Raw genomic sequence first — 116,163 nt, forward strand, 5'->3', positions numbered from 1 at the left:
TCCTGGACCCTGGTCCTGGTCCCTGGTCCTGGACCCTGGTCCTGGTCCCTGGTCCTGGACCCTGGTCCTGGTCCCTGGTCCTGGACCCTGGCCGTGATTTCTGTCGCTGTGTGACCGGGATCGAGCTCATGTGGAACCGCGCAGCAGCTCTCGGTCCTCCCTCCCTCCCTCCTCCTCCTCTACCCCGCCCCCCCCACTCTACCCTCACCGGGAAACACTGTGGGCAGGACTGATCCGAGAGAGAGAGAGAGAGAGAGAGAGAGAGAGACGCTCCACCGGTGCACCACGGGGTGCACATTCAAACTGACCAGCGCGTCTCAGCAGCTCAGACACCTTCCTCCGTCACATCGCCACCGAGCAGCCTCCCCGCAGCAGCCGACCACCGGAGCCGGTAGGTTGTCTCCTCTCTCTCCATCTTACCGGAGCATTTGTGCATTTGTGTTTAGAAACGCGCAGGACCGGAGCAGAGGTGTGCGCTGCAGCCGCACGGCGCGGCATGTTCTCGGTGCAGCTGGTCTCTGAAGCCTCCTTTGAACGCGTTTCCTCTCACATGTTGTGAAGCGGGTTCTGCGGCCGCCTGAGCTGCCTGGGTATTTAAAATGGGACGCATTTATATCCACAGACATAACGCTCAAAGGGCAATGTCTCCGAGTGCAGAGCAGGCTGCGGAGGCTGCTGCAGCCTGTGGGTCCAAAAGGCTGAAAAGTTTGAATGTAGTTCAGTTCGGTCGGAGCGCAGACTGCAGCACCAGAGCAGAGTGGAGGGAAACGTCTCCTAAATGTGCATGAAGCTGATAATTCACGTTAGCACTTTGATAATTCAGCTGAAGGAAATTGATGTCTGATTTAATGAAAGTCTGTAGGAGCTGCCTGCCAGCCAGCACTTCACTTAAACACACTGGGAGAGAACTTTCAGATTTGAAAGTGTAGTTAGTCTGAAAGTAAATGCAACACAGAGGAGATGTTCATATGTTCTGAATATTCTTCATTTGTTTTTTCCTGTAATCACCATTTTTCACGGAGCCGCTCTGCAGACTCCTCACATCTCCAGGCTGCACAGAAAACAGATATAAATTCAGCTCCACACTCAGATGCACTTTAATCTTCTTTGTCTGTATGTGGAAGAAAACGAGTGACTGAGCAGAGGAGGCTGAGCAGTCTCACCAACAGGACTCTGCTGCATCTCTGTTCTGGTCTGTGCTGCTGCTGCTGCTGCCACCACCGCTTTGTTCCTCTGCTCCTCTCCTGAAAGGCTGGGGGCCCTGTGGATTCAGGGGCCCCTGAGTTGGATGTCAGTGTCAGGGTGGTTGCAGAGAGTTTCCTTGGAGTCACTGATAGACATTGGAATCAGTCCGTGTTCACGTTCATGTGTGGGTCAAGTGTTGAATCATGTGTTAAACAAGTGTTAAACATGTCAGATAATCTTTCTCCTCCATGAGTCTGAAAAGAGACCAAAAAAATCCTGACAGAAAAAGAAGTACTCAGATTTTGCTCCCTGTCTTTGATCTGATTTATTGGTGAGTTTTCTCCTAAACAGATAAAAACCTTTTTTACCATAGTTTTTTATAGAATGATAAATTAGATCTATTTAATGTCAGAGTCAGGAGACGTCCGGGTGATGTTCTGTGTTCAGTTGAAATCTTGATCTGAATCTTGAAAACTCTGCGGACGGAGCCTGACGGATGTATTTCCTCTGACCACCCATCTTGTAAAGGGATATTTATTTTAAACACCAAGTATCCTTTTGAGAGGAGAAGCTTGTGCAGACTCTTTAACACATGTTGAGGGTCATTGTAATTCTGAGATTTAAATACAGAATCACAATCTTTCACAGAAGGTAAAATTAACATCAGTGTAATAAATTTTATGTGGAATCAAAGTGTAAATTCACTGTATGATTCATATGAACCTGGTGGTGTGGTCAGGGCCAGGGTCTGGGTCAGGGTCGGGGTCAAGGTCAGGGTCAGGGTCTAGGTCCCACAGGCTGCGTTCAGGAACCAGAATATCCAGTGTTGTATGTGTGTCGTCAGGTCAGTTGTGGTTTGATGTATTTTGACCGTTCCCTGTTGTTCCGTGATAAACTGTGGTGAACTGGGTCACTCTTCCTCCTCTGAACAGACTGAACTCTTTCCCCTCTTCTTGCTTCTCTTTCCTCTTCTCCCTCTCTCTCCTCCATCCTGTCCAGTCTTTCATAATAAATAGTTCACATTTTTTATATTTTATTGTCAGCCATATAATCTCTTCCTCACCTTCCTCACAGAAAATAAAGAAAGGTCATTTTCTCTGTCTATAGTTTGTGAAACAAGTTACAGCGTCTGCCACATCACACCTGCTGAACAAACCGCATGTTAAATATGTTTAGATCAGAGTGTACACCTGTGAATCAGACACTTGTCACCTGGTAGCATGACTCCTGTAACCCCCCCCCCCCCCGCAGCCCTGAGTCTGACCCTGGGTTTCCTCCTGGCTTTTCTCTAAAAGTGGTTGGTAGAAGAAGAGGAGTCACATGACGCTCTCGCGCTCTGCTGTCCGTCTGTCTCTGTTTTAATGGACAGTTAGACAGGGACATTCCTGAGAACAGCAGGCAGGGACAAGCCACCACAAACGGGGACGTCAGGTCACCCAGTGTTCAGACGCAGTATTTAGTGTAGGTCAGCAGCAGCAGTATACAACCACCAGCAGTACATGTACTGTACTCAGTACTGTGAGTACTGTAGTCTTTAGTATTCAGTGGCTCAGCAGGTGGTGCAGGTCGTCCACTCACGGGATGGTAATGGGTGAGTGTGTGCGTGCGTGCGTGCGTGCGTGCGTGCGTGCAGACAACAGCTGTATGAATGTGTGTGAATGTGGCCTCCATTGTAAAGGCTTTGAGGTCAATAAGTCCTTGTATATTTTCTGTTTGTGCCACTTGTCACTTGTACATCTGAATATTGTTCCTCTAACTGAGGCACGTTTACCTGAAGCTTAAGTCAAACACACTGTTACAGACTGATGCACACAGGATCTGATTCTGTAGGCGAAGTTACAAAATATAAAGATTCAGTAAATTATAAAGCTGTGTGTTTTGACAAACCTTTAAATCCATGGACCTGTTCAGTCCTGGACTCTCTGGAGTGTATTTCACGCTTCACTGACACCTGCAGTAAAACAGCCTCTTGTTTTAACTCAGGATACATTTATTTTGTCTTGTTTTTTCAAGCTTAATTTTCTGGCATTTCAGATTTATTTTTTATATTGACAGTTCTACCTGGTGAGCTACCAGGACGCAGCTCAGGACTGATATCAGTGTGAATTGTTGCTAACTACTGTGACTGTGTATGTGGCTCCTGAACACACAGCTGATGGAGAATTACAGCTGCTCTGCCTCCGTTACACAATCAGAGACGACAACAACGTGTCAACAATTCTCCATATTTTGTTCAATGAAAAAAATTTTCGAAAATCAAAATCAAAAGTATCATTCTGGTGTCTGCCCCAAAAGTCAAGCCCTGAGGCTCCGCCCACACTGACACTGACAACTCATCTCTTCTTCTGCGTTTTAATTTAAACTCATCTCTTCTTCTATGTTTTAGTTTTAAACTCGTCTCTTCTTCTACATTTATTTTAAACTCATCTCTTCTTCTCTGTTTCCTGCTCCGTCCACTCTCCTCCAGAGTTTTCAGGCCCTAAAACAGAGACTTTCAGAAACGCTGCTGGAAGTGTTTTAGTCTAAAACTCCAGGGTTGTGTTGTCGTCTGGACAGACAGAAACAGAGACCTTTGGAAACGATGACGTAGATGCTCACAGAGGCTCCTGATTGGCTCTCATCAGCCTGGACTACCAGTGGTGAAACAACATGGGTAATGAATGAAAGTGCTACTGACCTTGTCGTCTTTGCAGCAGCTGTTGTTCAGTTCAGGTCTGGATTTGAACTACAACTGTCTTTGCTGTTCTTCCTTCAGAGGATTTACTGGAACCAACCAACTGAGAGGAGACAATCTACTTCCTGTTTACACCGGCTCGCACATGCTCAGTGTAATGAATTGTTATGTGATGTGTTTTCAGGTGTGTTCGTACGAACAGAGATCGTTTCTGATACGGAGCTAAATCACTAGTCTGGATGGAGATGGTTTTCATTGTGTGGACACATCCTCAGCTTCACAGATTGTCTCAGAGATTTGCAACATGTGAGTCCAGATCTCAGGGTCAGGCTCAGATCGCAGGTTCTGTTCAGGATCTGGTCCCAAATAGCTGGACTTGCTGATCTCTGAGGCCAATGATTTTTTTTAATCAGAAATTTTATCTCTCCTAACCTATTTTTTTTAATTAACCATGGGGGAAACATTCACAGGCTTCTAATTCATTATTATTTCCACAGAATTAAATGACAGTTGTTGCTTTTGGCAGATTTTTATCAGTTATGTCAGAAAAACAACAGAATGTACAGATTTCAGATTTCAGAACATCATTTTATCTGACAAACACTGAATCTGAATGGATCTGATGGGAATTTGAAAAGATTCAGATTTAATAAAATGTGATTAAAACACAGCTGATTTCCTATTTGAATTATCTGACAGACAAAGACTGTAGTTACAGTCAGAGTGATTTCACTGCAGCTGCTGTTAAAGTTTGTTAACTAAAGATCCCGTTGTCCTGTGTAGCCTACGTGATCTAGAAACCTGCAGCTGAGCCCGGTGTGTTCTCCTCTCAGGATTTGCTAATGCCTCTCTCCGTCTCTCACGGGCAGTGTGAGAGGCTGTCACTGTCACAGCAGACACAATTTTAAATATGCATGCACAGGCCAGCACACACATCAGCGTGTGCACACAGAACACACACCTTATTGTATGCGTCCTGAAACACATCCACCGAGCATGCTGTGATTTGCCCGTGACAAGCAGCCGTGGTGTGAAGTGTGTATCTGTCACGGCGGTGTGCTGTCAGCATGTGAGGCTGCAGTGAATGAGGAATCGAGATGGCGCGCTGACATCACACGGAGGTCCAGGCAGACTTTGCCAAAGCTGCCGGTCCCCAAATTATCACCTCCCTCTCCCAGCATCCCCCTCGTCTCGGCACCTCTCAGAGGGTTTGCTCCGTCTCATCAGAGCCGCCGAAATGAGCTGCAGAGCTGAATCTGATGTAAACGGGCGACATGCACACATGAAGGCCTCACACAGCAGGGACGGGCACTGAAAAGATTTTTATCAAGTTAGTTAGTTAGAAAAGAACAGACAGTACACAACAACATGTACAGGAAACAAGACATATTTAAAAGAGCATAAATTAAAGATTTGGGAACATAAATGATTGGAGCTCTGCAGCTACAGTTTGCAGCCTGACACTGAGCTTTACACCTGGATTTCATTCAGGTGTCTGTTGAAGGTGAAAATGATGTGTACAGTCTCCTGTGTGGCTCTGTGAGGTTTAATCATCACAGTTCCCCTGAACCAACAGATGTACTGCATGAGGATGCAGCACTCACCTGTAACACTGTGCTTTAACGACAGACATCGCTGACGAAGCAGATGTGTGGCTGGCACGTCCGTCTACGGTCGGGCTCTTTGAATGTCTCTGCCCAGTTTCTTATGAATTTACTTTGAGGTTAGCAACCAAACTTTCCAATCTTTTTATTATATCACCTCTTCATTTTAATGTTGATTCATTCTCTTGTTATTGCACTTAAGGCCTTTATATCATTTACATATGTAGGATTCGTCTTTTTGATAACTGTGATTTTTGACTATTGTTATTTTTAGGGATTATTAGGTTCCTTTAATTGTTTTCTCATTCTAGTTCTAATTCTTGTGACATTTTATTCAGAATGATTTCATAAGCAGTCCTGGTGCACCACCTTCTATTAAAGGAAACATAATTTTAATCAGTGATTACGATCAGTCTAATATTATAATATTTCTGATTGATTTGATCTCTAGTCTCTACTTCAAAGGGATACCGAGGTAACAACTGGGTTCAAATAAAAGAAGGTTATTTGATTAATTATTATCTCTAACACGGGATAAATATAATAATTGATAATCAAGTACTGGTGCACAGTGAAGCAAACAATGTTCTCAAGGTTGATGGACATAAACAGCTGTGATGTAATCATACAGTAACCAAGTGTTGGCCCACCGTGACGTCACCCACTGGTTTGTGAGCTGATGTTTTGAAGCCTCCAGTTTGTAATTTGTCTGTCACCATCTTGTTTTTTTGAAACCAGAAGAACCATATTTGGAGGAGAGGGTGGAGCTGAGGAGCAGTGAGCGGTGGATCTGACCTGCTCTGTACCCTGATTGTCAGGCAGGTCGCGGTGTGTGTGGTACAGTCTGTCAATCACACAGTAGCCCCGCCCTAATGCATCCCCTGTTTTATGGTCCATTTCCCTCTAAATGGATCATAATTTAAAAAATGAACATCATGTTGTATTGAAGAAGACTTGAAACTAGAGACTGAGACCATAAACTAATTAGGAAAATGTTTACTGAGATAATAAATCAAGTGAGAAGTAGAGACATTTTCACATAGACTTCAATACAATCAGACTTTTTTTTACAACCAGTGGAGTCGGCCCCTGATGCTCATTAGATAGAATGCAGCTTTAAGACTGTTTTTTTCACTCACCTCCACACCCAGTCAGTCAGCTATTGAAATGTCCTTGTTTTTCCAGCTCTCAGTAGTCCACCCTGTGACAGTCCTTTCATATTCTGATGTAAAATCAGTATGGCATCTGAAGTTCATCCTCCATCCTCTGCCAACCTCTGGCATGTTGTGCTGGACAAAGTCTGCGTTTGTCCCTGGAGTGTGTGTTGGATACCAGGATCCAACTTTTAAAAAGATATTAAAGAAGAAGAGGTCCGACGTTGGTGGATTAAACACTCGCCTCAGTAACTGTGAGTCGGTGGAAGCCACTGGCTGATTGTTTTTCCTTATTTTTTTTACTGTGACTTTCGGGGTTTGTGGATTTTGTTTTGAGAGTGAACTAAATTGACTGAACTTTGCTGCTTGGATTTTGTTTATGACTGAAGAAGAGGATTTTTTTGCTTACTAGATTGAACTGAACTGATAACTGGGAAAACCCGAGGTGGATATTTGTTGTTATTTGAATTGAGCTGGATATTTGGAACTGGATTGACAGAGAAGGAACTTTGGGATTTCCTCCTGTACTCACTGTTTTTTTTAAATATAATCTTTGACAATTTAAAAATATGCTGAGTGGTTGAGTTAATTTAAGCGAGGTGTAAAAGTAAAATTAACCAGGGGTCATGTGACTGCAAACACAAAAACTTTGTAGGGTTTAACTAGACTTAATCAAAACTGGTCTAAACCGCTTACAGGCTACATGACTAACTGACATTAAGAGGTCATGAAAGGAGAGGAAGGATTTGCTCACTAAATGGTCTGGAGAGTTTCAGGCAGAAAACCAAAGCCGTTGGTTTTGCTGTCGGTAACCTTTACAGTGGATCCTCTCTGTGGCATTGTGGGTATCTAGGCGACAGGATCTTCCATATTATCCACTGTATCAGTGGTTTGAACTCTGCCAGGAGAATTTGTTCCTTGGCACCGTTGATTTCTTAGTTAGGGTGGAAGTGTTGTTTGCTGGGAATAAAGCAACAATTCTAATGACTGTACTTAATTTTCATTAGATATCTGTAGAAGGGATTCACATAACAAGGAGGATGCCGGGTGCATTGTGGGTTTCGTAACAGTTGTTCATAAATTGGACTCATGTCTCTTTGTTTCAGCTGGAGAAAGACATATTTCTACATTCTTTCAAATTCCAACTGCCACAACACAATAAAACATTAGCAAAATGATTTATGAACTAACTGCATTATTGGTCAATCACATCAGTGCAACATTAGTAGTTAACTGACCAAACAAGAGAATCAACTTAGATGGCCGAGGATGGCTGTGTTTGTGTGAGTCCAGTGGGTCTATAGAGTGAAAAAGGGGTTCACACCTTAGCAATAGTTACTTCCCACAAGCAAGTAACATGAAAGGACAGTAATAGTCAAATAGTGAGATGAGTCCTGTTGTGGTAGTATGAACACGGCTTCGCTCAATGGAGTGTTTGCTTGTTTAATGCCATTTGCCTTGTATCCTTTTTTGCGCTTCACACCTGTGAATGAGACTTTACGGTGTGTTACAACTTTGTTGAAGTCTTTGGAGTGAACATTGATGATATTGTCTAATCATCAGTTAATATGTTGTGTGGGACTGCACAAGGTGCTATCCCTGGTTCCATCTTGTTTAGCTTGTATATTCTTCTGCTTGGTCATATTCACCAGTTCAAGATTATTGTCTGCCTCTGTTATGACACCAAGCTTTATGTATTGTTTAAATCTGATGATCTTAAACATCTAGACACTCTAGATTGTTGCCATTCTGCTATCAAAGATGGGATGTCACTAAAGTCCTACAACTTACCCTGCTGCTTGCCACGTCCACCTCTGTCCACGAAGAGGATCCTTGGCAGATTGACTGCAACGTGGATTCACAGCATAAGCAGTCTGAAGCAGAGGAAGTCATGCCAGAGTGCCAGAGCTCTCATCTGGCAAGTAAAAATCACTCCCAGCATCAGTGAATGGACAGGGCCCATGCTCCTGGAGGGTTTGTTCCAAAAAAATATTATGGCTCCAGTTGGAGCTTCTCATGAGGAGCTTTTTGCACTGTTCATGGGTATCGGATCTCCACCTGCAGATCTCCTTAACTCCTTTGCTCCCAGGAAAGCGGCCGAGAAAAGAAGACACTACGCTCTGGCCACTGCTTCTCCGTCCAAAAGAGCATGTGTCTCAGCCCCAGAAGCCAGTCCGTGGACCAGGAGGATAACCCCATCTTGTCACCCTTGTTCAGCATCCAGTCATCGCTTCATGAGCTCCAGAATCCAAGCCTTGGAGTCTGGTTCTGGCAACACTGGCACCATCTTCCTCCTCTTCAGCCTCAAGGTGTGCGTCACCAATCAATGATGTCATTGCAATGAGTTTTGATGGTATTGCTGTCCCATGGAGAATGCTAGAAAGTGCAGTTCCTGTCTCTACCGGGGTTTCATTCTTTTCCTCCTGTGGCTACAATGCCTCCCAATCTAAGAAGCCAAATCCTAGCAAGTTAGTCTAGTTAAAGTCTTGGTGAGCGCAGAGCTTAGTGACAGACATATTCTGGATTGTGGAGATGTGCCAGTGATGCCAAAGTGTTGCGACCTACAACTTTCTAGAACTCTAACCCTGTCATCATTTCTGATCTGGTATGACCTAAGGAGGGACACCAATGTACGTATGCCACATGTCATTCTCTGCAATGCTTGTCTAGAAGTTCAATGAGAAACTGGACTGCTCAGTAGACCACCTGGCTCCCATAAGAAGGGATTTCACAGGGTGTCAACTCTCTCCTGCTCAATCTGTAACTTCTTCTCTCATTCAGGCACAGTGTGCCCCAAATCTGTGGCTCTTGGCCAACCATCTAAGCCTATTCCAAGCCCCTAACCTGAAGAGACTCGGCTACTGTGGAGACGGGCATCCAAGATCTGTGTTCTGGAGATGAACCCCTCTTTGTAAGAAAGGAAAAGAACAAATAAAGCCATCAACCCCCTTCTATATCCCTGAGCTGGGCCAGGCTCTGAAAAAAAAAAACATCCTAACTGCTGTCTGGTCAATTATTTGACCACAGGACTGGTTCAAGGGTTGGTTTGACTTAGTTGCCAAAAGTATAATTTGTTTGCAATAATTTACAATCTGCTTTGAAGGGTGCCAAGATATTTTATTGCCTTAATGGAAAAAGAGGTTAGGAAAGGATTCATAATTCGCCAATTTAATAAATCGCCCTTTCTATAGGTCTAGCTACATATTCTGTGTATTATTTATTTATCTGCTCCTCATAATGGATAACTGGGTATTCCTCTATCTGAAGAAAAAACATCAGGCCTGCTTCAGGCTATAGAATTTTTTTTTTAGACATCACCTCAGACAGCTGTTTAATACTGTTTTATATCCGGATTTCTCAACCTTTCCAAATCCGAAGAGAATCTCCATGGCATGGTGTAGGCTATCTGGAAACAGGCTGCAGAGCTGAGCTCTGGTTCTGGTCTCTTCTGAGTGACAAATGAAATGGCATCTTATTCTTTTAGAATGACAACCAAGAATCTTCCTTTGCTATTAAGTTAGATACAGACACGGCTCTTTTCCTTTGTTCTCTTTACTGTGTGGCCAAAAAAAGGAACTTTCCCTGCTCTAATGGAAATATACCTAATTTTTATTGCTTGTCTTTTATGGAGTAAAAAAAAAAAACGAGTAAGAAAACAAATTCTGTTTCTGTTTTTGTGACAATGAAGCAACTTTCAATATCTTTAACAAAGCGACTCTTCAGTTCCTCTTATTGTTTGTGAGGTGCCTTGCGTGACATATGGCTCCCTTTCACAAAAATGATCATATATGTAAAGGATGGTGCTTTATTCACAGCCTTTTATGGGTTCTTCTGGGGTGGCAAGTTCACTACAAACACAGAATCTTTCACTCACTATATCCAACGTAACAATTAACAAAAACTACTTCACTGTATTCTTCAAACACTCAAAGGCTGATAGGGATAGGAAAGGAGCATCAGTTTGAATTGCTGAAGCTAGTTTTGCTTTCGGTCCACTGTCTTCCTTTAAACCCTCTCTAAAAAGCCAACCTCCAGCCAGCCCACATGAACCTCTCTTTGCCACAGAGGAGGAGAAAGCCATGGTCAAAGTTTGGTTTGCCTGTCCTCCTCTGCCAATCCTGTGGGCTCTTTCCTGCTGCTCTCCCTTGCCTTAGTCTTTCCATGTACAGGACTGTCTCAGAAAATTAGAATATTGTGATAAAGTTCTTTATTTTCTGTAATGCAATTAAAAAAACAAAAATGTCATACATTCTGGATTCATTACAAATCAACTGAAATATTGCAAGCCTTTTATTATTTTAATATTGCTGATTATGGCATACAGCTTAAGAAAACTCAAATATCCTATCTCAAAATATTAGAATATCATGAAAAAGTATACTAGTAGGGTATTCAACTAATCACTTGAATCGTCTAATTAACTCGGAACACCTGCAAGGGTTTCCTGAGCCTTGAAAAACACTCAGCTTGGTTCAGTAAACTAAATCACAAGTATGGGGAAGACTGCTGATCTGACTGCTGTCCAGAGGACCATCATTGACACCCTCCATCAGGAGGGTAAGACACAAAAAGAAATTTCTCAAAGAGCAAGCTGTTCACAGAGTGCAGTTTCAAAGCACATCCACAAAAAGTCTGTTGGAAGGGGGAAATGTGGCAGGAAACGCTGCACAACCAAGAGAGATGACCGCAGCCTTAACAGCATTGTGAAGAAGAGTCGCTTCCAGAATTTGGGGGAGCTTCAAAGACAGTGGACTGAAGCTGGAGTCCAGGTATCAAAAGCCACTGTTCACAGACGTGTCCGGGAAATGGGCTACAATAGCCGTATTCCCATGGTCAAGCCACTTCTGAACTCAAGACAACGGAAGAAGCGTCTGACTTGGGCTATGGAAAAGAAGCACTGGACAGTTGCAGAGTGGTCCAAAGTCCTCTTTTCAGACGAAAGCAAGTTTTGTATGTCATTTGGAAGTCAAGGCGCTAGAGTCTGGAGAAAGGCTGGAGAGGAGCAAAATCCAAGTTGCTTGAAATCCAGTGTGAAGTTCCCACAGTCAGCGATGGTTTGGGGAGCCATGTCAGCTGCTGGTGTTGGTCCACTGTGTTTCATCAAGTCCAGAGTAAATGCAGCTGTGTACCAAGAGATTTTAGAGCACTACATGCTTCCGTCTGCTGAAAAGCTCTATGGAGATGATGATTTCATTTTCCAGCATGATCTGGCACCTGCCCACAGTGCCAAAACCACCAGTAGATGGTGTACTGACCATGGCATTACTGTCCTCGATTGGCCTGCCAATTCCCCTGACCTGAACCCCATAGAGAATTTGTGGGGTATTGTGAAGAAGGAGCAGAAAGACACCAGACCCAACAATGCAAATGAGCTAAAGGCCGCTATTGAAGCATCCTGGGCATCCCTAACACCTCAGCAATGCCACAGGCTGATTGCCTCCATGCCACGCCGCATTGATGCAGTAATCCGTGCAAAAGGATTCCCAACCAAGTACTGAGTGCATTAATGGACATTTTCAAATGTTTGATTTTGTTTTGCTGTTATAAATCTTTTTTTTTTTACTTGGTCTGAGGAAATATTCTAATTTTTTGAGATAGGATATTTGAGTTTTCTTAAGCTGTATGCCATAATCAGCAATATTAAAATAATAAAAGGCTTGCAATATTTCAGTTGATTTGTAATGAATCCAGAATGTATGACATTTTTGTTTTTTTAATTGCATTACAGAAAATAAAGAACTTTATCACAATATTCTAATTTTCTGAGACAGTCCTGTATGTGCAGAAAGGTTAGCAAGGTGTTCTCTCTCTACCTTAGGCTTAGGTTAGGTTTTCCTTTCCTTGTCTTCTTCTTCTGGCTCTCAACGAAGGCGGACGCATCTTCCCCCTCTCTCCTCTCCCTTTTTTTTTCCCTGCTTTGCATCTCGCGTCTCGTCCTGTCTTGTCTAAACCTTGGAAGCCTCTCTCCGCACTGCTCTCTAAATCTAAAATCATGGAATTGGTCAACTGGTCTCTCAACTCAATTGACAGGATCTTCTCAACGAGAAGCCCGGGTTCGGGGGAACCTGTCTGCCCTGGCGGAACGTACGCCGCTGGATACACAAGGGACTCCTGGGAGCAGTGGAGGGTCGTGGGCCTGGTGAGTCTTTCCGTTGAGGACATCGAAGATCTTTATATATTCGGAATTGTGATATCAGGCTTTCTGCTGATTGGATTAGGCATTGCCCTGGTGTATAGGAAAATTCGGAAGACGGTGACAGCAGTCCAAATCCCCACGCTGCCCGACATAATTGATGGAGTGAGTAAAGCTGTAAGCACTCAGACTGTGATTGTGAACCGCAACTTGGGAAACACCTTGGAAGGAGCTGTTAATGCTCAGACTGTGGTCATAAATTGCAACATGGGTCACATCTTGGAGAAGCTTTTCAGCTTTGGAAAGGAGAAAGGATGAAGATGACCAGAATGGACAAACAGAGTAAGCCGTGTCTATTGAAATACGACTGCTCGCCCTAACCCAAACAATCATAATCTAATCTGCGTTCCGGCCCCCGCAGCACCAACCTTGGCCAAGGCCGGTGCTGGAACAACTCCCCCATGAGATCGCTGCAGTGAGACGCTTCTACTCCTACCCCCCCTCCTCCACGGACACCTGTTGATTGTTGACTCCGTCCGGGACCCGATCAAGGATGTCTCCATGGCAACTTCCTGTGCTATCACGATGACACCCTGCGAACTGAGGCACTGATTGTGAACTAGACGAAGCGACTCTCCAGGCCTTTGCACACACACACATTCACGGACACCTCTTACATGTACATATGCAACTCACCCCAACCCCCAACCCCATCCCACGCCTTCGCCGCTTCCTCCCATCCAGTGTGGCGGGCGGGGTCCGATGGCGGCGCCTTAATGGCAGCGTCTGCGGCTGGCTGCCTGTCTGCACTGGAACCACCTCCTCCCCCCTTTCCCCCCTCCCCTGGAGCAAATTGTCTTGAGTCATTGTGTTGTAAGATGTGTTTATATATGCTTATGTATACCCCCCCCAGGAGTATAGTTTGGGTTCTGTTATTTTTTTCTCCTCTCCTCTCCACTTGTTCCCCCCCCCCCCCCCCCCCCCCCCCCCCCCCCTCCTTTTGCAGCGCAGTCATTCTCTTATGTCTGTCTTACTATATGTTGTATGCCCTATGTGTAGACGGGGTGATTGTTGTAATTTCGCTGTAATTGTACTTGTACTGTTACAGTGACAATAAAGCTCATCATCATCATCATCATCATCATCATCATCATCATCATCATCATGTGGATGGGCAGGAGGGTCCCAGAAGCCTTACTGCCAAATATGACTTTTTGCAATTTTGAAGTTATTGGGAATAAATTCTTTTGAGAGAAGAGGTGATCCTAACTGAAGTGCAGTTATTATCTTTAACTAAGTTGATAGAGATATAGAAAAGGTGGAAGGGTGTATTTTTAGTTACTATGTTGCAGGTTTAGGGGAAAGACTGGGGATTGAGAGCACTTGTGTAAATGAGTAGTAGTGAGAGGAGGAAGGTTTTATTGATTTAGAAACAAAGATTTCTTCACTGAGTTGGAGCATTTTTGTTCTTACCTCCTCTGCTGTAGAGCAGAAACTCCCATCCGGATAAGTTCAGGGCAGACTTTCTTTCACGGTCCAACCATGTGCTGTTCCCCAATCAGGACACATCAGGGACGTGATGATATGCAACAAAACTAAGGGTTGAATGCTAATTTAACATACCAAAATAAAATCCCCCTCTCAGTTCCATGGATAGCGCCACTCACAATAGCACAACGTACTGTAAAAGTCCATTTCTGATTTTATTGCTGTTTGCACTATAATCTCTTCCATAGTTGGACGGGCCATTAGGAGCACTGAGAGAAATCCCAGTGGGCTGCCACATCAGTGGGCTGGTCAAAGAATCAGCCACTCAGACTGGACCTGGACCTCTTCAATTTTAATTGAATGCCCCAGTGCAAGAGGAGTTTTTTGTAATGGTTCCAGGAAGTGTTGCGTTTGTAATAATCAGTTATGCAATAACTTTAACAGGGCAAATGGGAGTAGATCAAAATGATACATCATACTCAAATCCTGGTATGACCAATTATTATACAGATGGAATTAGAAATAGTTCTGCCTCTAATACAAGCCTGCCTCAAATTATTGCTGTTACCTTCTGCAGTTGAGGTAAATAAAGGCCCCGGTCACTATCTGAGTAAATACAGCAGCTGAGAACTGTTGTGGATCCACTTAAATGGTGTCTGATGACTTGATTGAAACTGTTGTGGTCAATAAGAACAGTCCAACACTTAGCCAACCAATGGTGTAACTTCATCACCCACTCAACAATTCACTTACTCACTCACAGGGCTCTGACCGTTGAACTCTTGTACCTTGAACCTCATCTCTGCTGTATACTACAGGCTCCCGGATAAATTAGCTGTGGTTAATAAGCTTAACAGACCTGAATCTCTGACTGGACTGTCAGATACTGAATTACATTGTAGGTAATGCAGGTGCCAGTTTTTGACAAGGTGTGAGTGCATGGAATTAAAAAGGTAACATTTCTGGTTCTGCTGCATTGATTTTGATCCTCATTTATAAACTGTCCATTGAGAGTCCAATAATGTTTTAGCATTGGTGGAGTATTCTTTTAATTAATTAGATAGTTGTTTATCCTATAAAATGCCAGAAATGCCCATCACAACTTGAAATATCTCACTTTGCCTGAGCAGTAGTCAAAACTGGAAAATCTCCCATTTATAGTCATATCATTCAGTGAATAACCAGCAAAGGCTCACATTTAAGAATTTAACTTAAATATTTATTTAAGTTAAATTTCTGTTCATCTTTTAAAATGACGGATTCATTGATAAATTATTTGTGTATCATTCTGAATGTATTCTGTAATGTTTGCTGTGTTCTGTGTCTCAGGTGCAGAGGAGCTGTGAAGAAGAAGAAGAGGAAGGAGGAGGTGATGTTCTCACCTCAGCTCACTGTGACTATGAGCTCTGTGAGGGTTTGAGCCTGTCAGCAGCCCGTCCTCAGGCCGTTACGATCCACCTCTGTCCTAAAGAGAAATCCAACGTCAGCTGAACCTCCCAACTCAACACCTCGCTCTCCCCCAACTGCTCTGCTCCGGTCCCAGTGCCATGGCCTTCACCCTGTCGGAGATTATGGCAGCGAGGCGGCAGCAGTCGCAGGCTCATTCACACGCCCAGCGGGGCAGCAGGACGACGGTGGAAGTGGACGAGTACAGCACCAACCCCACTCAGGCCTTCACCTTCTACAACATCAACCAGGGACGCTTCCAGCCGCCACACGTCCACATGTGAGTAGACATACAGGCAGCAGGGAAGCTAATTAAAGGAGCACACTGTCATTTTACTTTACATTTCCTTTGATCACTTTCCTTTACTTCCTGTGCTTTTACATTTACCTTTATTTCATTTTGCATTGTCACTGAGAATCAAACCAGAGGTGATTAGTATCCTTTTAAAGGAGCAACCACTGAACTGTCCGCAGCAATAATTTTGGTCAAACCGTTAATTTTCCTGTCATGCACACAAAGTGCCAAACCTTCAGGGTTTATAAGACACTGAAAGTATAGTTGACCAACAGGATATTTGACAGCTCCATCTTAAACAAAATATTCTGCCTTCTCTCCCAAGCTTGGCAAATAAGTTAAATGTCATTTTAGTGATACTCTTCCAATGTTGCTAACAGGATTGGCTTTGCCTAACATGAGAAAATTTAATGATTTGAGACAGAAATCCTGTTCTCAATTATTCAATCTCAATTAATCAGTTCAGTTCCAATGTTCAGTGATGACTTAACATTAGGCCCAGATACTCAGTGTTATGACCCAGTCTCATATCTTTGTATGGGTCCTGAAATTACTGTCCTTTGGTATCTGTTGCTGTTGTACTTTGCGCCCCAGTGTGTTTCCCACCTCTGTGATTACCTGCTCTGCCCTTATGTGTTGCACCTGCATCTCATTACGTCCTCCGTTTGTTTGTATTTAGTCTCTGTGTTTCCCTCACTCTTTGTCAGTTCTTCAGTTCAGTTGTCCCTTATTTCCTCCTGTTTCGAGCTCCTGTTACTCTTTGACTTGCTGCTTGTCTGCTGCCCCAGACTGGACTTGTTGGCCTTTCTTGCACTGCCTTATTTTGGAGCTCCAGTTTTGAGCCTTGTTAGCTTCACCATCGAGCAGGCTTCTTGTGTTTCCTTTGTTGAATAAATCTTCAAACTGCATCTGTTGGTTTTGGTGACTGCATATGGGACAGTATGAATTGACCAAAAACATGGACTCAGCAGGCCTTATGTTTTCTGTGAAGTTTAATTAGGTGATCATCGCATTCAGTATCTGTAAGTGTACTGCCAAAACTCCCGCTTAGAGCAGACAGATGCAACCATATCACTGGTAATTCACTAGATCACTCAAAACCCTGGATGAGGAAGGTTCCTGTTTTAGCAGATCTTGTGGCTTCCACTACTGCAGTACGCACTTCATCCCTTTCCTGCACCCTGTCTTCTAGCTGGCTATCCCTGGACCTGCTGGTCACCAGTCTGTTTCATAGCAGGCTAGTGTTAAGCCTGCTTGTCTGTATCCAAGTCAGCTAGCCTAAGGCCAGCTAGCCTGTAGCCATCACTCCAGTCACTTAGCTTTCAGCATGCTAACCATCAGCTTGTACCTCACCCTACTCGCCAGCCAGTTCGGCTTGGGTTCAGGAGTTTGCAGCTTTCTCTTCCTGAGCTGCATAGTCCACTGTCAACTCAAGTTTTCAAACCAACCAGCTTCCTGTCTGATATTGAATAGTCACCTTATGAGGGAACTCGCCTGTCCATTTTCCTGGAGGTGGAGGCCACCAAAGAAGTCATGGCCTGTGAGGCTATTGGAAGGCTCAACTGCTCAGCTCTGTAGAGCCTCAGCTGCCCAGTGCCCAACACCACGATCAGTGCCCAGTCAATCAGCAACAGGAAGTCAGTAATTTTGACTTGACAGTGCAGTTTTGGTGTAGCTTTTGTCATTCACAAGTTTTGTACATGGACAAACATCTTCTAGAGAATGAATCAGATCAGCATCATATGTGGTAAGTCAAATCTAAACACAATCCTGATGCTAAATTGCGAATCTGTTTTCTTTGAATGGCATGGCCATGACAGCATGGCAATTTTCGATGTTTTGTCATGAAAGAGTAAATTGTTCTAACTTAAATGAACATTGTCTAATCTGCCCCTTCACATGTTTGATAAGAATCAGTACATCTCAGGACATCTCTAGTTGGTGTTAGGTTGTAGTCATAGTGCCACCTATTGGCACCAGGAAGTGACATGTTATAGACATTGATGTACTCCTCCTAGTGGGTTGACCACATCCACCTCAAACATGGTCTTAAGAGCCTTAAGCTTAGCCTTGATGATGCTTTATTGAAAGTTGTGAGTTGGCATTGCCATTTTTATTTTACTTTGCTAAAATGTGAAATTTTCGAGTTTACTATGAAAGGCATGGACATGGTGACATGGCAAATATTTATGTTTTGCATTGAAGATGTTGAAACTCAAATATATATATATATATATATATAGTCCAATCTGCCTCAAACTTCTTAACATCTGAGAAGAGTCCTGGCCCAAAGACATCTACATCGATGTACTTCTGTGGATTGACCACCCTCCTCACACCCAAATGGTCAGAAAGCTTTAAGATCTTGTTAATGCTTTATTGTGAACATTTTGTGGTTTCATCAAACGATGTTGCCCTGGCAGCATGGCAAATTTCTATGTTTCACCATGGAACAGCGAGTTGTTGTAACTCAAGCACACATTGTCCAATCTGCCCCAAACTTCACATGTTTGATGTCTGATAAGAGCCCCAGTCTGAAGACATCTACATGCCGGCATTCAGTCATAGTCATTGCGCCACCTATTGGCAACAAGAGGTAAGCTTTTTGGAACATTTGGTTTACATTAAACTCTCATGGTCTTTGCTGCTTGCAGCTTTAATTAGGGCAGGAGGACCCTATTGAAACTGCTCTGTTTATTATTATGAATATTATTTTCATCCACAAAAAGGAGTTACATTTTTAGGGGCTAAAGGTGATCAAACCTCGCCAAGCTTTGCGTGTGTCAGGCGTGGTGAAAAATTACATGTTTAATGGTTCTTGCGCATGGATGTGGCAAAATTATTTGATTGGTCAGTACAATTTAAAGACCTTCACAATGGTAAAGTGTGAAGCTTTCCAGTTTTCGTTGAACGGTATCTATGTGGTGCCATGATGAATTTCAGTGTTATGCCATGAAGGTGAAAGTTGTTGTAATTCTAAAACTTCACCAAACTTCATGTTTGATAAGAGTCCTGGCCTGAAGACATCTTTGCGTCAGTGTGAGGGTGTGCCTGTGGCTCGTAGTGTCACCTACTGGCCACAGGGAAGTGACATGTTTTATACTTTGATGTGCTGCTCCTAGTATTAGAGACTAGAGACACAAAGCTGGTGTTAGAGAGTTGATGTTCACTTTTATGGCCTCACATGGTTCAATCCTTCCAGTGACCCTTTGAGCCATTAAAAGGCTTTTAATTTGAAAGAGTTGGTTTCACTTCAGTGACTGAGTAACTAAAAATGATTGGGATTAATTTAAAGTAGTGAGTTGTATTTCTGTTGATAGAGAAACAGAGCAGTAGACATGACTGATGTACTGATGTGGATACATTCTACGGATTCTACCATGTAAACCATTATCTCACTATGCTCCTCCTGGGCTTTGGTAGTAACCACCTTTATTTGTTTGTCAGGATATTACTTGACACTCAGCCAGTTTTATATTTTGGTTTTTAATGAAGAATCTTTGACTGACGCTCCTCGACTTCTCTGTAAATTTAGCTTTAACTTTATTCTTTTAAAAACAGTTATATTGATGTTCAGACAGAGTTTCTCCATAAAGCATCGCTTTACATTCCCTCACATCCTGCAGATAACATCTTTCATGAACGCTCTTATTTGATTACTTTTGTGACTCACTCTTTTTGCTGACTGTCCTACATGCATGTCTGTCTGCTTTCCCACTTCCCCTCATCTCTTTCTCTCTTGTGGTGTGGTGTGGAGGAGGAAGAGGAGGAGGAGGCGGCAGGGCTGGGTTTTATCGTACCTGGAGGAGAGCTCGCTAAAGTGGGCCACGGTTATTCACCAGCTCCTCTCCTCCCCCTGGAGACCCTGTGGATCTCCACACTTGCTGGAAATCCCACAGGACTCTGCTCTTTTTCTATATCTGCACTTTATTCTTTTTCTATCTCTGCACATTTCTCTCTCTGTCTCTTTCAGCGCTGTGCTTTTATTGTGGCTTCTCACTCTCACTTCTCTCTCTGTCTCTTGTTTCCTCCTCTGTCTCGGTCTGTGGGGATGATTTTTTTTTTTTGCTGGATACTAATTCAAACTTTTTTCATTGTCAGCCTCCTACCACAGAGACTTTGCATGCAGCACATTGTGTCTTTTCTCCAGTTTTGTTTAAGTGCACCAAGAGCTGCAGTGACCCCCTTTCCTTTCTCTGTCCCTCAACTTTCCTTCTCTTTCTTCTATTACTCTTTCAGGGTGGACCCGATGCCCCACGACACGCCCAAACCGCCAGGCTACACCCGTTTTGTATGCATCTCAGACACCCACTCCCGCACAGACGCCATCCAGATGCCGTATGGGGATGTGTTCATCCACGCCGGAGACTTCACCGAGCTGGGACTGCCCTCCGAGGTCAAGAAGTTTAACGACTGGCTAGGTCAGCATCTCTGAAGTTGTGGCTCTGGATCCAGAGCAGGTCAGGAATCTGGTCTGTGTAACTGGGTCCCCTGTGATGATCTATGAATACAGCTGGGGTCAGTGCCAGGCTAAATTTATTTACTCTGGGTGAAAAGGATTGTTTGAAGTTTTCGGGGCCACAGTAAGCTCAAATTCTGCTGTGAAGGACCAGACCATAAAAATCTATGTCACTGTACTGCTGACCGCTTCACAAAGCACGCCATCTATTTTTAAACTGATTTCCTCCTTTCCTGCATAGATTTGGTTCTTTGTTCCTTTGTGGTGAGTTCAAGAATGCTCCAAGAGCGTCTGAAATTTGAGTTGACTTCTGAACAGCAGATTTTTAAATGCATAAAGAGACAAGATATTCTGTGATGTTCCACTTCATATCTGTGTGTGTTAAACACTTACAGCAGCAGAGGGTCTCTCCCTCTGTGTGGACACGGGAGGAAAGTTCATCCTTTGATTTTCAGAATCGATCAAGTAGATGATCCTCACCCACTGATGTTAATGTGACCAAATCCCTTTTTTTATAACTGTGTTCCTTAGGTGACAGAAAAGAGATGACAGGAAATGATTGTAGAGAAATGTGGAACCACATGCACCGAGATAGTTGTCTTAACCTCTAGCCCAGAGGTTGCTAACAGACAGGCCAAAGTCTGAAATTCCTTCTCTGCTGCTTCTCTGATAACGACATAAACAGGGGACGCTGGTGTCTCACTCTCATCCCCGCAGGACTGCACGTGAATGCCTTTTAGCCCTTAGCTGACCTGCTAATGTTGACATGAAGCCTGATAACTGAAGCGCGTCAACGTTGCGTCATATGTGCGCCAGCTGTCACCGTTGCCACGGTTACATCTTAATCTCGGGCCGGAGTCGCCGTAAAAATCAAAAATATGTTATATTTTACAAAACAAACAAATTTATTGATGAAATGATAAAACATTTTTTGAAATGTAGTAAACATACACTTCATTGTATCGTACCAATGCATACCTAATACAACCTATGAGCTGGGTCCGGATTGACTTGCCGTTCGGTCCGGATCGTAGTCCGGACTTTGAGAATAGCTGACCTATAAATTACTGAGGTATTCATTTTTGTTGGAGAGTTTTTATTTCATATGGTGCAGCTTTTCTAGCGTTTACACTGGTCACATGACTGGTACTCAGCCAATCACTGTGACTCAAGTCAGTTTGTGAGATACACACAGGAGAGAGATGACTACAGAGAAAGTAAGGGAAGAAGGATGGAAGAGGAGCTGTTCAGCTGTTACGATGTGTTGAGACAGTTTCTTATAAAACTGTTTCAGACCGATGGACTGAAACATGAAGAAGGAAAAAGGAACACACAACTAACTAACCAGTAGTTAGTTAGTTTTTTTACTAGCAGAGTCGACCATTGCTGCATATTGTATATTCACAGAAAAAGGATTCACAGGAAAAGATTGTATGCCTGGACTGGATGTGAAAACTGGAGCTGGTGTGTGGAGTGGTGAACCCAGAGTCACTGTCATGTGACCATGAGTCCGAACATTTCATCTTCTTCAGTTTCCTGAGGAGGTGAATCCTCTGGGTCTGTGCCTCGTCTGGCTGTAAACAGATATGAGCTGCTCTTCTCCTGTTCTGACACAGCGGACACTCACTGTCACCTGCTGATACATCTGTGTGCTATTTCAAGTTAATACCAGTGCTGCAGGACGTAAGGGTGATGAGTCTTTCACATCACACAATAATTCGATCCATTGTTCATATTTAATATTGATTAGAGCAGTTTGTGTAGTTGTTTTGTCTTTATTAGGAACCACACTGAGTAGGCAATGGTTCCACCAGATGTTAAACTTCTGCTCGGAGACTCTGCTCCATGTTGACATGACTGTGTCACATTCATGCTGCAGATCTCCTGTTCTACCACATCCCAAAGGAGGTCTGCTGGATCCAGGTCTGGAGACTGAACTGGACTCACTGAAACCAGTTTGAGAGATGTTCGATGTGAGCAGGAACTGAAGCTGCGGACCTGGATCTACAGGATTTTATTTTCTGATCGTCTCGAGGCTCTTTACAGAGTAAGGTCAGACTCTCAGTGTTACAGAGAGACCTGTGACAGCCAGGTCACTTTAGACGCAGACACAGGACTTAGGTAAAGTGTTGGTGAGGGATTTACTGAGAGACGTTGTAGAAGGGGTTGGAGGGTTGAAGATACGGGCTGTTCAGGGAGGAGGTGAGGTCTCAGTGTTGAGTCTGGCAGGTGAGAGGGTGGAGGCAGGGGGAGCAGCAGTGCTGGTCTGGTCAGGTTTGTACCAGTGAAGGCCGAGGATGGAGGCTGAGCTGACGCTGTCTCTGTGACGTCACCACAGGTTTCTGAAGCTCAGAGTGAGTGAGTCTCCCCTGTCAGGTTTAGAGGAGAGAAGTTGGGGCCATCAGCCATGTTACCTTGTGTCAAAAAAAAGTGTAGAAGCTGCTGTTTCTCCAGCAGCCTCCATCTTTGTCACAGTGAGGAGCAGGTGTAGGTCTTATCGTCGCTGCTGGTATCTGCAGAAACTGGAAGAAGGAAGTGACCTCGCAGTGAATCTACAACAGTTTGCGCGGCTCTGTTATCATCGCCATTATCATGGCTGTCGCCGCCGTCATCATCAGCACCAGCACAAACCTCCCCGGGAACGGCAGACGCCTGTTAGCGGGTGAACAGGCCTTTGTGTGTTCATCTCTTTCTCTGAGGGAGGGGAGGGGGGAGCAGGAGATAAGGGGAGAACTTGTTGTCCTTTCCCTTCTCTCTCTCTCTCTCACACACACACACACACGCACACGTGAGCTGCAGGGAGCGCAGGCTGGAAATCCGCTAGGCTGCACTCCAGCGGCGAGAGAGGAGAAGGAGAAGATAAACCGAGCGTCTGAAGTCAGTCTCTCCTCCTGCAGCTCTGCATCTCCTCCTCCTCTCCTCTGCTCCTATAAATATTTATAATCTGGCTATTCCTATTCTTTCTCTCTTTCATTCCCTCCTGCTCACTGTCTCCACACACACACACACACACACACACACACACACACACACACACACACACACAATCACACAGATGAATGTAACTCAGCTGTTTGTGTGCAGAGTAAATTTACACAGATCAGGTGTAGTCGTCATGTAAAACCTTCTGCTCCACACTCTCTCCACTTTATCGTTCTTCTCTCTCTCTTTCCTTACATTCCTCTTTTATTCTTATTTTCTTTATCTTGTTTGGTTTGTTTCTCTTTTCATCCCTTTTCTCTCCCTCTGTCATTCTTCCTTCCACTCCTCGCTGTCGTCCATCCTCTCTCTTTCTCTCTTTCACTTCAGATTTTTCTCTTCTTCCACTTTCTCTCTCGTTTTTCTGTCCTCTCTCTCTCTCTTGCTTGGTGGCAGCTCTGTGCGATTCTCCTCTCAGCTCTTATTTTTAGCAGGAAGTCAGTCAGCTCTCGGGGGCCGCTGGCTGCCGCTCAAGGCTTTGTCAGGGATGGTGAGCGCTGCAGGAGAGGGGGAGAGAGGAGGCAGCAGATGAAATTCACACAGAGAGAGGAGCTGGGGAAGAAGGAGGTGACAGAGAGGGAAGAGGTGGAGGGTCCAGAGGAGAGCTGCCTTACCTGGGTAAACTGACTAACTTCTGCCCACTGTTGTCATGGTGATCGCTACAGGTCCAACTGTCAGTCACACTGTATTAGGTGTGTGTGTGTGTGTGTGTGTGTGTGTGTGTGTGTGTGTGTGTGTGTGTGTGTGTGTGTGTGTGTGTGTGTGTGTGTGTGTGAAGTTGTTATTTTTGGCAGACTTTGGTTCCTCCACACGTCTTGAACTTAAGTTAGGAGTTTTCCTTCCAGTATTGTTGACGCAGTTCGGGAAATCAAGCAATCAATCAATAGAAGATCAATGTAGTGGCTCAGGTTTCAGGAATATTCTTGCTTGGGCTACTGGTCGGGATAAACAGGCAGGTAGAGTCACTGTGGACAGAAAGTTTCAGCTTCATGATGTGATGTTCAGGTGCAACAGGTGTGAGTGAGAACAAGACTCACTCTTCATACAGCAGAAAAATACAGGACGGTAAATAAGGTGGGAATTTAACTTCTACAGTCCTGTTCACACCTGTTCACACCTTCATATGCAAATAAACAGGTATGTGATGCGTTTTTAGTCAGAGAGAGAGCGAGACTGAGAGAGCGAGAGCTCTACATTGAAATAAAGTTTTATTTTCAGAGGACATCAATAGAGGAGGCGGTCCTTCAGAGGATGTCAGTAAAGGGGGCGGTCCTAAAAGAATGTGGTCCAAGTCACCTCTGAATGTGGTCTGAATGATCAGACCTCAGATGTGTCCTTTATGCGTTCACACCTGAACTTAGGCGGGGAGCACACTGTGTCACATCTTAGTTTTCATTTTGGCACCAATGTTAACAGGTTAGAGCAGACACACTACCTGTGTGACACACATGTCTCACACCTCGCAGCTGCGTCATGTGACCTAGAGGTTCGGCGTCTCGCCTGTTTTTCATGTGACCTGGCTCCAGCAGAAACAGAGGGAGGCTCATCTGAAGACAGACTGTCACAGCAGAGAGACCAGACTGTCCCCTTTCAGAAGCTCCTTCAGGTGTGTCCTTCTTTTCCTGGATATCAAAGGGCCCAAAAAGTGGATCCTTCATGGTCCAACATATCCCAAAATCCATTGCATCGGTAATGAAAATAATTTGTCAGCAAACAGGCCTCAGAATCTATGACAGCCACAAACAGTTCTATGTGATGTTGCTGGGATGATGTCATAGTGACATCATCCCAGCAACATCACATAGAACTGACACCTTCCACTATAGTCTCTATGTCTAGGTTAAATCAGTATGACACAGAATATAACAGAAAAAGATGAATATATTTTCAACCATGTCAGTAGCTGCATGTGGAGACAGTGGAGTTTTGAGACATTTCCTGTCAAAAATAAATCAGAACTTATTTCATAATGAAAAGAAATCAAACATTTGAGTAACCTGTAAACTCTATGAAGAGAGAGATGCAGCTGATAGCGGCAGCGATGGAGGCAAAAATGTAAAGTCAGTTGTAGTTAAAGAAATAAAGCTTGAAAACTCACCTTTAAGTAAAATAAATCATAAATTAAGTTGTTTTAAAAGTATATTTCTTTTGGCTGTGTTACGCACCATGATCTTTGATACTACAAATACTAAATACTAGGAGTTTTATTATTTACTGCTGTGAGTTCCTGTTTGTCTGAGGCTCTGAAGGACGACTGCAGGAGCTGCACAGCTCTGGATTGTTGGGGAAGGAGGTTAATTGTGAGGGACAGGTGTGTGTGTGTGTGTGTGTGTGTGTGTGTGTGTGTGTGTGTGTGTGTGTGTGTGTGGGGTTAGTGAGGGCTAGTCAGGGTAAGAGCCAGACCTGGAGCTCTCAAGCACCAGCACTTCAGTCCAATTGTCTCCAATAATGGCCTCTTTGATCAGGCCTTCAGCGCGTGCACACACACACGCCTGCCAGCGCACACACACAACAAGCATCCACATGGATTTTATAAGGCAAAGCTTTCCCCGGTGTTTGTGTGTTTGTTTGTGTGCGCTGCCCTCGCTGTTGACTTGAATGGCGTCTTTATTCATGTGGTGTGATAGCGTGAGCTGGCGGAGCAGAGCGCGAACACACTGCAGTGAGTGTGTTTAAATATGGATCTCATTGAGCTGCAGATCTGACACGGGTCAGGAGAGGAGCACTTTTAATTCTTAAAGCCTTTGTTCTCTTTTCCTTCTGTCTGACTCGGTGAGAACTCCACTGTCATCACACACACACACACACACACACACACACACACACACACACACACACACACACGCCCCATAGGTTCACTATAGAAAAATACAGATCAACCAACTACCATCTGGCCACAATAAGTGTTTTTCTGTTTTTCCCTTAATTTGAGAGTTTCCTCCACAGAATGTGTGAAACCTTAAAGGAATGTTAAAGAAATATTTTGGAAATATTTTCTCTCCTCTACTGAAAACATGTAATCCCTAAATATTTTCCCACAGAAGAAGAGAGGCTCTGATCCTCTCCTCTGATTGGCTGACTGTTTTCTGAGTGATCGAATAAAAATATAGCAGATTTGAGGTAAACAGTCAGAGAAACCAAATCCTGCAAGGTTGGATGGTGGGACCAGGTGGGTGGGGTTTGGGGCGTGGCTGAGGGCGGTGACTGCTTTGTTGTGACATCACAAAGTTCCAGAAGTCCTGACGGCTGGTTTTAAGGCTCAGTTTCTGAATACAGGCTGTGTGCATTTCTCTGTGGACTGAGGCTTTGATACTTTCACAGTATTAATATAGAACCCAGACCTGCTTTATAATCACAAACACATGGACATCTACCTTGGACTGGATGGAGCTTTAAAACCTTTAGACTGTGTGGACCTTTAAATGAATACACCACCTATGGGCTTTAATGTTATTGGCTTTCATCAGTGCCTCTGACTCCCTCTGATAAAACACAACCACAGGCCTCTCTCTCTCTGACTCTGGGATCTGCAGCCTTTAGCATCTCTGCTCCCTCTCTTTATTTAGTGCCTGCTCCGCTCGGTTCCTCTTTACTGCTGAATAATAGATAAGTGACGACCATGATGCGATTGCCGTGTAGGCACTTTAAATGCAAGTGTGTGTTTTTTCTTGGCTCAGGGGAGAGAGAGTGTGTCTAACTCTCCTCCTTCCTCTGCATCTGTGTGTGTGTGTGTGTGTGTGTGTGTGTGTGTGTTTGGGGTTGGGGTGATTTCTGCCCCTCCATCCTCTCTCAGGTGTTGTACCCCCCCTCTGGACGTCCTCTTCCCCTCCTCAGCCCGCCTTCCTCTCCTCTCAGCTCGCTCCCTTTAACGCGGTAACTGTGAGGACATTAAACTTTCATGACTGCTGTCTTTTTCTTCTCAGCTCCTCTTCTGTCCTCCTTCGTTCCCTTTCTCCTTTCCTTCCTTCCCTATTGCCTCATCCCTGTTCTTGCCACCTTCCTCCCTCTCTCTTCTTCTCTCGTATGTCCTTCCTCATTTTACCTCATTTTGTCTTCGCTCTCCCTCTTTTATCCCCCTCCTGTTTACCCAGCAGTGACTGTTGCTGGAGGAGAGCATAATGAGGAGGTTTGACTCTCCTTTATGGTTTTTAACATTGGGAAACTCCACAGAATTTCAAGTGACTAGAAATTTAAACAAACCGTTTCCCATCTGTCCCTCACTGCTTTTGTGTCTTCTATTTGCATACTTGAAAGACTGTGTGTGTGTGTGTGTGTGTGTGTGTGTGTGTGGGGGGGGGGGGGGGGGGGGGGAGATGTAACAGGATGTGTGAATTGTGTTAGAAACGTCCTCTTTTTTAAAGAAGCACTTCACGTTCAGGAGACATTTGGATGGAAGTGAAGCCTCGGTGGATGTGGCTCGTGAAATGATGGAAATGTTTTACCTCTGTCTGTTTGTCTCAGATTCGTTTTCTGGGTCAGTATCAGTGTAGATGATAACTGTATGCAAACTGTTGCTGAATCTGTACCAACCCTCTGACAAGCAGGAACAGAGAGCAAACAAACAAGAGGCCAAATTGTTAAAGACTTAAAGGAGGTATGTGTAAGTTTAGCTACTGCTACATAGCTAACGTTAGCATTAGCAGCTGTTTATTCACCAGTATCAAAGAAACATAGTTCAGCATCAAACTTCATCCTTCACTCACCAACATCTGTCTCCAGAGGTGGAGACAAACACCAACGTTAAATGTTGTCTCTGTCACGTCTTTTCCACTACTGAAGTTAGCATGCTAACCAGCTTGCCCCGGCTCAGTCAGCTTTCTGATACAGAGTCACTGCAGCATCTGTATTATAATCTCTTGTATTGTAAACGCAGCAATGGCTGAATGTCAAACCTGGTGAGTAAACAGTTGCTAATGCTAACAAGAGATCTTCCTCTTTTCTTCTTTTTCTTTTCTTTTTCTTCTTTTCTTTTTCTTTTTTCTTCTTCTCTCTTCCTCTTCTTTTCTTCTTCTTTTCTTCTTCTTGCTGTCATCATGTTTTTTGCTGCATTTTCTGTGTGAAACGTGCGCACACAAACACACACATCCCCAAATGATGTGTGTCTGTGTCCGCAGTCCACCATCTGTGTCCACATCCATCCGAGAGCGAGTGAAAACCATTAATTGACTGTAGGGGTACACTGAAATTAAATATTGCCCCTTAAAGAGATGATTCAGGCAGCAAAACATCCAGGCCTGGCTTCTCGGCTCGAATCTAACCCATGTACTTCCACATCTGGGCAGATTCCAGCTGTTATCCTCCAGAAGGTTTTCTGTGTTTGCCAGAATTGGTCCAGATGTGGAAATAGCATCTGACGATAATGCTGTATATGGGCCAGTATTGGGCTCTGGAACCGGGCATTTATTGGGCCAGAAAACAACAAGAAAGTGGCCCAAGTGTGGGTCGGATTTATTTTCCTATCAGCAATTTAATATGTCATATCCATGAAGTTAAGACTTGCAAGTGACAGAGAGAAAAAAAAAGAATAATGAAATGTAGAGCAGCAGAGGCAAAGAAACAGACTTTAGAGCCAAAGTCAGGCTCCATTTCCCATAATGAAACCAACAGCCCCTCCCTACCTGGTTAATGACCATGTCTGTTCAACCCCTCACTTCCACAGGCTGAATGTGAAGTCTGCAAACCCAATCTAAAATAACCCCTTCATTGTGATGACAGAGTTCATTTCCCAGCTTTACAAAACTCATCCAAAAACACAGAAGACACGGCACAACTGTTTTCACAGGCGGAGACTTTAGCATTTAGCTCAAAGCTCTTAGACCCTTAGTCCTATTTCGTAAAGTGATAGTTGTGGTCATGTGAGGTGGGGTTGTGTGAGGTGATCATGTACAGTCAGTGTGTTACCTGCAGTAGGTTCAGATCAGTTCGGAGAGGCAGCAGGAACAGACACACTAACAGAGAGATGAGCTGCTGTGTTCAGGGTCAGCAGGAAAAACGTGTTTTAGACACTTTTAAAAGAATCAGTCCAACATCTGATTAAATGTTCACTTAATTTAGATCATTTTCAGAACTTCCGTCAAAACAAAGTGGAGTTTAGCTCTTTCTTATTCACTCAGCTGACCTGCAGCTGTGGCATAATACAGTGATGCACTGTAGGTGCACTCAGGAACACAATAGTTCAGCAGTTGAGAGAAACGTAGAACCAAAGGAAAGAAAAAGAAAATATAAAAACACCTAAATCTTGGATTTTACAGAATTCGTCAAGTTGGAGCTGGTCTCAGACCTGTGCCTGCCTGCAGATGCCTCACCATGTGATGATAAAGTGGCTCTGACAGGAACATGAAGGTAATGCAGTGCACAAGGGTTGTAGTTTAGCACTGGGTAAATGTGGCACTGGGAGGAATCCATTTTTAAAAACAGACATGGGACAGATGGCGGGTGGCCAGTCCTTTAATTCATCAGCATTCGTCAGGAGCCCACGTCACTGCTTCTGAAAGTTGCAGCTTAATCTTCAGCCACATTATCCTGGAGGCGACGTCGTCACACTGAATGTGGAAGTGGAGCAGACAGGATGAAAGAGACAGAGATGGAGTGTAGGAGAGAGACAGAGAGGAGAGAGACCACCTACGACGCTGCTTGATGATGCGCTGATCTGTCTTTGTCAGTGTGTCTGTGTGTGTGTGTGTCTGTGCCTGTGTGTGTAATGCATTATGCTCAGAGCGGACATTGTGGAGTGTGAGGCGGTGCTGCTGTACACAGATAACATGTGTGTTTTGGATGCGTGGCTCAGTAGGTGGTGTTTGTGTATGCTGCCTCATAATTGCTGCTTGTCTTTGTTTTGTGTCTGCTTGTGTGATTGTGTGTGTGCGTTTGTGCGTTTGTGATGAGAAGCAGCAGTGTGTGGGTGGGGAGTTAAATGAAATGAGTGAGTATTAAGTTTAAGCCGAGGTGGGAAGGCAGAAGTCTTCCTCCATCATCCCTTACTCACCTCTCTCTCCTTCATGTGACATATTACTTCTCTCACATCAAGTCTTCCCTCTTTGTCTCGTGCGCACACACACACACACACATGCACGCTGTAAAGGAATTAGGACTGATCCGAGCTGAGTCTTTAGCTTGTCTGTCTTTGAACATCAGTGCCGTTGCTTTTGAAGCTTCCCTTTGAATTACTGCATTTCTGTTTATGCGCAGGCAGATAAAGGCTGTCTGAAGCTGCACTGTGTTCTAAAGACATAAGCTGTGGGCTGTATACACACAAACATCCACCGGCACATGTGCTTACACACACCGAGCTCAGTATAAGAATGTTTTGGGTGTTTCTTGTAGTTTTGACCATCCCAACTCTCAGTTGTGATTGGACATTGTACTCGGTGGAGTGGCTGCTGAGACCTGGGTGGTGGTAGAATGTAGTTGTGTTGAAGCAGACGATCAGTTTATCTGGATGATGGAAAACACTTTATTTGGAGTGAGTGTGTCTGTGATGTTGGTTATATCCTTCATTCTACAGGAGACACAGCAGCTTGAAACTGAACCAGGATGTTGGTATGTTAACTGTGATCAGTGTGGTAATGATTTGATCACTCTCTTCAGTCTCTCCTCCAAACCTGAGGCTTGGGGACTGATCTCAACCAGTCATGTGATGAGTATAGTCTTATCATAAAAAACACTGACGCAGCCCACGTAGCTACAGCTTTGTGTGACGTATGATGTTAGCTAAGCCTGCAGAGACACACGTGGTCCAGTGTACACTACATCAGGTGTCACAGGTGAGTCCTCACAGACTTGGGCAAATAACAAAACGTTGGTCACACAGACATGAGATGACCTCTAAGTCTGCTAAGCTAGTGTGTATGTTCTGGTCAAAAAGGAAAAATGAAAGGATAAACATTTTTGGTAAATAGGCTCATTAGATTTACTGCCAAGAGTTAGATTAAAGGTCCATCCAGTCTAAAGGTAGATGTCCATGTGTTTGTGATTATAAAGCAGGTCTAGGTTCTATATTAATACTGTGAAAGTATCAAAGCCTCAGTCCACAGAGAAATGCACACAGCCTGTATTCAGAAACTGAGCCTTAAAACAAGCCGTCAGGACTTCTGGAACTTTGTGATGTCACAACGAAGCAGTCACCACCCTCAGCCATGCCCCAAACCCCGCCCACCTGGACCCACCATCCAACCTTGCGGGATTTGGTTTCTCTGATTATTTACCTGAAATCTGCTATATTTTTATTGGATTGCTCAGATAACAGTCAGCCAATCAGAATCACTCTTTCAAGTGAAGACAGTGAGTGCACGTATAGGAAAAGCTGAAGATGATATCCCTGTGTAATAGTTCTGGCTTTGAGCCCTCAGGAAGGTCTAGAGTGATTTTTTTGGTCCCACCCACTGTAAATCAAAATGTGATTGGTTAATTCACCTGCCACTGTCTAAACAAACTTCAGGTCTTCTGTCCTAACCAATGAGTGAGCCAGCTGACCTTTGTTCTGCTTAGAGACAACACAAAAAGAAGAATCTGATTGGATAACTCTGTTATCGTTGTTTTAGGACAGTAAGGATCAGAAATTCTCATACATTTAAAAATAAATGCGACCTCATGTTGTGTCATCTTTACACACTTTAAAACTTTTGTTCATCATTTAAGTTTTCAGAACAGGTTCATCAAGTGCTCACATTTCTGATACAGATCTGATCACCTATGAAACGTGGATCACAGATCTTGTTTTGAATATGTGGTTCCAGTTTTGTTAGTAGGGAATCAAACTGTACCACTGAGCCTCTGACGTCCACGATTTGGATCATTCCTCAGGTCCTGACTCAGCAGGTGAAATTCTCCTGATGGGCCAGTATTTTCTCTCTTTGGTGAGACGACCACAAAATCATCTTCAGTGCTTGACAGCTCTATTTTGACTGTTTGCTCATTTTTTTCAATTATAAAATTATAAACACACTGGCCTCAGTGTTTGAGGTTTCTGTGTGTGGCGGTTTTTATTGGCTGATGGATTTAAAAAAAAATACAGATTTAGACTTGGTGTAAAAACCGGAACCCTTTGATTTCTGGTGGAAAATGAGGCTACAATTAGAATTAGAAGAGAATAATAATGGAATGAAAGATATTAGAGAAGACATTTAAAATGCTGATATGTTTGTCCCTGATGGTTCTCCACTGTGTGACACGGAGGTAGCATCAATCAGGAGGACCAGGAGAGGATAAGCATAGTTAGCATAAAGACTTGAATCAGGAGGAAGGAGTTGGTTTAGTTTGTACCCAGGATGTGTTAATCAGTGAGTTTAAAGGGTGACGGTCGTTGTGTTTTAATGTTAGAGCCAGGCGAGCTGTGTCCCCTGCTCCTTATGCTAAGCTAATCACCTCCCAGCTCCAGGACAGACATGAGGGCAGCACAGGTGACCGTACACACGGCTGTGTGGTCTGATACTGTTGTGTAACTTCTCACACATTTAAAGCTCAGATGCAACAGAAACATTTGACCTGAGATGTAACAGACTTTTTATTTTATTGTATGTTCATAGAAAGTTCTGGCTGCTGCTGCCTGCACACATGCATTCACTCACACTGACACACACTGGTATTCATTTAATCATTTTGAGTTGGCAGGGAATATTTGGCCCCTACTTTCCACAAGTACACACACACACACACACACACACACACACACACACACACACACACACACACACACACACTCACTCACTCTTTGGTATTAAGTTATTTGGCAGGACATTTTGGCCACTAGTTTTTGGTATCTATGCACACACACTTAGGAATTAACTTTGTCTTGGCAGGCAGGAAATTTATGGCTTTTTTTTTTTTTTTTTGTTTCTGCATGCACACAGACACACACATATAAGAACACACACACACGCAGACACAATGGGCAGTAATCCCCCTGTACATGCCAGAGCTGTGGACAGAGCAGGGATTTTCCTCTTCAAAGAGCAGACCACCCATCACCGGAACAATGGTGGCCCAACTCTGGGAGATTTCCTGTGGCGGTGGTGGGAATACACACACACACACACACACACACACACACACACACACAGACAGACACACATGGCTGTATTATGTGTAGGCATACACACAATCATATGCATACATACATAAACATTACACTTATGCATAGACTCCCAGGAACATGTATGTACCTGTGTGCTGTATGTGGCATTTATACAGACACACACACACGCACACACACACACACACACAGAGAGCTCATGGAGGGTGGAGGTTTTTGTGGTGACAGACAGACAGACGGATATCTTGGGGGGGGGGGGCAGGTGCCTGACAAAAGAGCAAAGATACTGAGTGAGAGGAGGCTGGAGAACCAGAGAGAGATGAAGGGATGAAGAAGGGATGAGGAGATGAGGACAGACGGACATACGGAGGTCCAGCTGTTTCCACTCCTGGAAACAGCCTCACTTTCAGCCAGCACTGTCCCGTGTTTTCCTCGAGTCCCCCCCCCCCCCTCGCTCGCCCGCTAACTTATTGTTTTCCCTCTCTTGTTATTTCGCGCTGTGGCTGATTCACTCACAGACGATTTCAAAGTATTTGTTGCTTTAAAGCAGCCTTTTGAATTCAAAGACAAAAGATGGCGGCTGACAAAGAGCACCCCATGTGTTGTGGGGGAATATCGCTCCAAATGTTTAGATGCCCCCCCCCCCCATGCACACACACACACACACACACACACACACACACACACACACACACACACACACACACACACACACACACACACACACACACTTCCACCCACATCCTCTTCTTTTTTTCTTCTTTTGTCACAAACCAACAAAGCCATCTGATGGAGAAATTGTCTTTTTGTGATTGATTTGTTCTTTGTGCAAAGGCACAATAACACATTCATTTTTAAATTGTTATTATTTCTATATTGACAGACAGCAGTTGGCTGGGACAGGGAATTACAATAAACAGGTGCACACACACACACACACACACACACACACTGCTGTTAGTCAGATACGTGATGTTCAGCTCGTTGGTATTCACACCTTGTCATTTTGCAGCTTTTTTTTTTCTGGGGGAAACTTTCAGAAAATTCATCCATGAAATTGAAATTTAATTCTGCTAAGTAAGAGTGTGTGTGTGTGTGTGTGTGTGTGTGTGTGTGTGTGTGTGTGTGTGTGTCCATCCAGCTGGTGGAGTTTTATATTCCTCCCTGTGATTTATTTTTCGCAGTTTACAGTTGGCCATCAAACTTCATGGGTGAAAAACTGCTCACGTTGCAGAATTTCCCTGCAGAAACAGATAGTGTTTATTTGTTGGAGAATATATGAGCGCTTTATTCCCTCGCTGTCTTCTTCAGGCTCACACACACACCCACTGACACAGCTTTCCCTGCTGTTTGCTTCCATTTCCTTGTCTCTCCTCTGACAATTGGAATTACCACATTTCTTGATGTATATTTGCAGATATGAGTGGACAGCCTTGTTTGATATAAAGTGTCCCACCGTCTTGGCATATTACTACGTTTCAGCTCATAGACTAAACTTGATATTTTCTTCCTGACCTTACTTCATTCATTTTTCATTTAGGCTGTACATGCAGGCTCAGGTCAGTCCAGGTTTCATCTATCACTTCACACCCAGGCAGCTCCAGTCTTCACAGTCTGACACAACAAGCTAAACAAGTCTCCAGGTAGATGCTGAGCTCCCATGCAGCTCCTGGCTCCTCTCCTGGTGAGCTTCTCTCCCACAAACTGTCACAGCCGTCGTTAAGGCTGCAGAGAAAAGTTGTTTTGTACACACTGTCGGTGAAACTACAGACTGAGTTGTCTGTGTGATGAATCTAAATTACACACATTCTTCTTCACACACAACACATTCTTAAACTGCACAGTTAATATTCTCATGTTATGAATGGATCAGATGACTAAGTGTAATTTTAATTAATTTCATTGTGAGAAAATTACAGGGAATTATCACCCAACCCTGCAGGTCCCTTCTGTTTGATAAAGCCTTTTAGCCTCTTTTAACTTGTTTTGGCTCTCAGTAATCTCATCAGTGTTGTTTCCAGCAGAAGCAGGCAGGTGCATCAGAAACCAAACATCACTTAGCTTTAACTTTAATAAATGGCCCATAATAAGAATATGTGACATCCTGTATGAATTTATATTCTGTTATATCTGTGTTAGTCTCAGTGCTAATTTGCTACTGAATTGAAGCTCATGTAAATTTATATTTGTGCATTTTTAATCAGTTGAAAACAAATTTTCAAAATTGTACACACACATTTGAAGAATAACATTTTTCAAATATGGTATATTAAAAACAACATATTGATAATGTATGAAAATAACAATTTTCAAATATAATATATGGAAAATAACATACAATATAATAATATGTACATAACATTCAGATAATACATGAAAAATAATATTTGGGTAATATATAAAAAATAATATATTAATCATATATAAAAAATATTTATAGTAACAGTATAGTAACATTTTTCAAATGTTTCATCTCAAATCATCAGATATTGTGTATTATGATTACCTTATGGGACAGGACTGTTGAACTAGTGTCAGGTCCATTGTGTAAAGACATCCATAAAAGCTGAGCACTGGTTAAAAAAATTCACGCAGGGTAAAGTTCTGCAGCCAAATAAAAAAAGTATAGTAAGTCCAAAAGTGTAATGTTTGCCTGATTATTTCTGTATTTCCTCACTAAAAATGTGTCAGTATTTGGGGAAAAAATACCTGGAGCAGAGAGGTCGATACTGGACAGAGCTGTCTGTGGGATGTGAAACACATTGATTTCTGCTCTGTTAGTCATCCACATAATGTGCGGGGATTTGATGCAGTTTTCTCGTTACCGTCAGTGCTTTGTGTGGGGTAGAAACAAACTCACTGAGCGCTCAGCTGTCCCGCGAGCTTCAATAGAGATTCAGTTGAAGATAATGATGGAATTCTTATTTTGCAGTGAAATCTTCCTTCAACCTCGGTTTATCCAGGGACGACTGAACAAACACTTCAGATGCCAAAGTCTGATGAGAGGAATCGAAAACATCTTTTGATTGTGCGGTGGCGTGTGGGTCCATGTGCCTTTATGGAGGTGCAGCCCCACATTTACGAGGCTTTTTGGTGTCGGCTTGACAACTAAACACAAGCCCTTCTGCCAAACAAATGGGAACTGTGCTGGGGAGAGGAGGCGGCCCGGGCCCAAACTGCAGAGATGGGCACTCTGTGACAGCTGCTTTCATCTCGTTATTATTCCTCCTTCACACTCAAGGATTTTTGGGCTTCCTAAAGTATTTCTGTCGCTCTCTCCCTCCTTCTAACCCCCACTCTTTCTCCCTTTCTGTCAGCAGGCTGTGATTGGCTGTTATGACAGAGCCATCGCCAGGCTGTCAGCCACTTATAAAGCTCAGTTTAATTACTCCTTTTCACTCACATGACACATTCATGCACAGATGCATACAAACTCGCGCACACACACACAGGAAAGTCGCTCACAAACACACCCTGCTGACACACAAATCAGTGTGTTCAGCTGTGGACCACGTCGTCCTGGCAGTAAAAAAAACGCTGTGGTGACCGAACCCTCCGTCACCTGCTCCACCTGACACAGCAGCCCCCAGATGTTAGTGTTGTCTCTGTTTCCTCGGCAGACATTTGAAAACGTAACATAGAATTGTGACGGTCTGGTCACTGCTGGGTTGATGGGCATCGGTTGCTCACGGCCCATGCTGCACCAGCCACTGAACAGCCAATTAAAGCCAGGGGGAGCGAGGAGAGGATTGGGGGATGATGTGACGGACTGAGAGGTTGATTAGAGCAGGATGATGAAAGAGAGAGGAGAAGAGAGGCAGCAGCAGTTGCCATAGTTGGTAAATGTTTAATATTCTGTGAGGTAAACTTCACAGTGATCACTCTGTCTGCCTTCCCTCCTCATTGCTCCTCCAGATAAAGATTCCCTGGCGGACGCGTTCCGCCATGCTTCCGTAAACAGAAGACGGCAGTGCAGTGGGTTGCAACCCTGACTGATGGAGGGAAGCTAAGACAGATGTACAGATTTGCTGGAAATGAAGGGGGACAATGAGAGAACCTTGTCGCATGTGAATGCCAAGCCATCTGGGATGGGTTTCATGCCGTCCTCAATTTTCCTTCTCCTCCTTGTCTCTCCCCATGCCGCCTGTCACCCTCCTCTTCTTCATTTCCTTCCCTCACACCCTCCCCGACATCTCATGTCTCTGTCTCCCCGTCCATGTCCTGATGTCTCTTTCCATTTTCTATTTCCTCCTCTCACTGCTGCTCCGCTCCTTTTTACTTTTACACCTCTCCTTTATTTCCCTCTTATCGTTTCTTCCCCCTCTCTGTTGCCAAATTTTGCCTCCTCACTGCATTCCTCCTCCCTGATCACTCCCCTCTTCTTTTTCTCTTATTTTCCTGCCTTACCTCTTTGTCCTCTTCCTTTCCTTTCCCTCCCCTTCTTTACTATCACCCCCTGCCTCCTCTGTTAGGTACCCTGCCCTACGACATCAAAATAGTAATTGCCGGAAACCATGAGCTGACCTTTGACCAGGAGTTTATGGCCGACCTGATCAAGCAGGACTTCTACTACTTCCCCTCAGCGTCCAAGCTGAAGCCGGAGAATTACGAGAACGTCCAGTCTCTGCTCACCAACTGCATCTACCTGCAGGACTCTGAGGTCACCGTGCGGGGCTTCAGGATCTACGGCTCCCCCTGGTGAGTAACTGCTACCACTGCACTGGACACAAACCAAGCACCTTGCACTGCAGGTGCTGAAGAAAGCACCTGGTTGGTTCACTTTGATAATATTTATTGTCAGATTCTGTAGGAGTGACACAGTCATGTGATCAGTTGTACACGACAATGTGCATTTGGCCTCATATTTCACTGTGGTCTCCAAAGTCATGGCAGTAGTCTGATATAAGTACAGGAGCCTCAGAGGTCCATTTCTCTGTGGTAGAGTTTTGTATGGGAGTGGTTAGTGAAACCTCATTGGTCACAGTTCCAGCTGTTATCGGTGAGTCCAGGTTTCTAAGTTTGGGTTCTTCTCACTGCTGCTCAGGAGGAAGTGACGCTGCCTTCAGGTTTTTATTCTGCTGTGTCTGCAGAGAACATTTCCCTCAGATGGCCACCACCAGGTCCTGAAAGATCAAACTATACACTGAATCATGTGACATGCTTTGTTTGCTGCCCACATAGCAGAAACTTGACACGTCACACAGACAGATGCATCCTGGGAAAAGAGACAAAGTGCATCACCTCCTACATAAATACACGAGCCCTCAGTCATTTGGTTTTACTCCACCAGTGTGTGTTTTTTCCTTCGAGGTTAGTTGGTGATACTGTTCAATAGGTGATTTATAGATTATGGATTATATATAGGTAACTAATCTATAATCTATATAGATTATAGATTAGTTACCAGATCTAGTTTAGTGTGTATACATTTAAACAGTCCTACACCCAGAACAACCAGTCCTCCACCCAGAACAACCAGAACCTGAAATACCAGTCCTCCAACCAGATCAACCATTCCTCCACCCAGAACAACCAGTCCTCCAACTAGATCAACCAGTCCTCCACCCTGAACAACCAGAACCTGAACAACCAGTCCTCCACCCAGATCAACCATTCCTCCACCCAGATCAACCATTCCTCCACCCAGAACAACCAGTCCCACAACCAGAACAACATCAACCCTCTGATACGACCCATAGCTGTGTCTGCTGAAATAGCACCCCTACAGCAGCAGGTGTACCGGGCCTTGGTTGTCATGGTTACAATAACAAACACCTGGACTGGACTGAAAACAGTGGTCCTGTGTTCGTCACCATGGTTACTATAATAACGGTTGTGGCTTGGTTAGATTTAGGAAAATATGGTGATTTGGGTTAAAATAAGTACTTCCTTAACATTAAACGATCTTTCTTGTCATGGTTACAATAATAACAATTAACAGTCATGGATAATAGAAACTCTCTATAAAGTACGTCACCACACTGAAGTCACACTGACCAAAGCCTGGTTGAAGACAACAGACAAACTGCACTTGTTGCACACTGAGGGGGAGGAGAGGGTCAATAAGGCCCCAGCAGCTCATTCTTGCCCTGTTGCAGATTAATCCAACAGTTGTTTGGTGTGAAGTTCAAATGTTGGTATCATGTGACTCTGTTGTTTCTAACATCATCTGCTCATTTTGATCATTTTAATCATTCATTTGATTTTTTTACTCAGCTTTGACTCATGCAGTTTAATTTTTTTTTGTAACTGAATTCATTGTGGACCAGGATGCTTCCTCTCCTGTGTGTGTGTGTGTGTGTGTATGTGTGCGTGCGTGCGTGCGTGCGTGCGTGCGTGCGTGCGTGCTGCGCTGTGCGTGTGCGTGCACTCCCTCAGTGCTATGTAATTGGTTGGCTGTGATAGCACTGTTCCCAGAGTTCATTGCTCAGGTCCTGCAGAGAGCTGCCTGAGGTCCAAGAGGAAGATGGAGATGGAAAAAAAGGAGGAAAAGAAGAAGAGAGGGAGGAGAGAAGTGAGAGAACTCATGGAGGAGGAGGAGGGGGAGGGGGAAGAGGAGGAGACAAAGGAGAGATGTAGGAGTGAGGTAGGGGGGAACTGGAGGAGCCACAGAGACAGAGAGGGAGTGGGTGGAGGGATGGAGGTGGTTTTATTCAGATTCACTGGCGTGTGTGTGTGTGTGTGTGTGTGTGTGTGTATGTGTGTGTTTCTGACTTAGTTTACTTTAGGGGACCTGTTAATTTGGGACACAACTCGTCCAATTGGGGACAAAAGCCATGTCCCCAATTGTGTGTCATCTGAGTGTGTGTGTGTGTGTGTGTGTGTGTGTGTGTGTGTGTGTGTGCGTGAGCCTCAGGGTGTGTTCCTGCAGCACAGAGGAGCTCCAGCTGGAAGCTCCATGTGTTTCCCCCTCTACACTGTCTGCTCCCATCTTCCGTCCTTAATTCCTTACCTCCTCCGTCTCTCCTTCTTTGTCTCCTTCCATTCTTCCCTCTTACCTTACCCTTCCACTCCATCCTTCTCTCTTTGCCACCTTCAGTTATTCCCTCTCTCTTATCTCTTCCCACACACATCCACCTGCTCCTGTCTCTCTTTTTCTCTCCATCAGTCCCCCACCCCCCACCCACCCACACCAGCCACCTCTCCACATGCTCCATCTCCGGCAGCAGTAGTGGGACAGTGCCTGTTCCGGTCCCTCTGTCGCCATGGCGATGCCTGGCTAGCTCTGCCTTATAGCCTGTGGATTACCCCCCTCCCTCCGTACCACCACCACCACCTCCGCCCCAAGGTGCTGCCTGACTGTTTGACCTCCTGATTATCTGAGTGTTTATCAGTCGTCTGTGACAGGAAATTTTGCCAATACACATCCCATAATACTCCACAAAGATAACTACTGACCCCAGTAAACACATGAAAACATACAGAGACAGGAGCTGTCATTTTACATTTAGTGATGAAAACACAATTTAATATCAGGAAAATACATGTAGTAATGAACTGAGTGTAAAGTTTCACCTTTAATTCAAAATGTTCACTTCACTGAGGGCGGAGCTTCAGTGGCACTTTGTCAAATCCACATTCAGTATCAGATCTGTTAAATGATGTCCAATCATAAGAATACAGAAAAGTGCAAATAATGTTTCGAAGCAATCTTCTAATAACAAAAAATGAAATGGTTGTAGAGGGAAATAAATTCTCAAAATCAATTAGGTTAAAGAGAAAAATAATCTGTAATTAAAACAGAAAATTCAAATGAGAAACAAATAGTTTAAAATCAGCTCAGAGTGAGCTGCTCCAGCGTTGCCATCTTTGCAGTGCCTGTCTCCGCCCCTAACTCCCAGCTAATCTAAATACGGTCACAGAGGTGGGGTGTGTGTAGAGCCCACCTGTTACTCAAAGAGGCCACGCCCTCAATTCTCCATAACTTTAGTCCTTAATAAAATGTAGGTGAGTTACATAAACTTCAGCCCGTACAGTCCGTACAGTTGTCATGAAGGAGGAAATTAGCTCTAGAGACCAGAACAGTTTCTGTACCAGGCTGTTTGTTTCTGCTGTAAAGTTGGACATTTGAACATGGGAGTCTATGGGGACTGACTCACTGCTGGAGCCAGACTCTAGTGGTCATTAGAGGAACTGCAGCTTTCAGCTCTTCACTGCTGAAGCTTCATGTTTCACACCTGGAGGTCGATGGTGTGGGGGGGCTCTGCTCCCTCCTCCTGATGACCTGATGACCAGGTTGTTTGTGTCGCTCAGCCACGCTGAGGACACGCGCACATTTCAGTCTGTGTGCATGTTCCAAAGTGAAGGAAAACAGTGGGGTTACAGGATGTATGAGAATTCACCTCGGTTGTCTGCCACACACACACACACACACACTCAGTGCAGAGAGGACCTAAATGAAAACAGATGGTTTAATGTGTGTGGCTGCAAACAGAGAAAATGTGACCCGGCTGTTTGACTTTTGAGTCATCCTCTACATCTGATGATGAAGAGCATCCAGCCTGCCTGCTCTTCTTCCTCACTCACTTACCAGGCGGCTCATCATTTCACTGTGTGAGAAGTCTATTTTACAGACTGAAGCTGGAGCGAGGTGATAACTGGGTCCTGCTGCACAGGTTTATATTCCAGATGTGGATTTTTCCCTTCAGCCCTGAAGCTGCAGTGAATTGAGCTTCAGGGCCACCGTACATTTAGCTTTTTTATGAATCCCTCTGATGTTGCTGAGAGCAGGTAGTTTAACGTCTTTTTCGACCTGTAACTGTAGCTAGCTTACTGTGTAGGAACCGTATTTTACAAAGCTCTGATTGGTCAACACCACACCTGACATGACCTGGCATGACTACTGATGCAACTCAAGCTATGAAATGTACCTTATATTGAATTTATCACAGCCACTAAGTGATTTCACATTTACTCAGAATTGTATGTTTTCACATACAAGGAATTTTTTCTGGAGATTGGTGCAATTGAGGATCAGGGGGATCAGCAACAGTGGGGCTCTCTAGCCTTGTTGATAAGGCTAATAGCAGATGGGAAGAAGCTATTTTTGTGGCGAGAGGTTTTGGTCCTGAAGGACTGCAGCCTCCTGCCAGAGGGGAGTGTCACAAAAAGTTTGTGTCCAGGGTGGGAGGAGTCAGCTACAATCTTCCCTGCACGCCTCAGAGTCCTTGAGGCGTACAGGTCCTGGAGGGACGGAAGATTGCAGCCAATCACCTTCTCAGCAGAGTGGATGATACGCTGCAGTCTGTTATTGTCCCTCTCCGTGGCAGCAGCGTACCAGATGGTGATGGAGGAGGTGAGGATGGACTCAATGATGGAGGTGTAGAAGTTCACCATCATAGTCCTTGGCAGGTTGAACTTCTTCAACTGCCTCAGGAAATACGTCCTCTGCTGAGCTTTTTTGATGAGGGAGCTGATGTTTAGCTCCCATTTGAGATCCTCTGTGATGGTGGTACCCAAGAAGCGAAAATGCTCCACGGTAGCCACGGGGGAGTTGCACAGGGTGATGGGGGTGGGTGGGGCTGGGCTCTTCCTGAAGTCCACTATCATTTCCACTGTCTTCAGAGCGTTTAGCTCTAGGTTGTTCTGCCTGCACCAGGTCACCAGACGGTGACTTGGTGCAGGCAGAACATTGATATGCAGGTCGGCTCATTGCGCCGACCTGCATATCCATGACTTCAACAGTCAACAGGAGGGTTTAGATCATGTGACGCAGTTGTGTTAGTGTTTGTTGCAGAAGGTATGTACAACTTGTACTTGGTATTTGTTGAGATGAATCACTGTTAAAAGCTTCTCTACTCTTATCTCTACTGTCTACTACACCTAATACAGAAATAAAGATTATTAATGAAGTGTATGCAGAGGAGATGTGGCAAAGTTTTGATTAATTTGTTAAAAAGAGTCCAGAAAGTCAGAATCTTCTCCAGAAATAACAAGACCTAAACGATGCATGGAAAATGTTCTGCACCTATATTTAGGGTCCCATTTTTATGGGACATCAACTTCCTCCAGTTGTCTCATATTGTCTCTGCACCTGTCCAGTGTTTCCCACTGTATCGCTGACTGTTCCTGTCATTTTTGAGTAAAACAAATCATCTCCCTGCAGAATTGTTCACTTTTTACACTAATGAACTCAAACAGGGACGACTGTAAATAAAAGTTCTCTAGGAGATTTTTGCACAAATATAAAATCTACTAGATGAGACAGTTTCCACATTTATGAATCATTATACAAACATGGAATTACAAGGAATTGTCTGTCATTCATTTATTCATTAAAGCTCCATCCAGTCTAAAGGCAGATGTCCATGTGTTTGTGATTATAAAGCAGGTCTAGGTTCTATATTAATACTGTGAAAGTATCAAAGCCTCAGTCCACAGAGAAATGCACACAGCCTGTATTCAGAAACTGAGCCTTAAAACCAGCCGTCAGGACTTCTGGAATTTTGTGATGTCACTGCTCTGAGCCACGCCCAAACCCCGCCCACCCCAACCCATCATTCAGCCTTGCAGGATTTGGTTTCTCTGAGTGTTTACCTGAAATCTGCCATATTTCAGTAGAGAGGCCCGGATCCTCTCTTCTGATTGGCTGACTGACCTGTTGTTACTAGAGCTGCAGAGAGAAGCCTGAGAGAGGAGATGTAAAACTGCACTGAGATGGTTTTTGGTTCTTAAAACCAAAAATATGTGTTCTGATGGATACCAACACTTCAAATTAAACACAGGAGAAGTTACACTATGGACCTTTAACTTTAACATCTTTCTCTTACTGGGCTGAACGCTGCTTTAAAAATCCACTGTTGAACTGAAACATTTGCACAGAAAGAGACAGAATAGTTTCAGTGTCACAGATCTCAGATGCTCAGTATCTCTGAACTACTCTCTACTCATAATTTAGCGACTGAGATTCTCAGCAGCAGAAACCAATCTGGCAACCTCGGGAGATGACATCTGAGTCATTATTAATAATGAGCTGCATGGCCGGGACACGCAGCTCTGCACATTCATGGATCTGCACAAACACAGCCGTGAGTATGCTCTTCTCACTCTGTGCTCATTTTTTCATCAGTAGCCAATTAAGAAGCTCATGTCTGATAGAAAAGAGGAGGGAAAACATCTTCTTCAAAAGCCTTAATCACAAGGACTTGGCCTTCTTCTTCCTCTCTTGTTGTGCATTTACTAAACAAGGTCCCGTCTTGCTGAGCAGAAAATCTTCACTCATGATAATGTCTCATCTTTAAGACGCTCAGACACACAACATTCACAACCAGATAAAACACAACAGGGGTAAGATGTGTTGTCATGCCCCTGGTGACCCCCACCATCATTATTCCCCTGGACACACATGAACCAATCAGCAGTCTGAAATGATTAGTTAGTTAATCTGTTTGATCACTTTGATATATTGAGAATTCATTCAAGTCATTTAAGTCAGACGTTAAAGCAGAACTGCAGGCCAGCTCCTCAAATGTACAGAGTCATGGTTTCATCTTTTCTCTGATGGTGAAGTTCATGACGTCCTGGGGTCATTTCTAGGCTTTCAAGATGGCCACTATTCTGTATTTTTGTATTTTCAACAAACCCCTTGACAAACCAAAACCAACAGTGTCAGCTCCAACCTCAACACCTCATCCATTTACATTACAAATGTATGTTCATTTTTTCTGAGCTCAGTGTAACTTAACTTTTAACATTTAGCAAAAACAAAATAAGGCAAAAAATACACATATCATTTATTATTTTGCTCACTGTAGTTTTTCACAAACAGGAGGAAATAGAGCATTTATGGAGGACTATTTTCAGCGGTGGATTAATCCATATTTGGTGCTTTATTGCAGAGGTTCTCAAACTTAATCTAGGACCAAGATTAGACCACAGACCCCCATGTAATCAGGTTTTAGATTTTAGATGTGTATTACAGATAGAGTTAAACCAGTGACCAAAACATCCCCTCATTGTGTGACTGAAGGTGGGGACCACCATGTACCCCCTCAAGACCCCTGGAGGTCCCCAGACCCCACTTTGAGAGCCACTGCTCTAGTGAGTGTTTGGCAGCAGGTCAGTGTGTAGGACTGAGTCAGACTGAACAGTGTGTGTGTTGATTGTAGTTTTAGTTTTTGAAACAGTGGAATCAGATTCAGGAGGCATTCAGGGTCGCTCTCATCAGAGTAAAATAGAGCATCACCACATTTATCTATTCAACATTTAGCCTATTTTCCAGGCGACAGCAGATATGGTGTAAAACTGTGACATGAGACTGTTTGGCTGGAGGGTCTCTGACAGATGCTTCCAATAATTGAATTTTAGGGGGCAGTCCTAATAACTTTGAAACTAATGGGGTTAGAGACTTGATTTGTTTTCCTCAGGGGTGTTTTTGTGGGGGTCAAGATTTGAGTCTGATTAAGGGAGGACTCTTCAGGAGCAGGGCAGATGAGGAGAGAGCAGTGCACTGGTGCTAATGGGTTAAACTTCTTTAAATGTTCATAATGATGGTCTCTGGGGGGGAGGGGGGGGGGCAGCAGACGCACAAACAGACAGAGAGACAAAGTGGTGTGCTTGTTGACGGGGGATTTGAGCAGAGCAGTGGGAGAGAGAGAGAGAGAGACCCTTTTTTCTTCTTTAAATGAAAACGGCAGAAATGTATCGCTCCCCACTGCTCCGCGCGGAATAATTAAGGACGGAGATGCAAAAGACTCCTTAATTAGATTTTTTAATTATTGAGGATTCACTTCTCCTTCTATAGTGGCCCAATTAAGAAAGCTCATCAAAAACTAAAGAGATGAAGAGAAGCCGTTTTCTTCTTCCTCCTCCCTGCCCCCCCACCTCCCCCCTGTCTCATCTTCCTCCCCCCTCCCTCTCTCCCTCCATCTCCTCTTCCTCGGCTCTCATTTGACAGAAGTGGACTACCTGCGCTCTGTTTGATGGCTTGTCATCGCTGATGAGCGGGAAATGGAAGCGACTCTCTCCGACTTTAATTAACTTACTTGTTTTCACGGCCTCAGTGAAAGTAGAGGAGTAGGGAGGAGGGGGCTGGAGGAGAGGATGGGGCTGGAGGAGAGGAGGTAAAACATGGTGGTGGCGTGTGAAGCTTTTCCTTTAATGATGATGAGTCTAATGATGGTGGAGATGGCTGAAGGTAATTTGACCTTCTCTCTCGTGTTCTCCCTCTGATGAGTGAGTGATGGAGAGAACAGGACCAGCTTCTCTCAGGCCTCTGCTGCTGCTGCTGCTACACGTTTTAGTCCATTAACTACAAACTGTTCAGTCTACATCAGGTTGACTCTGGTTTCCTTCCTTCCAGGCAGACATTGGTTTCACTTCAGGATGCTATAAAGTTTATGTAGATAACTTATCCATCAGAGGGAACATTTGGTGTGTCATGCTGTTGTTCTGCAGTAACGTGGCTGCAAACAAAGAGAACATTCAAGGACAATGTGAGAAACGGCTGCTAACAAGAAATGAAATGAAACCAGCAATTGTTTCAGCCACGTCTCTCACTGACGGACCAGATGTGCTTTACATTAAAATCCAGCTGTTTTCTTCTGCTTCGTCCTCGTAGCTTCAGTGACTGTGTGCAGGTCTGTGGAGCTGCTACTGCCCTGTGTCAGACACATAGGGAGGACTTTACTGCTGAGCTGAACGTACGACTGACCTGAAGTCAGTCAGAGGCCTTCATGTCACATTGGTATCAACTGATCCAAACCAAACAAATTGCTGAATGATGAAGTGGTTTCCACCTCTAATGACAGAATGATTCATTAGGTCAAACCTAAGAAAGAGGTTTTAACTGAACCAGATCGCAGCCACAGTGTCGTCTTGTCAGAGGACAATCAGCTGTTGTAATAGTTATGGGTAATTTTGTGAGGTACACACATAAAAAGACACAAAATATACAGCTGACAAAAGGGGACAGAGGGGACGGACCCAAACACAGATCAGAGACAGAGCTGATGTAGTTCAGTGAGTTCTACAGGTGAGACAGGTGAGGGTCAAAACCAAACACCAGGGAACCAGGTGTCCTTCAGAGGACCTGGTCTATGAAGGTGTGGCCCATCGTAGACCACGAAGACCGACCAGAACGGTCTGGTCTCATTTTCACTCTGCATCACCAGCTATCCCCGCCCTCAATATTGCATCACAAAGCGCCACTCCTGCTGCCTAGCAACCTTGACAACATGTTGCTTTTTTTGAATGAATGAATGTTGTGTGAGAGGACAAATGAGGAGGATAGGTGATATGATGGGGTGTTGGGCTGGTTAGACACTGAGCTGCAGGTGGGAGGAGCTCAGGTAATTGCAGGGCTAATGAGAAGGTGGGACACATGGAGGACACCTGGAGGACAGGTAGAGCAGGGGCATGGCTGAGGAGGACTGGACAGGAGCTGGAGCTTCTGAACTGGACTGAACTGAACTGAACTGATCTGGACTGACCCTGGGAGGAATGTGACAGCCTGTGGTGTGTGTGGAACGCTGTCTTCAGGACTGTGCTGTGCTGCTGTGCAGATGCAGATCTACAGATGCAGGTTCAGGTTTTTTTGGGCCTCCTCACCAGAGTCTGCACTAAATTAACATCTAATTCACTCTGAGACTCTCAAACCCCCGTAGACCCCGTCCTCCCTCCCTCCCTCCCCTCCCCCGCTCCATCCATTTATCCTTCCATTCCTCCATCACCACCTCCATCCCTGTAGCGTTTTCATTCCCACAGGAGCCAAATAAAGTCGCCTATGAACACTGAACATTAATAAACGGGCACTGAAGGGAGTTGGTGGAGGAAAGAAGAAAAAAAAACTTGGCCCACTTTAACACTTGTCACTTTCCCACCCTCTCTTCTCCACCCCCTCCTTTCCCCACCCACCAACCCTCTCTCTTTCTTCGTTCTCCTCTACAGTCATGTCTTCCTCCCTCTAAGTGCTGCCAGTCTGCAGCTGAATAAACAGTTATGGAGGAGGAAGAGCAGACGCGAGGACATTTACTGTGTCGTTTCCCTGGAGGGATTTCTCTTTAAATTACCTGTTAAATGGCCTCCAGGGGCAGGACTTCAGCGTGCATGGATGTGTGTGTCAGCATTTGTGTGTGCTTGTGTGTTATGGCACGCTGCGGGGCATTTTTCTTTCTCTATTTCACACATGCCTTCCCTCCCTACGGCTGGTGGCATTGTCAGGAAAAAAAAACTGGATTAAAGTGATTCTGTCCTTATGTTCCTCCTCGCCTCAGTCTCTCTGCTCTTTCCTCTACGCACTCTGCACACACACACACACACACACACACACACACACACATATACTTCTTTCTGTCTCACCAGTTCATCAGTGAGCAGTTATGTTCGGTGTTTGACCACAGAGTCGGGAGAATCAAGCGCCCGAGCCCCAGCCACAGCGTCTCAGTGTCTTTTTGTGTGCACGCTGGAAACCAGCAGATGAGATGATTCTGCTTCCTCTGAACGCAGCTTCGTTTATTGCAGCAATTTTGCACAAACAAATGTGTTGACTGTGAAACAAGGCAGATTAACTGTGAGTGATCCACTTGCATTAAAATGAGCCTTTGGAGCCAGATAAACATGTAGATGGGGATGTTTTCCCACCGTGTTCTTTATATAAAATTCTTCTACCTCTGCCTTTGCACGCGCTCACCCTGCAGATTATTTCACCATGATTCCAGGTGTTGTTTTGTAACGAGGTGGTGCAATTTACTCTTTTGTGTGCATCCATGTTATTTTATAAATGTTGATTTCAGTGCTGTGTTTCCCTGCATTCAGCTGTGGGTTTATGTGTAGATGACGAAGCACTGGGAGCAGCGGCACTACACTGCTTCTTCATTTACTGGTTCCTGCACCTGGGAATACTGGGACACACATTTTACATACAGTACATTTACAGTCAGTGTCCACAAACACAAATTCTGCTGGACAAGTGGGCATGACTGTTTGTGTTTCTGTTACAACACAGGAAAGATGTTGGGGGACATCCCATACACAAATGTAATATATGTACATACACTGAATACTGTATACTGAATTGAAAAAACACATTATGTAAAAATTATATATTGTATCATCCCTCAGCTCTGAGTCCTCGTTGGGGTCTCAGTCTGAAATGCAGAACGAGGTCTCAGCTGCTAAAGGGACGTTATCATTAGTGTTATGTGGTGAAATGTTCGGGTACTGCAGGAAAATCGTGGCCTACTTTCTGACATGAGAACAGTGCTTGTGTTCGTCCTTTGTAAGGCAGCTGCTGATTGGCTGATAGTGGCTGCTGCAGCTTCCTGTGTGGATCATGTTGACACTGTGGGTTAGGGGAAACCTGTAGGAAGCCTGCCAGTGGACAGGGTTAGGTTTTTGTGCGTACTATGAAATATAATTCTGGACGAAGCTGTCTTGTTTTAAAATTAAAACGTATTAGTGTGGACGCAGCCGTTCTGTTGACGCCGTGTCTGTGTCGGCAGCATTATGGTTATTATTCATTTGAATACAACAGATCTGTGTGCTGCAGCTCTGTTTTTCACTCACCAGTAGTTTATCAGACACAGGAGCAGATTGTTCATCTTCAGTGATGGTGGTGCAGGTACTTTGTGCTCCTCTGCTCTGCTTCCTGTAACTTCAAACTCACCTATACAGAGAGCTCATCACAGTCTGTGTTGTTCCTGAAACTGCGTCTTTGGACTTGAGACTGATCAAACATCCTCAGGCTGTGTTCCATGTCCTGGTCTGTGGAGGCTGCTGTCTGTCTCTGACTGTGATGGATCTCTCCCTGGTGGTGTCTGAACATCATGGCTGCTCCAGTTCTGCCAGTGGAGCTCTTCTGGAAATGTCTCAGAACAACATCACATTTCCCAACATTTTGCCAGTGAAGCACTGGTTCCAGCCAGTTTCTTTTTTATTAAGCGCATGAAGTACTTTTGGGTGGATCTTTCCTTTAAATCCCATCATTAATCTGTTAAAATCGGTGTTTGTCCAAGAACTGATTTGCATTTGAAACAAGAGCAATTAACTCAACCAAATGGCAAGAATGTGATTTGTCTTGAGAAAATTATTCTTCCGCTTTTCGTTGTAACAACAGGAAACACTCACTGTTCTTAGATGAGGTTGTGTTGTGAAGACACCATCCCTCCCTGGAGGCCAGCTCGGGGCTCCTCACCGCAGCCTGTCCCTTCTGCCACGCTGGCACCGGCCCTACAGATCCTGACACTTACTCCCTCCCCATCTCTGATGCAGGAGCGGGACCAACCCCTGCCACCCCTCCTGCCACCCCGCCGCCCACCCACCCACAACACCTCCTCCACTTCCCCTGAACAAGCCGCCATCTCTGGATGATCTGGCTAATCTCCACGATTGACACGCTGAAGCACAGAGACCGGGGGGAGGGTGTGGGGTAGGTGGGGGCTCCCTCCCTTTTTTTTCTCTATTTTCTCTCATTTCTCTCGCTACCTTTCTTCTCCTCTTCTCCGCCCTTCATTTCCTTCTCTTCACTGGAGAACTTTGAAATAATTTACGTCTCGTGGGTTTTTTACACATTCTAATTTCCAACTAAATGGGACATCTGTTTGAGAAAAGGAAGATTTGCCATGGTTGCCAAGGCAACTATCACTCTGAAAGGAAAGGGTGGGGGGTGGGGTGGTAGGAGGTAAGAAAAAAAAGAAGTCCAACAGCTTTTATGGACAGAATTAGACTTTGGTGGAATATTATCCCTGCAAGACAAACTGCAGCGGGACCTGTTCCCTCTTTCTTCTCTCCATCTTTCCTTCCTCCCCTCCTCCTTCATGTCATCCTCCCCCTCTCTCTCTCTTTATCATCTCTCATTCCACTTTCCCCATCTCCCACTGTCTGTCTCTCGCTTTATCGGCTCTTTTCTTGCTCACGCCCTCATATTCCCCTCCCTTTCCCTGTTTTCTCTATCCCTCATGCTGCAGCATCATCAGAAATATCAGTGTGAAATCTGCCTCCAATTAGAGGCCCAACCCCCCCCCAACCCCCAGCCGCCCACCCATGACAGCTTTTTTGCTGTCTGAAATGTCTCATCCACCGTGCTGAAGCCCACCTCACACTCCCTGGTAATTGGTCATTATTTAGAACAGGAGGGGACAAATATGCTTCCCCCAGCGCTTCTAAATGCGAGTTAAACGGCCCTTCATTATTCCTGCGCTAACAGGGAGAAATGGCGGTGCAGCGGAGGGGCGTCCTGACAGTGTAAAATGTCACACGCTGCAGTCCAGACATGACGAGACGATGTGTGGAAGGATTTCTTACCCATCATTCCTGTGGTATTCATGGGGGTTTGTTTGGAGGCAGAAAGTCTCCAGCTGCTCTGAAAACAGGTGAAGTGGTGAATCTGGGCCCAACCTGAGGGATAAGCAGAGGGGAAAATCAGCAAAGGTTTGTTTCCTGTTAACAGCAGTGGAGCACAAACCGTCTTCATCACTGTCAGTATGATAAAAAATGGCTCGGCAGCTGGAGCGGGACTGTGGACAACAAACCATCGTTCTCTGACCATGTTTCACAGTGAACCCGAGCTCCTTCTCCTGCTCCCACACAACCTCCCAACCACTGGAATAAAGAGGTGCCTCGACACAATCAGCACCTGTAGCACCAATCATGCACCAGCAACATTAATGTGAAAAATATATTTGAAATAGTTTCTCCTTTGTAAGAACACTAACTAACTCACTAACTAACTAACTTACTAACTAACTACTGTATGTGTTAGTGTCTCTTAGTTCATCTACTGGACACTGACTCAGACTTTAAAGATAAGCAGTGGTGCCCTGTGAGAGAACTGTACCTGAGAACTGTACCATGAACTTTGGTCATGTAACACTGATGTTTAAAACATCAATCTGCAGTGTAAAGACTGCAGATTCTGTACCGGGAGGTCTCACAATCAGCCCCCCAAACAGTCATCATAATGGACTTCTAAAGATCTACCTGTTCACCACCTGGAAGCTGCAGACTGAAGGTTTCAACCTTTTTTACAACTAAACACCTAACCCATCTGGTTTGGTTCAAAGAGATCTGGTGCAGATACTTGTTTAGGTCGGTTTGTCTGGGATGAGAGCTGTCAATCAAACTCTGGCACAGACCAAACAACCACGCCTAGACCTAGACTGAATTGAAAAGCTAAATCTGCTGATCATGGACAGAAGAATCTGTCTTACTGTATCTGATTAACTGACTGGAGGTTGAGACTGTGCTGTACTGACCTAACCAAAGATCAAGGTTCATGTTAAAGTCACTGCTTCATTATGGTTAGAGTACCTCTGTCATGGTTACAATAATAAACGTGTGGTTAAGGTTAGGTTAAAAAAAAAAAAAAGAACATTAACTGTCGGTTTGAAACAGGAAACAAACAGTAGTTTCCTCTTTTAAACCATCACCAATTATCATTATGACTTCAGCCACTAGCAGGCATTCTCACTGAATGTAAATATTCTGAGACACTTTATGAAATAGTTGATTATATTGTTTTACTTGTTAGGTCCGACTCAAAAAAGAAGGAGAAGAAATAATTATATTTTCTAATTATTATTAAGGTTCAGAAAAAATGAGCAGTGGCGTTACATCACCCAGCAGAGATCACAGCTGTTGAAGTCCTCATCAGTTACGACATCGACAACAAGAGTGGGTCTGATTCACTGCAGTCTTCTTCTCTTATTTTGAAGGTGCCCACACTGACTGAAGGGTTAAGGTCATAAAGACCTTGTAGTGTTGGACAGTGGTTCACTGTTTAGTTCTGTTGTGACTGAAAGTGTCCACATGGACACACCACCATCCTCCATAGCTATGGAAACCAAGGTCTTATAGGAAAGAAAACCATTCTTAGCTGACCAGTTCTAGTCACGGATGAGTGAGGACAAGACACACGTCATAATAATTGGGTAAGAACCTGTGGAGAAGACAAGGCTGAAGTGACAATTAAGTCTTAACATGGGTCTAGATTATAGTTCAGCCTTGTTTGGGTAAGATACAGAAGAGTGTTGTAATGAATTACATTCACTCTCATTGCTGTAAAAAACTTTAAGCTTAAGTTATTTTAATAAATCAGTAACTTCACGCGTACTAGAGTATTTTCTAACTCAGTATTTTACCTCTCAACTTTTAAAGTCCAAATTTTTACTGAGTAAAAACAAAAGTCCCATGATGAAGTTATGATTAACTGTGAATGAAAAGGGCAGCAGAGAGGAAGCTGCTGATTGGATCAGCATCAACAGCATCAACAACTACTGCGTTGCCTAGCAACATATCCATAACATTTTGCCGGCGTTTGTCATTACATTAAATGAGAGAACTGTTGTATTAGATTAGTATTAGCCACGTGTTCCTAATAAACACAGTGTATGTGTAAATATTAGTTGTATCTGCAAGGAGCAGTGCAGTTCTCACCTGGGGACGATGTGTATATGTAATAAAATCCTAAAGATGGAATTTCATCATCTGTTGTTGTTATCACCATATTTTTTACTCCTCCTCTTCCCAAATTAAAATGTAAAAGTGCATTAACTGACATTTTTCTTCTACTGGAGTAAAATATCTTTTAAGTAACAGTATTTGTATTTGAATACAATATCCCAGTACTCTCTCCACTACTGGTTGTAACCCTGTGATGCCCGGTAGGACCAGGCAGCTTCAGAAATGTGTGCGTCATTACTCTGATTCTCGGCACCACACTACATCAGTACATCAGTACTTCAGTCTGAGGCATGTGAGTCTGACCTGTGGTGAACGCCTTCAGCTTTAGTATTTCCTCCACACTCAGCGGATGACTGCATTTGCTTTGCAGTAATTAATTAAGAGCAGCGCAACATATCGGAAAATAAGAAAACCTTTGTTACAAGTTGGGAAGAGTCGAGACGAACAGTCCAATCAGACACAGTCAGGTGTGGGCGCGAGAGGAAAAAGTCATCACTGAATTTATTGTCGTCATTTACACAACACACATTTTACCCACTGAGATGAGGTTAAAGCTTGTGTTGACCAGCTGCACTTCTGGGAGAGTCTGCCTCCTCCTGTTATCAGTGACGGTCCTCAGGAGTTAGTCCACAGCCTCATGATACAGCAGCTCCTCCACCTGCTCTGTGAACACACACACACACACAGGACCGTGTGCTCTAATCCAGCCGGTCCTCCTCCCTGCACCTCCAGCCTCTGCAGAGCCTCCTCCTCCTGCTCCTGTTCGTCCGCCCATCTGTCTGTATCAGATCACGCTCTCCTCCTCCTCCTCCTCCTCCTCCCACCCTCACATTTTCACACACTCCTCCCTGACAACATTACTTTCATTTTTTTCTTCTTTAGTTCTTCTTAAAATTCTTTACACACTCCACTTCAACCGATTAGCGTGTTGTTAATGTTTTTGCACGTTGCCGTTCCTTCCCTGAGAGAGTCGTCTCCGGCGGGAGCTCATTATCGCCGGGCATGAAGTTGACTGCCAGGGTCCCGACTGATTTGTCACATCCCAGTTCCCTCCTGCTGCTGAGCCCAGCAGATTGGGAGTCTTGTTATGTGGTGTGTGTGTGTGTGTGTCGACAGCAGGGGGTGTTGAGGTGTAGTTGGGGGTGGTTGGGGTGGAGGGGTTTGTCTAGAACTTCCTGCTCCGGGGAGGGCTGCGCAGTGTTTTTCTTCGTGCTTGTTACTGTCTTGTTTCCTGATGATAACTCCTGACGGCGGCGAGGGATGGCAGCGAGTCACGTTGCGCGTGTTGAGAGCGTTTCCATGTGGCATTTGTCATGTTGCGGGTATTGTTTACAGTGATTCATGCAGTTTTGTTTATGGCTCTGTATTGTCCTGTGAAATGGAAATGGGGCTCTGGCAGAGCTTCATCCACTTACAAGATGCATGAGTGGGCTGGTGACTGTGGAAGGAGGGAAACAGCAACAAAGGCAAAGATTTATGAGTCAAATAGACATTTTTTCAACACATTGGCTTCATCAGAGTGAGCACATCAATTCACCCAGAGGACCCACAGTGGTTTTACTAAAGTCTTCTGTGTCATTGTGTAACACTGACGGCAGCTCCACTTCTATTTGTTGATGCAGAAGATGGAGAAAGTAGAGTATTGTATTGAATCCACAGTAGCCACATATCACATGGAGGAGTTTGTGTTGTGCAGCTCCGTCAGAATCCTTGAAAATTGCTGGATTTGACAAAGCTGGATGAAGGTAAATGAATGAATGAGCAAAAGGCATTCAGGGCATTAATTCATCACCGTGTTTCACCTCTCTGAAGTCCAAACATCAAGGCCTCACCTGTTCCACAGGTGGAGGTTCTCTTTCAAACAGCTGCAGTTTTCAGACAGGTAAATCTTCAGGTAACGAGCTCACAGGTAAATCCGGAGTGTCTCAGTCCGACAGACATCCTACCTCAAAAAAACACCACAATCTGGTGCTTATTTTCTGTCAAACAGTGAACCAGGTGTGGGTGAATCTCATTAGTGTGAGTGCTTCACTAATCTCCACTGACAGTTAGACTGAATTAGCAGTTTAAATGGTCTGATGTACGGTCTAGGTGTAGGAGTGGACTGGTTGAAAGACTTCAGAAGTGTTTAGCGTTCCAGCAGAGAGCAGCTGTACTCACGTCACAGAGGAGGGGAGGGGGGGTTACAGGGGCCAGGACTCAGGGTAAATGGCAGCACAGTGGGAACCAGTGATGGACAGACTGTCAGGAGCACTGGGACGTTTCCCCTTTTGTCCTGTGTGAGGGTGGGGTCCAGCCCCGATGACCCCTGAACAACCTTTAAAGCCTGCAAAGCTATCCACAGATCCATCACTGTAAACCGAGTGCTGTGCAATAAAGCTTTGTTCAAAACTGCAGAACTTTGTCTGTGTCAAAGTGTTTAAAATTTGACGTGTTGTGGTGCCTTCACTGACCCACGGTCTAAACCAACCAACTGCCGGAGCAGATCTCCTGAACTGAGGCAGTGTGAGGTCAACCCCCCGACACCCCCTACATCCACTCACCACCTCCACCACTCTCACCACTCTCTCTCCCTCCCTTCCTCTCTCCCCCTTCCCCCCTCTCCCCTTCTCCCATCTCCCCCTCTCCTCCTTCCTCCCTCTCCCCCTCTCTTAGTGCTGGGTCTCTTGAAACCAGACTTCATTAGAGAGCAGAGGCGACAGAGGAAGATGGAGAGGAGGAGAGGAGAGACTCCTCTATTCTTCTGTCACTAATCCTGTGTATGATTCCTTCCCTCTGCTTGTCCGCTTGCCCCCCCCCCCCCGCATATCTCGTGTCTTTGGCACAGTTGTGTCTCCTTTCATTTCAGTTCTTCCCCCGTCTTCCTCCCCCTTCACTTTTAGCTCCCTTTGTCTGCCAATCCATCGCTCCTCATCCCAAAAGCCCTTTCCACTGCAACACATGCACACACACACACACACACACACACACACACACACACACACACACACACACACCACCACCACCTTCCATCCCTCTACAGCGGCAGACTTTGTTTTATTAAAAACGGGAAACATCAGGGAGACTGAGACCTGCCAGGTGTGTGTGTGTGTGTGTGTGTGTAATTGGCACAGACCTTGTGTTGTGATATTTCAGTAAAGGGACAGAGCCAGATTTTATCGTCCTGAAGATGGATTGATGTACCGAAGAGATGGATGGGCAGATGTGCAGAGTGAGAGGAAGGAGGAGTGATGATGGAGGAGAGGAGATGTCTGAGGAGTTTCTCCTCCAGAAAGAATTAAAACCACAGACTGTAAATAAAGATGGGCGGAGCCCCTGTGACATCACCACAGGTTTCTGAAGCTCAGAGTGAGCTGCTCCACTGACGCCATCTTGGCAGTGTCTGACTCCGCCCCTAACTCCCAGCTAATCCAAATATGGTCAAAGAGGTGGAGCAGGTGTGGAGCTGAGACTTCGATGCATGTCGGTTTGTGACAAGTATGCACTCACCCACCTGTCACTCAAGTAGGCCACGCCCTCAATTCACCATAACTTCAGTCCTTAATCAAATGTAAACAGGTGAGTTCTATAAAATTCAGCTGTACAGTTGTCATGAAGGAGGAAATTAGCTCTAGAGACCAGAACAGTTTCTGTACCAGGCTGTTTGTTTCTGCTGTAAAGTTGGACATTTGAACATGGGAGTCTATGGGGACTGACTCACTGCTGGAGCCAGACTCTAGTGGTCATTAGAGGAACTGCGGCTTTCAGCTCTTCACTGCTGAAGCTTCATGACACCTGGAGGTTCATGCTTAGTGAAAAGATAACTATGGCTTCATAGAACCAAAGTCTTGTTTTCATGGTTTTGACATTGTACTGGTTTTCCTGACACCAACAGAAATGTTCAAACAGGACTACAGCAGGTCCATGCAGTGCTCTGTACTCAATGTGACTTTACTTATTTCATGAGGTTGAAATTTATTCACTCAAACATGGACCAGCTGAACCAACAGGGTGTCCCTGCTGACAGTAACACAGGGCAAAGTGCTGCATTTTATTGACCCAGAAGCAATAAAAGATAAATGATGATAAAAGTGATGATGAATCTCTGAATCTATGATAACTCAGGGGATCCACTGTGTGCCCTCTGTAAACAGGAAGTATAATGTTGGTATGGAGTCAGCCAGTTAGCTGTTAGCTGTTGGCTTCAGCTTCAGCCCTGTTTGTAGTCTGTATGTTTCCATTTAATCCAAACTGTCCCATTAAAATCAGTTGAATCAGCTGTGATCTTAGGTCACTGATCACTGATCATTGATCCACCCCCCCACAGTGTCTGCCTCATGTCTTCACCTCCTCCAGCTGCCCATTGGTTTAAATACCAATAATCAACCAATGATCTGATAATGAGAAGAATCAGTAGTGAAAGGTGTGTGTATGAGACACGGCATCACAACTACTGTACTTCAACACACACACACACACACACACGCAAACACGCAAACACACACATGCACAAACACCAGTATGTGTAAATGGGAATCATCAGTAGTGAACATGCAACACACTCTGAATGACTATATCATCAGTGTGTGTGTGTGTGTGTGAAAGCTGTGAATGAGCACAGCTGTGAGCACACAGGCTAGTAACCAGCATACACACACACACACACACACAGACCAGGGAAGCGTGTCTTCGTGTCCTCTCACTGTTTCTTTGATGAAGTCCACTTACTCTCTATGCGTGTCTGAGAGAGAGAGAGAGAGAGTGTGTGTGTGTGTATGTGTGTACTTGTACTTGCTACATAGTAAGGACCAAAAAAAGTATTTTACTAACAGAGTGAGGACATTATGGGAAAGTGAGGACATTTTGGCCGGTCCTCACTTTTTGAGACACCTTCAAATCACATGTTGAGGGTTAAGACTTGGTTTTAGAGTTATGGTTAGAATTAGGTTTAGTTTAAGGTTAGGGTCAGGGTTAGGGTTAGGCTCTCAGTTGTGATGGTTAAGGTTAGGGTAAGGGGCTAGGGAATGCATTATGTCAATGAGTGTCCTCACAAAGATAGAAGTACAAGTGTGTGTGTGTGTGTGTGTGTGTGTGTGTGTGTGTGTGTGTGTGTGTGTGTGTGTGTGTGTGTGTGGAATGGACAGATGTCCCGACTCTCTGTCCCACAGATGGGCCCTGTGATGCCACAGTGTCCTTGTCCAGGATTCACAGGATGCTTGGACACACACACAGACTGAACCCAACTGGGCCCACTGCTGAGTGTGTGTGTGTGTTGTGTGTGTGGTGCCAGTGTATCATTGGATAGAGGACTGTGTCTAGTATGACAGTGTGTGTAAATCAGAGCTCTGGCAATCTTCTAATCCTTCTGCCACTTTCTGCTCAGAACCTCACTGCTCTGACTGCTCACCTGCAATTACACCATTACACAGACCACACACACACACACACACACACACACACACACACACACACACAAAGAGGTACTTAACATGATATAAGCCCATAATACTCACTATCTCTGAATATAATGCTGCAAAACCAGGGCTGACTGTGTGTGTGTGCGTGTGTGTCCTGGGACCTGCTGTGAGTTACATAAGTCCTGCTGAGGGCCATCATGTCTCCAATCTGCCTCTCTGCAGAGAGGTGTGCGGTCGATGCCACACAGGTGGAACCAGGGCCACAGGAAGGGCAGATTAAAGGAGCAGTGCACCTCAGCGTGATGTTACTTTCACTTGGACCCAGGAGAAGGTGGTCAAAGGTCAAAGGTCACTGTGACCTCACAAAACACATTTTTGGTAATAACTCCAGAACTCAAAAACAACTATTATTTACTATTAATAGTAATAACTACTATTACTATTATGATCAAATAAAATACACTTAAATTCATTCAGTACTAAACCATATATGTTAAACTGCAATATGACTGTTGGTGGAGACAGAGACAGAGAGAGAGACAGAGACAGAAACACAGACAGAGAGAGACAGAGAGACAGACATGGAGACATAGAGACAGAGACAGAAAGAGACACAGAGACAGAGACATCCAGCTCTCAGGAGTGGACACATGTTTGTCCATCTCATGCTTTCTGAAGATATTTTGATGATGATGACGACCATGACCATGACATTGACAATGACGATGATGATGATGATGGTCAAAATAATTGACCACATATTCTGACATCAGGGTCTATTTATTGGCTTGAATTTTATCACATGGTCTTCATCATCTGTGTGTGAAGTAAATAAGTGGTGAGTTAGAGGTGGTTGGAGTGAGGACACACACACACACACAGTGACAGTGAGGAGGGTGCTGCAGGCTAGTCTCTGACACGTCTCTAATCCTCCTTATTATCAGAGTCAGACATACTCTTCCTCCGAGCACTGTCTTCCTCACTTCATCCCTCCCTCTGTCCCTGCCTCTCTCCCTCCTTCCTCCCCTCCCCTTCTTCATTTCCCACCTCAGAAAATCCAGCCCGTACTTGAGCCACATGCTTGTTTTCTTCTGGCCCAGTGTACTTCTGATTCCACGGCCTGATTCTGGCCCATATACAACACGACTGTAAGATGCTGCTTCCACATCTGGACCAGATCTGGTGCACATACAGAAAATGTCAGTCAATACTGGAGTATAACAGCTGGACTCGGCCCAGATGTGAACATATAAGGGCCAGATTCGGGCCGAGGAGCCAGGCAGTCTCATGCTGTCTGGGCCATAACTGGGCCACTTTTTCTCTCCATGTTGTCTCATTTGCTGAATCAAATCTGAAGCTTGTCTTTTGTGTCCTCTGTTCTCTCCCTCTCTCTCTCTCTGTCATTGTCTATGTCTCTCTTCCTGTCTCTGTCCCAGCCCCTCATGTGTACACTACCCTACGATCATGCATCAGAATCTGTCAGAGAACTGAGAGTGTGTGTCTGTGGTGGTTCAGACTGAAAACTGTCTCTTTGTAACATGTAAAGAACTTGTTCCCTCTCTGCGTCTCTGACTTGGCGCCTGCTGAGCCGAGCTCGCCAACCAAGTCAAACTCTCACATGTCTGCCATGTACCACCACGGGCTATGTGAGCGCTGAAGCCACCGCATGAGCCTCAGTGTTGAGTTATAGCTGTGAAATTTGCAGAAACAAGCACCACTAATCTCATTGTGTTTGTGTGTGTGTGTGTGTGTGTGTGTCTGTGTTCCTCTGCTTTTCAAATGCATCGCCTTCACTTTTTTAATTTGTCTCATGTATTAATGTCTTGTTGTGTTTTGATTGGTTGACTCTGTGGCTCAGACAGATGTTTTCGCTAGAACTCCTCACTGACTGAGTCTGAGTCTGAGTTTGAGTCTGAATCTTTTAAAAAGTACACGAGCTGAGAAAGGCCATACCCGGAAATATTTTTCATCCTGTTATCTCAAGATAACAAGATATTATCAGGAGAAAACAATTTTTTATTTTCCCAAGATAACTGGTCTTAAAAGAAAACGTTATCTCGAGATGACAGGATAGTATCAAATATATCTCCTGATAATATCTTGTTATCTTGAGATAACAACCTTTGTGATCTCAAGATGACGGGATAAAGAAATATTTGGGAGTATGTGATACTCCACTGATTTAGGATTTCACTTAGGTAAGTTCACTTCGTTCTCTGACTCCGCAGCCTCAGATTTTAGCTCTAAAAGCTTCATTATTGGTGCTATTCTCCTTTAACATCTTCAGTCAGTCAAACAACTTTTCTTGTGTTTGTCTAATTATTAATTCAAATGTTCTTTGGTGACCATGTAACCACAGTGCCTCATTATCCATAAGTGTTTCAGTTGCTGAATCCTGATCATACCATAACACTTTATTTACCACAACCAGGATCCTTCCTGAACCTTATACCAGATGTTTGAAAGTGAGGATTAGATGAAATAAAACTTAACCATTGAAAGTATTTTTGACCTTGTCTGTATTAATCTGTATTTTCTAACTCTCTGATTGGTCAAAGAAATTACCATAACAGATGGTTATAGTTAGATCTGACAAGAAAGTCAGGATGGTGAAGGAAGCTGCTGCAGTGTCAGGTTATAATGACCACACCTGCATGAGTATGACTGGACAGCTGACAGCTGATCCACACACGTGGGGAATGAGTGAGCTGGTGATCGTGGATCATTCTCCCTGTGCAGTGTCTAGGCAGCAGCAGTGAGCAAAACCTGTCCTCAGACTCTGAGTCTGAGTCAGAGTCTGAGTCTGTGGTAGTCTCACCTGCCAGATGATTTAGCAGAGTCTTGGTGCTCGACCTCTGCCTGGAGGAGCCTTTATTGTTCAGCCTTTATTTGTGGATTCTAACAAGGGGGTGTGGCTCAGAGGTTGTCAGACACAGATATCAGGAAGAGGAAGGTTAGAAATAAAACCTAAAACATAACACAAACTGTATGTGAGTAATCTGGGATTTGTTGGGGACTGTTGCATATTGCAGATGAATCTAGATATGGGGCTGTAGTATTTGTGGCAGCAGGTCGTTGTGTGTGAGACTGAGTCAGAATAGACTACAGTGTGTGTTTGTGGTGATGAATTAACATGTGTGTGATTCACTGATGTGTTTCTGGACACAGTGGAGCTCTGAGGCTCAGAGGAGGCGGAACATGTGAGGCTGTGATACGTACAGAGTCTGTTAGTGGTGGTTTGACCGTTTCATGGGGTTTGTTGATCATAAGAAAATGAATTGAGTGTCCTCAGCTTTGTCTTAACAACAAATATAAATATACTGTACATATAAGAATACAGTTTAAAATAAGTAAAGTCATAGACTAATGACTGTTTTTAAATTAGCATTTCTCATTTCTGTTATTTGGCATTTTTGATGATATAACAGAATAATAATGATAAGAATAATAATATGAATATAATAATATATAGATAAATAATAAATACACTGTCTAATGATAATAACAAAACATATTTATCATAATTATCATATAATCATAATTATACAAAGAAACAGTCAAAGAGTCAGACTTAGACAGACTCACTCACACACACACTGGGCGAGATGATTAATACTTAAGTGAACATTTTAGGAAAACTGTAAGGAGAATAGTTAAGGGTGTTTAGTGCAACTGCTTTTACTTTAAGGAAACCTTAACTCAGACTTTAAGGAAAACCTTAACTTAAGGTGTTTTGTGCAGCTGGCCCCAGATGTTTCCCTCAGCAGCTGGTGGAGACCAAACATAGAGCTAAAGAGAGGGAACCCTGGACTGAGAGACAGAAAAAACAATGACGTGCAAACAGGAAAATATTTACTCATATTTATCCCTATTTACAGTAGGTTACACTTCATCCAAGTGGCCAAAATACTGCGTCAAACAGGCACATTTTGATTGGTATTAAAGAAGATTCACTTTGTCCAGACCTGCCTCCAGACTCTCTCCTCCGCTGGACCTCAGGATGTCATCACAGCTGAGGTGGTTTAAAAAATTCCCTCTCAACACAGGAGGCAGGCTCAGAGAGTGGCAGCAGGTCGAGGAGAGTGAGGAGGGAGATGGAGTAGTATGTCAAGAAGAGATGTGAGGCATGGAGGAGGAGGAGGAGGAGGAGAGGGGGAACGAGATGTGATGATGGGGAGAGATGAAGAAGAGAAAACGAGGGAATTGAGAAGGAGTGAGGCAACCTGCAGCCATTCAATGATTCATGTACCTACTCCAGTGATATCAGTGGGCTTCCACACACACACACACACACACACACACACAGCTCTAAAACTTAAGCAGAGCTGTACATTAACCTGTTTTTCTTAAACATTTTGGAAGTTTGAGTTTGACTCAACACTGTTGTTTTTGTCCCAGTGTGCAGCCTGAACATGTGTCTGGAGAATGAGACTTCATCACAAACATCTGTTTTCTCCTTTAACTTATACAAGCCTGGTGCATTAACAGAATCTTTAAAATGCCTGATTCTCCTGCTCTAAGTTAACACAAATCACTTGGTCCAGTGTAATCCCTCACCTGATAAAAATATCGTCCGTCTGGAGCAGAGACATTATCCCTGGAATTAGATTCAGTTAGTCTCACGTTTGCTCAGCAAACACTGGACTGATGCTCTCACACACAGACGGTCAGAGATAATCTCCTCTTAGTAAGTGAGATGGAGACGCCTACAGTCGGCATGGTGGACACCACGAAACGAGACACAAACTGTTCAAAGAGAGTGTCTCTTACAGGATGATTGATAGCACCAAATTAAAACGAGCTGGGGCTCTTTATAAAGGATCCTGCAGTTGACAAAAGTTGGATCATCAGGGTTTTAGGGATACGGCATGACAAAGCTTAGGTAATGATTTTTACTTTCCAAAAATTTACAGCCACTTAGAAAAATCATCTTTAAACTTTTTAATTTAAGGAAGTAAGTTTTCTGAAGTTTTGACAGGAACTGAAAGAGATACTGATCAAAAAGAGTTCGCCTCTGGGTGCATTGAAAGACTGTGGTAGCTTGCTGAAGGTCTTGGTCTGACGAGACCAACTGAACCACATCATCTGCAAATAACAGGGAGAGAAGTTGAGGCTCCTAAACCGGTCACACTCCCCTTGTCCCTGAAAATCACAAACAGGATTAGTGTCAAGGGACAACCCTGGTGGAGACCAACACTCACCAGGAACGTGTTTGACTGCTGCCAATAATACAGACACAACTCTCACTTTGGTTATACAGGGACCGGATAGCTCGTAGCAACAGAATCCAGAATCCCATATTCCCACTGTGCCCCCCACAAGATCTCCAGAAGGACTTGGTCATAGGTCTTCTTCAAGTCCACGAAGCAAATGTAGAGTGGATGGTTGGATGGACAAACTCCCTTGTCCATCAAACAGAATCCAGACTGGGTTCATCCTCAGCTGCTGAGGGAACTCAGGGGGTAGAAGAGTGAAGATAATGTCATGCAGACAGACAGCAGACAGGGACATGGACATCCAGGTTTCTCTGTCCCACATAAACATCAAATCCTGAATATGATAAAAACCAGGATAAAACGTTGTTGACATTTGTCTTCAATGAATTGAACCAGTGATTGGGAGAAAAGAAATCGGTGTCAATACCGAGTCTGCTTTGGAATATGGTTGTAAATAATGTAAAGTGTAAATGATGTGCAGCTGATAAAACATGCAAAAGTACAATATGGCCCTTTAAGTTGACTTGAACTCCTCCATCGCTCCCTCTCTCCGTCCTCATAAATCTTTCTCTTTGCTTATCTGCCCCTGTGTTCAGATAAATCTCCGTCTGGTTGGTCATTATCAGGGAGAAACTCTTTACCGTTTCTCCTCCGCTCTCTCTTCATCCCTCCATTCACACTGAGAGTCGGAGCATCAATCGCTCCGCTGAGCTCATTCCAATTTAATTGAGACGTCCATGTTAAGATGGACATGAATATTACATTCCTCAGGCCCCATTAATATGCTTAGGCTGGTCTAAATGTTTTAATATTTGCTGTGTAAATTATTGAAATTGTGTTCACAGGCAGCATCGGATCAGTCACCAGAAATGTTAAGTCTCTGATGTTCAGGAAGTCATGGATTTCTAATCGCGTGCACTCCTGCTGAAATACGCAGCGATTTCCCAGGGTGCACTGCCACATGCACTTGACCACCCGTCCCTGCACTGGTGACCTCAGGATCATTATTTTTACCTTCCCTAATTAGAGAGAAAGAGGAAAAGAAGAGGGGGGAGTGTGTGGCAGGTATGTCTTCATATCTTAAGGCCTGTCTTTCTGTCTCCCTGTCTGCCTCTGAAGTCCCCAAGCATGTCACACACACACACACACACACACACACACACACACACACACACACACACACACACACACACACACACACACACACACTCCGGAAATTATTCTAAAAATCCTCATCTGATGTTCCACTGAGCACAGACGCATCGGGCAGCGGCCACGGCGATAAAGTTGGCGTTTCGAGTGACTGCACTCTGCAATTTAAAAAAAGCTGGCTGCACAGCAACAGACGCCGACACACACACACACACACAGAGGAACGCGTGTGGCATGTTGCAGAGGAAGATGGATCGGAGTACAGATTGTAAGTGACATGTTAATTTCTTCTCCGTCACTCAGCTCACGGCCGAGGCGTCCGTTATCAAAGTGGAGGGACACGAGACCCAGCCATCAAGGCTCCTCTCCTTCTTCTCCTCCTTCCTTCTGTCTCATTTCTCCCTTCTTCCTCCCTGTCTTCCTCTGCCCCGGGGTAGTCGTTCATGTTGAGAGACTGAGAGGAAGGAAGCTGACAGCTGTTGGTGTGGGGTGGTAAAAAGAGGAGTGAGAGGTCACACTGGATTTATGATCTTTGTCACTGCTTCATTAAGAGTCAGCACACAGAAGAAGAGCAAACCTTCCAGGAGTCAGACTGTCTGTCTGTGCAGGATCATTCATGACAAAGACAAACACACACTGGGTCTCTTCTGTGACACACATGAGACAAACAACACCAACAACCAAACAGCTTACAAAGTGAGTGAATAAATGAGCCAATGAGAAAGCTTTGTGTTTCTACTTCCTGCTGTTTTTTCATTATGTTCTCCGCTTTGGTTGTTGTGTTACCCTGTGTACTCCTGTCTCACTTTAATGACCGCTATCATTCATGTTAAGGTCAAAGGTCATGTAAAGGTCAGGACAGAGAGTGAGGGCCATGACACCTGACCACCTCTGACAGTTAGTGTATTAACCAACCATCTGTATTTCTTTGTATGTGTGTGTGTGTGTGTGTGTGTGTGTGTGTGTGTGTCTGTGTGTCTGTGTCTGCAGGCAGCCCTGGTATTATGGCTGGGGTTTCAACCTACCCCGGGGTCAGGCTCTGCTGGACAAGTGGAACCAGGTCCCTGACAACACAGACATCCTGGTCACACACTGCCCCCCACTGGGTGAGACTCAGATTACAGCGCACGCACGCACGCACGCACGCACACACACACACACACACACACACAGTTATTAAAACAAAAAAATGCTTCAACAGACTTTATTCATTTGTTTCTTTTCCCTTTTTGTGTTGGATAATTAAGTGCACACAATTAAACTAAAGTAAGTCCAGTGCTTCAATACAAAACTAAACATATTCAACACACACACCAACCCTGTCTCCTATATCATTTTTAATTGCTTATTTGTAGCCTACGATCCACAAATGTGTACGACAATCTCTCAATATTTCACCGTCCACATACATGTATTTTTTATTTGTGTTGTTAAAATAATTTCCACAAGAGAGAGAGATTCACAGATACACATGACTGAGGCTACTTTGTAGAAATGTGTCATTTTCGCATAATAATAATATAGTAAATACATCATAATGACATTGGTGTTACAAGTGTAAATAGTTTCACCACAAAAACACATGTACAGTGATATTAGTAAATCTCTTCCTGTCCGTCTATGGTCACCTGACATCGCTTGCGGTTCTCGTTGTGTTCAGCTGATGTGTGTGTGAGGTGCAGTCAGGAGTACACTGTACATTGACATGTACTACACTGTGTACTCTGTGTACAGGGTGATGTTGTCTCAAATCAGACCCTGCTGTTGTGCTCTCAAAACAATTATCTCGATTGTCATATGTCAAAATTTCTGCTTAAAAAATCGTTTCACTGTCGTGTCCTGCGCGACATGGACGTTAGGCGGCCTTCAGTTCTTCCTCAGTGTCCATTTCCTTATTTTTTTAAATACGTTGGTCCCTCCCCCTCTGCTCCGAAGCCAAGATGGCGACTGAGGGAGAGAAGTGTCCATCGTATCACACTCAACCTGACCGATTTGAGTGAACCCGCCTCTCCTCCACTGCACGTCGCTGAACTGATGGACTCAACATAACCAGTGTTGTGAGGAAGGACATGTGTGACATGAGGTGCAGTGATGGAGACGGGGGAACTGGACACTGAGGTCACTGGATGTGGTCAGATCAGTATTCACCATTATCAACATATCTCCACTACGTTACCAGAGAACATGAGCTGGTTTCCTCCAAAGTTCTGAACGTCCTGTAGCCATTTACGCAGTCGTATCTGAACCAGAGTAAATCACAGGTGGTTTGGTCTGAGCGGGAAAACGCTCCATGTATTTTGAGAGATGTGGTCATTGAATGTGTTTGTGTTAAACCAAAGAAATGTGATGCTGACTGTGTGGAGAGTGTTGCACAGGACGGAGGTTTATGGAAACACACTGGGTCTTTTATTGTTTTATAAACTGACCTAAAAGTTAAATGAGTCTAAAAATAAAGATTATAAAATATCATGTTTAACTTAAATTAGACATACAGCTCCAGATAGAGACAGGAAACTTAGGAGATAAAGATAAAGAATCCAGTTTAACTGAAATCCAGGGATTTGATCCAGATCCACACTTTGTTAACTGAGCAGCGTTGTTTCCTATCAGTCCTCATATAAAACATGAAAACGAGACGAGCAGCAGATGATGTGAAGACAAACATGTATCTGACACATTGAAATTACAGGTGAGGTCTGTTTATCTACTCACTGCTGTAGATTTAATTACAGTTATTGTTTAATGACTCCAGTATCAACATCTTGTCTTTAAGGTCATTAACAAATATATTTCGTCACAAATGCCCGGTGGCTCACTTTGTCTTTTTTTTTTTTTTTTTTTTTTTAAATACTATATTTCCTTTATTTTATTGTTCGCGCTCTGTCCTGATTCACAGTGACTACTGTACTTAATCAGCGTTAAATAAGATATTTTCACCACAGGTCAGTAGCTGCTCATTCACAGCTCACAGCTGATCTTTGTCCAGACACCAACATTCAGACAAAAGTTGAACTCTGGTCTTTGACCTTTGACCTCTGTCTGTAACGTCAGTGAGTTTCCCTCCTGCTGTCAGACTGACTCAAAAATATGAAGAGGTGAGCCACTTATTTTCATGTTTGTGTTTAGAGAGGACGTCAAGTCTTTGACATACCGACCACACTAGAAGACTCTGAAAAGACTAAATGTAACATCAGTCACAGAGGACTAGGTTCCTTTGACATTAGTTCCCATCATGCTGGATTATTATTATTATTATCATCATTATTATCATTTTATTATAGATTCATCAGAGTCATCATAGTCAGGTCAAGTCAAGTCAGGTGACCTGAGTACACACCTCTGTGAATGGGGGACATGTCCCCACATGTTTTTCTAATAGTAGACTGTAAATATTCCAGAGGACATGACCATCATGTATCAAGTACAGATACACACTGATACACACAGTGTGTACCTGCACCACACAGACTGGTGAATGACAGAGAGCAGTGACTCTGTGATGAACCATCATTGTGATGAGTCCAGTTACCTGTCCTGCCCCACCTCAGAACACACTTCACCTGTGGAGAGCAGTGACCACCTCATCCTCACACACATACCCTCGTTGCACACCAACATCACAAGAGTCTGAACAAACACAGATGCTGGAGCACAAACTGACTGACATCCTGGACACACTCCTCTGGCTCGACAACGTACACACAAGCAGACGGAGAAGCTCACACACACACACACACACACACACACACACTCCTCTCTCTCACTGACTCTCACTCGCACACACACACTTTCACACCTCATCTCCCGCTGCAGCTGTGGTGTTCAGATGAGTGTGTGTGATTGATTTCTGTGTCTGCGTCTCGGCTGCGAACACGGCCATTTATTTTCCATTCAGCTCAGCCAAGTGTCTCCATCTATCTGCTCGTAAGCCACCGGCATATGGAGCAGCTACAGCAGGCTACTAATGCATGAGACACACACACACACACACACACACACACTGTGCAAGACTGAAGCAAACGGTTAGAGAGAGACAGAAAGAAGGAGAAAGGAAAAAGGGATGGAAGACAATAAACCCGGAAACACTGCAATATATTTTTAAAGACGGAGAAAGTAACGATGGACAAGAAGGTGAAGAAAAAATAAGTGTGATCAAGATGTTTCTCACTGCAGCAAAAGTCTTTTATGAGGCGTGATAAAGCAGCAAATCGGTGGCTAGAGAGGAGAAATATGGCGTCTTTATCTGGCTGTGAGGAAGAAGTTAATAGCAGAGAGAGAAGGAGAGAAAGTGAGACAAAAAGAGGGAACAGGCTCAGTGCCCAGAGCAGCAGCTGCTTTGAAACAAGTGGCACTTTAGAGGAAACTACCCTGAGACACAAAGAGCCCTCATAACTTCTCACTTCACTTCCACCATCTCCCAAGGCTTGTAAAAGAAAGCACTTACAGTTTTAAGGCATTATATACCTGAACTGATACTGAAAGTGTGTTTTTACAGGTAGATACATTCAGAGGACAAAGGAGTCAGACTGTCATTTTACTGGCATGACTGATTCACTGGCAGCTGAGAACATGGAGGTTTTTATGTCTGTGTTATGTATGAGACGGTCCATTAACTCTGCCTTGGAGATTTTTAGCTCTCTGGTGATAAAAAATAAAAAATTATAAAGAATCTTAAAGTCGTCCCTGGAGAGGTTTTTCTCTTTCCCTGTCTTTCTTTTTGTCCCACTGAAGACCAGCTGGAAGTGAACAAACCATTAGACTCACTACTTCTCACTTCCACCGTGGATATGTCAAAGTCTAGTCATGGGACTGGACTTTTATTATAGTGTTAACGTGAACAATTTTATTTAATCTTGTTATAACAATAAACTTTTCACGTTATAACTTTTTTTTTTCTGGCATGGCATTAATACTTGTCCGTACCCCAGAACTCTGTGACTTGTAGTGTTTAAACAGTATTTACTGTCACCACCAGTAACTACAGTATTCACCAAATCAACCAGGACTGAAATCTTTAAGATAGCCACTCAAAGTCCTTTAAGACTTGAGTTTGACTCAGACTACCCCTTAAAGACTCAATTTGGACCAGTCCCTTGTTTGATTGAGGACTTTTAGTCTTGTTTCACTTTCTTTCCCTTTGATAATTTGCTCTTTTGTTAAGTAAACTTTCTTTTTCTCTTTTCCTCTGTGTTTACTTTCTTCTTCCTGCCCGGGCTGAGCGACAGGAGGCAGGGAAGATGGAGACATGAGCTCCTCAGTCATTTTATTTCTCTAACTTGATGCTTTTATTGACTCAGCAGCAGTGGCATCCTTCCTCAGCGAGCAGCCACTAAATCATATACACTCCACACTTCATCCTCGTCACACACACTGTGAAGTCTGCATCTGTGTGTGTGGCTGTGATTGATCTTTATTTTCTGCGGCTGCTCTCTAAGAGTCTTTTTATTTTCTGCTGCAACGTGCAGTTTGCCATTAGACGAGGAATCTGAAATGAAGAGCTTCACTCTGAAATGTGATATATCACTTTGTGAAGGGACATGAAATTTATAACCTTCCTGAAGACACATTCAGCCAATCAACACAGCACCAGAAAACCTCACACCCATTAAATAAATTATTATGATCAAACCAGGATCATTATTGTTTTAAGTAACAATAAAAAAGGAAACAGGTCATTGTTTTCTTCCAAGATATTTTTCCATGTCAGATATTACAACAGATTTATATCAGAGGAAACCTTCACCACCTCATTCTGTCATTGTTGACCTTGATCATGTGACCTGCTGCTGTTTGCCGCCTCTGTAAGAAGCTTGATTTACATGTTGCTGTGTGCAGGTTTCTTGGACTGGGTCCCGAAGAAGATGCAGCGCGTCGGGTGCATGGAGCTCCTCAACACAGTCCAGAGGAGAGTCCAGCCCAAATTCCATGTGTTTGGACACATTCATGAAGGTAGGTGCCTCCAACATACACCACTGCTCCAACAACAGAGGGTCATGTGATCATTCACACATGTTAAAAAACATTTTGGACATCTAATCCACATTTAAGATTCAAACACTGAACTCGTACAGAGGGTGAAGAGTTCCTTTAAATGTGTGGAGTTAATTTCATGTGCAGAGCATTGGTTAGTTTCTGTTTTTGATGATTATTATTTGTGTTTACTTTGACACGCACTAGTTGTCCAATCACTTTGAGTTGTGTGACTTTGCTGTGTAACAACCAGTCATTCTCATTCAGACTCTCAGTTTTATGTAAGAGTTTTCATCTAATTTTCATATAATGACATTATGTCTCTGATCACTTTTCAAATGTTTCTGAAGCCAAAGTTAACTCTGTGAACAACAGTAGACCAGCATGAAGGCCTCAGTGCTCACTCAGGTTTGATTTATAGCACCGGTTCCCAACTTGTGGGTCAGGGCCCACTGGTGGGCTGACAAATCATTGACATTGACTGACAAATCTTGGTTAAAAGATGTAATTAAAAAAATAATATAAATAATGTTTTTAAAGTGTAATGGCAGTCAGGTGAGGTGCAGGCAGGTGAACTGGCTAACAAACAAGCCAGGCAGGCTGATTCGCTGAAGTCAGAGCACTGACAAACACGTCGAGTGCACAACAATCTTAGTGCGACAGTGATGGTGGACAGGTGTGCTGACACCTGATGAAGGGCAGGTGTGTAGAGGGAGGGAGAGAGTCGGAGGGGCTGGTGAAATATTAAGCAAAGAGACTAAGCAAATTAAATTCTTCAACCATGTGACCTGGAGATACTGTACATTCATTTTTATGAATAAAATTAGTAAAGTGTGTATTAGAGAAGAGCTGGGCTGCCACGTCCCCATCAGTATTTCATCCAGGCCAGCAGGGGGCAGAGAGTCTCCCAGGACTGAGGACTGCTGTTTTCAGGGTTATCAGGTCAGTGCTGAGCCCCTGGAGCCCCTCCCCCTCCCACCATCAGAGAGAACCAGATTAGAAACTAGATCAGATTTTCTAAGAGGAGGAAGAGGCTGGGAGCGGCTCTCTTCATCAATGTGAGGACTTAGTGTGTGTTTTGTATTCATGTATTCACTTTTGAAAGGACCGATACAGACATGCACAGCTCTGCAGACTGACACTTACACTTAAAAAATCCCTGACAGTGCAAAGTTGAGCTGCTTTATACTTGATGAGAGATGAAGTTATAACTTCTGCTTGACAAAATGGGTCTGCCGTTTGGAAAACACACTGATTTTAAAGCTGAGATTCCTGCAGTGGTGTTGGAGTCACAGTCATTTAGAAAAGATCCCTCATCCACTAATGCTGAGGCCTTATTGTTGTGTGTCGTTCACTTCTCAACTCGTTGTTTGTCCCCAACAACTACTGCATTACACTGCTACTCCTCTTATGTTTTAGCATTTTATTAGATACTGAGGGTATTTACGAAGCATTTGTTCATTCCTTTATATTTACTTAAGGCCCAGCTGTGAGAAGAAACGCAACAAGCTTCTGTGAAATGAAACCCAATGTGAAGCTTGGGACACTCAGGGTTAGGGTTAGGGGGTCTGTGAAGCTTGTACAAGAATAGAACAAAAAAGCTTTTTTTCATGCCAGACCACATCGGACCACATCTGGATCAAAAACCACTACACTTAGACTTGTCTAATCTGGACTAGATTAGACAATTTAAATAGATGGGATATATAGTTGAGATGTGTAATTATTTGCAAACTGTCCCAGTGAGCACTGGAGATTACATTCTGATGAGGCCAACAGAACAACATCATCTGCAAAGAGCAAAGATGCAGTTCTGAAGTTCCCAAAATGGACATACTCCTCACCTCGGCTGTGCCTTGAGATCCTGTCCATGAATATCACAAACAGTATCAGAGACAAGGGAAAACCTTGGTGGAGTCCAGCAATCACCGAAAACTTATTTGACTTTGTGCCAAGAATGTGGACACAGCTCTCACTTTGGTTGTAAAGGGACCAAATGGCTCATGTCAATGGGCCCGGTACCCCATACCCCCCCCCATACCCCCCACAGAGCCCCTCAGGGGACATGGTCATAAGTCTTCTCCTAGTCCACAAAGTACATGTGGACTGGCTGATCAAACTCCCATGACCCCATCAGAACTCTTGCAAGGATAAAGAGCTGGTCCACTGTTCCATGGCCAGGTCGGAACCCACATTGCTCCTCCTCGATCTGAGGTTGAGTAAACTTTTCCAGGGAGGCTGAGCAGTGTATTACCCCAATAATTGGAGCACAACCTCCGATCCCCTTTTTTGAAAATTGGGCAACACCACCTCAGTCTGCCACTCCACAGGTACTATACCTGACCTCCACCTGACACTGAAGAGCCTTGTTAGCCATGACAGACCAACATTGTCCAAAGCCTTCAGCATCTCAGGGCGTATCTCATCCACACCTGGTGTCTCGCCACCAAGGAGCTTCGTAACTACCTCAGCAACCTCTGCCAGAGTTATGGAGAGTTTTCCAATTCTGCCCCCTCCACAAAGGACATGTCAGTTAGGTTCATCAGTTCTTCAAAGTATTCTTTCCTTCTAGCGCCCAACAACATCTCCAGTCTGGGTCAGCAGTTATCCTCTGCTGCTGAACATAGCCTATGTAAGCCCTGCTTCCCCTCCCTGAGTAACTGGATGGTTTGCCAGAATTTCCTTGAGCCCAAATGAAAGTCCTCCTCCATAGCCTCACCAAACTCCTCCCATACCCGAGTTTTTGCTTCTGCAACCACTAAGGTTTCAGTCGTCAGCCCTTCTGGCCGCCCAGTACATATCTGCTGCTTTGGAGACCCATGGGCCAACCAAGCCCGAAAGGCCTCCTTCTTCAGCTTGACGTCCTCCCTCACTGCTGGTGTCCAAAGGTTGCCACCTCGACAGACATGACGACCTTGAGGCCACAGGTCCCAACCTCTGCTTCTGCATTGGAGGCTTTGAACATGGCCAACTCAGACTCCATGACCCGAACCTCCCCTACAATATATGAGAAATTCTTCTGGAGGTACGAGTTGAAGACCTCACAGACAGACACCTCCGCCAGATGTTCACGGTTCACCCTCACTACACATTTGGGTTTACTAGACCAGGTGGTGATCAGTTGACAGCTCCGCCCCTCTCTTTACTAAAGCATCCAAAACATACAACAACAGATCTGATGATAGGACCACAACGTTGCTCACTGATCTTTGGCCTAAGGTGCTCTGGTACCAATGAGCTACATTATGTTCGAACATGGTGTTTGTTATGGCCAAACTATAACTAGCACAGAAGTCCAATAACACCACTCTGGTTCAGATCAGGGAACCCATTCCTCGCAATCACCCTCTCCAGGTTTCTTCATCATTGACTACATGGGCGTTGAAGTCCCCCAGCAGAACTATATAGTCCCCAGGCGGAGTCCTTTCCAGGACCCCACCCGGAGACTCTAAGAAGGCCTGATACTCTGAACTGCTATTTGGCCATAGGCACACACAACAGTCAGAGCCTTCCCCTCAGCAACCCTCAGTCGCAGAGAGGCAACCCCAACACTGTGGTGCTCTACCAGGGGCTTGTGACACACCCACTCCCACCCGGTGTGTGTCACCCTGGGCAACTACAGAAAAAGAGAGAGTCCAGCCCCTCACCGGAAGTTTGGTTCTGAAGCCACTGTTACACATAGAGGTGAGCCCAACTATACCTAGTTGGTATGGCTTCACCTCCCACACCAGCTCAAGGTCCTTCCCCATCAGAGAGGTGACATTCCATGTCCCTATGACCAGTCTATGATACTAGGAGTCAGCATGCTAAGGTCTTCCCTTCTTTCGTCCACTGCCCAGTCAGTATCGTACCCGACCCAAAATTCCATCCCCACAGGTGGTGGGTCCATAAGGTGGTGGCTCCATGTTGCTTTTTCACGCCAAGCCTGACTGGGCCCCATGGGTCAAAGCCCAGCCACCAGATGCTCCCCTCCCAGGTCTGGCTCCAGGAGGAGCCCCTGGTTTCCCTCTCCGTGCTGCAGTTCTGACATGGCCTTTTCATTCAGGGGTTTGTGAAGAGCAGGAAACCAAAGTTCATAATAATAATAATAATCTGTCTAAAACTATCAAAATAAAAGCTGATCCTGTCAGAATAAAACTGAGGACATTTCTCCTGTCTTGAATACAAACCAGTAGTGCAGGTGTGTAACACGTGTTTTACCTGTTGTTTGGTTGTTGTCAGTGAATTTCTTGTTCTCTCCTCCTGTTGCTGCTCCCCAGGTTATGGCATGATGACAGATGGCACCACAACGTTCATCAACGCCTCCGCCTGCACCGTCAACTTCCTGCCCATGAACCCACCCATCGTCTTTGACCTTCCCAACCCCAGGACCACATGACTAGAGGAGGTTGGCGGCCCGACGCTTACCGCCAATCAGGAGAAAGGAGCCAGAGGAAGTAGGTGAGGTGGACAGCAGAGGGAGGTCTGTAAATATGAGGCAGGTGTGTTTTTAACACCTGGAGTCCATCTGTGGAGAGAAGTGAGAACTGGAGGCTCACTCACGCCATCAATGTTCTTTAATGTGCCATTATCATCTTCATCATTGACTGGATCTAAGAGCAGATGCTGGACGCTAGTCTGTGTTCTCCTTCACTGCACTGACGTCTCGTCTACAGGAGAGTTTCAGTCGAACAGACTCAGCACTGAACATTTGCCAGGGGGTTTTCTTCCCTTCCTACTTTTAAACATTAATATCCCGTCCTCGTTTCTCCCCCTCTCTCTCTACTGCCCCCGCCCCCCATCTTCCTCCTGTTTCTCTCCCGTCCTCAGGCCTGCAGCTTGCTGGAGTGTGTGTGTTTTTTTTTTGCCAGTGTATGTATGTATATGTGAGATCAAAGCCAGTGTGTGAGGGCAGCGAGAGGTCTCTGTCACAGGCTGTGTGAGAGTCGGAGTGTCAAACATGTTGACACCGCTCCCTTGGGCCTCGTTACAGCCCTCAGTAAGCCTCTTAATGGGCTGAGGAGAGGACGCAGCACTTCTCTCAACCCCTCCATCCATGTAGCTCCCCTGCCTCTTCTCCTCCTCGTTTTCCCTCCTCTCCATCCTTCAAGCTGTGAGTGACTAGCTCAGCTTTTCAGTTATGGCTGGGAGGTCGGGCTTTTTGGGCCAGCAGGTAACATGCAATGTAAAGGTGCTACATGGTAACACTACTCCTGAGTGGTGGTAGTGGTTTCATGGATCCACCTCCATGTCGTTCATGGCTGACATGGAGCTAAGCTGTAACTAAATGTCTGTAAATGTTCTCTGTCAATGTAAAAAAAACAAAAACAAAAAAAAGGTTTTCTTAAAGATTTCCAAGTTGTTGCTCTGCTTTTAAAAACCGTGTGAAGTATTAGTGTGATTATTACATTTCATTTCTTGGTAATGTAAATTCTCATTATGGTATTTTCTGCTGTGTGAAGCTGCTCAGGCCCCTGTGGTGATTATTAACTCTTTCATGTCCCTAAGTAGTTTGTCTGTTTTTAAAAGAAGAGCTCTTCAGTTTTTCCTTTGCTCTGTTTTCTGAACACAGCGCCTGAATGTGCTCAGCTCAACGTCACACTCTGACCTCCGTCATTATGTGTGAATGTTCCTGCAGTTAACTGCTGCTTCACTCTTCAGCACAGCAGCTATCACTTTGTCAGCTGTCATCTTCATGGTTCAGAAGAGGACAGAGAAGCTGGGGGGAGGTGTGAGAACATGAGTGTTTGTATATGATTCTTATCTTACCATGGTTAGGGTGAGGATGAGGATGTTTAGGGTGAGTCTGAGAAAACACAAGCAAATACAGAAACCATCTTCACCGGTTAGACAACACACACGTCTGATTCAGTTCCATATGAGCAGGTCCTGGACCATGTCATGGAAACATTCATCTGTCCCTCATCAGCACCACTGGTGTCTGAGCAGATGATTCACTTAGAGGGAGCAAAGTTGTGGTTTTTCTGCCACACTTTTTGTCTTGATTATAAACCTCATCATTCAGTCCAGGGTATTTCTGAGCAGCCTACATCACTGATTATTTCACTATTTCCAGCAGCCGACTCAGTGAGTAAAAACTTTCTGACCCCCATTTGAGTTAGTTCAGTCCAACCCGTTTCCCACAGCATGTTTTGTCTGTCAATCACAGCCTGTCTACAGAGGTGAGGGACATTTAGCTTCTCTGAGATCACTGATGAAAATAGAAGGAAATGATAGACTAGCTCATGTTGAATGATGCTGCTTGGCTCACTGGCTACAGCTAAACTTCAGCTAAAAGTAGCTGAACTGATTTGTGAGTAAACGTTTGCTAAGTCTGCTGGCCGCCCAGTGGTATTAATCTCTTATTGATCACAGACTCTCATTCATTAGCAGCTTCATTTACCTGCCAACATGTCACTTAGGATTTGACAGATCTAGAACAAAAGTCTGCTGGACCATAAAAGTCCACTCTGCTATATCTCCACCATTTTAACATCCTCCTGAACAGCAGGTCCGACTGCTACAGACTGTCTGTACATCATCATCAGGCCTGTCAGAAGTTTGTTGACATCTCCTTTAGTTTTCATCTATATCAACCAATTCTTTAACAATTTGTCCAAACATTATCATTCAGTCCATGTTTGGGAAGAGGTCTACCAAGGCATTCTGAGTCTGACCCATAGGGGGCGCCACAAATACCTGTTTAGGGGAACATGCTCAAGGGGCAGGAATTAATCAAAATCTGAAGTGCCGTACTGATCATTCCAACCAGTCCTCCGACCAGTCCTCCAACGAGTCCTCTAACAGTTCTAAAACCAGTCCTCCAACAAGTGCTCTAACAGTTCTCCAACCAGTCCTCTTACCAGTCTTCCCGCTAGTACTCTAACAATTCTCCAACCAGTCCTCAAATCAATCCTCTAACCAGTCCTCCAACCAGTCCTCTAACCAGTACCAACTGAGATTCATTCACATCTGATGAAGGGGGACAAATGGTGGGTTGTGCAGTTATTGAAATTCTGCAGGCTTTGTGATGATGAAACAAGTGTATGATTGGTCTCATTCATTCATTTTGTCACTTGAGCTCCTTCCTTCTGCTGAGCTTTAAAGGTTTTGAAGGCAGAACTGCAGCCTGTTGCTACAGTTATTATTGTGTATCCTAACTGTGTCTGTATTTGCTTGTGTTTCCTCTAGTTGCAGTGCCTCTATAATGGCCATGTTCTTGTGTAGCTCTGTGAATTCTGGTCAGCAATTTATGGCAATATTTTTGGTGCAGGTTGGACTAGTTAACAAACTGATAGTGGAACCAGGTGGAGGCATCAGTGACGTCCAGAGACAATGGTAGGTTTATTGACCATGAAAGGCTAAAGTTGTAGCATGCTAACAGTAGGTATTAGGTTATTTAGACAAAAATACAAAGGACCACACACAGTTATCCCAGGTTTTTAACTCTGTTGATCAGCGTCACTCATAACTACAACAGCATACAAAGTGAAGGATTCAAATAGCAGGTGTGTGTACGGTCACTGATATTAATACCTGTCATGTTATCCAGTCTGCTGCAATGACTTTGTCCTTTAAATACAAGTGTAGTGTTAACTGTTTTGTTTTTTTAATAGTAATCATCACTGAAACTCAACAGTTCCTGCAGATGTTTTCCCATTAAAAGCCTACATCTTAATTATTTCATAGAAAAAGCAGCAGGTTCCACTTAACTCACTGGTTCTAGAGGAACAAGTTGTGGTGATGGTTTAAGTGATGGTTCTTTGTTGAACTCTGACACAGAACTGTAATGTGATCAAATTCAAAGAACCTGAATTTGATTTTAGATCAGGGTTAGAAGTAATGGTTTGAATGTAAAGGGTGTGTGAGTATGAGTGAGTGTATTTAATAAAAACAGTATGAGAGTGTACAGAGACAGAGAGTGTTCAGCCTCATCATTTAAAACACAAACTTAATTAGTGTCCACGAAGAAGAATGTGTGAAGGAGTGAATAAAGGGAACTATTATAAATCAAACGATAGGAGGAACTTTGATGAGAAGCCGTCTGTTTGGTTCGACTCTCCACTTCCTTCATTTAAACGTCTCTCACTTTGATGCTCTTCTGCTTCAGTAGCTGTGTTATGTGTTTCCTGTTTTTTCTGTTTTTTAAGAGAAAAAAAAAAGTGCTGTACAATTTCTTGATTTATTTTGTGAGGCATGCTTAAAAGAGTTAATGACTTCTGCTACTCAGACAATCTGCATATGAAGAGTTTTATTCCAAAATGAGATACATGTGAAAAAAGGGACGTCCACGCGGACAGGATGATTGACAGCTCAGAGTTGAAAGCAGATTGCTGTGGTACTTTTTAAAGGACTGTGAGTAACTTGTGTCCTCAGTGACATTTTTTACTTGCTGGATCTTTTATAATAAAACAATCCTGGATGGTTTTGAGCTTCAGATCTTTTTTTTAATTGGATGTATAGCATTTTGGAATGAAGGTGTTCATATGGTGTTGTATTTTGCCATCGTTGTTGGGACTTTTCCACTTTTTAAACTGTAAATAGACCCAACAGCTGCAAAATGTTACTGTGTTGCTCCTGGACACAACTCTAAAAATGTAAAGTACCTTTCTTTCTTAAAACCATAAAGATTCTGACAGATTATTCACTGATTGAATAAAACCTTATCTGTGACCCGTGGATCATGTTTCCTTATTTCCGCCCTCGCTCCTTCCTTTTGTCTCTCCTCTCCATTATTTCTTGTTCTATAAAAAAAGAATTAGAGGTGGTGAGGAAACTTTTCTCATCCTGGTTCTTCCCTTTTGTTCCAATCAAAGGCGTCTGTGTCTCGTATCAATTATAGAGCCTAGAGCAGCAAGTTAATTTTCAGTAGCTAAACCCTCACAGCTCCGTCTCTGTCCCCGTTTTGTTCTGCAGGTCTTCCACACCTCTGCACATTCTAATGAGAACCTTCGTTCAAATAATTACATTAGTAATCCCGGGGGAGACTGGTAATTTATTCACGGATGGCTTTTTACTTTGCCATTAATACAACCGGCTTTCATATGCTCTTGTCTTCCTCCGGCTCCCTCCTTCCCTCCTTCTCTCCTTCCCTCCCTCTCTCTTTCTGCCAAGCTCTTCCCCTCAGTTCTTGTCCATGCTCATCCATTTCCATTTGCTCCTCCCTCACTCAGTGTCCTCAGATAATGGTTCCCAGCTCTCTCCTCTCTAACTGCTCTAGTACATCTCACTGTGGTGGTGTTTCTGTGACTGAATGGCAGACGTCCTCCCTATTTCCTTGTCATCCATCTCACTTCACGTTTCCCATCTGAACAAAAGATGCTTCCAGTCGCCAGCGTCATTAAAAATGCACTTTATGTGATTGGCTTTGGAACACAAATCAGTGTCAAACAGTCAGTCAGCAGACAGATCATCTATCACTGTGTCTTAGTTCATCTTCATTTTCCATGATTTTCAGTTCACTTCCAGTGATGGATCTATTTGTTGAATCAGTAGCAGGCAGTCTTGCTGCTGGAGCCGGATTCACATTCAGTCATTTAAGAATATGCACCAGGTGTTATTACTAACAGCAGTGTTTCCTGTCCTCTGGTTTTGGGTGTGTTGCACCTCTGACCACCACCTGACCGCAGCTGGGTGTGGTCTAAAGTAGGGCTGTGCCCAACCAGAGATTTCCTGGGATACTGGTAGATGTTAAGCCATTAGTCATAATTTTAATTATTTAAATATATATCATCGCAAAATGGTTTGAGTCCAGGACTGAGAAAGCAGAAGTCACATGACTAACACTGTGCTACATCACTGAGAAATACAACTGTAATAATGAGTCTTTAAAATCTAAATATTCCAAACACACACAGGAAGTGAGCCACCTGTTAACAAAAGGGTTAATGATTCTGAATGCGTTGGAGCAAAGCTGATCAACCAGTCCTCCACCTGAACAACCAGTCCCCCAACCAGAACAGCCAGTCCTCTGCCTGAACAACCAGTCCTCCAACCAGAACAACCCGTCCTCCACCTGGACAACCAGTCCTCCAACCAGAACAGCTAGTCCTCTGCCTGAACAACCAGTCCTCCAACCAGAACAACCTGTCCTCCACCTGAACAACCAGTCCTCCAACCAGAACAGCTAGTCCTCTGCCTGAACAACCAGTCCTCCAACCAGAACAACCTGTCCTCCACCTGAACAACCAGTCCTCCAACCAGAACAACCCATCCTCCGCTGTACAACCAGTCTTCCAACCAGAACAACCGGTCCTCTGCTTGAACAACCAGTCCTCCACTTGAACAACTAGTCCCCTGCAAGAACAACCAGTCCTCCACCTGAACAACCAGTCCTCAAACCTGAACAACTGCTACCCCACCTGAACAACCAGTCCTCAAACCTGAACAACCAGTCCTCCAACCAGAACAACCAGTCCTCCACCTGAACAACCAACCCTCGAACCAGAACAACTGCTACCCCACCTGAACAACCAGTCCTCAAACCTGAACAACCAGTCCTCCAACCAGAACAACCAGTCCTCCACCTGAACAACCAGTCCTCCAACCAGAACAACCAGTCCTCCACCTGAACATCCAGTCCTCCAACCGGAACAACTAGTCCTCTGCCTGAACAACCAGTCGTCCAGCCAAAGCAACCAGTCCTCCGCCTGAACAACCAGTCCCCAACCAGAACAACCAGTCCTCTCCTGTGTCATATTCCTGTGTCTTGTTGACCCATCCATCCACCCCAACCTCCTCCTGACGTGGACTTTGTCTATAAACTACGTCACTGCACTTTTCCCTCTGCTCCTGTCATCCTTACAACAACCACTAGATGTCGCCTAGTAACAAAACCTAACTATGGGTCATAATAACCTGCTGACAGACGAACTGTGGGCTCGTTTGTTACTGGAGGATTTGAGGTCATGTGTCTCCTCATAAAAGTTAAATTGAGGGCAACTGGACTTGCTTGTTGATACTTGAAGATGTTTCACCTGACACATGGTCCAACAACTCTAACAACTGCTGTTACAACAACCAAGAACACTAATTAATGAAGTGCCATCAACGGCCTTGGTAACAAGCCCACAGAGGTTAAAGTCCTGGGTCTCCTCACCAGTCCAGAAACTTCTTGGATCAGAGTTGAAATGTACAACCAAGTCCAGTTGTCCTGACAATCTTTGGACATGTCCCTTAAGAGCTGCTGTAAGGCAAGAGTTGTAGGTGGAGTCCCACTTGTGACACGTGTGTTTGGAAAATAAAGAAGCTGTTGCTGCTGTTCATCATTCTACGTCTCTTTTTCCTGGTTATTATTTTATTACTACTTTATTACCTTTTGGGAAATAACTTAATTTCACTATAATTCCAGCCATAAGTAACACAATGACAGAAAGTTTAACTGTTTTGGTCATGGGTTTAAATACAGTCTGTAACAAAACATCTAAAAGCAAAGACCTTATCAGGTGGGAGTCTGTGGTCTAATGAATAAAAAGATTTGAGAACCACTGGTTTTGAGATTCAAATGGATCTGATGGTGTACCTACTGACACCTCCCCCAGTTAATCAAAGCTAAGTAGGTGGGATAATGAATGGGAACATCAGCCTCCTACAGGGCTAGTTAGTTAGCTTCCTAGCTACATGTCATGAAAATGTGTGGGATGGTGAGAGGGACACAGCTGAGAGCAGGTCACTGTAAGCTGACATGAACTAGGATGACCACATGAATAAAGTGAAGTAAAATAACAGTTCAGGCTGAGCCTCCTCCTACACACTCTGGAGTACACAGATATAATTCATCAGGATGATGGACTGCTATTCACACATGGATATTTCATCTTACACAGATCAGGTACAAATGCAGAAGCCGATAAGAGCTACTCACCTTTCAGGTTGTGTCTCACTTTTTATCATGCACATGATCAGTTATCAATTATCAGTGATCAAATTACCTCACAGTAACACTGAACCTGTGACCCTGCCATGTTTTCATGTTTCCTGTAGCTGCTGTTAGATCTTCACTGAGGAGGAGGAGGATCTCTGCAGCTGAGGTGGCCCAGCACCTGCAGTGTGTGTGTGTGTGTCTCGGAGATGCCATCCACAACCATGTTGTTAATTGTATGGATTAGCTGTCTTTACAGTAGGTACATGACAGGGACAATAAAACAGGATTCAGCTGCTGCTCTCCTGGGCCACAGTGTCAGCTTGCTCAACCCTCAGCTTAATTAAACAATTAAAATTACTGATTGGCTGTCAAGTGAGCAAGTGTGTGTGTGTGTGTGTGTGTGTGTGTGTGTGTGTGTGTGTGTGTGTGTGTGTGTGGTTTTTCATGGATTTTCAGTCACTCTCCATCAAACTCAGGTGGAGCTCAGACATCAGTGGGATGCAGCAGAGCAGGTGGAGCTCTGCAGGGCGGCATCAGTAAGCTGCGTATGAAGCTGCGTGACCTTGGCTGGTCTGGACCAGACCTGAAGATGCAGGATCCCGTCGGAACAAGAACACGTGAAGATTGAGAACGAAGACAACAGCCGACACATTATCAGTAACATTTCACTTGTTCAGGAGCTGAGACTGAGAACAAAGAGTTTTGTTCTGTGATCAGATGAAGGTTTTGTGTGTAAACTCTTGTGCAGACGTACCACTGAATGAGAGAAGATGCAGGGGGTCTCTGCAGCCTCACACAGATGGTGGGTTCAGTCGAGACAATGTAGGTCTTTGTTGATTCCAAAGTCGGTTTGGAGGGTTGCAGCTCGTGGGTTGCCAGATTAGGCCCTCACCCACACGCTCCATCGAAGCTTGGGGCTCGGCTCAGTGGCTCAGCAGGGGTCCTTTTTCTAACGTGCCCACCCGTGTGTTATGTTGAAGGCTTCTTACAAACCTCCCCACGCCAAGAAAGCACTTCTAATCACCAAACCTGCCAAATCTGCCTGTCATGTGAGGTGATAGTCGAGAGCCTGAGGGTGGGAGGTCCCCGCTGAGTTTACACAATCTGGCAACCCGCCGTCGGCCATCACCGCCCCCTCACATTCCAGTACCAACCCCCGCCCCCACCTACTGTAACCCAGTTTGAAACTACGATAGATCAGGAGAGGAGAGGGACGACAGTCTGAATGTGTTAAGGTGCTGCTCAGTGAGAGAGTGACGAACAGATCCTGAAAGTGACCAGTGTCACAGCCTCTGCTCAGAGTTTATATGTTGTAGCTCCTGGTTTATTAGTGGAGGACTGATGGTTAACTAAGACTTTATTTGTCAGTTTGTGGTTATTCATGTTAGTTACTGACAAAGCATAACAGGCTGAACATCAGGTCACTGATCCAGCATCTCAGTCCCTCTCCTGGCATTGATTACACCCTGAAACACTCATCTCTGGCCATATACATTATAACTACACCCACCCCCCATCGCTGGACTTAGATATGGGCTGCTTGGGCAAACCCACTCCAAAGACGAAGAAGAAGAAGAGCAGGTTGTATGGGGGCTCTGACCTAGTTACCTTCACTAACTTTGCTAACTTAGCTAAATTAGCTATCTTCGGTAACTTAGCTACCTTGCTACCTTAGCTAATTTAGCTAACTTGGCTTGAAAAATACTGATAATTATATACACCTGGGTTCTCCTCTGATGTCCCTCACTGCTGCAGCAAAAGCCCCGCCCCCCGCGTCCCCACAAGTTGACAGGGTTCTATGACGTATGAATCCCTGGCTGTTTCCACCTTGAACTGCAGTGAACCAATGACAGTCTCATAAAAACAGATTCAGACAGTCAGTCATGGTGCTGATTATTTCACTCATCATGTGTCTTTATTATAGAAAAGCATCATGTGGACGTTAACCAGGTGAAACCCCTGATCTTCACCAGAGGCTGTAACTTAGCAGTTAGGTCATTAATAAGGGACATTCATTAGTTATTAAAGGATCTGTAAATGTTGATAAGTTCTTAATAAATGAAGTTTCTTTTTCTTCTTGATGACCTAAAGGAGGATGAACACTGGTGAAGAGATTGTTTACTACACAGTGACCCAGTGGTATCTCTTATTAAGGAACTACAGCTGATCTGTAAACATGTGTGGCTGTTAACACACTTCATCGTTGTGTTTTGGTGAAAACACACACACCCTGGTCCGTCAGCTGTGCGCTCTGTTTCTCTGACCTCCAACAGCCTTCATAGCACTCGTTGACAGGCTCCTGAAACACAGAAAGAAATGTTTGATTCTTACAGAACAAGCTTGTGTACAGACGTAGTTCACGTTTAGATCTTGTGCATAAAACAATAGTAGGTGATGTTTTAACCATCACTTACAGCTTATAAACCTATTATTAAAGTTTCTTTATTAAAAACTTCTTCCAGAAGGAAGAAAATCGGTCTTCATCCTCCAAACCCTAAAGCAGGCAGGTCTGTGTACATATTTGATTGACAGCTGTCATAATGTAATTAAAATGTGTTGGTAACTGTGGCTCATCAGCTGAGGACAGGAGCTTGTAGATCTCAGTGATAGAGAATAATGAGCAGCACACTGTTTATCCTGCTGACATATGCAGGTTGTATTGTGCTACAGCTGACCTGCTAATTGGCTATTAGCCTGCAAACTGACAGCCGTCTGCGGCTCAGCGTGTGGTTTTACAGCTGCTCATCACTGTCTCTGCCAGCCACTGACAGGAACTGCTTCATGCAAATAAGTTCAAAATAAAATGATCTGATGTGAAGAAGTTCATCTTAACTGGAGGAAATTAAATTATGATGTTTTCATGTTTTTCTACAGTCAAAGCTCAGGAACATTCAGATTACACTGTGTTAATGAGACTATGACATCAGGATGGATTAAAGATTATCACTGTAACACAATACAATGTGTTTCAACACATATTTATATCGATCTGGGACACACTCAGTGCTTTTTCATCTCTCTTTATTTGAACCAGTGTTAGGACATGGAGCCTCTGGCTCAGCAGGAAGTGATGAAGGAAGCTGTGATGTCAGTATAATTCAGTTGATGTAAACTTAACGCTGATAAACTTCTCCTTATGAGAAAACACTGATCACAGCCTGAACTATCTCCATTATCAGTGACTGGAGACCAGACTTTTATTTTCACTCCACAAAGATCAGAAGCCCTTCAAAATAAAACGACTCATTGGATCAGTTGAGAAATAAACGTTATAGAGCTGTTAATCCAGAAAAACCACAGCTCCTCTGTTGTTGTTTACAGGACAGTCCGGCCCGGTCCAATATGGCAGTGATGTTGATGAATCCAGCAGCCAATGTGGCGTCTACGTATATATGTCTATGTGAAATGCAGCCAGTATTATTATTATTATATATAACATTTAGATGGAGTAGCTCAGTGGTTCTCTGCTCAGACAGGAAGGAGGCGGTGCTGCTGGGTCCCACTTCTGAGGGTCTTCATCACTTCCTCTGGAGTCACTTCCTCCTTCCCCCCCCCCCCCCACCCCCCCCCCCCCCCCCCCCACCCCACTGAGGCAGGACGCCTGCAGGTGGACTGGGGGGCAGACTGGGGGAGGAATGAGGGGGTCAGGAGAGGGGCTGCATGAACCCAGTGAAGAAAAGTGCAACTTTAAAAAATTACTGGCCATTTGCACCAACAGTTGATCTGAGTGTTTTCTCATTCAGGCTGATTAGTCAGGTGAATAATATTCACAACAAATCTACACAATTTACACATGAAATAATTCCTCTTAGTCACTTAATGCTTGAAAAACAAAAACACTGTCATGATTTGGAATTTGAGTCATTTGACTTAGAAATTTCACCTAATTAAAGAACAGCTGAAGATGAAAACTATTGGCCACCACTGACTGTAGTTAATACTGTGTCTGTAGCCTTCAAGCATTGACTCAGAATTTTAAATTCCTTCCTGCAGTCTGACAAAACTACACAGACATCTGCTGCTCATGAGTTCACATAGACACACTGAGTTCTCTCTGACAAACCACACTCGTCACTGCTCAGTAGATGTGGATACAGACAGAGGCTGTGCTTCTCTCTGCTCTTTAGGTAGAAAACAAATTTAACATCATGTGGATTAGAGTGAAAATATTTAATTTTAAATCTGCAAACTTTGATTCTTTCTGATAAATAATATCCAGCAGTAAAATAATGCCCCAAACCCACTAACCTGGATCAATCTAATATCTTCTATGAATTACATAAATTCAGTCGCTCGTTACCCTGATACCTAAACAATATGTCACCTGACTCATAATCATCAGCTAAGTTCCAGACTACCAGCCCTCAGACTGGATCGTTAAAGACCCTCTGATGAAGAATCAGAGGGAAGAACCAATGACAGTCTCAAGTTTCTTTGCAGCTCTCTGCACTGCCACTTTGCTGCTGTAACACTGTGAATTTCCCCACTGTGGGACTAATAAAGACTATCTTATCTTAACTTATCTTTTCTTATCTTAAAAACATTCAGACAACCAGGGATTCATACGTCATATAACCTAAGGAACCAATCCTGTCCCGTCGGAACAAGAACAGGTGAAGAATGAGAACGAAGACAACAGCCGACACATTATCAGTAACATTTAGCTAACTGCTAACTGTTCTGATCCGTCTGCTGGTCTCTGATTCTGGTCTCAACAGACTCCTCATCTGAGTCTGGGTCTGACTGAGGCTCCAACATGAGGCTGAGTCTCTCTGATGTTTCCTCCTCTAACATCTTCATCCTCTCTGCTCTTTCACCTGGACACCTGGAGCCAGCAGGTGGTGGGCGGGGCCAAGGCCTGATCCAGGTGTCTCAGTCAGGAAGTAGATGAGCTTCAGACCAGTTACATGTTAAAATAAATATGAAGGGAGGGAGGATTTTACAGAGATTAAAAAACGTCTGGAGGAAGTTTAACTTATCACATCATCAGCAGAGCTGAGCTGCAGGTAAACAGCCACCGGACTGTGTTTTGTGTCGATGTGTGAAGACGATGTGGAGCGTAACAGTGTGACATAGCCACATAATCATAGGGCAGCTCACTAACTGAGGTGAGTGGTGAGTTCCTCCCCTGTGACAGAGTTTAATGTGCCACCGTCCTGTTGTCACCACCTGTGGCTGCAGAGGGCACTGTTGCTGCTGCTCAGCAAAAGTTACATTCTCACTTTAAAACTTATCAGGAACTTTACTGATATGTCCCTGTCTCACTCCTTTTTTCTCCTTCGGCTTGAAACAGAAGTTTGAAACATGTACATCAGTTGCATCTTTGCCTCAGGGAAATCTCTGTCCTCACACATCTTTGCACTGACTCTAGAAGTAATCCTGCCACCTCTAAAGTTCTCTTCACATTCAGCCTGCATTCAGCACAGCTCTGCTTTAAATAATTTAGTTCAATAGTGGTAAATCTCTTCGACTTCTGTACTGCTCACCAGAGCTTCCTGATTGGTCTGACACAGGCTCCATTGCTCCATTGAGGTTTGCTGCACAAAAAATATTTTTTTGTAGGAAATTACCAAGAAAAGCAGAATTTTATTTGAACAGAATACTGCTCTCTGCCTAATACATTTATTTGCATGTTTGTTCAACAGTTCAACTCTCATTCAGTATCACTCATTTCCCCACACTTATATTTCACACTGTATGCTTTATTGCCTTATTGTCTGGCTGAAATTGTGGCACACTGTAAAGGTTTGGACACACAGAGATTTAAGACAGCAACAGTTTGCTGCAGTGGAATCAGCATGATCAGAGGATCCTCTCAGGAAATTCCTCCACACACAGAGCTCAACTCTGACAGTTTGAGGAGAAAGGAGAGCTCGGGAGTCCCACAGAGAAGAAGCTTTCATAGCTTATTGGTCATGTTTGTCTCAGAGACATTTATTTTTACACTTGCTTAACTTTCCATAGGAAAGTAAACTGAATAGTAGAAAGAAGCCACTGACTGAGAGACTGTGCTAACAGTTAGCCCTCTGAGTCCTCATGATAGGGTTGGAAACCAAAACTTAGTTGCCAAGTACCAGGTACCTGCTTATCATAATCCTTTATTATTGCAAACAAAGACTACTTATCTGCAAGTACGCACGTAGCTGTCTGCCTGGACCTGTCTACATGACTACACAACAGCATGTCCATTTGATTAGATACGAGCTAGCATGCATGGCTAACGTTATGTCAGTGTGAAAGATAGACCATGAAGTGAAGGAGGGATGGAAGAGATGAAAGAAATGGAAAAACATGTCAACAGAATACTCTGTATGTGAGTACAGACGGGAAGCAGCTGATACTAGACTGAAACCAGCTAACTCAAAAATCAGTTGTGACTAGACTGAAACCAGCTGACACTAGACTAGATAACCAGCTGACACTAGACTGAAACCAGCTGACACTAGACTAGATAACCAGCTGACACTAGACTGAAACCAGCTGACATTACACTGAATGTAAATCCAGTCATATACTAGGTAAACATTTGACCTTTTTTCCCATTTTGGGATCAAAATGTCAATTCAAATAAGGACTGGAATAAAAAATAAAAATTCAAATGATACAAACAGAGAGAGTGCACAGAGCAGAGGCGACCAAGAGAGATGCTATACACAAGTGTCCAAGGGTTAGTCAGTGAACAGAGCATTAGAGACATTTGAGAGACAGCAAATAAGAAAAACTGAATGAGAGATGTACTGATTTGGAGCTCAAATATATTTATTGAGCAAAGAACAGTTTTGTGTTTGCTCAAATTCTGTGATAATTTCTCAGAGTATACTTTTGTAAAAAAGCAACAGACTGAGCTTGTCTGGCTTTGCAAAGCTGCTGGTGCTTTCACAGATCCTACCAGAGCTGTTTTTAAGTGTTAGGAACCAACTCCAAGTCAAGTCTCAAGTCTTTGAGATGTGAGAAAAATATTTCATTAAATATGTTTATCACAGATGCGTCACACAGAAGATTTAAAAAAATAGTACAATAGTGAAGTGAAAATACCTGAATCCTAAATATGAAATAAAAATTAAAAGGAGCTCTTCTAATAACTAGGATGAACTAGTCCATAAACAAGATGTGGTATGTGCATCATTTTCACAGCAGGGAGAGCAACAGGCTGGTATGGAAAGTGTTGTTTACATCTATCCTTAATTATACAACCAAAGACTAATTTCTTTAAACTGAACTCAGAGGGCACTCATGAGGTTTTATAAGAGTACTGAGTACATTGCAGAATGGTACCTGTAGAGGTTGTCTCTCTGGGCTCAGGAGAAGGTGATGGGATGTCGTTGGTGGGGCCCCTGCTTCAGTGTGGAGACTCCTGTGGTCCAAACCAGAACCTGAGGAAACTGTCCTACAGCTTCCTCTGCTCAGTCACAGGCATCTGACACCACGCAGTCAAACTGAGAAGCAAAAGGAAACACATCATCATCCCCACTGTGGGGACTAATGCCCCAAACAGAGTTACACACAGCATGTAAATTGACTTTACAGATGACTAACTTTCTCAAGCAGTCAATAATTGTCAACAAAGATAGATTAGATTTTGATTAGAATAATTTAAAAAAAAAAAGACTAAAAAGAACAGAACTGGCAAATGTACCAGATTTGAGCTCCATTGTCTCATTTGTAATCGTGGACTGACGCCAGTGTGTGTTGTTTCAGCACAGGGAGAGTTGTTGGAAACGTTCTACTCTCTGAATCCTCTGAATTATAAGGCACCGGAGTATAAACAGTTTCTCTGGCTTCACCTGATCATTTGTTTGACTCAGGCAGTGACAGTCACAGAGACGTTCTTTTCAACTCCATCAACTCTTCGCTGATTTTATACAAGAAACCTGGAGACTGTCCTGTAACAATCAAGCCCATAGGACAGCAGGTTATTATGACCCATAGTTAGGTTTTGTTGCTAGGCGACATCTAGTGGTCATAGTAATGATGACAGGAGCAAAGGGAAAAATGCGGTGACGTAGTTTACAGAGCAACAAAGTCCACGTCAGGAGGAGGATGGTCAACAAAACACAGGAATATGACAGAGGAGAGCGGTGTTCAATTCCCATGTGTAAGTAGCAGTTTATGTTGTTTCTATTATCCATGGCTGTTACCATGGTAACAAAGATCATCTAATGTTGAGGAAGAACTTACTTTAACCCAATTCACCAACTTTTCCTAAACCTAACCAAGACATGATATTATTATAGTAACCGTAGCAATAAAGGTAGGTATGTCACTCTTGGTACAGTACATGTGTTTATTATTGCAATACACGTATTGTAACCATGACAACCAAGGTCCGGTACACCTGCTGCTAGTGGGGCGCTATTTCAGGAGACACTGTTACGGGTCATATCAGAGGGTTAATGTTGTTCAGGGTGGAGGACTGGTTGATCTGGTTGGAGGACTGATTGTTCTGGGTAGAGGACTGGTTGTTCTAGGTAGAGGACTGGTTGTTCAGGGTGGAGGACTGGTTGTTCAGGGTGGGGGACTTTTGCTGCAAAACCTTGGTGATTCCCAAGGTCTTGGCCTGGATAAGGGATCTGGTTTCAGTCCTTTGCTCCCTGATTCTCCATACATAGAGGAAGACACACAACTACAGGACAATATCCTACTATACCTTTGTCTTCTGTCATTTCTCTTGCTCCCTCATTTCCTGCCATCTCTCCTCTAAAGGCAGAAAGAAATTACATATGTCAAGAAAGAGTCTGATGTAATAAAAATATTAAAGGTCCATCCAGTCTAAAGGTAGATGTCCATGTGTTTTTGATTATAAAGCAGGTCTAGGTTCTACATTTATACTATGAAAGTATCAAAGCCTCAGTCCACAGAGAAATGCACACAGCCTGTATCACTGAGTTTATTAGAAAGCCAAAGCCATGACAAACCAGAGTTGAGACCAGGAGGCAGAGTCGCAGTCTTACACTCTTCTCTGCGCCTCTCTTAGAGCAGTCGCCTGCCATTCACCCCCTACAAATTGTGTCTGTCCCCCGACCACCTACATTTAAATATAATAAATCAAAAGTGAACAGAGGAGGAGTTAGACATGAAAACCTAATAAAAATTAGCACAACTGTTAGTCCAGAACCAAATAACAGGAAAATTAAATGTGGATTATTGAATATCAGATCACTCTCATCTAAATCTCTACTAGTCAATGATCTGATAACTGATCATCATGTAGATCTGCTCTGTCTGATTGAAACCTGGCTGCAGCAGGATGAATATGTTAGTCTGAATGAATCAACACCCCCCACTCATGTTAACGTTCATATCCCTCGAAGCACAGGGCAAGGAGGAGGGGTGGCAGCCATTTATCACTCCAATTTACTAATAAATCCTAAGCCTAAAGTTAATCGTAATTCATTTGAAAGCCTTATTCTTAGTCTGTCTCACCCAAACTGGAAGACACAAAAACCAGTCCTACTAGTTACTGTATATCGTCCACCTGCCCCGTACTCTGAGTTCTTATCTGAGTTCTCAGACTTTTTATCTGAGTTAGTTCTCAGCACAGATAAAGTTATCATGGTGGGTGATTTTAACATTCACGTAGATGTTGAAAGTGACACTCTGAGTATTGCATTTAATTCATTATTAGACTCAATTGGCTTCTCTCAGCATGTTAATGAACCCACTCACTCTTTTAACCATACCCTTGATCTGGTTCTGACTTATGGGATTGACATCGAATATCTAACAGTTTCTCCCAGAAACCCTCTTTTGTCTGACCATTCTCTGTTAACATTTGAGTTTTCAGTCATGGACTACACAGCATCTGGGGAAAAAATCTATTACAGCAGGTGTCTCTCTGACAATACCATCAGCAAATTTAAAGAAAGAATCCCATCAGTACTTAGCCCACTGCCATGTATCAATGCAGTAGGGAACAGCTCTCTTAACTTCACATCCACACAGGTTGATGATCTTGTTGACAGTACTGTAGCCTCACTGCGTGCAACTCTAGACACTGTGGCCCCTCTGAGGAAGAAGGTAGTGAGTCAGAGAAGGCTAGCTCCATGGTACAACTCAGAAACACGAGCTTTAAAGCAAAATTCAAGGAAACTAGAAAGAAGGTGGCGTTCTACTAACCTGGATGAATCTCTAAAGAAGTCGAAAGACAGCCTATTGGCATATAAAAAAAAGCCTCCGTAAAGCCAGAACATCCTATTATTCATCATTGATAGAAGAAAACAAGAACAATCCCAGGTTTCTGTTCAGCACTGTAGCCAGGCTGACAGACAGCCACAGCTCTATTGATCCATCTATACCTTTAGCCCTCAGCTGTAATGACTTTATGAGCTTCTTTACAAATAAAATTGTCTCTGTTAGAGAAAAAATTCACCATCTCCTCCCCACAGCCGGCTCAGATGTACTGTCCAGTTCAGCAGCCTCAGAGTCCACTGTAACTGGCTTATATTTTGACTGTTTCTCTCCTGTACATCTCCCTGAGCTCACTTCAACAGTTTCATCATCTAAACCATTGACTTGTCTTCTTGACCCCGTTCCAACAAGGTTGTTCAAAGAAGTTTTTCCTTTAATTGACACCTCTATATTAAGTCTGATTAACTTATCTTTATCAACTGGTTATGTACCGCAGGCTTTTAAAGTTGCAGTAATTAAACCTCTACTTAAAAAGCCTACTCTTGATCCTGATGTGTTAGCCAATTATAGACCTATATCCAACCTCCCCTTTATTTCCAAAATCCTTGAGAAGGTTGTTGCAAACCAGTTATGTGATTATTTGCACAGGAATGGTTTGTTTGAAGATTTTCAGTCAGGTTTTAGAGTCCATCATAGCACAGAAACAGCTCTGGTTAAGGTTACCAATGATCTCCTCATAGCTTCAGACATTGGACTTGTCTCTATACTTGTCCTACTAGATCTTAGTGCCGCATTTGACACCATCGATCATAAGATTCTATTACAGAGACTAGAGCATATGGTCGGCATCAAAGGAACCACACTAAGCTGGTTTAAGTCATATCTGTCAGATAGACTCCAGTTTGTTCATGTTAATAATGACTCCTCTATCATCACAGAAGTTAGTCATGGAGTTCCACAAGGTTCTGTGCTAGGACCAATGCTCTTCAGTCTATATATGCTCCCTCTGGGAAACATTATTAGGAGGCGCCAGATGAATTTCCATTGTTACGCAGATGACACCCAGCTGTACTTATCCATGAAGCCAGGTGAGACTAACCAGGTAGCCAAGCTTCAGGTGTGTCTTAAGGACATAAAAACCTGGATGACCACTAATTTCTTACTCTTAAATTCAGACAAAACTGAAGTTATTGTAATTGGCCCAAAACACCTCAGAGATACACTATGTGATAATATACTGACTTTGGATGACATCACCTTGGCTTCCAGTGCTACAGTCAGAAACCTTGGTGTCATTTTTGACCAGGACTTGTCCTTTACTTCACATATAAAGCAAGTCTCTAGGACAGCCTTCTTCCACCTGCGCAATATTGCTAAAATCAGACCCATTCTATGTCTAAAGGATGCTGAAAAACTAGTTCATGCATTTGTTACCTCAAGACTGGACTACTGTAACTCTTTATTGTCAGGATGTCCCAAAAATTCAGTAAAAAGCCTCCAACTGATCCAGAATGCGGCAGCACGAGTACTGACAGGAACTAGGAAACGAGATCACATCTCTCCTGTGTTAGCCTCTCTGCATTGGCTCCCTGTAAACTCTAGAATCGAATTTAAAATCCTCCTCCTCACCTACAAAGCCATTCATGGTCAGGCACCATTGTACCTTGGAGAGCTCATAGTTCCCTATTTTCCCAATAGGACACTTCGCTCTCTAAATGCAGGTCAACTTGTGGTTCCCAGAGTTTGTAAGAGTAGAATGGGGGGCAGAGCCTTCAGCTATCAGGCTCCTCTCCTGTGGAACCAGCTCCCAGTGTGGGTTCGGGAGGCAGACACCCTCTCTACCTTTAAGATCAGGCTTAAAACGGTCTTGTTTAGTAAAGCTTATAGTTAGGGCTGGCTCGGGTATGTCCTGACCCATCCCTTAGCTATGCTGCTATAGAGCTAGACTGCTGGGGGATTCCCATGATTCACTGGGCGCTCTCTCTCTATTTCTGTCTCTCTCCCCCTGTCTCTCTCGATAACTTCATGCCATTAACTTTGTATTTTTTCTCTCCCGTAGTTTGTGCTTCTCCTCTCTCTCCCTCTCTCTGTCCTCATTCTGCAGGTATCTCTGCCCCGGGAGCAGCAGGATCCAGATCCACCACTACTCATCATTACTATTAACCACTGTTATCTGTCGTTATTATTGATAACACCATTACCGACACAGCTGTTCCTGGTCTCTCTCTCTCTCTCTCTTCTCTCCCCTCTCCTTCCCTTCCCCCTCTTTCTATCTTCTCCTAAACCCAACCGGTCGAGGCAGACGGCCCCCCACCCTGAGCCCGGTTCTGTTGGAGGTTTCTTCCTGTTAAAAGGGAGTTTTTCCTCCCCCCTGTCGCCAAGCGCTTGCTCGTTGTGGGAACTGTTGGGTTTATTCTGTAACAAAGTAAGGTCTTGACCTTACCCTGTAAAGTGCCTTGAGATAATGTATATTATGATTTGGCGCTATACAAATAAAATTGAATTGAATTGAATTGAATTCAGAAACTGAGCCTGAAAACCAGCTGTCAGGACTTCTGGAACTTTGTGATGTCACAACGAAGCAGTCACCATCCTCAAGCCCAGACCTCCTGGAACCTACCATCCAACCTTGCAGGATTTGGTTTCTCTGAGTGTTTACCTGAAATCTGCTATATTTTTATTGGATCACTCAGAAAACAGTCAGCCAATCAGAAGACAGGCTCAGATCCTCTCTTCTGATTGGTTCCAGAGAGAAGCCTGAGAGGGTAGATGTAAAACTACACTGAGATGGATTTTGGTTCTTAAAAGCATAAATCTTCTGATGGAGATCAACACTTTCACTGGAGAAGCTAGAGTATGGACCTTTAAATTCAGTGGTTCTCAAACCTTTTCATGTCAAGGACCTAAACTGACTCAAGTTACACCACCGGCCATCTGATGCTTTTAATAATGATAATAATCTTTATTTATAGAGCATTTATCATAAGTTACATTATAAAGTGCTTGATAAAGACAAACAAACAAAAAATAAAATTAATCTTTTAGACATTTTCTTAGACAGTGTTTAATCCCATGACCAAAGTAGTCAAACATTCTGTCATTGTGTTACTTGTGGATTGAATTATAATGAAAATAAATTATTCCCCTTTTTGTTAGGGACCCCCCCAGGACCACGACCACGACAAGGACCCCACTTTTAGAACCACTGTGTTATAAGGATCCTTGTCTTTTGCTAAAACACCAGGGAACTGTACAGCTGACCCAGTGGATGATCTTGATCCTGGTCTTCATGGCAGCCAGGGACTGCTCAGCAGAAGTAAAGAGGGCAGGTTAACCTCTTCCTCATCAACATCATCATCACCTCAGAGGGCAGCTGCTGCTCTCTGGCTGTGGCCTCAACACCAGTTTAGATATCTGGCTTCCTCTGAATGTAACCTCTTTATGGGGGAATTACACTCAACAAACTGGGTTTTGTTCCAGTTGGTGAATTATTTGTATTTCTCCACAGAGTGCCCTCATGTCTGAAAGCACACTGGGCATTTAACTGCCCGACCTCATTTACATTTAATTAGTGGAGCACTTGTTCTGAGAATGTTGGATACTGTATTTTCATGCTGCAGACACGACTAACTTTATGCCCTGGCTTTGTTTAACCACTCCTCTCTTTGTCTGTTGTTCTTTCTGCCGTGTTTCTTTTCATTTTTTTTGAGGATACAAATTAAAGCGATGCCCTGCTGCTCTGTTTTCTGCTTCCAAAGAACATAATTAGCCCAAACAAGCAGATCTGAGTATGATTCTGAGTCTGTGTGCCTCCCTGCTCTGCTAATGAGTCTCTCTCTCACTCTGTTTATAATCCAGGATGATTTCTCCAACGGTTCATGTGCTAAGAAAGACATCATTTTACAGGAAGCAGGGGGCTTCTGTTTGATCACTATGGGTGGGGTAGGAGTTTGGATGCAAGGCGAGATGGAGTGGGGGTTGGGGGCTAATGGGAGGTATGAAGGGATGTTTGAAATATCCATTTAAACATTGAAAACCCAGCCGTGCAGCACCGATGGGACTGCTGATGGCGCTGGTCAAGATGTCCTGGCTGCCGCTCTCCTGTCCCGCCCTCACTCCTCTCCTGGACCAGTGAGTCTGTGATGCCGGCTCTTCAGTGAACTCAGCTGTCCTGAGCTTTCAGTCGGGTCACATTGACTTCCCACAGTCAGTCGGTCGATATCAACACAGTGAAAAGCTGGGTGAGTTTCTATGGAGATCCAGCATCAGTGTGGGGAGGGTTAACATTACAGAATATTCACATACACATACAGACTCAATACGAGCAATGTAATCCGAGTACTTTAACTAAATGTGTTACGCCATGACCCTCTAACACAGCCCAGCACGTTCAGTGATGTACTGACCTATCAGCAGCAGCCACAGTGGGTATTAGACTGTGATGTCATCAGTGTGCTGTGCCCAGGTGACTCCACTCTCAGAGGGTGTTTTCTCACCTACAGCTCATTTGCTCTGGTCTGATTCAGTTTCTAAACTTGTATCATTTTCTTCTTTCTTCATTCCACTCACCGCGGGAGAGTGGGAAACGTCCTTTCGATTCCTTTGTATGTCTTAACATGTGAAGAAATTGACAATAAACATGTGAAGAAATTGACAATAAAGCTACTTTGACTTTGACTTTTTTGACTAAACGCATCACTACAAACCATGTGAGAACCTTCTCTCCTCTGATTGGTCAGATTGTCTGGAGGCAGCACAGGAAGAAGGTTCTGCTCTCTTTAGACTGTCCAACACCTGAACACTGGGTCACTGCAGGACGTCGTCATGATGCTGCACAGACTCTGACTCTGTTTGGACGCTCTGCTGTAGGACGTTTGAGGAGAATGGGGCTGATGTTGAGGATGTACAATGACATGCTAACATCACGTCCTCACCTGCTGGTGGGATCAGATGGAGTTCAGAATTCTTTCACACAAAAAAAGAAACCGCTCCAGAGTTTGTATGGGACCGGACTGAGACCACCTCCTCGAAAAGGGTCTCGGTACGATTGTTTTGGTCCTCACCTGAGTGATTACTGTTTTCATAGCTGCCCAAATGAATCACACCAAGGGGGCAAATGAGGCTCTGTCCACATGACTATGTTTTAGTTTTAGATTCATCTCTTTTTCTGCATTGTAGTTTAAACTCATCTCTTCTTCTGTGTTTCAGTTTTAAACTCATCTCTTCTTCTCTGTTTCCTGCTCCGTCCACTCTCCTCCAGAGTTTTCAGGCCCTAAAACAGAGACTTTCAGAAACGCTGCTGGAGGTGTTTTAGTCTAAAACTCCAGGGTTGTGTTGTCGTCTGGACAGACAGAAACAGAGACCTTTGGAAACGATGACGTAGATGCTCACAGAGGCTCCTGATTGGCTCTCATCAGCCTGGACTACCAGTGGTGAAACAACATGGATAATGAATTAAAGTGTTACTGACCTTTTCGTCTTTGCAGCAGTTCTGTATTTTAACTCTACAACTTTTTTTGCTGTTCCTCCTTCAGAGGATTTACTAACTTACCAACTGAGAGGAGACAATCTGCTTCCTATTTAAACCAGCTTGCACATGCTCAGTGTAGGTGAATGTGATGTGTTTTCAGGTGTGTTAGTGTGGACAAAAATTTATTTAGTTGTAAAACTCAGGAGTGTAAACTTATTGAAACCTCAATATCAGAACAATGGCTTCAACAGTAACCTCCTGTGTTTTCAGTAGAAATAGAATTAATAGAATGAATTCATTTATGGTAAGGCAATCATGCAGACACTTCTCAAATTAATAAACATATGATAATTAACATCTTCTGAATCAGGCAGAGGCACCAGGAGGATTTCAGATAATAAGAATAATCGAGATCAGGTGTGTGTAGCCTGATGTGTCTCAGATCAGATGTTACTGATGTTACTTAGCTCAGACCCTGTCCATCCTCTTTGTGTTTTCACAATAAATCCTGTAAAGGAAGGATGGAATAAAACAAATAAAGACAGGGGTGGAGATCCCTGATCTGGTCTACACCTGGTTGGATCATGTGACAGTTTCTTCCTTCCTGTCACTACCTGCTGTTTACCACCTGTTTTTAAAATGTGTATTTATTTGTATAATAACTTGCTAATGTTTCTGTTTCTATTCTATTCTATCTACACTTAATAATTACCTGAATCTTTTTTATGTAATTTGTCATCATGTTCCCAGATTTCATCGATACAATGTTATCATCACTGACAGTACATACAGAAATATTATCTATGACATATACAGTATGCCCTTATATCAAGAGTGCTATTTCCATACATGTTAAGTATAAGGGGAATTATTATTATCACATATATACTTACAGTCCTGGTCGCCATTATTGGCACCCATGAAATTTATGTACAACATGTAGAATATCTTCTGGAAAAAAGACAAATCTAGTGAAACAGCAGTGGTCTACAGATATTATGTATATCTATATACCAGGGGTTCTCAAACTTTATATTCAAAGGTCCAAATCTGATTTCTAGATAAGGTAAAAGGTCCAGAACAACTAGTGATACGCAAATCTCTATTATTAAATTTGCTTACAATTTACAACCAAAAGAAATGGCACTGTTTGCCTACAGTTGTTTGCTTGTGAACCTAAGCCGCTCTAAGTTTTGACAGTAAAGCGTAATATAATAAAATTCTTTAACTTACTTTAACTCAATTTTCTAAGTCTACCTTTCTTTTCTTTGCACATTTAGATAATGCCATGGCGACAGGACATAAAATCTCCTTCTCCGCTGCTTCTCTGATAACGACATCGACAGAGGACGCTGGTGTCTCACTCTTGTCCCCGCAGGACTGCACATGAATGCCTTTTACCCCTTAGCTGACCTGCTAATGTTGACATGAAGCCTGATAACTGAAGCGCGTCAACGTTGCGGCATACGTCCGCTGGCTGTTATCATTGCCACTGTTATCAAAAATAGGAGGAAAAAAACTGGAAGAACAGAAAGAAATGACACTGGTATTGGCACCCTTTAAATCACTTTGAAAAATAGTTAGATTTTACTCACGTGTGATAAATTGTCAGTGCCCACATGAATTGAATTAGCCAATGAAAGATGACTTCTTCATGTTATTCCCTGTTCCCTTTTCAAAATGGCTATCTCAAAAGAGCTTGGTATCCCTGTTTCAACAGTGCACAACATTATTAAGAAGTTTGCTAAGCATGGAACTGTCAGAAACCTGCCTGGTGGAAGAGGAAACGAGAGAAGTCTTCGTAGGTTGGTGCGAACTGTGGAGAAAACACCCCGTAAAACATCCAAAGACCTAAAGGCTGAGCTGGAACAATCAGGAGTCGTGGTTTCAAGACTAAGGAGGACCCCACTGCTAAAGAAAAGACATCAAAAGGAATGACTGATCTCTGACAAAGAGAGCCTGGACAAACCACAATCCTTCTGGATAAAACCAAAATAGAGCTTTTTGGCAATGCACACCAGCAATTTGTTTATAGATGGCAAAATGAAGCTTATAAGAAAAAGAACACCTACCTACAGATAAGCATGGTGATGGACATTTCTCTGTGTTTCTATATGTTTTCTGATGAATTTCTCATTAACTTTAAACATGCTGGGAAAGTGTCTCAGACTCTAATATATATATTATCAACATATATTAACAGGGTGTGGGATGGATATATATTCATGTAACATATGTTTACAGCAAACATACATTAACATAGATGTTTATATGAGACATCTATGTCATTATATGAAATTGTTCAAATTTCTAGGTCTCATATATAATTTTACATATATGTTATATACATGTATATTTTATGTATGGAAATTCAAAGTAGGTACATATATTACATTTGAGTAGTGTCAGTGTAGCAGTTCAGTATTAGACTGTGGAGTGGGTGAAACACAGCAGGACCGACCTGAACAACATTTAACAAATAGCAGAAACGTGTCTATCTTTATTGTGCTGCAGCTCCTCTTACATTGTGTATTTTTGCTTTTGTGTTTTCTACTGAGCGTTAAATCTCTCTCTGCTAACGTAAAGGTTCAACCTATACATGAATGCAGCTGCTACAGCTGCACATGTGGTTTTGTACATGTTGTAACTGCTGCTGTGTTGCAGTTTTAAAGGGTCTCACCAGCTGCCACCTCAGCCTTTGAAGGACGGAGCCGCTGGTGTTTTCTGGCTCCTGCAGGTTCACTGTTACACTGGCTGACATGTTCCTTCATCTCCATGAACACACACAAACACACACACACACACATACACACACAGACTTACTCATTAGGGCTCCAAATGTGGATTCATTTGCTGCTGCATCATTTTCTCCTGCTTGTTAAAAACACAGTGATAATCAAGCAGTTTAATTAATGAACAGTTTAACTACATATTTGAGGTTTTCAGAGATTTACATTGTCAGTAGGAACCGTGTTACTGAGCTGCAGAGGGGATAATGTTGAGAGATGCACCAGCACATTGTTGCATTTGGTCTTTTAAGTTCTCACCTGCACCTGTTCCTCATTAAAACAACCAGACCTCTGTTTTACATGTGGTTGAGCTTTGTTCTTACATCATCACTGATGTCTCCAGAGAAATCTGTGACTCTTATCATGGTGACGCTCCGTTTCATTGGTCACCTGTCAGTGATGTCACATCCTCTCTGCTCCTGTGTCAGTGTTGTGTTTGTCTGACAGAAGTTCGGTTTGAAGTCTCATGTTTCAGATCCTCTTTTTCCACCATGTTGGTTTTCAGATCTGTGTTTGAACCAGATGAAAGATTTTAGTCGTTGGACGTCTGGATCTGAAGTTATCAGAGAAACAAGCTGAGGAAATGTTAGACAGCTCAGCTCCAGCCAATCAGAGACATCCTGTGTCACTGAAGAGCATCGACCAATCACTGACTTTAAATATGAAACAGTTTGATTCAGTGTTTTTACTGGTTCTAATCAGCTGCTCTGTTTGTTGTGGAGAGGAGGAGACCTCTGTGGAGAATTCAGCTCCAGGTCAAAACCTCCTGAACCACTGACACTGAAGGATCCAGACCAGAAGAAGACTACAACTCCCATGATCCCACACTGCTTCATGTTGACACTAAACGCCGTCTTTTGTTATTGGTTTTATTGAGAGAACCCAGAGGCAGCAGTTACAGACTGTGTGTTTAATAACAATAAAACACCAGTCTCATCTTTTCAATATACAGTCCTTTACCTGTAAATGAGTGTTAATGAGGCATGCTCCAGGACATGGACACTGACCTACTATCAGCCTCAGACAGGATTCTCACACACACACACACACACACACACACACACACACACACATTCTAATGATTAAGGACTATAGAGTGACCATAAATGTGGATATTGTTATTTATTGTTATTGTTACCGTGGCTGTTTTGCTGTTGTTGTGTTGTTGTTGTTGTTGTTGTTTTTCTCCATCTCTCCACTCCCGTTTTCTTTATCCCCATATTCTCTCTGTTTTCCTCTTCCTGTCCATGCTGTGTGATGTGTGTATCGATGATGATGTGTGATCACAGTGTGTCGTGTTAACACACTCTCTGTGTGGGTCTGCCTCTTTGCCTGTATGAAGTAAGCAGTTATGATACAGGTGTCCTCTGTCTGTGATGGTCTCTGGTGTCCTCTGGGAAATAGTGGTGTCGGGGGGGGGGGGCAGTTCACTGAGCAGCTCTGTGATCTGTGAATGTTGGAGTCTGGGCTGGAGGATTCTGGGCCTGGTCCCTGCAAATGTTGCAGATCTGCTCGAGTGCTTCCACCTGCCTCCTTCTTTATGATCATCCTTGTTCAAATTATACAGGTTGTGAATTTTCCATGACACTGTCTTTGTTCCTAGAACCATAGGGCTGACCAGGTGGTCGTGATACAGGAGGTGGTGGAGAAAGGTGGACCATTCTTGAGTATGTGTTCCTATTGGCCATGGCCCTGTCTCGCTGCTTGGCTGTGGGGGCCATAAAGCCTGAGCTTGGGACAGTCCAGGTGTGTCTCAGTCCAGGATCTGATCCTTCAGGGTCTCATTTGAAGACAGACTGTGTCACAGCAGAGAGACCAGACTGTCCCTTTCAGAGGCTCCTTCAGGTGTTCTTCTTTTCCTTGACAATGAAGGATCCCTCATGCCCCAACATATCCCAAGATTCATTGCGCTCTGGTAAAAAGCAAACATCACAGACAGAGAGTCTGAGGATCACACTGTTAAGTGTCAGTATTGTTTTTCAGCTCAGTTCAACAGGTACAGTACAACTGTTATAACCAAGGACCTTAAAACCTCCAGTTACTGCGAAAAAAAGTTAGCTGTTGTCAAGGTTGCTAGGCAACAGGAGCCACGCTTTGTGAAGCAATGGTAAGGGCTCTGGCACACTACATGCATCACATGTGCAAATGTCTTGTTTTCATTTCTGTACCCATGTTAACAGACGAGAGCGAGAAGTTCGGCATCTCTCCTATTCTTCACATATGACATGTGTCTTCCAGCAAAAGTAGACCTGTTGATGTCATAGTGACATCATACTAGCAACATCACATAAAACAGACACCCTCACTGTAGTTTGAATATAAATATATATTTTTAACCCATGTCAGCAGCTGCATGTGGAGACAGTGGAGTTTAGAGACATGTTCTGTCTGATAGATGATAGATGATGGATGATAGATGATGGATGATGGATGATGGATGATGGATGGATGATCGATGATAGATGATGGATGATGGATGATGGATGATGGATGATGGATGGATGATGGATGATGGTTGGGTACTAGATGGATGATGGATGATGGATGGATGATGGATGATGGTTGGGTACTAGATGGATGATGGATGATGGATGATAGATGATAGATGGATGATGATTGATGATGGATGATGGATGATGGATGATGGATGATGGATGATGGCTGGATGATGGATGATGGACAGATGATGGATGGATGATAAAACAACTGCCTCAGCTTCAGACACTGAAGCGTCAAGACAACAGAACCATATTAAACATAAGGTTTGGCCTTATGAAGATAATTCACAGTTTGTGCTGTATGTGATTTTGCTCTGTAATATTATGGTATTACTAATTATGGCTTGGCACAACAACTCATCCATCTGAAGTGTATGTTTGATTATGAACAACACAATGTGAATTATTCTGAGTCTCTGAGCTGTTACAGAGCCTCCAGAGACAGTCTAAAAACCAGAGTTGGCTTAGACCCCGCCTGAGTGAAAAAGCTCATTATTGTTTGGCGGTGTGAGGACACTCGTGTTTGATCTCCTACCCACTGAATAGATTATTAAAACAGTTGATGGAGGGATTTTTTTCCCTCCCATGCCATTAAAAGGAGGAGATTCTGGCAGACAGATATGTGTGAGTCATATCTGGGAGAGGCTTCACACATGAACATATACACACACGTTCTCAGACTTGGAAGCTGACTGTTGTTCTGTGACTGGCAGCAGCAACATCAAACTTAACTGTGAATTAATCACACACACACACACACACACACACACCAAAGTTTAGTAAACCTCCAAAGTTTCATTCAGCTCCATGTGAAGTAGAGTGATTTGAAATTAAAGAGGCAGAACTGGATGCGGAGGCGTGTTGAAGGGATGACTGTCAGACAAACATATGGCTAGTGACTGAGCAGCTAACCAGTGGCCATATGCAATCATCTAATCATGTTTATGGCCATCATAAAGCTGCAGATGATGATTGGCTCATCTGTAAAGCTGTCTGGCATTTAAATTTAAAGCATACACCTGAACATGTGTCTTTGTCTCCAGCAATCTGCTGAGATTCCTCCCCTGCGTCCTGTCTGTTCACAATCATCTGTCTGGACTTTTTCTTGCATGATTGCGCAAATCAGAGAGAGGTCTGAAGTGTTTCAGTGTGTCTTTCAGCAGATTCATCACTGAGTTCTAGTCTGTTATCTCTCCCCAGTCCTGTCTCCTATCACCTCCAGCAGAGGGAGGATTTCTGTCAGTCCAGGGTAAATGTCTTCATGTGGGTCAGGCTGCTCAGAGGCCCTGAAAGAGGGGGAGGGGGACTGTCACCGTCCTCAAAGAGACTCTTTTCTTAGCAGCTCAGGCCTGTTTATAAGTTTCTGTTGGCAGTAGAGATTGTTGAGTAAAGACAACCTCAGTTTAAGTTGATTAAAGTAGTCTTCTTCCTCTTCTACATAACAAACATGTAGCAAAGAAATGGAAATGAAAGGGCGTGCTAGCAGCTAGCTAACAATAGTTAACTGTAACTTCAAGCTAAAGTTAGAAACTAGCTAACATTAGTTAGCTAAACTGTAACTAAAGTTACACACACACATAATCCAGACACATGCATGAAGGATGTGTTTCATAGATGACAGCTAGATGTCAATATAGAGGAGGGGGTAAAAAGAGAAAAGAAAGATCAATAAAAATACGTCTCTCCCTACTGACTGGTCAGCTTCTGAGAGGAGTGAGGCTTCATGGGAAATACAAAGCTGCTGAGAGCAGCCCTCAGGACATCCTGCTCCTTCAGGCACAGTGTCAGAGGCTTCAAACACTTGTGACAGGTAGAAGACCACACTGATGTTCATAAAGTCACAGAGACAAACCTTCTCTTGCTTTGTCTCTCTTTCCTGAGTAAGAACAGGAAGTGAGTCATCTCTGGTTGCCATAGAGAACCTCCCAGTGCGCCTCTCAGATGCGAGACAAGAACCGGCCCGACTCCGCCGCCTTTCCTGCAAATTAGTCGTGATTAACACACTAACTCAGGAGCTGATTTTTCTGGGCAAACATTTTAATTAGAAGTGTTCCCTCTGCCGTTTGCATCCTAAGCCGCCACTTAGAGCCAATTTACCCTCTGTCTTTAAAGAGGATAATGCTGGGGAGAGGGCCAGATGGTGACACGCAGACAGGAAGAAGAAAGCACGCCAGCATTCGGAAAAGTCAGAGACGAGTCTGACGCTGCTGTGTGACAGCACTGATGGTGCAGCACAGGAGCTGGACTGCTTCATCACAGTGATGGTCTGTTGGACCACTCTGATCCAGACATACTGTATACAGCTCTGTGCAGAGGCTCATGGTCCCCAGAGGATGAGCCGCACTGACCTTGATGATCCCCTCTAGCTTCGTATTTAACAGCAGACAAGAGAGTGGTGATAATGTCTCCATTAAAAAGCAGATTATTTCATTGAATGTCAGAATGTCAGACTAGTTCTTTAAAGTTTGTCCCAACGTAACTGGCTATAAATTACAGCTAGCTGCTAATGTAATTCAGTAATGCACTATCTGCTAACATTTATGAACAGTTGCAGGGTAAGGCTACAAGCCAGTGTTAGTAGCCAGTGCAGCTCATAGCCTATGTAGCTAGTGTATACATGCTATTAGGATGGCTGCATGCTCAGAAGTCTTGTTTCTGTCTGCTCCTCTATAATGCTCCTTAAATCTTATCCACTGTATCCAAACCTGGCTCAGTGCTCACTACAGTGATCTTAAAGTCTGACTGTCAGACAGCCAGAATGTCCAGGAGCAGGAAACAGTGGCCGCCATGTTTTTGGGCTGTAGTGATTTCACAACAGAGAGGAAGTGAACAGATGCTTCAGTAAATGGTGCACAGGTGTTTCACAGGTGACCTATCATGTCAAGAAACCCATGTCAATGACGAGATGAGAAAAGAGGTCATGCTGTATGCCGTTCACAGAGAGAGAGAGGGAGCGAGAGAGAGAGAAAGAGAGAGAGAGAACTGAGCGCTAAAACCAATTAAAGCTGTTGAAAATGAACCTGTCACACACAATCCTCCAGAGCCGTGTCAGAAAGTTGAGCGGCATCTCTGGACTGGATTTGACTGCAGGGTTTTAAAGTTTTAAAAGTCAATTATCTGCCTCTCATCCTGAGACAGATCTGACCAGAGTCCGCTCCGGTGATCCGGTCCTCGCTGACAGACACCACCACCGCAGGGAATACTGGAAATAGACAGATTGTGTGTGTGTGTGTGTTTGTGTGTGTGTGTGTGTGCGCGTGTGTGTGCATGTGTGTGTGTGCTCACGTTAAAAACGACTTGGACTTGATATGACTATATTCATGTATATTATAAACAGCTCAGTGACAGGAATATCGATTCATCTTTGATTTCACATCAGATCAAATTAAACCTTATTTTCTCCAGTAGCTGAGTGATGAGGTCACAGGTCACATGGTGTGAACATCTGAGCAGTGAGTCCCTGGTTCGACTCCCAGTCTGCTGCACAGTTTGTTGAGTGTAAACCTCTCCTCTCTCCTCACATCGTCTGTCTGTCTCTATCAAAGCAAGCAAAATAAATAAATAATTAGAAATGTTTTTTCTTTGTTTTTTCAAAGGAAAGGAAAATGTTGAATATTTAACATAACTAAACAAAAACAAATCACACAAGAACATAAAGTGAAATACAATAAACATCATCATATGTATTTCCTCAAGTGATAATTCATGTTTCCATAGGAACCTTGTTTTATCGCTGATCTTTGACACTTTAATGCAGAGGTGGACTTTGGGCTCCTGTTTCCTGTTTTATTTAAGTTTCTTCCATCTCTTGGTTGTCTTACTTCCTGTCTTTGCTGTTATCTGTTCCTGTGCCCTGATGTGTTTCACCTGTGTCTTGGTTTTGTCCTGTGTGAACTGTGGGACCTTATATACACAGGTGTGAGTCTAATCAGCAGGTGAACTTGAGTCAGGTTCAGTCATGTTTCCATTAAGATGCCTCATCAAGTCAAAAAAAAAAAAGCATTGTGGTTGCTTTTATCCTGTTTTAAGCCACATTTTACCTCTGTATTTAAGTTAACAGAGAAAACAGGTAAATGGCAGCTCAGGTCCCATCACACATGGATGTCCATGCACCATCGCTGAGATGTTCTGTATCCACTGAAGAACGTCAGAGAATCACTGATTTCTAAAGTGAAACTGTTTTATTCGTTGTTTATTTTAACCACCTAGTCTGTTTGTTATGGAGAGGAGGAACCTCTGTTGATTGGCAGCCAGGAAAAACCAGTAAAGAGTGAACCTCTGACCCTCTGAACATCAGAACCTCAGAACCTGAGAACCTGAGAACCTCTGAACCTCAGAACCACTGAACCTCAGAACCTCAGAACCACTGAACCTCAGAACCTCTGACCATCTGAACCTGAGAACCTGAGAACCTGAGAACCTCTGAACCTCTGAACATCATAATGTCAGAACCACTGAACCTCAAAACCACTGAACCTCTGACCATCAGAACCTGAGGGGGATTATGGGTAAGTGAAGCAGAGACAGAGTCATGATGTGTGTTTTGTGACGAGGTGATGTGATCTGAAGGATGAAGTCTACTCAGTACTAGACTGAAGTCATGACTTAACTACAGTTTGACTACAGTAAAGATTTTTCTGTTTAAATATATTTTTCAGCATTTCTGCTTTGATTTGAAACTGACAGTAGATACAGGACATACAGGGAGATAGAGACCACATTCATGGATATGACGCCTGTAGGGACTACATTCAAATAATAATGTAAACTTTAAAATGAAAATATAATCCCACAGTAACCCCACAGTAATTTTCCACATGTATCCATGTACTGCTGAGTGTGTGTGTTTCATGTTTTATCTCTGCTGTTGAAAATTATAAAAGTGTGTCATGATCAAAATCACATGACAAACTTGACAGCTCATTAATTTCTGGGCTAATGAGAATTTTGGATTCAAAAACCAGTTCTAATGGATAATGATAAAAAAAAAACTCCATTAAAATCAGTTCAGTATTAAGGTGGGGAGGCCTCACTGAAGGACTGAAGGCTTTATACTGAACTCAGGACTAATTTTTTCTGATTATCTTATTTACGACCTTTAAAAACACAACCTGTTGAAACACAAAACATGGGTTTTGACTCTTTCTTCAAAAATTTAACCTGTATCAAACTAATAACAAATCCATCAGATTGCATATTGATCAATGTAAAGACAAACCTTTATATTGAACGTATGAGCACTGGGAAAACCGTTCACCTTTAAGTCAGAGAATGATCATGGGATCTGATGGGAACTGTGTTCTGGTTTGGAGAGATGGTGTCTATAAACTATGGTTCAAATAAGGCAACAAAAACTGTGGTTATAAAAAGACAAATGTTAACTGGTCTGTGACTGGATCCAAACTCTGCAATACAATGGAGCCAGTCCACTGATGACAACAGAGATGTCACTGTCGTGTAACAAACAAGCCCAGAGGTCGTCTGTCAGCAGGTTATTTTGACCCACAGTTAAGTTTTGTTGCTAGGTGACATCTAATGGTCGTAGTAATGATGACAGGAGCAAAGGGAAAAGTGTGGTGACGTAGTTTATAGAGCAACAAAGTCCACGTCAGGAGGAGGTTGGGGTTTGTGCCTAAACCGAACCAAGCCATGACCATGTATTATTCTTACTGTAACCATGACAACCAAGGTCCAGTACAGGTTGTTCTGGTTGGAGGACTGGTTGTTCTGGGTGGAGTACTGGTTGTTCTGGTTGGAGGACTGGTTATTCTGGTTGGAGGACTGGTTGTTGTGGTTGGAGGACTGGTTGTTCTGGGTGGAGTACTGGTTGTTCTGGTTGGAGGACTGGTTGTTGTGGTTGGAGGACTGGTTGTTCTGGGTGGAGGACTGGTTGTTCTGGGTGGAGGACTGGTTATTCTGGTTGGAGGACTGAACATATATAAGCATTCTGATTTTTTCAGTTTCTGTCTGAACCTGTTCAGTCAGTTTGTTTTCTTTGTTGCTGTTTATATTTGTCATATTTATATTTGTATATCGTTGATATCTATATATTATGTGTGAAGTCACCTCCTGGACCATCTCACTGTTAAACTAAATCAACCTGAACAGTCTAAATAACTGCTGTTGTGCTTCCTGACCACCTGGATGTTGCTGCATGACTACCAGGACTGCTAAGCAGTGTTTGACAGAAGTATATGGTTATGGCCTTTAGAGTCTTCAGAGCAAACTGATATGAGTCTAAAACAATGAGCACAGCAGCATCAGAGCAGCAGAGTGTACTGTGGAGCACCCTCACTCTGTGAAGCTGGATGATAAGGGTCTGGATCAGGCTGCAGCCAAGTCCAGCCCACCCCGCTTTCCAGTGTCTCTACCATGCACCAGCCCTCTGCGTAGCTCCAGGGCAGCGCACTAACCACTCAGGAAAAGGAGCAGAGATACTAAATATACCCCCGGTGACTCTTGGGTAATCAGAGTTTTCTGTCGCCCAGAGAAGTCTCTGTCTAATTGCACTCTGATTAGACGAGCTGCCAAGTGAAGGATGGAGGGAGCCTCCCTCATGTGCTGTTACACTGACATTGTCTCAGTGTAAGACACAAATAGAGCAGATGGACTAAAGTCAAGCTGAAGTACAGATGAACTTCCTGCAGCACACTGGACCAGGTTGTGTCTTTATAATCCACATTTCTACATCTTCACTTCTCTTTTATAAACCACAGGGGAGGAGGGGTTTTTTTTTTACAACAGTAAAACTTTGAAAATCTTTTTGTAATCTAACAACTTGAGCTGCCGTGCAGCCTTTCTTACAAGCATAACAATTAGCCCTGCGTTCACACCACCTTTCATTCTGCCAGAGTCGGGGGAAGGGGAAGAGGCTCCACAGCAGCCTGTGTTTAAAAAAAGATCAAATGAAAGTGAATTTATTAAAGACAGATATAAATATGATTCTCTCCCCCCGTCTCCCTCCCCCGTCTCCAAATTAGAGGATTCTGTGCTAATTAGAAATGTGTTAAAATCACAAAGGAGGGAGAGAGGAGATCATACGGTATTAATGAACAGAGACAGAGGGATATCATCCAATCTCCATCTCTATCTCATCTCATCTCTCCCTCTGCACACACTGCCCCCCCCCCTTTCATCTGCCTTTGTTTCCTCTTCTTTCTCAATTCCCTCACAAACTTTGTTTCCCTTTCTTTCTTTTCCTTTGTCTTTTCAGGCCATGCCCCCCTCCCCCCGTCTTTTTTTCTTCTACAAATTCCTTGATTATTTGATTTTTAACTCCAATTTCCCCCTCTCCTCTCTCCCCCCTCCCCCTCCCCTGTGCACTGCTCCGGCAGTGCCAGCGCTCCATTAGGCAGCTGTGTTCTGGTTGGCGTGGTTGGAGGCCTGGCGCTGTGCCACACTCAGAGTGTCTCAGCAGCCCTCGCCCATCCGTCTGCCCGCCCAGCCCCATGGTCCTTAATTAATGAAAGCTGTTGTTTTTGTTTACTGGCCTGTTATATGCTAATCCAGCGAGCCTTGCATGTGCCCGCCCGTCCTCCCTCCACGTCTGTCTGTCCCCTGTCAGCTGACTGTATGATCTGAACAGCCTCGACCTGCAGTGAGCTCTGATGGACGTTTGATCTGAGCGTCCTCAGCCTTTCTCCTCTAATGATTCTCCACATTTAAAGGATCAGCTCCCTCTAATTACAGCAGACTCACCTCAACATGGAAATGAACAGTTTCATTTGCTGTGGGCACAGCTTAACATTTTAAACCTTTAACAGCAACATATCTTTTTAAAATCTGCTTGATGTTGCTCAAAATGTTACTGTTGAGTTTTTTATTTCTTCTTTTAATCTGCATCACAGATGAATTAGTGTTCACTTCCATCACGTGCTGAGTAGCAGCTGCAACCAGGTTGAGCTGAAACTATCCTGGTTGACTTGTTATCAGGTACCAGACTGTACACAGAAAAAACATCAAGTTAACAGACTGAGTTTCACTCTAGTTGTACCAGGGAGCAGTGTTCACACAAGTGGGTCCCTGCACAATAACACACATGCACACGCTGATGACGGTAACAAGTTAACAACCGTTGTGATGCACCAACAAAGATGAAGAAGACTGAGAGCTACTCAATGACGCACTGTTCAAAATGTATAAAAATAAACTTTACAGATGTTTTATGAGGAAGGAAACACATTATAGTGCTGAGGATTAGTAACTTAGAGAGACTGCAGCATTGTTTTACAGCAGTGATGTGGAGTTCTAGATGTTGTTGTTCTGAATTCAGTCAGTAAAGTTAACCGAAAGTGAATGTAACAGCTGACAGCTGATTGGTGTCTGGCAGAATCAGCCACATGCTGCATGCTAACATTATTTTACTTTGTCATTTGTAGACACACAATCCCTCCATGAAGCTCAGTGTATCTCGGTGTCAACAGCACAATGATGTGTACAAGTTGATGCTCTACATCAGTGCTCCAAGATAAAGAACAACAATGAAGTTCAACTGCATAGACAAACAACTGTGTGTGTGTGTGTGTGTGTGTGTGTGTGTGTGTGTGTGTGTGTGTGTGTGTGTGTGTGTTTGTGCAATGTAGAGTTTTCCATCATTTTGTCTTCCTTTGGAGAACATTTCTCATTATATTGGCTGACAGGATCTTTGTGTCATCACTGTGGCAGAAGTATCCTCCGTAGAAGAGCTTCCTGTTGTGTCTGTGATCAGCTGGTGATGTCACTGTCTGGTGAGACTGTGTCTGTGTTTTATTCTGTGTTTATAACAATGTGAGATTGTTGTAATGTTGCTTTAGTTTTAACTGTTAATTATTGAAAATATATATATTCTATGACAGTAATGAAAAGATGTTTCAGTGCTTTAATTCATGTTGATCAATCAGTCATTGATGATTGATTGATCAACATGAATTCAGTCAATTGAATTCATGTTGATTCCACAGTAATAATCCTCTGGTTCACTGACTGTTTGTGAAGTGTACACATGTTAATAAGCAAGCAGAGCTCGTGGTTACCTAGTTATCACTGTACATCACAGCTGTTAAATCTGATCTGTGGTGATGTCATGTCATGACCTCATGACCTCATGACCTCATGACCTCCTGGATGTGTGTTCACAGCTTTGAGAAAGGTCCACAGGCCGGACCCAGACCTTCAACTGGTGTTTACTTCAGCCAGAAACAACAGCTGGAAGGGGAGAGAAACAGGAAGTGGAACTAACCAAAAAATAAGGTCGCTGTATGCTCACCACAACAAATGTATCAATCTGAACCGTGGCTTCAACTAATGCATTAGATTTTTTTGAAGAACAAAACATGTTGAAGTCGACAGCTGTGTTATTTTGAAAAGGACAGAAGATTTCCAACTGAGTTTTATTTTGACAGGATGGAGAGAGGGAGTGTAGATCATCAGTGGATGAGAACAGTCAGTATAAACTATCACGGATGTACGTGAGGTTTAGACAGCGCTGAATGAATATGTGATATTACAGGATCTTTAACCTGATTGACTTCATGTTTAAATACAGGGAAACAAGGTCTTCAGTGATTGGTGGAGCATGAAACCTCCTCAGCTGGGCTCAATTAGAGTGATGATTAACGACTAATATTACGTGCTTGTGCCTGCAGCCTCACCTCCATGTTTGTATTACACTAACAGTGTGTAAGGAAGGTAAAATGGGTCATCATTTTTTATTTGAACAACACATTTTTTATTGTCCTGTTAGAGACAAAATGATGAAACAAACACTGCAGGGCACAAAATCATCAAATACCAGTCTAGTGACAGAAGAAGACAATGACAGGATGATAACTGTGTGTTAATCGTTTGTAAGTGAAGCACAAACCTTCACGTCAGTCCAGGTCTATTAAGTGTCACAGACAAAGCTGCATTCCTGTGCTGCCTCGCAAACAGTGTGTAATGGTAAGGCTTTAAAAGACACTCGACTCCCCTCTCTCTGTCACCCAGAGCTCTAACCTTTCCTGTCACTATGAATTATGGGAGGGAGAAGAGCAGAGGGAGGGGACAGCTCTCTGAAGAGGGATGAAAGAGGGAGAGTTGGAGGAGAATGAGGGGAGACAGATCACAAACAGGAGCAGAGGAGGAGACACCACTGAATGACAGAGGGAGCGTGAAGAGAAGAAGAGAGAAAACACAGGAGGAGATCAGACAGCGATCATCAGAGAGCAGAGAGATGAACTTTCTCTTGTCTGACAATTAGAGGGCTAATTTCTCTCTGGTTGGGGTCCAGGGTGCCAGAGACAGGCAGCAGTAAAGTGGAGCTCAGAGGGATAATAACAGGCTCTGGGACTGTTCTGCTGCTGTCACTCCCCATCCCAACATTAGAATTACAAAGACACTACATGACCTAAACAACATGGAGGGTCTAGAGGAATAATACTAATACTCCTACTGTGTCTCCTGAAACAGATGCAGAGCAGACCACACATCCCCATGTGACAAAGACCCCTGCTGTTGAGCTGCTCGAGAAACTACGAGGAGAGCAACTCAACACAGAGCTAATAAAAAGTCAACACAGAGTTAACACAGAGTCAACACAGAGTCAATACAGAGTCAATACATAGTCAACACATGGTCAATACAGAGTCAATACATAGTCTACACAGAGTCAATACAGAGTCGATACATAGTCAACACAGAGTCAATACGGAGTCAATACAGTCAACACAGAGTCATAACAGTCAACACAGTCAATACGGAGTTAACACAGAGTCAATACAGAGTCAATACAGAGTCAATACTTTCAACACAGAGTCAATACAGAGTCAAAACAGTCAACACAGTCAATACGGAGTTAACACAGAGTCAATACAGAGTCAATACAGAGTCAATACTTTCAACACAGAGTCAATACAGAGTCAATACAGTCAACACAGTGTCAAAACAGAGTCAACACAGAGTCAATAAAGAGTCAATATAGTCAACATAGAGTAATACAGTCAATACAGTCACTAGAGTCAACACAGAGTCAATAAGGTTCCACCAACTGGACTCTATCCTCAGTGACCAGGGAATCCCCTGCACTGTACCCACACTTTGCACTTTTGCACAGTCCTGATTTCACCATATTAATAGCACACAGAAACACATCTATCTGTAATCTTAGATTGAGCTGGATGTTGCGATGCAGTTTAATTAAATACTAACAAATGAAAGAATCATTTGTTCATGCTGAAGGTGTCAAATTTAAAGAAAGAATCCCATCAGTACTTAGCCCACTGCCATGTATCAATGCAGTAGGGAACAGCCCTCTTAACTTCACATCCACACAGGTTGATGATCTTGTTGACAGTACTGTAGCCTCACTGCGTGCAACTCTAGATACAGTAGCCCCTCTGAGGAAGAAGGTAGTGAGTCAGAGAAGGCTAGCTCCATGGTACAACTCAGAAACACGAGCTTTAAAGCAAAATTCAAGGAAACTAGAAAGAAGGTGGCGTTCTACTAATCTGGATGAATCTCTAAAGGCTTGGAAAGACAGCCTATTGGCATATAAAAAAAAGTCTCCGTAAAGCCAGAACATCCTATTATTCATCATTGATAGAAGAAAACAAGAATAATCCCAGGTTTCTGTTCAGCACTGTAGCCAGGCTGACAGACAGCCACAGCTCTGTTGACCCATCTATACCTTTAGCCCTCAGTTGCAATGACTTTATGAGCTTCTTTACAAATAAAATTGTCTGTTAGAGAAAAAATTCACCATCTCCTCCCCACAACTGGCTCAGATGTACTGTCCAGTTCAGCAGCCTCAGAGTCCACTGTAACTGGCTTATATTTTGACTGTTTTTCTCCTGTACATCTCTCTGAGCTCGCTTCAACAGTTTCTTCATCTAAACCAGGGGTCG

The 116,163-nt window shown here is 43.8% G+C and overlaps 1 protein-coding gene and 1 long non-coding RNA gene across 2 annotated transcripts; one reads left to right on the forward strand and one right to left on the reverse strand.

The window, feature by feature from the left end:
• Positions 1-247: 247 nt before the first annotated feature.
• On the forward strand, positions 248-76,894 carry mpped1 (metallophosphoesterase domain containing 1). The gene is made up of 7 exons (XM_071502770.1): positions 248-391; positions 15,568-15,964; positions 20,219-20,400; positions 37,920-38,145; positions 66,599-66,714; positions 71,444-71,557; positions 75,838-76,894. Exons 2-7 carry the CDS (start codon positions 15,786-15,788, stop codon positions 75,954-75,956), a joined length of 936 nt encoding a protein of 311 aa, XP_071358871.1. The 5' UTR covers positions 248-391; positions 15,568-15,785; the 3' UTR covers positions 75,957-76,894.
• Positions 76,895-85,339: 8,445 nt separating this feature from the next.
• LOC139635031 (uncharacterized) lies at positions 85,340-92,222 on the reverse strand. Its single transcript, XR_011694118.1, has 3 exons — positions 92,068-92,222; positions 90,696-90,856; positions 85,340-85,719 (listed from the first exon to the last, which is right to left on the reverse strand). It is a non-coding gene; the product is annotated as an uncharacterized lncRNA (long non-coding RNA).
• Between the last annotated feature and the right edge of the window lie 23,941 nt (positions 92,223-116,163).

This window comes from Trachinotus anak, unplaced genomic scaffold (genome assembly GCF_046630095.1).
Source record: "Trachinotus anak isolate AG129_WGS33_773 ecotype Australia unplaced genomic scaffold, CSIRO_AGI_Tana_v1 ptg000018l, whole genome shotgun sequence".
NCBI classification, from domain to species: domain Eukaryota; kingdom Metazoa; phylum Chordata; class Actinopteri; order Carangiformes; family Carangidae; genus Trachinotus; species Trachinotus anak.

Coding starts and splice junctions, on each gene's coding strand:
- mpped1 (XM_071502770.1), top strand. CDS start 15,786: ATGGCCTTCACCCTGTCGGAGATTATGGCAGCGAGGCGGCAGCAGTCG. Junction 20,401..37,919: donor GAAGTTTAACGACTGGCTAG/GTCAGCATCTCT, acceptor CTCCTCTGTTAG/GTACCCTGCCCTACGACATC. Junction 66,715..71,443: donor CACACACTGCCCCCCACTGG/GTGAGACTCAGA, acceptor TGCTGTGTGCAG/GTTTCTTGGACTGGGTCCCG.